The following is a 120,369-nucleotide window of genomic DNA, read 5'->3' on the forward strand; positions in this document are numbered from 1 at the left end:
CTGAGGGAGCTCAGGTTCACCACCCGCTGAGTGGCAGGACCAGTGGTTGAGCCCTGGATCCTCTGACCCCAGAGCCCACTTGATCACTCCTCCACCCTGCATGGGCTAAAGGCCAGAGGCCCAATCTGTTTCTTCCCCCAGACGTTGCTGGCGTGGGCTGCCCGGCCCTGGCCCAACTAGCGTTTCTTAAATAAATATGGGAATGTGGTGCCGTTTAGGAAAGGGAAACATTGCACACACAAGCTTTCAGCTCCAAGATCTTGAGCAAAGCATTAGTGCTGAGCCTCGGTTTCCTCAGCTGAAAAACCAGATAATGACAGTACTCTAGATAGTACTTATCTATAACATTTTATTTTATTGTTGATAATAAGAGCACTGTTATATTTAGTATTTAGTATTAAGTAATGATAGTAAAAGAGCACTATTATCAATAATAAAATAATAAGGTATTATTAAGGCCGTGGATGAGGAGGCATGTATTAGACAATAAGCCTGCTGGACTCGCAGCACTCTATGTTCACAAGAATCCCATCCAGTATGTCGGGGGGTCATAAGTCTGTGACTTGAGAGAGGACGGTTTGCACTCTCCTGAAATTCCAAAACTTCTGGGAGATTCCTGGCCATCACCAGCTTCTGGATCTGCGTCCAGGCCCTCAGTGAGTAATGCTGGATGGTGACCACAAGCCTCTGATAACTCCCCAGCCCTCATCTCCATCCAAGGTCTCGGTTACCTGCATCCCGTCCCGCCCTCCCAGGGACCAGGTGGCCCTGAGAGAAGAGGGCACTGACATTCCTTCTTGCTTTCCCCACACCCTCATCCCCATCCTTTCCATTTTATGAGGACTGGGCGGCGCATGGAAAGGTCTAGCAGGGAGAGGCCGAGTGTTCCACCTCCTGAGTAGGAGGTGACGGGAGGGAAGCACAGGAGGAGGGTGGCAGCATGGCTGCTGGGCCAAAGCATCAGAGACCCCAACTCTTAGCTCCTAGTGGGGGTGCTGCCTAGAAGGTTGCCAGGCTCCATGTGCTCGTTTTATTGAAAGACCGTATCTCACACCCCTGCCTGACTGCACGATCTGCCTGGACAGGTCGTCAGAGTGCAGCCCGAGGGACGGTTGTCTCCACTTCGTCCTGCACACACGCCAGATGATGCTTCCCAGCCTCCACCTAGGTCTGAGGGGAGGCAGCAGTCAACAGCGTGGCACGCGAGCTGGGGACATCAGGCCACTTCCGGTCCAGGTGCTAAGACACTGGTCAGACTTACCTCCTCCAGGCTGTCTCCCCCGACCTGCTGCTGGACGGCTCATGGGCTGAGCCAGCGCTGACCAGCCCTGTGTTCCCAGGGGTGGATGGGACACAGGTCCTAACCGACCACAAGCAGGACTGGGTGGGTTTTCTGGTCTGAGACTGGGCGAGGGGTGAGAGAGCAGGAGAGAGGCCGAGAGGGCGGGGGCTCTGGTGTCTGAGGCTCTGTGCTGCTGGCACCTGCAGCTTAGCCTGCGCCCAGCTATCCTATCAATCAACTCCGGAGACGCCCACTACCCCCATTTTAAAGCAGAGGGAACCGCGACAGACCGTTAGAAGGAACTTGCTCGCTTACAGCTGGGGCTCCCCTTCCATCCACCCAAGGCTCACACTTGCCCTGTGGGTCACGGTCACTCTCCTGGCTACCCCAACTAGGAAACGGGTCACGTGACATCTGGTCTTGCCGACAGGAATAGAAGCATGGAGACAAAAGTTGGTGCAAACAGATATGACCCGGAGCCTCTCAGCCTCTCTGGGCCCTGCCCCCATCCCATGGTCAACAGAGCAAAGAGGACAGACAGGACCAGGGGCCCTCCTGGTAACCGTGGCAACGAGAGGGCTCCCCAAAGAAAATGTCACACGCAGCAGGACCTCACTGTCACGACAAAAGCCAGAGAGGCCATCTGACTTTAAATGTTAACCCCCGGCGGCATGATGACCCTGGGGCCGGCTTCTCCGTGTCATCCCACTTCTCCACGACTGTGATCTGGGCGGAATCGTCCCCACACCCACGTCAAGGGTGGAGAGTGGTTTCAGGCTGTCCCATTCATTCCCCTTCCACAGCTACAGTTTCAGGGATTAGGGCAAGACCCAGATCTAAGCCAATCAGCACATGGCATTTCCCTGGTCAGAACAATCAGTTCCTGGTGAGTCCAATGGAATGAAACTTAGGGCTTTTTTGCCAATGGCTGGAAGAGGTCTGTCTCCATCTGGACGTGACTGAGGAATTATGTCAAGAGGAGCTGCTGGAGACCACCATGAAACCACAAGGGAAGCCAGCTGAAGGATGAGGCCAGTGCATGAAGGGAGAGCCAGGGAACCACAGGGAGCCAGAGCTGTGGCTCTGATGCCAAGCGTCTGGATCAAGCCCATCCTGATGCCCACACCCTGCCAGACATTCAAAAAACCATCCATGTTTCTACATAGCTGAGCAGCTGTTTTTCCTACCTGCAACACGAAGTGTGCTTATGGATATAAGTGGTTGTTTAAGATGAATTATTTATTCTTTGTGAACACCAGAGTCAGGAAGTGTGGGACATTCAGACACACCAGGACATTTGCAACCAGTAGCACAGAATATTAAAATTAAAAGGGTGTAGAAAAGGCCCCAGAGAGAGTTCATTCCCTGGTTGCCTAGTGGTTAGGACTTCAAGCTTTCACTGCCGTGACCTGGGTTCAATCCCTGGTTGGGGAACTGCGATTCCACAAGCCTTGCACAGCATTGCCAAAATCAGCACAAAACAAAACCAACCAAACAAAAAAGGCCCCAGAAAGAGAAGACTGGGGTAACTCTATGTATACACAAAGCTTCAGATCAGCCTTAGGAAACTCCTTCAAGTTTAACTGCAAGAATAGCTATGAAAAGAGACTCTGATGCACACTCTCACTGAATCCAGTAAGTATCTAAACCTGCATAGCAGGCCTGCTGGTATTCCCTCCCCCCGCGCTCTTTCACAAGCACTGAAACCGACTTTGACAGCAGACCTGCTCCCTGTATCTTTCTCACCTGATGACTATTTAAAATGACACTGGTCTCCCTTCATGAAGTTTTATTTAAAAAAATTTTTTAACAGACCACTATGAGAAACTTTGTCATCCGAAGCGGTTACTGTTATCACTAACTCTGAAAAAAAATGATTTTCCCCTCACGGACAACTTGCCAACTTCTACCGCTTATTAGCTTGGGGGGAGGGGGCTTCCAGTACAGTTTAGGGAGACTGCAGGGGAGCTGGATGTGGAAGGATGACGGAGAGTCCCCCCTCCAGCTCTTACCTATGGAGGAAACTCACAAATGGTGACAACCTACGTCTGGACTAGACCGAGGGTGTGTGACAGGGGAGAAATGTTCCCATGCTCTTATCGAGACAACTCCTCCACGCCTCTCCCCCACTTTACTATCGGAACGGAGACCGGAGGCTCTAAACACCCCATCTCAGCGCTTACAAGTTACTGAGGGCTTGGTCTGGAAGCTTGAGGCCTGAGGTTCTTGGACCTCCGGTGAGTTACCAGCCACAGCCAACCTGGCAATGTTCCCGAGTACTCTGGGCACAGAGGAACTTGCCTTCTGGTTCGGTGGTGTGGACGGCCGGCCAGGAAGGGGCGCATGGGAACCACGACCCCCACATTCCTAAGACCTGCGGGGCTGCGCCGCCCTGGACACCACGTGAGAATTCCCCAAGCCGACCGCCCGCGGTAAGGACTCCGCCCACCTGGTGTAGATTCTGGGTTAAGGATCCCGCCCACCTGGTGTAGGTTCGGGGGCCCTAGGCCGCCTAGGTGTGGATCCTCAGGTGCCGCGTGAGGTTGGTGTTCCGGCTGAAGGTTTTCCCGCACTCGCCGCACCGGTAGGGCTTCTCGCCGGTGTGGATCCTCTGGTGCACCGTGAGCGAGGAGTTCTTGATGAAGGCCTTGCCGCACTGCGCGCACCTGTACGGCTTCTCGCCCGTGTGAATGCGCTGGTGCTCGATGAGGTAGGCGCTCTGGCTGAAGGCCTTGCCGCACTCGCTGCACGCGTACGGCTTCTCGCCGGTGTGGCCCATCTGGTGCACCAGCAGGGACGAGCGGCCCGTGAAGTGCTTCTTGCAGATGTAGCAGGCGTAGGGCTTCTCGCCGGTGTGGATGCGCTGGTGCTGCGTCAGGGCGGAGTTCTTGCTGAAGGCCTTGCCGCACTGGCCGCACTCGAAGGGCTTCACCCCGATGTGCAGCCGCTGGTGCTGGATCAGGTAGGAGCTCTGGCTGAAGGCCTTGCCGCACTCGCCGCACGCGTACGGCTTCTCGCCCGTGTGGTTGCGCCGGTGCAGCGTCAGCGACGAGCTCTTGTTGAACGCGCGGCCGCAGTCCCCGCACGCGTACGGCTTCTCGCCCGTGTGAGTGCGCTGGTGCTCGGTCAGGTGCATGTTCTGGCTGAAGGCGCGCCCGCACTCGCCGCACACGTACGGCTTCTCGCCCGTGTGCGTGCGCTGGTGCACGATCAGGTGCATGTTCTGGCTGAAGGCCTTGCCGCAGTCCCCGCACGCGTATGGCTTCTCGCCAGTGTGCACCCGCTCGTGCTGGGCGAGGGAGGAGGTCTTCCGGAAGGCCTTCCCGCACTCGCCGCACACGTATGGCTTCTCGCCCGTGTGCGTGCGCTGGTGCACGATCAGGTTCATGCGCTGGCTGAAGGCCTTGCCGCAGTCCCCGCACGCGTACGGCTTCTCGCCCGTGTGCACCCGCTGGTGGATGGTCAGCGACGACCGCTCCAGGAAGTGCTTCCCGCACACGTCGCACTGGAAGGGCTTCTCCCCGGTGTGGATGCGCTGGTGTTTCATCAGCGACGAGCTGCGGCCAAAAGCCTTGCCACACTCGCTGCAGTCGTAGGGTTTCTTCTCCGTGTCCGCTCTGGAGGGTGTGCCGAGGTCTGAGTTACCGGCGAGGTTCTTGCCCCGCATGGCAAACGCTTCCCTCGGACCCCCCGACCTGGGTGGCGCCGGGATGGAGCGCTGGTTAAGGAACGCCTGCAACTCCAGACATTCGGGGGCCGACACCCGGGAGATGTCCAGCCGCCCCGTGCAGGTGCTAGCGCTTCCCCGCTGCGTCTCCACCCCGTCACCCTGTGTCCGCGCTGCGTCCAAGGCGGAACCCCAGGCACCATGGCTCGCGGGTCCTTCTGCGAGCACCCCAACGGACGGTCTGTCTTCCGAAATCTCCTCCTTTGGGTCCGGTTCTTTCATTTCTGCTCTAGTTTCCAAGTCTGGGGGCGGGGGGGGGGGCAGGAAGAGAAGAAGAAACGCACGTGGTTAATACTGGGAGGAGGGAGCTTCCCAAGCGGGGGATGGGAAACGACAGGGCGCAGGTGGAGAAGCTACGAGCAAAGCAATGCGCTGGCGACACACGTGGTTTAAGAAGGCAGAAGAGAGGTGAGCAGAGAAAAAGAAACGCCCCTCTGGGGTGAGAAGAAAAGGGAACCTTCTACACTGTTGGCGGGAATGTAAGTTTGTGCAGCCATTATGGAGAACAGTATGGAGGGTCCTTAAAAAACTAAAAATAGAGCTGCCATATGATCCAGCAATCCCACTCCTGGGCATACACCTGGACAAAACTATAGTTCGAAAAGATACAAGCACCCCTATGTTCATAGCAGCACTATTTACAATAGCCAGGGCATGGAAACAAATGTCCATCGACAGATGAATGGATAAAGAAGATGTGGTGCATATATACAATGGAATACTACTCAGCCATAAAGAAGAATGAAATAATGCCATTTGTAGCAACATGGATGGACCTAAAGATGATCACACTATGAGAAGTAAGTCAGAAAGAGAATGACAAACACTGTATGATATCACCTATATGTGGAATCTAAAACATGACACAAATCAGCGTATCTATGAAACAAAAACAGACTCAAAGACATAGAGCACAGACTTGTGGTTGCCGACTAGCTGAGGCAAACTATTACATAGTTTAAATAGCTCCCTCTGGGAGCTCAGTGGAGGAGAGATACCTAAAGGGAGACAACATACACCTACCTAAAGGGAGACCCAGGCTTGTAGGGGGTGGGTCAGAAAGCTCGCAAAGCTGAGTAAGGAGTTACTGCAGTGGAGTCCTCAACTCCAGCGTCCATCCTGAATACCCGCAACCAGTTACACTTCTCAGAGCATCGATTTTTATTAAAAACGATACAAATACAGCTGATATTTATGGCATGTGCAGGTTACCCCGTCTTCCCGCCCTCCAGCCCAGCTCCATCCCTCCCTCCCCTGCCCCGTGGGCCTCACTTCCCTCGTCCACTGTCCAGTCCTGCAGTGGTAGATGCCCCTGTGGGGCTGGCTCCAGATCTCTCCTCTTTACACATCCATCCCTTCCTGGTAATCACAGTCAAGTGGAGTCTCCAATCCCCTCCTACGTGTATCCTCTTCATTTCTATTTCCAGTCTGAGTTCCGGGCTCTGGATCAGGGACCTAATGGCTTCATTCCCAACATTTAAAAATTTTGAGATCTTACACAAAAAAGTCATGAAAAGTGTGATGATATGGTCACACAAAGCCCTTATTCCTATGGGGCCATAAAACAGCAGGAGTGGAGCAGCAGCTGTTCCCCACCCCTCACTTAAACCCCCACCTGGCCCCACCAACAGCTGAGTTTGAGACCCCTCCCCTAAATCACACCAGGCTGTCAGGGTCCTGCCAAGGGAGTCTGGACTTCAGTTTCTTCTATATAGCAATGCCTCCCAAATGTATGCCCCCTACCCAGACCTCCTGAATTCTGCTGAGGAATATTCAAAAGCCTACTTGGGGCCCTCCTGGATATAGCAAACCCAACACAGTTAATGGGAAACTTGTGTTTGGACCCCAACCTCCCTCCCCCGCAAATGATAAAAAAGAAAGAAAAGTTCATCAAAGAGACTTAGCAAAATAAGTCAGACACAGAAGGACGCTCATATGAGGTCCCCAGAGGAGTCAAATTCACAGAGACAGAAAGTAGCTGGGGGGGGGGGGGTCCCAGGGGCTGGGGCAGGAGGGAATGGGGACCAAGTTTCAGCTGGGGAAGATGAAGGAGCTCTGGAGATGGATGGTGGTGATGGCTGCAAGACATGAGTGTGCTCAATACCACTGAACCGTACACCTAAGAAATGGCTAAAATGGTAAATTTTGTGTGTTTTACCATAATTAAAAAAAATGTTTTAAAAATAAAAAAGATTTAGCAGTCATTCCTGAGTCACCCCTTCCCTCCCATCATCTAGTCTGTTAAGTGGCACTGGATGGGCAAGAGCTTGAATGGGACCAAATCTCTCTACCTACATAGCCAACGATGGAGTCAGGCACCTGGATTTCCTGCATCCATCCTCTGCCCTCTGCAAGGCATGTCCACTCAGCGGTGGGGATCTTCTCAGTCAGACCAAGCCCTCCGGCATCTCCCCAACGCACAGACAATCAGAGCCAAGGCCTTCCCATGTGGGCCCCTGGACAGACAGAGCCAGGCCTGCCTCTCCCAGCCGGGATTCCACTGCCCCGCCGCGGCTCACTCTCCTTTCCTGCAGGCACTCTCACCCTTTAGTTCCCTTTTTATCCCGTTGTTTGTGCTGAGTTCTTCCTGCCTCAGGGCCTTTGTACCTGCTGTCTCCCCGATACTCCATGGGTGCTCATCCTCAGGCCTCAGTGAGCATTCATCCTCCACAGGGAGGCCTCCCTGTCCATCCTACTGTGGAAGGGAACATCCCTCCTGCTATCCTCTTGCCTGTTTCCTTCTGAGTGTTCATTATGGCCGGTGACAACTTGTCTTTGTCCCTTGAGTTGTTTACTACTAGCCCTGTCCTCAGTGGAAAGTGAACTCCAGGAGGTTAGTTACAGTACCTGGCACCCAGAAGGCAGCAGGTAAACATGCACTGCACACCTGCATTGTGCCCAGCACGGGGCTGAGCAATCGACACAGATCATTTCGTGTGGCCCCCACAACCATAAAAGTATGTTTGAGAGTATACCCATTTTATAGACAAGGAAACTGAGGTTCTGACAATGAAGTCACATACTCAAAAGTCACAAAGCGCACTAGAGGCAGAGCTGAGATTCAAGCCTATGACCCCAGAGCCATGGGCCCTGGCGAGTCACTGCTTTGCTGCGTTTTGATGGCCTCCCATCCCAGAGCAAAGGATTTGCGAAATACTTGAGAGTGATCCTGGCTTAGTGACCCTGGGGTGTGGCGTGATGTCCAGATGCTAGGGCAGATGGCAGCATGGGGCATGAAGGCCCCATGGTGTGGGTGGTGGTAACTTCTCAGTAGGAAGAGGAAAGGAAGGCTGATGGTGGGTTTGGTTTGGGGCACATGGGGTCTGAAACATGCTGAGGACATACAAGAGATGGGAGGGGGCGGAGTCTTGGTTATGAATACAGTTGGAAGTCTTTTGGAATAAATACTAACACGAGAACTGGAGGCAGAATGCCAGCAAAATCCCACAATTAAGGGGCAGCAAAAAGGAGGCAGCCTCCCTTTCAGGGATTAAAACCCTTTAGGAGATGTGGCAACGTGGATGGACCTAGAGAATATTTTATTTAGAGAAGTAAGACAGAGAAAAACAAATATTATATGATATCACTTACTATAGAATCTAAAAAATAATACAAATGAATTTATACAAAACAGAGACAGACTCACAGACACAGAAAACAAACTTCTGGTTACCAAAGGGGATTGGGGAGAGGGATAAATTAAGTTTTGGATTAACATACACACACTACTATATATAAAACAGATAATCAACAAGGACCTACTGTATAGCACAGGGAACTACACTCAATATTTTGTAATAAACTATAATGGAAAATAGTCTAAAAAGATACATATATATAACTGAATCACTTTGCTGTACACCTGAAACTGACACAATATTATAAATCAACTATACTTCAATTAAAAAAAAACAAACAGGACTTCCCTGGTAGTCTAGTGGTTAAGACTCCACACTCCCAATACAGGAGGCCCTGGTTCAATCACTGGTCAGGGAACTAGATCTCACATGCATGCCTCAAATAAGAGTTCACATACCACAACTAAGGAGCCCACATGTCGCAACTAAGGAGCCTGCCTGTCACAACTAAGACCCAGTACAACCAAATAAATAATGTTAAAAAACAAAACAAAACAAAACAAAGAGTGACATTAGACTCCTTTTTAACATCATTCACAAAAATTAACTCAAAGTGAACCAAAGATGTACATGAAGAGTTACAACTATTAAACCCTTAGAAGTAAACACAGGAATAAATTTTCATGGCCTTGGGTTGGGCAATGATTTCTGAGATAGGACACCAAAGGCACAGGCAACAACAACGAAATAAATAAATTGGACACACCAAAATTACAAATGTTTGTGTCTCAAACGATGCCATCAAGAAAGAGAAAAGTCTACCCACAGAATGGGACAAAATATTTGCAAAGCATCTATCTGATAAAGGACCTATGTCAATAATGATAATAATAAAAAATAATAAATACACGAAGAACTTTCAAAACTCAATAATGACACGAACAACCCAACTAAATAAAACAGGCAAAAGACTTGAACAGATATTATACTGAAGAGAATATACATGTGGCAAATAAGCACATGGAAAGAGTCTCAATATCAAATGAAAACTATGATGTGATAAGACTACACAGCAATGAGAATGGCTGAGATGAAATAGATTGAGTGTACTGAGTTTTGGCAAGCACACAGAGCAGCTGAACTCCCACTTGCTGCTACTGGAAATGTCAAATGTTACAACTGATTTGGGAAAAAGTTTGGAGTTTCTTAAAAAGTTAAATATACACCTCCCATATAAGCCAACCATTCTACTCACCAGTGTTCACTCAAGAGAAAGGAAAGCATATGCCTATGGAAAAACTTGTACACGCATGTTCACAGCAGCTTTATTGATTAACAGTCCAGAACTGGAAACAACCCAATGTTCATCAACAAGGGAATGGATAAACAAATTGCAGACTATCTAAGGTAGGATGGTACTCAGCAGTAGAAAGAAGTGAACTATTGATATATACAACAACATGGGTGAGCCTCGAAATAATTAAGCTGAGTGAAAGAAGTCAGGCCAAAAAGAGAGTACATGCTGTATGATTCCATGTAAATAAAATTCTAGAATATGCAAATTAAACCACAGTGACATAAGGCAGAGCAGTGCTTGCCTGGGGATGTAGGGAGTGTACAGGGAGGGGAGGGAGATATTATCAAGGGGCATGAGAAACTCTTTGGGGTAACAGATATGTTCATCATCTGGACCATGTGATGGTTTCCTGGGTGTGCAGAGATATTGAAATAAATCCACTTGTTCCTATAAATATGTGCAGTTATTTGAAGGTCAATTATACTTCCGAAAAAGCTGTTGAAGAAATGGGACCATAATCTAGTTCTGAAAGGTAGTGTTTTAACAACACATCAAGGGACACTGTTTCATGTCAGTGCCTATGAAGAATGCTCATCTTTGACAAGCTGCATGGTTTCCATCATACGGCTACACCTGGATAGGTTAGTCTTGTATAGGTGGGCATTTAGGTTGTTTCTATTTTTCTTCCTATGGAAAACTTTGCACACTTATAGAAAGATTTCTAAAGGATAGATCCCTAAAAATGGAATTGCTCAAAATTTGACTCATAATGCTAAACTGTCCTCCAAAAGAGTTGTCCCAACATTATAGTCCCAAAAGGACAGAGTCCCTTTCCCGATACCCTCATAATACAGGCTATTATTCTTTTTCATCTGTGTACCTCATGAGCAAAAACTGTATTTCTTTGACTCAGTTTGTATTTCTTTGACTATTGGTAAGGTTTTAAAATCTTTTATAAAGTGTAATTCCATGTATTTTCACATCCCTGAATTGCCAGCTATAAGTCTGGCCATCATTCAGTCTTTTTCTTATTTATTCCTAGGCGCTCTTTATATAATTATGATCCTTTGACTGTTATCCACGTGGCAAATATTATTCCCCATTTCATCATCTATCAACTTTATTTTTACTTCGAGTAGAGTGATCTAAACTTTCTATGTAGTCAAATCTGTTAACCTTTTTTCTTGTCTCTTTGTAGTCCTCACGTGACAGGCCGATGGTGAGTAACTCAGCGAAGCTGCCCCTTACCCAGCGAGACCAGGTTCCGGAGGTTCTCCAGCATCACATCTCTGTACAGGTCCTTCTGGGCAGGCTTCAGCTGCTGCCATTCCTCCTGGCTGAAGTCCACAGTCACATCCCTGAAGGTCACTGACTCCTGTAAGAGGAAACCCACAGCCACTCACCGCAGCGCCCTCCTTACAGAGGTCTGGAGGAATGGCCAGAAATGCCAACAGGATTTAGGGGAGACACACGGGATGTATCTGAAGTGCTTTCAACAAGGACCAGCCACTCAGTTTTCTCAGTGTCTCATTATTTGTGGATGGTCCTCTGACAGAGAAATAAAACAAATATGAGGCTGTTTAGAGCAGTAAGTCACAGATTTGAGAGAAGGAATCAAAGGCAAAATGATCATAACCCAGTGAATCAACACATTCATTAGGAGCCCAGCAAACGCAGAAAGCTAGATGGAATCCAGTAGTTCACCAAACTTTTCTGAGCCCCTACTAGGCTGCAGGCACTGAGCGAGGTGCTGAGATACAGACATGGAAGGTTTAAGAACTAGTTCCTCACAGAAGGGGCAGACGAAAACACCTATAATTGACCCATGATCTGGGTTGATACTGTCATGAAGGTACAAACAAAATTCTTCAGGCACCTGAGCAACAGCAGCTTTAGGGGATATCTGGGAAGACTTCCGAAAGGTGACACTGAGTGTAGTCTTGGAGGTTGGGGATCAGTGGTCAGGACCTTGGGGGGATATTCTGGAGGGAGGAAGAGCTTGGGTCAAGACCTGAGGCTTAAACAGCAGATTAGACCATTGAGGAATGGTGAGAAGTTCATGTGGTGGAAGCATAAGAGCCTTTCCAGCTGATACCATAAGCCCTGGGGATGAAATGAATGTGACTTAGCAGGGTAGAGATGATGGTGGTGGTGATGGTGATGACCATGATGGTGATGATGACCGTGATGGTGATGACGGTGATGATGGTGATGGTGGTGACAACGATGGTGGTGATGATGGTGGTGATGACGATGGTGGTGATGATGGTGGTGACGATGACGGTGATGATGGTTATGATGACAGTGATGGTGATGACGGTGATGGCAATGATAGTGACAGTGGTGATGGTGATGATGATGATGTTGTCAACTGCAGGTCACAACACCTATCACTTCATAGGCAGTTATAGGCTGAATTATGCTCCCTCCCCTCCAAATTCATATGTTGAAATCCTACCCCCAGCAACTCAGAATGGGACTTTATTTGGAAATAGGGTCACTGGTTAAGATGAGGTCACACTGGAGTACGTGGGCCCCAATCCAATATGGCTGATGTCCTTATAAAAAGGGGAAATTTGGATGCAGAGACACGCACACAGGGAGGACGCCACGTGAAGACTGGAGTCATGCTGCCACAAGCCAAGAACTACTGGGAGCCGGGAGAGAGGCCTGAAACTGATTCTTCTCTAGACCCCTCAGAAGGAGCATGGCCTAGCCAACACCTTGATTTTGCACTTCCAGCCTCTGGAACTGTGAGAAAACATATTTCTGTTGTTTAGGCCTCTCTGTCTGTGGTACTTTGTTGTGGCAGCCCTAGCAAACCAACACATCCGTCTTGCTCACCACCATTTCCCCAGTGTTTTAGTACAATGCCTGGCATATAATACACACTTGACAAATAGTTCTTGAATGAATAAATGGATCAAAGAGTAAGGATGGTGTGAGGATTAAACAAGTTAATCCATGCTTGACACCCAGAACAGTGCACAGCATATAGTAGGTGCTTAATTACCATCAGCTACTGTTGCTGCCACCCACACCCACAGGTCCTTGGCTCTCCCTGGTGCTCTGAGCCTCCCACCTGTGGATCCTGAGCCCTGGCTCACCCTCCCTGAGAAGAGGCCTCACCTCCTAGCTGGTCCTGTCATGGCCCCCACGTGCCCACCCGGGGGCTCTGGGCTCATGCTGGCCTCTTCTGCCTTGTGGGTCACTACCGCTTGATGAGGGCAGTGGTTAAGAGTGTGGGCTCAGGAGCTTGGAAGCCTGTGATGAAATCCTGGCTCTACCCCTCAATGGCTGTGTTTCCTTGGGCAACTGCCTTAACCTCTCTGAGCTTCATTTGTTCAATGGGCTTCATAATAACAATGTTCCCCTCTGTAGTTGTCATGAGGGTTGAATGGGGGTAATGCATATATGGTTCTAGCATAGAGCTGGTCTGGTCTGACTGGAATAAACTCTCAATGAATGTAGACTATTACATTTGATTAATTGTGACATTTCGTATGTATCTTATACACATTATTATTATTATTACTAGTTATTATTATTATATGACATTATTTGATTCTTTGGCCCATACTTCCTTTGGCCAGTCCTGCTAACAATCCCTTTCTGAAAAAAAACAAAACACTATTTGAGGTATGACTGACATATAAAACCTGTACATATTTAATTAATACAACTTGATAAGTTTGGAAAGTATACACCCATGAAACATCACCACGATCGAGGCCATAAGCTTATTCATCACCTCCAAAAGTTTCCTCCTGTCCCCTTTAATTTTTAATTTACTTTTATTTTTAAAATATAGTAATTTCTTCAGAGAGTCCTCTCTAAGTATGCCCATCTCAGTGAACTCAATAAATAACGTATTTACTGAGCAGGCTCCATGCACTGTGCTTGGGCTGGGGTGAGGGCGGGTGGAGAGGTCCACTGAAAACAAAATGGGCAGTCCTGGAAGTCTCAAAGGCAACATCTTACAGCAAAGGATGCTGGAGTCAAACAGCAGGGGCCGCCCTCCTCTGGAGGGTTGAGGATACTTCCCCAGAAGTGGGTTTAGCCCCAAATGCACCAAACCTGAGTTCTTTGTGTGTGCATGTCCAAGGCCACTCATTTTAGCGCTATGTCTGTTTTGGTCTCCTGTCTAATGGCACAAACCAATTCACCACAAGGAAAACCTCCCCAAGTTCCAAAGAGCTGAAATCAGATAGGCTCTATTTCTAAAAAATCAGAATATAATTGTGCTAGATGTGATTGAGAAGAAAGCACTTTAATTAAATCCCAACCATACCACAATAAAAACAATCAACAAGTCCTGCTAAATTAAGTAGGAAAAAGAAGAAATCAAGACGATAATCACAGGGACTTCCCTGGTGGTGCAATGGTTAAGAATCCACCTGCCAATGCAGGGGATACGGGTTCGAGCCCAGGTCTGGGAAGATCCCACATGCTGCAGAGCAACTAAGCCTGTGTGCCACAACTACTGAGCCTGCACTCTAGAGCCTATGAGCCACAACTACTGAGACCACATGCTGCAGCTACAGAAGCCCGAGGGTCTAGAGCCTGTGCTCCGCAACAAGAGAAGCCACTGCACTGAGAAGCCCACGCAGTGCAACAGAGTAGCCCCTGCTTGCCACAACTAGAGAAAGCCTGTGTGCAGCAACGAAGACCCAATGTGGACATAAAAATAAATAAAAAAAAAAAAGACGATAATCACAGACAAGTTAAAAATGAAGCCATCATGGTGCAGTTGCTTTGGAAAATAGTTCAACAATGCCTTAGATGGTCAGAGAGTTATATTAGGACCCAGCAATTCCGCTCCTAAGTATATACCCAAGAGAATTGAGAACACATGTTCAAACTAATGTTTGAACTTCAGCATTCCTAATAACCAAAAAGTGGAAACAACCCAAATGTCCATCTAATGTTGAGTGGATAAATAACATGTGGTCTAATTTTATAGTGGAAAATTATTCAGCCATGAAAAGGAATGAAGCACTGACACATGCTAAAACATGGATGAAGCTCAGAAAAATTATGCTGAGTGAAAGAAGTCAGACACAAAAGACCATATATTATGTGATTTCATTTATATGAAACATCCAGAATAGGCAAATCCAGAAACAAAAAGTAAATGAGCGGTTGCTGGGGTTGGGGGTCAATGGAGGAAATGGGAGTGACTGCTGATGGATATACAATTCCATTTGGGATGATGAAAATGTTCTAAAATTGACTGTGGTGATGGTTGCACAACTCTGTGAATATACTATAAACCAATGAATTGTATACTTTGTGGTATGTGGGGTGTATTTAATACAGGTGTTGAATAAATACAGGCATGATGAACCAAAACTCACAGGTAAGTGAAATGACATATTTAGACATCAAAATAAATTCCAGGTGGATTCAGAAGTTCACTGTTAACATCCAAATGATAAATGGAAAAAAAGGAAGAAAATACAGGTGATAGGTGACCTGTGGATGGAGAAACGCTTTTACAGCTTAAAGACTATGGAGGACAGAGAAGGACAGATAGATCCAATTTTAAAAATACGAAATGCTTTTGGACTTAAAAAAAATATAAAATAAGAAACAAAAAGCAAAGCTGAGAATTATATTTGCCACAAATATTCCCACACACACGTCTTTAAAATCTTCAAGAATACTAAGATTCCTGCACACTGGTAAAGCACAAGATAGATCATTTAACTCCCCCGCAGAAATGACTAATAAACATTTCTTAAAATCAAACCTCACTAACATACATGCAATGCTATTCAGAAAAGATTTTTCTTAAAAATATTTATTTATTTATTTGGCTTTTCCGGGTCTTAGTTGCAGCACGTGGGATCTTCACTGCCGTATGCGAGATCTTTAGTTGCAGCGTGCATGTGGAATCTAGTTCCCTGACCAGGGATCAAACCCGGGCCCCCTGCATTGGGAACAGGAGTCCTAGCCACTGGACCACCAGGGAAGTCCCCAGAAAAGATCTTGTGACACTCTTTGTCACCTATCATGCTCAAGGTTTATACCATTTGTCACTTATATCCATTTATTATTTATATCCAACTTGCATAATAAATACCCAACAACCATAAATAACTGGAGACAAATATCCAACAATAGGGGACCATTAAGTAAGCCAGGTGGCTCCAAGATAAAATTTCTATGGAGTCATTAAAACGGATGTTACCAAGGAGTTTTTAACAATGTGGAGAAATGCTCAGGATGAAATCTTTGATGAAAAAGCAGGATATAGAAATTGCTCAGTGGGGGTGACTCTCTTCTGGGATGAGATCAAGGATCATTCTGATCCTGCTCTTCTGGATTTTCTAAGCTTTTTATAATGATCATGCATTTCCTTACCTACCAGGAATTTTACTTTTATGACTCATTATTTCAGCACTAAAAAATGAATTTTTTTAAAAAGTCAAACTCATCAATACCAGATGGACATTTACATGCACAAATTATGCAGCCAAAACAAGTGATGTCTGTAAAGTTTCCAAAGGCTGGAAAAGTCCTTAATGATTAAAGTGGGATGAAAAACAAACTCCAAGATAAAAATGGCAGAGCCAATACTGGGTCAATTTTCAAAAATAATCATCAGAGAAGGAAGACAATAAATGAATACACAAATCATCTACATGGTTATCTCTGGGTAGAGGCACTATGAGTGAATTATTACTGGGTTTTCCCTGTTTTCTATAAACAGCATTAATATGCTTTTTATTATGAAATATTTCTGGCATAAAAGCAAGTTTAGAGAAAAATTCAACAAACAGTCATATAGGTACCACCCATTAAAACACCATAAAACATTATGGCAAGAGCCGGTGACGCTGGCCCATGTGCCCCATCCACAGCATCCTCCCTCTCCCAAGGTAACCACTGTCTGAAATGCGTGGGCCTTGTTCCAGCAAGTCTTGTGTGTTCACCACCCACGTGGCCATTCATAAGGGACACTTAGCACTGTCTGCCCACTTGGAAAGATCACGTGTCAGCGCTGTGTTGCCTGGGCTCCTCTAGAGGGGCCTTTTAACATTTGATGTAACACATTTAAACCATCACTTTCCAGATGCCCTCCTGCGTCTCCTGAGGGCCCCCCGGGCAGAACCGGTCACTCACCAGCTGCCCAGTCCTCTTTGGTTGACCAAAGCCAGTGTCCAGGGACAGGCAAGGGGCTCCTGGGCCTGGAGGGGGCAGAGTAGATGGAAGCATCACCTCTGAGCATCACCATCCCTCCTCAGGGTGGACACAGCCCTCAGAAGGTAGAGACATGGGCCCTGGAGGGCGCTGGGGGTCAGAGGGTCATCCTGGGCAGGAGCCCGACCCTGTGGGCTGAGCCTCTGGAAAGGAGAGGGCGGCAACATGACTCACCAGGGTCTCGTCAGTCAGCAGCTGGACGGCCATCCCTGCACTGCCCACGGTGGCCGGGGTCGGTGGGCTGTGGTCAGGGGAGAAAAAGGGAGAGGCAAGGTGAGAGACCAGGCCCAGGTCTGCCTCACAATGCAGATATGACAGACACACATATGCCCGTAGAGGGGCAGGTGGGAGGGAAACACACATACACATTAACAGCCTGCAAAGCACTGGACTGTCTCTTACTTCATCCTCCTAACACGCCTGCAAGGTGGGCACTATTTCCATCCAGCCCATTTCTCAGATGAGGAAACTGAGGCCTAAAGAGCTAAGCCACTCGCCCAAGACTATACAGCTGGGATGGGAGTAGCTGTCTCCCAAGTGCATGCCCAGACACCCGTGCATGGTAACTTCCCCAACAGAAACACGCACGCACGCGCGCGCGCACACACACACACACACACATGCTTCCACTCCCATGAGCTGGTGGGAGCCTTCTCCCAGCCACTCTGCCCAGACCCCCTCCTTGGGTCTGAGTGCTGGCCCAGGGCCCCACCAGACCCCCCAACACTGCCCCTGACCCTTGAGGTTCAAGTAACAGATACAGGTAAGATCTTGGGGCTGTGCAGCACACAGAAGAGCTCGTACACATCAGCTGTTACTATTACTGTTGTTGTTACTTGACTGTGTTCCAAAGAGTGGGATGCAGTCGCCCGGGAACTCTCAGCAGCAGAGCTCAGAAGCCTGTGAAGTAATCTGGATTCACCAGGGAATGCGCATCCCAGCTTCTCTCCCAGTTCTTGGACAAGCTCATGAGAAGAGTCTCGGGGCGGCTAATGTGTTCTAACACTCCTCTAGCCCTCGCTACTCTCCCCCTTGAACAAAACAAAAGCAGAGCTCAGGACCCCAAATTATGCAGACCAAGATATCTAGTTAGAATTATCTGGCTTCGCTTCCATTTGTTTTAATGTGTGTCTCCTTTTTTACAGCAACACCCAGCTTCTATTTACAGCAGTCACACTGAGTGCCCTTTTAAACTAAGATGGTTTAAGTTAAAAATAAAACAAAAAACAGTGAGCCAATTTAAATAAAAGACAAGGTAAAACATAAGACAGGCGGCAGAGCTTAGGGCAAATTCTTGGAGTTTAAGACATGTTGGTTCAGTCCTGGTCCACAGTGACCTACCAGGACTTGTATGCCTCTCATGACGAGGAGCTCACTATCTGTGTCACCAACACCTCTGGGTAAAAACAGGTTTGTTTCTGCTGTAAGCCAGAAGGTACCCCCCTAAACCTCCAGCTCCTCCTCACCCAGAAAAACCCCAGTCCTCTCCTACACAAAAGCCCTTTATCTACTGTACCATTTCCCAAAGTGCCAGAATCACTAGGGATGCTTATTAAAATATTATTCAGAATATAGATTCCTAGGCCCCTACCCATATGCTTGGAATCAAACCATCTGGGATGAGGCACCAGAATCAGAATGGCCAAATAAGCTTCCCAGGTGATTCTAATGCTTCTAAAAATGTAAGAACCGCTAGGACAAAGAAAGGTCATTTTGAGGCCAAATGCCCTTAACTTTCATATGCAGAAAGCTAAGTGATTTTAACTGCAAGTGGGCACACATAAGGACAGCCTGGCAGAAGGACAACCTATCCTTCCCCACTGGTGATTTTGGCCCCCAGGAAACATTTCAGCAATGTCTGGAGGTATCTGTGGTTGCCACAATTTGGGGGAGGGGTACTGTATGGGCATGCAGTGGGTGGAGGCCAGGAATCCTGCTAAACATCCTACACTGCACAGGACAGACCCCACAGCAAAGAATGTCAACAGTGCAAAGCTTAAGAAGCCTCACTAGATATACACTGGTGCAGCCACTATGGAAAACAGTATGGAGGTTCCTCAAAAAACTAAAAATAGAGTTACCATATGATTCAGCAATCCCACCCCTAGGCATATATCCAGACAAAACTACAGTTCAAAAAGACACACGTACCTCTATGTTCACAGCAGCACTATACACAACAGCCAAGACATGGAAACAACCTAAATGTCCACTGACAGATGAATGGATAAAGAAGATGTGATGTGTATATATATACACACACACACACACACACACACACACAATGGTGTGGTGTTATTTACACACACACACACACACACACACACACACACACACACAATGGAATACTACTCAGCCATAAAAAAGAATGAAATAATGTCATTTGCAACAACATGGATGGAACTAGAGACTCATACTAAGTGAAGTAAGTCAGAAAAAGAAAGACAAATACCATATATCGCTTATATGTGGAATCTAAAATATGACACAAATGAACCTATCTATGAAACAGAAACAGACTCACAGACAGAGAACAGACTTGTGGTTGCCAACGGAGAAGGAGGGTGGGGAAAGACAAATTGGGAGTTTGGGGTTAGCAGATGCAAACTAGTACATACACAAGGATGAGTCAAAAATTATCCGCACTCTGGTCATATTAAAACTTCTGTTGGCCACACTGTCTTAGCACTTTCCATTCACGGCTGCTTAAACAGTGACATTTCAAATAAAAAACAATATAATTATTTTTTTAAAAAGAAGCCTTATTGTAGATCACAAAGGATCACAAAGGCATGGGATTGTTATCTCCCACCACTTCATGTCTGTAAACCTCACAGCACCATGCCCGGCCCTCAGCAAAAGCATCCTCCAGCTTAAAACTCTGCAGTGTCTTCCCACAGCATTAAAAATCACCCCAAGTCTTCACCACTGCTCATGTGGCCCTTATGGTCTGCCCCGAGGGCCTTCCTCCTCCCACTCTGCTCCCCTCTCAAACACTTGGCCCCAGGTACACTGGCCTTGAATGTACTGTTCCCTCTGCCAGAAACGCTCTTCCCCTGGCTGGCTCCTTCTCACTGTCAGCTCAAACATCACCTCTTGGGAGAAGTCTCCCACTGCCAGGTCCCTGAGCTCAAGCAGCAACCACCCCTGCCATCTTCTTACAGCCCACATCATTGCCAACAACTGTCTCTGTAAAAAGCTGTTTTCAAGTTCGTCATCTGTCTTCCCTCCACAAGAGTGGAAGTCCCCCTGGGAGCAGAAATTAGCAGTTTTGGATTCTTTTTCCAGAATCTAGGATAACAGCTAGAGGTAACACCCAAACATGGAGCTGAGTGAATGAATAAGCCAATTTGTATCACTGGCAAAGACACAAAGAAACGGGCCTCCCACACACAGCTGAAGGAAAAGGAGTCATTTCTGGAAAGTGAGCTGGCAATACAAGAACTCCATAACCCAGCAGTCCTGTTCCCAGGACTCTGCCCATAACAATAAAAGCTCTGTGTAAAAGGTTATATATAGAAAAAAGATGTTTATTATAGCACTGTCCCTAGAATCCAACAAAACCAACACATACACAAAAAAACAGAAACAAAATATAAGTACCCACCAGCAAAGGAATGACAAATAAATGGTGGGCCATCCATTGCGTGAAGTCAGATCTCCTTAGAAAACAGGAGTGGGTTCTGCATCTGCTGATATATTTGTGATGTCATACTTATAAGAAAAGCAAGTTGCCTGGTTTCATACCTAACTTTAACCCCTCTGTATAAAAATGAGCCAGCACATGCAGATGTGTGTTTCCGTGCAGTGCTTCAGAGCCTGGGGAAGGCAGTGGAATGATGGACACCAGGTGGTGCCTAGAGGGGTTTGAGGGGGAATGGGAAGCGGGAATTATTAATTTATTTTCTTTACATTCCTTTGATTGTTTCCCTAGGTGAGTGACTACATATTAACATCATAATTTTTTAAACAGAATTTAATTTTTAAAAAAGTATTCTTTCTGGACTGGTGAGCTCCATTTGACTCCCAACCTTGCACTGTGAGGTCAACAACACTGGCTTTGGCCAGATGTGGACATGACGAGAGCCGACTTACCCAGGAGGCACAGTGGGCCCAAGGCCTATAATACTTGTAGGGGCCCATGAGAATGTCTTAAGAGGACACAGTTTCCATCCCTGGTCTGGGAAGATTCCACATGCCTCGGAGCAACTAAACGTGTGTGCCACAACTACTAAGCCACTCTAGAGCCCATGAGCCACAACTACTGAGCCCGTTTGCCAGAACTACTGAAGTCCATGCGCCTAGAGCCTGTACTCTGCAACAAGAGTCATGGCACTGAGAAGCCCGAGCACCGCAACAAAGAGTAGCCCCCACAACGAGAGAAAGTCCGCGCACAGCCACAAAGACCCAAATGTAACCAAAAAAAAAAAAAAAAAAATTAAAAATAAACAATTTTCTAAAAAAGCATACACTGCTGGCTTCCATTCCAAGAGTTTAAAAAAAAAAAGAAAGAAAACAAAAAAGGACCCCACAAAGGCACAGGGGCCCCGGAAGTCACATGCGTGGGGCTGGTAACTGTTGAAGCCATGTGACCTGAGATCTGTGTGGCTACAAAGCTGGTGGCTCCTTCCCCTCCTTCCTTGAGTTTTCTGGCATTTCCTTCCTTTCATTGTTTCTAATGGTAGTATTCCCCTTGGGGGAAAAAATCCTGCAACTTCGTGTCAGATAAACCAAAAGGAAAAAGGGATTTCCAGCCTACCTGGTGGTTAAGTGTGGGGGCTCCGGAACCCAGACGCCTGGGTGTAGATTTGGGTCATTCACTTAAATCTATGAGCCTCGGTTTCCCCATGTGTAAAATGGAGATGATGAGGTCTGTACCCTGGAGTTACTGGGAGGCTTATAAATGAAATAGTCCCAGCAAAGTGCCCAGAACAGCACTTTGAAGGCCCAATATACATCCCCTGAACAAATGAACCCCGGGTCAGGAAGGGGTAGGGGACTCTGACCCTCCTTTAAGAAGGTCCTGTGGGACGCAAGAGAAGAAACAGACCCTCCTTAGCCCCACATCCTGTCACCCACACACTTCCTACCCCTCCTCCCCCACAACCCTCTAGAGCCTTCTATGAGCCAGACAAGGCTCTGAGGGGCAGGAAGGAGCTGGGGGCTCTGGGGGCCCCAGGCCAGGAGACCTGCAGGGCAAGAAGGGAGGTAGCTCTGCTAGGCCCACCTGTCCAGGCGTTCACAGCCCTTCACACTTGCTTTTAGGAGGGTCACACCTAGATGCACTCACATTCAAACACCCAGAAACGCCCAAAGACAGACACACAAGTGGACACACACAGAGATACGTAGAGACACTGACAGGGGTGGACTTCAGGAGAGACACACCCCAGGCTCCCAGACACACTCAAGCCCAGGGACACGGCTACAGAGTGAAAGACAGACACAGGTGGACACCTGGATCACACACACACACACACACAATGATGTGCACACAGACACAGAGAGTCACATGCACGCACAGATTCGCCTCCTTCCCCATCCCATCCCATAAGTAACAGCTTCTTCCCTCCAATCCTCTCTCCCCAGCCCTCTCTCCAAGCCGGCACTCCCCTCACCTGGGCCTGCACACCCTCTCCCCTCAGTCCTCACACCTTCCCCTCAGCCCGCACACCTTCTCCTCAGCCCGCACACCCTCTCCCCTCAGTCCTCACACCTTCCCCTCAGTCCTCACACCTTCTCCTCAGTCCTCACACCTTCTCCTCAGTCCTCACACCTTCTCCTCAGTCCTCACACCTTCCCCGCAGCCCGCACGCCCTCTCCCCTCAGTCCTCACACCTTCTCCTCAGCCCGCACACCCTCTCCCCTCAGTCCTCACACCTTCTCCTCAGCCCGCACACCCTCTCCCCTCAGTTCTCACACCCTCTCCCCTCAGTCCTCCCACCTTCTCCTCAGTCCTCACACCTTCCCCTCAGTCCTCACACCTTCCCCTCAGTCCTCACACCTTCTCCTCAGCCCGCACGCCCTCTCTCCTCACCCTGCACACCCTCTCCCCTCAGTCCTCACACCTTCTCCTCAGTCCTCACACCTTCTCCTCAGTCCTCACACCTTCCCCGCAGCCCGCACGCCCTCTCCCCTCAGTCCTCACACCTTCCCCTCAGCCCTCACACCTTCTCCTCAGCCCGCACACCCTCTCCCCTCAGTCCTCACACCTTCCCCTCAGTCCTCACACCTTCTCCTCAGTCCTCACACCTTCTCCTCAGTCGTCACACCTTCCCCGCAGCCCGCACACCCTCTCCCCTCAGTCCTCACACCTTCCCCTCAGCCCTCACACCTTCCCCTCAGTCCTCACACCTTCTCCTCAGTCCTCACACCCTCTCCCCTCAGTCCTCACACCTTCCCCTCAGTCCTCACACCTTCCCCTCAGCCCTCACACCTTCCCCTCAGTCCTCACACCTTCCCCGCAGCCCGCAACGCCCTCTCCCCTCAGTCCTCACACCTTCCCCTCAGTCCTCACACCTTCCCCTCAGCCCTCACACCTTCTCCTCAGTCGTCACACCTTCCCCGCAGCCCGCACACCCTCTCCCCTCAGTCCTCACACCTTCCCCTCAGTCCTCACACCTTCCCCTCAGCCCTCACACCTTCTCCTCAGTCGTCACACCTTCCCCGCAGCCCGCACACCCTCTCCCCTCAGTCCTCACACCTTCCCCTCAGCCCTCCCACCTTCTCCTCAGTCCTCACACCTTCCCCGCAGCCCGCACGCCCTCTCCCCTCAGTCCTCACACCTTCCCCTCAGCCCTCACACCTTCTCCTCAGCCCGCACACCCTCTCCCCTCAGTCCTCACACCTTCCCCTCAGTCCTCACACCTTCCCCTCAGTCCTCACACCTTCCCCTCAGCCCGCACACCCTCTCCCCTCAGTCCTCACACCTTCCCCTCAGCCCTCACACCTTCCCCTCAGCCCGCACACCTTCCCCTCAGCCCGCACACCTTCCCCTCAGCCCTCCCACCTTCCCCTCAGCCCTCCCACCTTCCCCTCAGCCCTCCCACCTTCCCCTCAGCCCTCACACCTTCTCCTCAGTCCGCACACCCTCTCCCCTCAGTCCTCACACCTTCCCCTCAGTCCTCACACCTTCCCCTCAGTCCTCACACCTTCTCCTCAGCCCGCACGCCCTCTCCCCTCAGTCCTCACGCCCTCTTCCCTCAGCCCGCACGCCCCTCACAGGACCCTCATCTGGTTCCGTACACTCCCCCCTCAGCCCTCACGCCCCCCGCCTGGGCCCTCACCCCCCGGTCAGCACGCCCCATCCCGGGCCCGCCCCGGCCCGCTCTCCCTCTCCTCCCGCCCCAGCCCCGCCCGCTGCCGGACTCACCCGTGCCGCTCCCTCAGGCAGGACAATGACCTGCGCCCTAGGCCCTCCAGGCCGCACTGCGCCTGCGCGGACGGGCCGCCTACACTTCCCAGAAGCCCGCGCGCCGCCGCCTCCGCTCAGGTCTCCCGGCCCGCGGAGCCGAATGGTGCCGAGCGGAGCCGAACCCACCCGAGACCCGACTGCGCTCCTCCAGCTCCCAGAGGCCCCCGCGGCACTGGAACGGCGGCCAATGGGAGTCAGGGGTGCGGGTTGAGGGATGGGGACCGAGGTATGGGGATTGAGAGACGGGAGGAGAGGAGGGTGAGTGGAGGGAGAGGTGGCAGGGAAGGCGGCGTAGCTCAGGGAAGAAGGTGGGGGGCGGGGAGGGAGAATTCCAGGAAGGGAGGGGGCGTGGCTGGAGGCGGAGAGAAAGGAGGCTGTGGCCCATCTTATGCAGACTTCCGGGCTGGACCCAGGGACGGTCCTGGGCCGCTTTGTTGACCATGGTAGTCATGCTGAATTGTAGAAAATTTGTAAAGCGTACGGAGATGCAAAGTAGCAAATGATCAGAATAGGAAAAAAAATGTATTCACCCTGCTTATTATGAGTTTCCTATATGCGAGCTCGTTTGGGCGTCTTACGACTTATGAACGTATCTAATCCTGACAACTAAGCTACTGTCCAGATGAGGACAGTGGTGCAGACAAAAGCGGTGGCACAAGAGGATGGCAGGGTAACTGCGGTAGGATCCAGGCCCCCTAGCTGGGCCTCTGACACCGTGCACCGCAGAGCCAAGTCCAAAGCATTTGCTGAATGTCTGAGTGGCCACAGAAATGTAAGCAGCAGCTAGTCTTAAGTGGTGCTTAATGACTTTAATTGAATAAATATTTTATTTTGATAAATGTAGATTCACATGCAGTTGAAAAAAATACAGAAGCCATAGAGATCCAGTGTACCCTTTATCTGGTTCCCCCAATGGTGACATCTTGTTACCAAACCAGCTTCCTTTGCCCAAGGCACAGCAGTCGAAGTGCTGAGACATTGAGGTTTGCAACAACGACAAAAAGGTTTCTTGGGACTTCCCTGGTGGCTCAGTGGTTAAGAATCCGCCCGCCAATGCAGGGGACACAGGTTCAATCCCTCATCCGGGAAGATCCCACATGCCGCGGAGCAAACTAAGCCCGTATGCCACAACTACTGAGCCTGCACTCTAGAGCCTGTGAGCCACAACTATTGAGCCCACATGCCACAACTACTGAAGCCCACGCACCTAGAGCCTGTACTCTGCAACAAGAGAAGCCACCTCAGAGAGAAGCCCCAGCAATGCAACAAAGAGTAGCCCCCACTCACCACAGCTAGAGAAAGCCCCCGCGCTGCAACAAAGACACAATGCACCCAATAAATTTATTAAAAAAAAATGTTAAAAAAAAAAAAAGGTTTCTTAAGGGCACTGAAGCAAGGAGAGGGGAGAACAGGCCTCAGATCCACCTCCCTGACATAAGGGGCTTGAGATATTTATGGGTTAAAGAAGCAGGGTGGTCTTAGACATGGGGAAAGGTATTGGGGGAAGGGAAAAGGTGAGGGAATCTGTGTTCTGTGCAGGCATATACACGCTTCCTCATGGGATGCATGTCCAAAACTGGAGGCACTAAGTATGATCTGAGGGTGGACTTTTTGGCCCTCTGACGTCAAAAATCTGTTCATCAGACACATCAGCCTTTGTAAAGGCCCAGGTGTAGGGTCATTGGTCCCAACCAGTCTTACCTGTCTCGAGCTTGAACTGGACACAGCTGACTCCAAGTTCCTGGAAAACAACATGGGCAAACATCTTATTGTGTAGGCTACATGCGGCTTGGAGGACATGCAAGTCTTTTGTAGCAACAGTTAAGGGTAGTTTGATCAGTGAAGGCCGGTTTTAAGTGGACTGGGTTTTAACAAGCTGTCAGACAAGCTCAAGAATTTGTTAGTCACCAGTTTCTGTTAACCCTATGGGGCACGGTTTCCCTTGCAAAGTCACAAATAGGATATAGACATGAACATTTCTGTCACCACTAGGTTCCCTCAGGTTGCCCTTTCATAGCCACACCCACTTTCCTCCATACCCCATCCTTCCTTAATCCCTGACTATCGCTAATTTGTCCTCCATAATTTTGTCATTTCAAAAATGTTATACAACAGGCTTTTTTTTTTTTTTTTTTTCACTCAGCATAATTCTCTGGAGATTTATCCAAGTTGTTATTTGTATCAATAGTTCATTACTTTACTACCCAGTGGTGCTCCATGGTAGGGATGTACCACAGCTTGGCTGCCACATCTGGGATGTTTCCAGTTTGGTGTTATTCCAGTTTTAATTTTCTTTTCATTGTAGTAAGAACACTTAATGTGAGATCTACCCTCAACAAAATTTTAAGTGTACAGTACAGTATTGTGAACTAGAGGCACGATGTACAGTAGAACCCTAGAACTAATTATCTTGCCTAAATGAAACTTTATACCTGTTGAACAGTAAGTCCCCATTTCTCCTCCCTTAGACCCTGGCAACCACCACTCTACTCTCTGCTTCCATGTTTGACTATTTTAGACACCTCACATAAACACAGTATTTGTCTTTCTGTGTCTGACTTATCTCACTTAGCACAATGTCCTCAGGCTTCACCCACACTGTGGCATATGTCGGGATTTCCTTCTTTTTTAAGGTTAAAGGATATTATGCTTTATGTGTATACCACATTTATTCATCCGTTCATTCATTGATGGACGTTTAGTTTACTTCCACACCTTGGCTACTGTGAATAATGCTACAGTGAATAATGGAGTGCAAATCATCTATTTCCGATCCTGACTTCAGTTCTTTTGGATAAATACCCTGAAGTGAGAATTGAAATCACGTGGTATTTCTAATTTGTTTTTGGAGGAAAGTGCATACTGTTTTCCACAGCAGCTGCACCATTTTACCTTCACATCAGCAGGGTACAAAAGTTCTGATTTCTCCACAACCTACAACACTTTTAGGTTTTTGTTTTTGTTTTTTTAATAATATTCATTCTAATAGGTATGTGGTGATATCTCAGTGTGATTTTGATTTGCATCTCCCTGATGATTACTGATGCTCTGTACCTTTTCATGTACCTGCTGGCCATTTGTGTGTCTTTCTTGGAGAAATATCTATTCAAATCCTTTGCCCATTTTAAATTATTTTATTTTTTTGCTATTGAGTTGGAGTTCCTTACATATTTTGGGTATTAACCCCTTATCAGATACTTGGTTTGCAAATATTTTCTCCCACTTCATAGGTTGTCCTTTTACTGTTAATTGTGCCTTATTACAGGGTTTTGTGTGAACCTAAATCTTCATTTCTCTGGGATAAATGCCCAGGAGTGCATTTCTAGGTCGTGTGGTATGTGCATTTTTAGTTGTTTTCTTGTTGTTGTTGTTGTTTTTAACAAAATGCTGAACCGTTTTTCAGAGTGGCTGTACCATTTAGATTCCTACCAGCAATTTATGAGATATCCAGTTTCTCCAAATCCTTGCCAATACTGGATGCTGCCATTATATATATATATATAATGTTTGCGATTCTGATAAGCATGTAGGGATATCTCATTTTGGGTTTCTTGTTTAGTTTTCTATTTTTGTTTTTACTAATGATTTTTAGAACACTTAGGTTTACAGAAAAATTGAGCAGATAGTACAGAGTTCTCATACATCCAGCTCCCTGCATACATTTTCCCCTATTAGTAAACACTTGCATTAACATGGTATGTTTGTTGCACTTAATGAACCGATATTGATACATTATTACTAACTAAACTCCATAGTTTACATTAAGGTTACTCTTTGTGTTGTACACTTGTAATAATATGTATCCACCACTGCAGTATAGAATAGTTTCACTGCCCTAAAAATGTCCTGTGCTGCACCTGTTCATCCTCCTCCATCTTCATGAACCCCTGCTATTTTTTCTATCTGCACAGTTTTGTGTTTTCCAGAATGTCATAGAGTTGAATTCTGAATAACTTCTTTCACTTAGCATTTAATATGCTTTTAAGGTTCTCCATTTTTTAAAATTAATCAATCAATTAATTTTTTCTTTGCTACACTGTGTGGCTTGTGGGATCTTAGTTCCCCAACCAGGGATCGAATCCAGGACCCAGCAGTGAAACTGCTGAGTCCTAACCACTGGACCGCCAGGGAATTCCCTTTTTTTAAAACTCATTTCTTTTTATCACTAAACGATAATCTATTGTATGTGCCACAGTATGTTTATCTGTTCACCCACTAAAGGAACATCTTGGCTGCTTTCATAAAACTGCTGTAAACACCCATGTGCAGCTTTCCATGTGGACATGTTTTCCATTCATTTGAGTAAATACGTAGGAGTGTGATTGCTGGATGGTGTGGTAAGGCTGTCTTTAGCTTTGTAAGAAATTGCCAAACTGTCTCCCAGTCTTGTTCTCCAGACCCTTGTTCTTCTTGTTCTACTTATTGAGGCAACACTTTCAGTATATCTAAATTTTAGTTGCCCAAAGAAGAAAATACTCAACAGATTTTTTAAAAAATAGTTTCAACAGGTAAGTTTATATAACTGATTTTTTAAAAAATTTTATTTATGTATTTATTTGCTGCTTTGGGTCTTCATTGCTGCACGTGAGCTTTATCTAGTTGTGGCGAGCTGGGGCTACTCTTTGTTGTGGTGTGCAGGCTTCTCATTGCAGTGGCTTCTCTTGTTGTGGAGCACAGGCTCTAGGCGCACAGACTTCAGTAGTTGTGGCAGGTGCATTCAATAGTTGTGCCTCGTGGGCTCCAGAGCACAGGCTCAGTAGTTGTGGCACACAGACTTAGTTTGCTCCGCAGCACGTGGGATCTTTCCGGACCAGGGCCCGAAGCCATGTCCCCTGCATTGGCAGGCAGATTCTTAACCACTGCACCACCAGGGAAGACCTATATAATTGATTTTTATGGACTCCCCCCCCAAAAGCCTTACATCTGTATTATGCATTTTCAAAACCATATGTGCTTTCTAAGTTATTCTGACTATTCGATGTTAACATTCATTTTAAGCCACTTATGCCTACTTAACTTGTTCAGGCACATTTCTTCCCTTTTGACCACCTTCGCTTTAAAATTATTCAGAATTTGATGAATGTCTCTTATTTCCTCTGAAGACACTGTATTTTAAAATGACAATAATAATGTTAATTAAAATCTCAGGAACACTGGGTAGAAAAACTCCTCAGTGGTGCTAGTCCCAATCTGAGTTACTCTGGACTGTTTGTAAATCAGACTGTCTTCTTCTGGGAACCATATTCAAAACATTTAATAACAGCAACTGCAGCCCACAGATGACCACTCACTGCCCTTATGAGGAGTGTTCCAGAACATTCCATGAGGTACATGCACTATGAGTTCTAGGTTCCTCGGATACAAGGAGCAAAAACACTTCCTGTGAAGGCCACATCTGCAGTGGGTGGTAGGAATTTTCCTTGCTGTAACCTAGAAATGTTGAGTCCCTCAACTTATCACGTGGCTCCTTCTCATCTCCAGACCAACTTCCTGTAAAGCTCAAGGTCAGTTCTGGGGATAAATTGCCAGAAACACTTCTCAATTGTCACCATAACTTCTCTCTAGTAGCTCTGGTGTCTCTCCCTCTTCTTATAAGGTTATCAGGTCCATCAGATTAGGACCCCACCCTTATCACTTCAGTTAACCGTCATTTCCTCCCAAAAGCTGAAGCTCTCCAAATGCAGTCACACTGGGGTTTAGGGATTCAGTATGTGAATCTGGGGGTGGGAGGGGCCCAATTCAGATCTTACAACCACTCTACAATAAAATATAGAATTTAACCAGTATCCCACCTTAGCAACCCAGAAAAGAAGTCTCTCAATTTGGTTTTAAGCCATCTTAACCCTATGACTTCGAATGGTGTAAGGTATGTTTCAACAATATCATACAAAGACCCTTAGTTGCTAGTAGTTCAAAACGTTCAAGATCTGAGTTTTGAATTACCCAAAGCAGTTAGCTACCAGCATCACAGACACTCTTTGGACTTGGCATTCCTCTTCCTCTTGAAACTGCCATTATCCAGGACCCTAGATGTCTATTCACCTCAGGTGATTGTGACTAATAATTCTTCACTTGGGTGTTTGCCCAGTGCACATCATGAGTTGTTACTTTCCTAGGCCAGAAAAGAAACAGGAGCCTCATTTGCCCCATTTCACTCAAACACCAATCCCTAACACCTCCAATCTTCCAAAGATTCTTTTGCCTATTACACAATCTTTATACCAAACTCTGACTTGGTTAAGTTCCTTTCATTGCAAGCAAACAAGCAGAAAATGAAGTACTGAAAGGATAGTGGGTAGTTTGAGGAACTGCAGCCTTAGAAAGCACAAAACTGAGGGTGGCTCCAAAGATCAGAACCACGAGGACACCAGCATCATCCCTTTAGAGAACAGATCCTACTGCCTTTCAAGCTCCAGAGAGAATTTGATTGGCTAGCTTCCTCAGAGCTGTAAGACAGGGTATGGCCAGTTACTCAAAGGAAAAGAAGAAGGCAAGGAAAACTGGGCAGAGAAAAACATGAAAACATGTATTTTTGGTTTTATTTTTGATATTACAATTATGAGTTTATACTAGATTACAGGTCTAAAAAAATTCATTTAATATAACAAGACTATTTTTTATGGCTACATACATATTTATATTTTTTCAACAGCTGCATATAATTATATTGAAAGAATACAGCATAATTAACTTACCCATTTGCCCATTACCCTAAGTTTCTAAGAGCTTATCATTAAAAATAAACCTACCTTTGTACACTTTTGTTTCTGAGGAATACTGATTCAAATGCTCTGTACATACAGCAATTTATATAATGAACAATGGAATTGCCTTGTTTTTCACACATTCACCAAAACTGGATATTATCACTCTTCTATGATTTAAAATCAACCTATCAGGGAAAAAAATTGATATATCATCACTTTATTTTTGCATTGCCTTGATGACTAATAGTGGGTAATTTTCATTAGTTGTTTTTATTTCATCTTATTTAAAGTGGCTGTTAGCTGTGTCCACTTTTCTGAGCTGCAGATGTTACTATTACTAGTTTGTATCAGTGCTTTGAATATCAGGGATTATTGCACTTTTTTATTTATCGCAAACATTTTCTTTGTCTCTCATTTACCTATTAACTTTGAGTCTGATGTTTTCCACACAGAAGTGCTACTCAGTTTAATGTCAGCTCCTGGGTTATGTGTAATGCTTAACAAGGCCTACCTCAAGCCAAGGTTATGGAAATATTCTAAATTTTTCTTGTACTTTAATATTGTACCTTCAGATCTCTAAATCTGTCAGAGCTTCATCAGTGTGTAAAATATAGGTCTACGTCTTTCTAGAGAGCTAACTGTCCCAAGGCCATCTGATTGATTTGTTTTTGCTCCCAGTGAAATGAAAAATCCTTTTTATCACACGTAAGGGCAGTGAAAACCTGCACATGGTCTGGATAAGACTGCCCACCTCCTAGCCTCTGTGCCAAAGTAAAGAGGAAGCCCCATAGCTCCATTTTCCAGTGGTTGTGTCCCCTGGATAAGAGCTCCCTCACATGGCCACAGGCAGCAGCCAAGAGGAAAGCCAAGGAACTTTCCTGGTGGCGCAGTGGTTAAGAATCTGCCTGCCAATGCAGGGGACAGGGGTTTGATCCCTGGTCTGGGAAGATCCCACATGCCCTATATATGCTGTGGAGCAACTAAGCCTGTGCACAACTACTGAAACCCACGCGCATGCACACGCTGGAGCCTGTGCTCCACAACAAGTGAAGCCACTGAACTGAGAAGCCCATGCACTGCAATGAAGAGTAGCCCCCGCTCGCCACAACTAGAGAAAAGCCCATGCGCAGCTATGGAGACCCAATGCAGCAAAAAAAAAAAAAAAGAAGAGAGCTCTGGATATTCCAGGTACTTGCTGGTGTAGGAGGTGCTCCAGGTAAGTGTTTTCCTCCAGGTGTAAGTGCATCTATTAAAGGGCAGAGGATCTCGTTTTGGGGGATGAAAAAATGTTCTAAAATGAACTGTAGTGATGGTTGCACAACTCTGAACATACTAAAAGTCACATAATTTTTTTTTTTTTTGGCTGCGCCACACAGCTTATGAGATCTTAGTTCCCTGACCAGGGATTGAACCGGGCCCATGGAGTCCTAACCACTGGACCACCAGGGAATTCCCTGAATCATATACTTTAAGTGGGCAAATGGTATGGTATGTGAAATGTATCTCAATAAGACTGCTACCAAAACAAAACTCAAAACAAAACAAAAACCTCCACCAACCTCTAAATCACGACTGACGAAGAGTGACTGGAACTCTCATGAACCTTGCTAAGCCATCGATTCTCGCTTCCTGCAATTCTCAAAGCATCATAATATCTACTTTGAGACTCATGATTATTCTTATCACGCCCTTTGTGGCTGAGTTTTTCTAGTTCTTCCCTCATCCCTTGGTTCCAATGCCCATATGTTCTGGGGGAGTAAAGCACCCCCTCCCAGCACTCCCTGGCTCCCTTTAAATCATTTCTCAACATGTATGAGTACGTGCATGTCACATACTCACTATATAGTATGTCAATTTTTAGTTTGTCTTCTTCCACTAGATCTGTGAGGAGAAACATTTTTGTACATTTTGCACCTTACTGAGTCCCCAGCACCTAAAATAGTGCCTGGAAGAGTAATAAGTGCTCCATTAATGCTAATTTAATGAGTGCTACACTCCTTGCTATATCATAGGATTATATAGATGGTCAACATGAGTCTGTCAACTTAAAAAACACGTAGGGACTTTTACTAGAATATCAATGAGTTTATGTATTTAACTTGGGGAGAAATATCTTTGCTGGACTGAGTCTGTCTATACAGAGACATGTCTAGCTTTTCATTTACTCTGTTTTTTAATATTTAAAAAATACTCAGGGACTTCCTAGGTGGCGCACCTAGAGCCGGTGCTCTGCAACAAGAGAAGCCATCACAATGAGGAGCCCATGCACCACAATGAAGAGTGGCCCCTGCTTGCTGCAACCAGAGAAAGCCCCTGTGCAGCAACAAAGACCCGGCATGGCCAATAAATAAATAAGTAAATTTAGATAAAAATTTGTAACTGTTTTAATATCTACATTCATAAGCCAATTGCAATATATATGTTTTTCTGTTTTGATATTAGTCTTGTCCATCTCACAGAACAAGATGGGAAGCTTTACTGTATTTATTTTATGCTCTAGAACAATTAAATATCACAGGGATTGTCCGTGGTGCTTTTCCACAGTTGAAAGTGTTGAACCACCTTTTGTAGTTTATTTCACGGCTAACCAAGGTTTCTAGGTTGTTCATTTTAGTTCATTTTTAATACTATCCCCTGGTTAGTCCTACCTTCTATCTTTTGTTCTAATAAGCCTATTCTCACTTCTAAGTGCCAGGTGAGGTGAGACTTTCTCATAAACAATGCTGGATGTCACTGTATTTATTCATACAGAGGGAGGAGCAAGCCACCATGTTACCTTGTATATCATAGAATCTTTCAATTCTGAATGTGTTCATTTTTCCTACCTACTAGAAGAGTAGAGTTCTCTGTCTACTCTAAAATTTGTAGGCTTCTTAGTCTTAACATACTGGTTCATTATACTTGCAGCTGAACATCACTGTAAGGAAACTTCCACCTTAATGGCACTAATGATAAGCCCAGGATGGCATGCTAAACCCTTTAAGTGGATTATCTAACATATTCTTCAAAACAAGTGTTTTAAATGGAAAAGTAAATGAATACAGTTCTTTACTTGTAAAAGATTAAGCTGGCTACAATGTTAAAAATACACTTGAGGGGAGCAAGAGGGAAAATGGTTGTGACGCTATGCAGAAATCCAAATGAGATGGTTGCCTTTTGGATGTGACAGTGGCACATAAGTTGGGAAAAAGTGGACAGATAGATTCAGAACCTGAAACTAGAGGACATTGCGGTACGCAGGTGAAGGGGAGGGAATGACTGAGGAGGCCTCTCCAGTATGGATTCGCTGATGGTGAGCAAGGTGTACACTCTGCCTGAAGGCTTTTCCACATTCTTTACATTCATAGGGCCTTTCTCCAGTATGAATTCTCCTGTGCAGCGTCAGGTGGGCAATCTGGCTGAAGGCTTTGCTGCATTCCTTGCACTCATAAGGTTTCTCTCCTGTGTGAATTCTCTGATGCAGAGTGAGGGATTTACGATGGCTAAAGGCTTTCCCACAGACGTTACAGTCATAAGGTTTCTCACCTGTGTGACACCTTTGGTGACAGATCAGGGATGCCCTCTGTCTGAATGCCTTCCCACATTCAAGACAGGCATATGGTCTTTTGCCAGTGTGGAGCCTCTGATGTTGAACGAGATAGGAGCCATCACTAAAGGCCTTCCCACATTCAGTACATTCATAAGGCTTCTCGCCTGTATGGACTCTCTGGTGTTGAATAAGATGTGCAATCTGACTGAAGGCCTTAGGGCATTCCTTACATTCGTACGGTTTCTCTCCAGTGTGTATTTTCTGATGTTGTATAAGGTGTGCATTCTGGCTGAAGGTTTTGCTGCACTCCTTACATTCATAAGGTTTCTCCCCAGTATGAATTCTCTGATGATGGGCCAGGTGTGTGCTCTGCCGAAAAGCCTTCCTGCATTCCTTACATTCGTAGGGTTTCTCTCCAGTATGAACTCTCTGGTGAAGAGTTAGCGAGCCCCGATGGCTAAAGGCTTTCTCACAGATGTTACATTCATAGGGCTTCTCTCCTGTATGAATTCTCTGATGGACAGTCAGGGATGAGCCATGGCTAAAAGCCTTCCCACACACATTACACCTGTAAGGTCTCTCTCCAGTATGAATTCTCTTGTGCTGAATAAGTCCTATGTGATCAGTGAAAGCCTTCCCACAGTCAATACAATCAAAAGGCTTCTCTCCAGTGTGACAGTACCTCTGATGACGTTTAAGAGAAGCGTTTTGCCTGAAAGCTTTCCCACAGTCAAGACATTCATAGGGTCTTTTTCCAGTGTGAATCCTTCGATGATGAGCTAGGGACGAACAATCACTAAAAGCTTTCCCGCATTCGATACATTCGTAGGGTTTCTCGCCAGTATGAACTCTCTGGTGCTGAGAGAGGTGTGCAAGCTGGCTGAAGGCTTTGTTACACTGCTTACATTGATAAGGTTTCTCTCCAGTATGAACTCTCTGATGCTGAATGAGATGAGCATTCTGGCTGAAGGCTTTCCCACATTCAGCACATTCGAAGGGCTTTTCTCCTGTGTGGATTCTCTGATGTTGAGCGAGGTGTGCACTCTGGCTGAAGGCCTTCCCACACTCGACACATTCATAGGGTTTCTCTCCAGTGTGAATTCTCTGATGAAGAGTAAGTGTTGAGATTTTGCTGAAAGTTTTCTCACAGTCGTTACATTTCAAAAGTTTCTTTTCTCTGTAGACTTGCTTGTGTTTTTTCACAAAGGCATGTGTTTTTAAGCTTTTCTTATCTGTGTCAAAATTATATATTCTCTCTTCAATAGGAAATAACTGTTTTATATAAGATAATGTAGTCAGATGAAAAACTGTCCCGCATTTGTCAGAGTGGCCTCCTTTCTCACTAATGGTGTCTACGTGAGCGACTGTCTCTCGCCTAAAGTGTGTCTTCTGACTTACCAGCTCCCTCTCAAGCAGGTCTTCACATTTCCAGTTTTCCCCTGATGTGGGCCACTCTATGTCATAGCTTGTAAGTCTTTCCATTATCATTGCCTGGGATAATTTTTCCTCATAGATGTCCTGGTTCAGAGGTAATTCCTTTGTCATCCACACATACTCTAAGTCTGCAAGATATTAAGAAAGCAAATGTCTCCTTTATTTAATGCTAGAAGAATGGAAACTTCCAAAACAGAACCACATGATTCAAAGCAGCTGCTGAAGCCCACAAAGCCTCATGTTTTTGACAGTTCTTAAAGTTAGGCAGTGTGACCATCCTTGCGTTTCTGGAATAAACCCTCCTTGGCTATGGTATATTATTTCAACTTGACGTTTTAAGATATTGCACCAATATTCATAATTGATTTTGTCTGTAATCTTTTTTGGGGTGCTATTTTGGTAATACTTTGGTGTCAAATGTTATGCTGTCTTCATAACCATATTTTTTACAGTTTTCCTTTTTATTCTCCGTCATGGAACACTTAAAACAATGCTGATATTTTTCCTTACAGGCTTCATAGCATTCATTTGTGAAACTATTTGGGGCTGTTGCTTCTTTTCTTGGGGCAGGCAGTTCTTAGATGGCTTTCTACATTTCTTCCATGGTAACTGGTCTGTTTAAATTTTCTATCTCTGGTGTCAGTTGCGGTAATTATACTTTCTTAAAGTATCCATTTCATGCAGGTTTTCAATTTACAGAGAGTTGAGTTTCAAAAATATATTCATATGATTCTTCTAAGTACTAGGCATCAATGGTCATTTACCATTATTTCTTTTCTTGTATTTTTTCTCATTTGTCTTGACAGTTTATATATTTTATTGGTTTTCTAAAGAAGCATATACTTGATTTATTTTCATTAGATCTACTGTCTTCTAATTCATTTATTCCCATTTTTATCTTTAGGGGTATAAATCACTATATATAACTTATTTCAGTTTCCCTGAGATTCACTTTGTTCTTTTTCTAATATCTTGAATTGGATGCTTAATTCATTTATTTTTTAATTATTTATTAATGTACATCATTAGGTCTATAAGTGACCTACCAACATCCACTTCTTGAAACTTTGAGAACTGAAAGCAGGAAAAGGCCATACTACAGGTCACAGAATAAACTAACCTCCTCACTTGAAGCTTATTTCCCTGCAATATATGTCTATAAGCTCTTACCTAGCTGTCTAGACCAGGAAAATAGCTTTCAAGCATGACAGGGAAAAAAAATTTAATAAACTGAAGAAAATAACCTGAGCCAAAAAATCTCAATAACTACAATAAAAGTGGGGAGATGATGGACAAAGAAAAAGGAGGTAACATTAGTGAGCTAACTTCTTCATCTTTCATATGGGTATCAAAAGATGATGTTTAGAATCTCAAGTGGATGAATTTTAAAATAGAAATTTAAAAATAAATGAAGTCATAAAGTTAACAACTTGTAGAATAAAACCTTTCCAACTGAAGGGGCGGGATGGTGTGAAGAGGGAAAAGAAAGACATAAACAACAAAACAAAAAGAAATAACAACAATAAATAAGAAACACCAAAGAGAAAAATGATTAAAAGCAGAGAGAAGAACATAGCTACAATACTTGTTAACTTGATAAGTCACATTTTAAAGAAAGGAAAATATTTAAACAGGTTTGAAAAACTAAACACAAATCTGTCTAAAGAACTCAGAAATGCTGAAAGTCAGGGATGATTATAACAACATAGTACTTGAGCAGAACTAGGTAAACATCAATGGAACATAGAGTTCAGAAACAGACTGTGGTATTTACAAGAAATGAGTAAACCTAAAGGTGCTATGTCATACCACTGAGAAAGAGAAGATCCACCTAAAAACAGTGTTAGAACAAGTCGTTTCTATGCTGTTTATTGTATGTCAACAGTATCTCAATAAAAAGTTCTTGGAAAAAAAAAAAAGAACCTGAAGTTTCAATTTGGGAAGGACTTTTGAGAGGTATTTTCCAACAACTATCAGAAGAAAAGAAACACCTGTTTTCGCAGCTCTAGTTCTCCTGCATTTACCTCGGCTCAAGCCTCTTGTTATCTCTCCCTTCATCATCCAGGGCTCTTTATCTTGCTCCAATAAGGAAATCACATCTGGTTTAGAAATGCAAAGACCTGCATATAAGAGAAAATAAGAAAATAAGCTATGCTGTGGATATCCCAGAGCTATGACACAGTCTAAATGGTACTGAGAGAAGAGAAACATTGTAGGAAAATGCTAATAAAGTCATGAAAGACCACTGAGGTGGAAAGACTCCCAGGGGAGGTGGAAGAAGGAATATGCTCTTACCCAATGAAGCCAGGTTCCTATAGTTCTCTAACATCACCTTCTTGTACAAAGTTCTTTGAGCAAGATTCAGCCATTCCCACTCGTCTTGGGAGAAGTCTATGGCTATATCCGTGAAAGTCACTGAATCCTGAAATGACACACACATAATCTTGCTCCATCAGTGTTCATGCCCTTACTTAGCTGGCTGGAGGGTAAAGAGTTACACTGTTCACATTCAGGGAAAAAAATTGTGTGTGACTAATTGCACTAGGGGAGTCTAAATGATCCAGGTCAGATAGTTATTTACTGAACAACTTTTCTGTCTGATATATTTATATATATTAGGAAAAAGAGAAAAATATAAGCAATAACTCTGTTCTTGAAGCATTTTATGGTGTGGGAAGACATTCTCACATAAAAGTGTTGACTGCATTCAAAACAGAATATTATCAAGCACTAAATTATTTTATCTAGGTTAGGAGTTGGCTCATTTTTCTACGTGGAAAAACTAAAGAGCTCTGGGACTGCAACAGAAAGTTTCAAAGAATGATGCTGATCTGATGAGCATGACTTCGATCTCTACAATATATGCTAAGAAATCTTAGCATTCTCGAGATATTAAGAGGTATGCCTAAAAAAACTGAAAGAAAAAGATGCCTAGCACTATTATTTTGTTTTGAAAAACAAATATACTTAGATTAGGAGAGAACTCACTTGGCAAGTTATGCTTTGATAATCTGCTGAGAAGTATCAGGATAGAGCATATGAGGTAAGCACACGACAAACAGCTTGTGTTTTGTTGCAATTTGTGTTTGGCTGAATTTCTAACCAACCAGGAAGTGAGGCCAGTTCTATGGCTGATGGCAGATTTTCATTTCTTTTTTTTTTTTTGTCATTTCACACATATAAACATCTAAAAATGAGTTTTAAACAAAACCAGAGAAAAAGGTTAGATTATTATTCCAAAGAATTCAGATTATGGCACTGTCTAGCTGGGTGATCTCTGCCAAGTCAATTACTTCTGCATGACTCAAGATTTCCCTTCTAAAAAATGGGAATAATTTTAGTACCTGCCTCATGCTAGCAATGTGAGAATTAAATAGGTAACAGGCACAGTACCTGGCTAATAAGCACTCAAGAATTCTTACCTATGATAACAATGAAGGATGGGAAAGAAAGAAGAGGAAGAGGCCAGGAAGAGGTGAAACATTTGGTTTAATATTTCAATAAAAGTTGTACTTATATTTTACTAATTTCAGCATGCTATAATAGTTAAGAAAATGGTCTCTGAAGCCAGACCACCTATGTTCAAATCCTGTCCTGCGACTGTTGAAGATATTTCAAATAATTCAAAAGAACAGTCTATTGCATTTACATATAGTCACCATTTCTTTTGCACTTCCTTCATTCCTAATGTTCCAAATTCCCTTCTGGTATAATTTTTCTTTCTTTCATTAATTTACTTATTTATTTACTTTTGGCTGTGTTGGGTCTTCGTTGTTCTGTGTGGGCTTTCTCTATCCGTGGTGGTGCTCAGGCTTCTCACTGTGGTGGCTCCTCTTGTTGCAGAGCATGGGCTCTAGGCGCACGGGCTTCAGTAGTTGCAGCTTGTGGGCTCAGTAGCTGGGGCGCACGGGCTTAGTTGCTCTGTGGCATGTGACATCTTCCCCAGCCAGGGATCAAACCCATGTCCCCTTGCAAAGGCAGGTGGATTCTTAACCACTGCACCACCAGGGAAGTCCCCCTTCTGGTACAATTTCTACCGGAAGAACTTCTTTAGCAATTCTTTTAAAAATCTGTCAGTGAATTTTCTTAGTGTTCGTTCACATGAGAAACTATTTCACCTTCATTCTTGAAGGTTATTTTTCACTCGACGTAGAATTCTGAGTTGACAGTTCTTTTCTTTGAGCACTTTCAAAAAGTTGTTCTACTTCCTTCTGACTTCCATGGTTTCTGATGAGAAATCCACAATTATCCAAATCACTGTTGTCCTGTATGCTAAGCACCATTTTTCTCTGGCTGCTTTTGAGGGGTTTTTTCCTTGCCTTTAGTTTCAGCAGTCTGATTATGACATTTCTGGGTAGGGATTTCTCTGAGTTCATCACATTGGAGTTAGATGAGCTTCAAAGATCCACATATTTCTGTCTTTCACTAAAGTTGGGAATTTTTCAGCCATTATTTCTTCAAATATTTTTTCTACACTCCACTTTCTCCTCTTTTTTGGGGGGGACTTCAATGATAGAAATATTAAACATTTTGATATTGTCTTACAGGACCCTGAGGCCATGTTCAACCTTTTTTCTCACTGTTATTCAAATTAGATAGTTTCTATTTACCCTCAAGTTCACTAAATTCTCTGCTCTGTCATCTCCATTGTGCCACTAAGCCCATCCAGTGAGCCTATTTTGGTTACTATATTTTTCATTTCTTGTTCATATTTTCCATTTCTTTGCTGAGGCTATCTTTCCGTTTGTTTCAAGACTGTTCAACCTTACTTGCTGGGGCACTTTTATAATAGCTGCTTTAAAGTCTTTATCAGATCATTCCTACATCAGTGGCACATCAATGTTAGTATCTGGTGACTGCCTTTTCCCCTTCGAATTGAAATTTTCCTAATTTTTCATTAACTGAGTAATTCTGGATTGTACTCCTGACATTCTGCATATTATGAGACTCTACGTCTTGTTTAAGTTTTATGGAGAATGTCAGTTGATATTTTCTCCAGACTGCAAGTTCTAACCAGCCTTCTGTAGGTGGTGGTTTCAATAGCAGTTCCATTTTTCAACACCTGTGCAGTGATATTCACCTCTGTCCTACTTAGGCACCACTCAGTGGCCAGCTTGAGACCTGTACCATGGTCTGTTCCTTAGCTCATTCTCATAGACTACGGTATGCTCTTTAGGGTCAGATACATGTGTGAGCAGCTCAGCTCAGAGTGTGCTGCTTAGGAGTTCATAAACAACTTGATGTGGGTGGTTTCCTCCCTCTCTGGGATCTCTCCAGTGCTCTTGTTTCCCAGGGGGCTCCCCTTTCTGGTCCTCTGGCCAGATAACTGGGCCTTATTTATTCCATTCCACTGTGCACTTGCCACTTGAAAAAGGGGATTTCTTCCCCGTCCCTGCCATTCTGAGCCCTAGATCCCTTTCCCACTTCTTGAGCCTAAACTAGAAGGTTTCTCCTGCAGTTCTTTCTATCCATGCCAATAAGTAATTCTGAGTTCTGTGCTTGTTGAAGCCATGCTAGGAGATATTGGGAGGGAAAAAAAAGGTAAACAAACCACAGGTTTCGTGGGACTTCACATTTTAGGCTTCTTTCCCAGCTTGCCTGATATTTACTTTTTAGAAACTTTAAATTGTTTCTCCATGCAGTCTGTCCTTGTTTTATAGCAGCTTTCAGTGGGAAAGACAGGTGGAGTGTGCTCAGTCCCTCTTACCCAGAAGCAGGACACTCCCAAATTCAGTGTAAATTATTTTTATTTTTAAATCTAATATTCCACTGGAAATAAAAACATCCAGGTGTTCACTGCTTCTTGTGCATTAAACATCATGTTGTACTTCTTCAGTAGCACATACAGCTACTGCTTATTACGTGCCAAGTACTTTCTAAACTTAAAATATACTGACTCATTAATCCGCACAACAGTCCTATAAATTAGGTACTATTGTTATGCCCATTTTACAGCTGAGGAAACTGAATTTAAGGCGATATATCTAGTATATATTTGAGCTAGAATTTGTACCCAAGCAATTTGGTTCCAGAGTCCTCGTTCCTAACCTTTACGCCATACTCTGGCACTCTTAAAATATTTTCTTCTGACAAACAACAATAATACTTTAAAAATGTATAAATGCTCTAAGAAACAAGTTCTATTGGTTGTACGTGTTCTGCGGCATTAAATCTGATTTTTTTTTAAATAGGTGTTTTGTTTTGATATAAGTTGCTCATTGTGTCTTTGATATAAAATGAAAACAACTTTCCTATTCTAAGTTGTTCTTATTTGATTAGTTTTAAAAATTTATGTGCCAATTTTCATAATTTTTTACAATAATTAACTTGCTGGTGACACTTGTTTAGCAGTTTAATCAGAACATGAATCATAGTTCTTAATGTTCTATTAATGGTCAATAAAATATTAAAATTAAAAAAATTTCTGGAGTAGAGTAAGTGTGACAAACTCTAATCTATAAGAAATGAAAAATTAGTAATTTAGTCCAAGGAAATCAGAGATGAGGGCAAACGTCAACTACAAGGATGATCACTGCAATACTCTCTATTAAATAGCAAAACACTGGCAACAATTTACCTATGCAACAACAAGGGGCTGATTAAATAGGTTATGGTATTCCTCCTAGAAAGAAAAAAGGATGTAGTACCTTCCCTGGCATTTTAAGACACTCATGGCTCCAGGCAAGTAGGGAGGGGAAACCTTTATTTACTCTGGTGAAAATGTCATCCAGCTCACCTGTGCCTGCAGGTCTCCTCTACTTCCTTCAGAAGGCAACTCAGAAATCCCTTCCTCTGTGACTCAAGCCCTCCCTCCAACAGTAAGTAAGATTGTGCAGGATTTCTCACTAAGGTGGCAAAAAGGAGCTAAAATAAGCAGATTTCTTCCTGCCAGACTGCAGACTGTCACAGAGCTTCATCAGTAGAGGAAGGGGCGCCTATTTCTAATTCGCCCAAAGGCACTCATTCGGGCTATTAGTGGCCCTTCCCCTGGACTGCAGAGGAAGTCCTCTCTGCACCTGCAGCACTTATCACATGGTAAAAATAAATGTTTGCGACCTTTTCATTTCTCCAACAGACAGTAAGCTCTCTGAGAGCAAGGATGGGGATTTAGGGACTAGGCAGACCATGGCTCTCAAACATCTCCTCTATGGCAGGGGTCCCCAGGCCCCGGACCTCGGACTGGTACAGGTCAGCAGCATGTTAGGAACAGGGCCGCACAGCAGGAGGTGAGTGGTGGGCCAGCGAGCAAAGCTGCATCTGCCACTCAGCATCGCTCCCCACCGCTAGCATTACTGCCTGAAGCACCGCCACCTCCCCAACCCCGCCCAGTCGGTAGAAAAATTGTCTTCCATGAAACCGGTCCTTGGTGCCAAAAAAAGTTGGGGACCACTGTTCTAAGGACCGTATTTCTGTGTTGTCAGATACTTATGAAAAAACTGAGCACAAGGGAAGGGCTCACAGTGGGTGATTTCTTGAGTGGAGAATAAACACTGAATAGGAAAAAGAAGCAGCTCTATGAGAGTGCACTGGGCTGTTAGTCTACTACAGCCCCACCACACATCAGAAAGAGAGGAAATAGGAATCAGGTCACAGAGTGGAACCATTTTCAGAAGGAAACAAACAATACCAAATCCTGAAAAGCAAGACTGTGCTTTAGGAGGAAAAAATGACTACTAACCACGGACATGGCTTTAGGAAGTTCAATTCCCATCCTGTTCTCCTCTTCCCGGCTCCTCATGTGGAGAAGGGCTTCACCCTGAGAGGGCACAGCTGGGAGGAGGAGAAAAGAACGGTGAGAGGTGCTAGGAATGGTGAGTAGCTCTAATCGTCACAGCCTAGAAACATTCCCCTTCAGCTCTCCCTGTTCTCACTCCCCCATTCCCACACTACCCTCCCCGACAGTCCAGGCACTCACTGGGAAACCTCTAGTTTAAAGCTGGGGTTCTGCTCTGCTCTGGATTTTCAGGCTGAGCACAATCTCTCGCTCAAAGCCACCCATTCATTAACAACAGAGATGTATGAAGTGTGCTGCATATATTAATACTCTGATTTGGCCTTCATAATCTTCAGTGAAAATAGGAATACTGTCACTGTTTCACACATGAAAGCGTTGGGAAATGAAGTCTTGCACAAGTCACACAGCTTGTAAATAATGGAGCCCAGTAGCAAACCTAGGCCTGTCTGATTCTATCACCCAAGTTATTTGCTCAAGCAGACACCAGAATTTAACAGAAAAACACACCCCTTGTGCAACTAACTACTCAGAACTTGTAGAGTCTATGAGACTTGAAAAAAAGCATCTTCCACAGAAAGAACTATTACCTTTGTTACAACAGAGTCCACGTGGCTTGCAGATAGCTGGACCAAAAAACTGTCAGGAGACCCAGGTTCTCACTTTGCTTTCTGACAAACTATAGTTCTTAAGTCCTCTGCCACGCCCTCCGCCAAGTTTCTTCAATCAGGAAGAGGATAAAAATATCTGACTTAATTGTGGTTTCTTTCCTCTAAACTCCACTGCTTTTTCAAGCATTGTTATAATGATGATAATAAGAATGAACACTTACTGAGCACTTACTGTGTGGCAGGGACTACAGCAAGTGCTTCACAGGTATGAGCTCACTTAATCCTTATAACAGTCCTATGAGGTAAAGAATATTCTCTTCATTTTACATAACAGAAACTGGGTCAGAAAATACAAGGAAAAAAAAAACTTGATCAGTGGAGGTCTTGAGATCTGAACTCTTGAAGTTATTTAACCCTCTCAGGGTCAGTTTCTTCAATTGTCAAAAGTGGTTAAGAATACCCACCTCAAGCAGCTGTTGAGGAGATTACATGAGAGCCAGTACAGAGCGGGGCTGTGGAGTCGGCCTGTCCTGGATGTGAATCCTGGCCCCTCAACTTACTAGTGATTACCGGTCCTCTCTATGCTTCAGTGTCCTCATCTGTAAAAAGGAGATAAAATAGCTTACACTTCATAATGCTGTGAGGTTTGGTGTTCACATCCCTGAAAGCTTTTAGAACTGTGTCTGGCTCACAGTAAGCGCTCAGTAAACATCAGCTATTGTTACTGCATGCAGCAAAACAAGCAAAGAATAGTAAGGCTATGAGCAGTGCTTCTTTCCCCTCTCTCTTTTTACTCTGGTTGGTGGGGAGGCTGGGGAGTGGCGGGAGACACAGAAGTGTGAGTTAGGCACGGAGAACTAGTTTTGTTTATCTACTAAAAAGTGTCTAAGCCATGGAAAGGCTGGGATCCCTCAGCACTTTCAGATGAAGCTGTAAATCTCGCCTTCCTCCCAAGTCGCATCCCACAGTGACATATGGGACGGGACTCTTTAACAGGTTTAATGGATAAATAAATAAACACACACTGCGGTCCTCCTTGCGGAGCAGCAGAGCACTGAGACACTGTTCTAATGGGGAATGCTCTCTCCCCTGGGCCCCTGGATGCACCCACACAGACCTGGAAGGGGAGTGTCTGGTTACGCGGGGCTCTGGGCAAAGTTAAGACCCCTCCATGAATCCAGCTCCATGCTCTGGCCCGAGGTGACCGTCCAGATCATTGGACTCTTGGGTCAGCCGGACTCTGAAGCCAGGGACATCCTCCTCCGGCACGTGGGCCCAGGCACAGCACCCCCGAACCTTCACGTCCACTCCCGCAGCCGCCCTGAGGCCCTCTGCCGCTCCTACCTCCATGCTCAGCCCCGTGTCCCGGCTTCCCCCGCCTCCGGGCGGGGCAGGCAAGAAGCGCTTCAGCCGCACCGCCGCAGCCAGGCAGCTCCCCAGGCCCGCGGGGCTCTGGGCCGCACCGGGCTCCCAGTGGCGGGGCCGGGTGTGCGGGCGCTGGGGCGCGGCGGTCGCCTCTGGGGGTGCTTCCGGCCCCCAGCCACGCAGAGCCCCTCCAGCGCTCCCATACACGCCGTCTCTCGCCGGCGGCGGGCCGCGCGAAGCGCAGCGAGGGCCCGCGCGGGGGCAGGGCCGCAGGCACACCCCGCCGCACCTTACACCTGCGCCCTCCCCCACGCGCACACGCACCACGCCCTGTCCGTCACAGCCGCCAAGCCGCGCGGGCACGCTCACGGCCCCGCCCCGCCACGCGCCGACCGGAACGCCAACCCCTAGGCGCCTCCCCGGGGCCGGACTCGGCCGCGACCGCCGCCCCGCTCGCCCGTTCTCCTCGGAACCCGCAGGACTGGCTCACGCCCGGGCTGAAAGTCCTCGCCGGAAGTGGGCGTGCCCTCCCAGCGCAAGGGCCCCTGGGAAACGTAGTCCAGGCAGGGGTGGCGGCGGCTTCCTGAAAGCGGGAGACTAGGATGCTAAGCAGGCTTCCTCTCCCCAGCCTGGTGACCACTGCCCTTTGTCCCCTACTGGTGCCTCCTGGTCCGGAATAGAGCCGCCTAGAAGCCTTTTAGCTTCTGGGTCCCAGAAGAATAGGCCGCCCCACGAAGGGGGCCCAGTCCCGGGGACTTCCGGGAGCCGTCGCCGGGCTCGGAGTGCGCAGGCGCACCTGTCAGGCACGGAAAGCCGAGACCCGGGTAGCGGTTCACCATCGCCTCCGCCGGCGGTGGGCGGGGCCGCAGGAGGCGTGGAGTACGCAGGCGCACTGAGCTGGCAGAAGCCACGGAAGTGGGCGGAGCCTAGGAAAGCGGGCCTAGGGACGGAGCCTTCAGGATAGGTGAATGGAGATTTGGACTTTGCCTGGTGCTTTGTGCATTTGTGATTTGTGCCTGTGTGTTTGGGTGGGTGTGGGTGATGGCCGGGATCGGGGGCAGGGAAGGCAGATGACTTATTTGCAAAGGTCTACAAGTCATGAGGAACTGTGCTTAAGAAACGGCGTCTTAGCCTCATCAACATCTTGATTTACGTGACAAGATTCTTGCCTTTCAGCTGATGCTACAATGAGATGAGATTTGGGGAGGGCGTACTTTAGATGTGGAAGGGACGTGAATCACCAGGGGGCCGGGTAGACTGTGCCAGGCAGACATTAAGGTGGCTCCCAAATGACCCCGCCTGCTATTCATACCCTCACGTAATCCTGTCCCCTGGGAAGTGAGCTGGGGACTTTAAAAGTGACCCACTTTTAATTAACTAAGTACAAAGATGCGGGAATGCCGCTTGCAATATTAGGTTACATAAAGGCTTCGGCGTCCACCTTGGGTACCCGTCTCTTGCCTGCTCACTTACAACGAAGCCAGCTACCACGCTGAGCTGCCCATGTGGAAAGGAATTGATGTGTTGGCCAAAGGTCAGCAAGGACCCGAGGCCAGCCAACAATTTTAATGAGTGAGTTTGGAAGATGATTCTCTTCCAAAAAAGCCTTCAGATTACTGCAGCCTTGTGAGAGACCCCAGGAGCCAGAGGCACCCAGCTGAGCCATGCCTGGATTCCTTACCCAAGGAAATTGTGAGATGACAAGTGTGTTCTAAGCCGCGAAGCTTTAGAGTAGTTTGTTACACAGTAGCTAACGAACATACCATTACAGCCCTCACTCTACGATTCAGTGAGTTAAAACAGGGAATCTATCAGTAGTCAAAGATATCATGTTGACAGACCTACAGCAGCTGCTATCACAACTAAAAGTGTTTTCCACTCACATAATAATCCGTTGCTGGTGCTCCTGAGTGACTGATGGCTTTTCTTTCCTCCAAACAGCGGTTTAGGGGCCCAGAGTTCTTCCATCTTGCAGTTTTGCCATTCCGTCCAGTTGAGATTCTCCTTTCAGCTGGGCAGTCCATCCTCTTCTTAATAACCAAGCCCTGAGTGACACATATTATTCCTATTCAAGCCACAGTGAAGAAAAGCAACCTAACAGCCACAGCTGGAAGCAATAGTGGCTGAGTAATGGAGGATGTGCCTCAGCAGTCACATGGATTTCGGACAACAGAAAGGGAAGCACAAACTTTGGGTGGTCGTCCAGTCAAATCATAGGTATCACTAATAAAAATGCTAGGGACTTCCCTGGCGGTCCAGTGGTTAAGACTTTGCCTTCCAATACAGGGGGTGGAGCTCGAGCTAAGATCCCACATGCCTGGGAGCCAAAAAACCAAAACATAAAACAGAAGCGATATTGTTACAAATCCAATAAAGACTTTAAAAATGGTCCACATCAAAAAATCTTAAACACACACAAAAAAACAAATGCTACATACCCAGAACCTTAGAAAATAACAGTATGGGTTTGTGGTCATTGGAGTTGCTATAAGCTACACTAGATAAGAATTCCCCCATAAGCCTTTACTCTGCACAAACACGTCTTTCAGGAATCCCGGTGGAAATGTTCACAGTGACTTTAATTACAATCTTTCAAGATTACTCGGTCTCCTTTCTGTTGACTCAAGTCGATGTGGGACTTGGATTCCGTGCCATGGAGTGTTTTGTTTTTCTTTCAAGTATTTATTTATTTAGTCTGCTCCAGGTCTCAGTTGTGGACTCAGTTGCGGCATGCAGACTTCTTAGTTGCTGCACGAGAACTCTTAGTTGTGGCATGTGGGATCTAGTTCCCCGACCAAGGATCGAAGCTGGGCCCCCTGCACTGGGAGCACAAAGTCTTAACCAATGGCCCACCAGTGAAGTCCCCATGGAATGTTTTTAACGAAAACAAAACCCTAGTGCAGTTTCCATGCTGGGGGTCAATGAAGAAATAAGGTGAAAATATCAGATTTCAGAACATTCTTTTCTGTTTGTTTTGACCATTTCACTTTATTCTGTTGCCCTGTACTTCAGCTACTACACATGCCTTAGTTCAGAACACTTTCCAAATGTAATCACTCTTATGAGAAGTCCCAGTACCTAAAGGAGACAGGTTTTTTTAACATGCTGGTATTTGATATCAAAACACCGTGGAAAGGCTACTGGACCCTGACAGGGGACCTTGCAAAAGATGAGTGGGGGGGGGTGGGTAGGGGACATAAATGATTCAACCCACCACTATAAACTCCTGAATTCTTTCAAGTCCTCATATATTATACAATGTAGTTTCTAACCCTCAAAATGACATTTCCAGAAATGTCCTAGGTTTTTGATGGCATAATTATTAAAGGATATTAAATATTTCTGCATGACATCAATCTCCTGTCTGTATTTCAAACTATAGGTCATTTTAAATCCAGATTTTGGTTACCAAGAAAGCAATAATGGTGGGACTAGAAAAGCAGACTCAAGAGTTTTGTCACAAGATGTATGGCAAAGAGAATGAATCAGGATGTTTCTTAAGGTTTGAGAGAAAGAGTTTTCAAAGATGCTCGCATCTTTTGTGATAGCCCCATTTCAATTACATGGATTCAAATCTTTCCCAACACTTCACATTCATTTAAGAGAAGTGGCGAGGTTGGGAATTCAGTAAGCATCAACACGTTGCATTGGGCTTTCAGCAGTTGCCAGCCCCGTGGTTAGAAGCAGCAAGATGACTTGCAACACAAACACAGAAAGATCTGACTTCAATGCCTTCCGTAAGGTCACAATTTCAAGTGGCCTTTCACTTTTAATTATCTAGTTTCACTGTAGACAAGGTCACATTTACTCTTGGAGCTAGCATTCCTCGTGGCCTCTAGTTTTTGGTGAGAGCTACCCGGCCCCTGGCGGGCAGTGAGTGGGCTTATGATCCTGCTGTATCATGAGTGTCCTTTCCTAAGACAACATAGGATTTCAAGTTTCTCTGTCTTTTGATCCATCTCTTTCAGTCAGTCCTTACTACTCTGCTTCTCTGTAGTCTGTGACTCATCCTCTAGTACCAATTTCTACATGAGAATAAGAGGTGACTCAACTTTGAAGTTAAATATTGGAAGGATACCAGGTACCTTGAAGATTTAAAGAATCCAACAGAACTAGGATGTGAGGATGCTTTAATGGGTCAGACAGGAAGAGATGCAGAAATCTTCAGGTTGCTGCCACAGGCTGACTTAGTTCCATTTATTTCCAGGCCAGGGCTTGATATTCCATATCCTTAACAGCTGCTACTAGGGGCCCAACCAATAGAAGTGAATACTGAGTAAAAGAGAACATCCCTTGTGGCCACACGTAAAGCCTAACATTCACCCCGCATAGCCGTCAAAACACAAACAATGAGACACCCAACGGGCTTGACTGGAGCCAGTGTGACTGGCAGTGCAACAGAACAGTACAGAATGAAGGCACACTGCCAAAAGAGAGCTGGGAAAAGCATGTGTTAAAGACAGACACAGACGTCAACATATATACTGAAAAAATGTACATACAGACACGTGCACATATATACACACACACACACATATTCAGTATTAATTCTGACTCTATGACTACAAGATTGTTTTACACATAAAGTTCTGCAGATCACATACTTCGTTTAATATACTGTGGATGGACAATACTCCACAGGAGCACAGGCAGAGCTTAACTTCCTCCTACAAACTGGACCATACTGATTACATTTTGATTATTCAATACAATCTGCTTGGCAGGACACAAATCCTATTTGTCGTAATTAAAACGATTTTGCAATAAACCTGCATGTTTATTCCAGCGGGATGAAACTCCTGGATCTAGACTTACTGTTTGAAAAGGAATGCACGTTTTATAACGTGGACGGGTCAGCCCAAGCGGGAGAAGACAGACCTGCACTGGTCATGGTGAATGGCCTCCTGTTCTCCCACACTGGTAACTGGCACAGGATAGTAGCCACAGCTTAGATTTCAAACCATCTGAGCGTCAAGAAGATTCGTTTTAAGTCTGTAACTTTCTGAGCAATGAGGTTAAGAACCTAAGAAGTTTCCTTCATTCAGATTCCTCAACTGTGACATACCTGTTGGTGTACACTGCCTGGTTCCCCAACTGCTTTGTATACGTCGTAGCACTTTGTTCTTAAATGACACATTTTTTTCATATGCATTGTGTGTATTTTCTGCAGGTGGTTTCTTCCATGTTTTTGGCACCTTTCACCGTGCTGAAGTTTAAATCCTTGTACAGGTCAGCTTACCCTCTTCATGTCTTCCAGGGCTCCACGTCCTACTCAGTAAAGCCTTCCTCCCTTCTCTGTTTGCCTCTAACATATTATTTCATAATTACAGCCGCTAAGTACAACTGTATTATATTTCTCTGTAAGTTCTAGGTATGCTCCTCTTTTTGGAGAATGGATAACCAATTGTTAAAACATCATTTCCCCAATAATGAAACACTAGTCTTTTTATATACTAAAACAGTTTTTCAACAATTTTTTTTTCTGGCTGCGCCAAACAGCATGTGAGATCTTAGTCCCCCCACCAGGGATGGAACCCACGCCCCCTGCAGTGGAAGCATAGAGTCCTAACCACTGGACTGCCAGGGAAGTCCCACCAAAACATTTTTTAAAGTCCTGCTATGTTTGACAAATCATCCTTCCTTGTGTTGTTTTCAACTAAAACTGTCAGAGCAAACATACCCTCCTGGGACTCTGCTATGAGTGACAATTTACAAACATTTTAACAGTATTACTTCATCTAGAAAAGTGTTTCTCTTTTTATTGATATTTCCTAATGTTCAATAGTTTAATAACATCCTTTCACCTCTATTCATAAATTGCTTTATAGTTTTTCTTATTTCTGATGGGAGAGTATTATCCTCATAGAAATAATTAGAACCTTTTGTGTATTTTTCTCTGTACTGGAGCAAGTCGGCAAGCCTTCTTTGCACAAGGAGAGACGGTAAATATTTGAGGTTTTGCAGGCAATGGTGTTTCTTTGCAGCTACTCAGCTCTGCTTGGTAGAGTGAAAGCAGCCCTAGGCAGTATGTAAACAAACGAGCATGGCTGTGAGCCAATAAGACTTTATTTACGGACAATGAAATCTAAATTTCATATAATTTCATGTTGTCGTAAATTATTATTCTTTTCACTTGTTCCTCCATTAAAATATTTTTTAAAAATCAGATCATGGTTGTACAACGACAGTCAGTGAGACTCTGGCAGTGAATCACAGCCCAGATTACTTTGCCTCAAAGTTAGCGGTTCCTTGAAAGTTTAATGGAATTCATGCATAAGCCCAGGTGACCGTAAATGATCAAATCTTGCCAGACTTTCTAATTCTTGAGTAACATGTCAGAAGTTTAAACTCAATGCATATAAACCTTGTCTTTTCCTCTGATCATTTCAGTTCTTTTCTTCCAGGTGGCCTGCTCATCCACGTTCTCTACACAGTTTCTAAGACTGTCATAATTTTCTCACCAACAAGGCCACAGCACCTTACACTTTATGCAGGTAAATGAAAAGCTACAATACTAACTCAACATTATGGAACGAAATTTTAAACCAACAGAGGCAAAGCCTCACTGACTATCCTGAAACGCCTGTTCCTGATCTAATAAAACCCGGCTCCTCTCGGCTTCAGTCTATGCGTCATTTTCGGTCAGAGTTGCCTATGGTAACTTTTCAATGTCCAAAAATAATGTTTTTAAAGAGCTAACACTACTGAACGCTTAATGTGGACCAGCCACTGTGCTACAGAAGTCTTATGCGTTAACCACTTTGAAGGGTCTCAACAGAAGTGTTTACATGAAAAGTAAATAATGAGTTCCATTTTCACTTAAAAATCATCCTAACTGCAACGTGAAGAACAAACTTGGACAGGACAAAAACAGAACAGTACAGAAAGAACAGAGAGAGTTTGTAAACTGCTAGAGTAGTCTATCTGAACAATGACGTCTTGGGACTACAGTGATGGGAGTGAGGGTGGATTCCAGAGAAACTTGGGTAACAGATCCACAGGACTTGACGTGGGAGGTAAAGAGGGGCGTGCGGATGACTCTCCAGTGTGGATTCTCTGATGTGCAAAGTGCGTGCTCTGCCTGAAGACTTTTCTGCTTCTCTTGTGGTTATGGGGTCTCTCTCCCGTGTGCACCCGTTTGTGCTGATTGAGGTGTCCGATTTGGATGAAGGTTTTCCTGCATTCCTTGCATTCATACGGTTTCTTTCCAGAATGAATCCTCTGATGGACGCTAAGGGACTGCCGATGACTGAAAGCTTTGCCGCATGCGGTACACTCATAAGGTTTCTCCCCAGTGTGACTTCTGCGGTGACAGATGAGGGATGATTTTGTCTTGAATGCCTTCCCACATTCTATACATTCATAGGGCCGCTGGCCAGTGTGAAGCCTCTGGTGCTGAGTGCAGGAGGAGTTGTCGCCAAAGGCCTTCCCACATTCCACGCACTTATAGGGTTTCTCTCCAGTGTGAACTCTCTGGTGTTGAATAAGGTGTGTAGTCTGGCTGAAGGCCTTCCCACACTCCTTACACTCATAGGGTTTCTCTCCCGTGTGAGTTTTCTGATGCTGTGCCAGGTGAGCCTTCTGGGTGAAAGCTTTGCTGCAAACCTTACACGCATAGGGCTTCTCTCCAGTATGAATTCTCTGATGGGTGGCCAGCTGTGAACTGATGCTGAAGGACTTACCGCACTCTCCACATTCGAAGGGTTTCTCTCCAGTATGAATCCTCAGGTGACTAGCAAGGTGTATGTTCTGCCTAAAGGCCTTCCCACATTCCTTACATTTAAAAGGCTTCTCTCCAGAATGCACCCTTTGGTGCTGAGTGAGTGAGGCATGATGGCTGAAGGCTTTTCTACACACGTCACATTCGTATGGTTTCTCTCCAGTGTGAATCCTTTGGTGCACAGTCAGGGATGAGCCATACCTAAAGGATTTGTCACACACATCACATTTGTAGGGCTTTTCTCCAGTATGAATTCTCCGGTGCTGATTGAGTCCGATGTGATCACTGAAGGCTTTCCCACAGTCGATGCAGTCAAAGGGTTTCTCCCCAGTGTGATAATACCTCCAGTGACGGATGAGGGATGTGTTCTGTATGAAGGCTTTCCCACATTCCACACACTCATAGGGCTTCTTGCCCGTGTGACACCTCTGATGGCGGGCAAAGGACGAGCCGTCGCTGAAGGCCTTTCCACATTCCTTACACTTATAGGGCTTCTCCCCAGTGTGAATTCTCTGATGGACGGTGAGGGATGAGCTCTGGGTGAAGGTTTTCTTACATTCGTTACATTTGAAAAGTTTTTTCCCTGCATAGATTCCTGCATGTTTTATTACCACTGAATGCGGGGGGAAAGTTTTCTTAACAGAATCACGGCAGTGAACTCTCTCTTCTGCAACGTCCAAGTGGAACCATCTTCCAGATCTGTTATACGGACACTCTCTTTCCGTAGAGAGGATTTTCTTGTGAGTGACTGCCTCCTGCCCGAATTGCGTCTCCTGACCCGCCAGCTTCCTCTCAAACAGACCCTGGGAATCCCAGTTTCCTCTGAGGGTGGAACACTCCAGGTGAGTGTCTGAAGTTCTGTCCGTTACCACTTCAGCAAATGAATCCTGCTTTGGAAATAACTCCTGGGTCTCATGTATAGACTGCTGGCCTAAAAGATATCAAAAAAATAAATAAAAAACAAACACTTCCTTTATCACAGGCTGGGAAAAAAGGGATCTACTAAAAGGAAAGCTGTAAAGAAACTTACTAATTGGTGAATTAAACCCTAATTTTAAACCACATAAACCATGCACCTCTAAAACCTGTGGAACGTGCAGTCTACAATGTATGTAAGACGATCCCAGAATGCACTGACAGGAATGGGGTGGGGGAGGTGAAGAGAAAAAATGCTAAATACATGCAGCATCGGTTATGTGTTAGGAGCGTAAGGAGTCTGAAAAATGTTCTGCAATCTCATCACCTAAAATACAGTCTGTGACACTCATTCCCTTCACCCTCACTCACCCCTGGCTATGCAGCTTCAATGCCAGGGCTGTCATTGTGTCACAAATGTTGCTCCAAGAAGCATGCCAAACACAAAATCAGTGTATTCTACAACATTCATTAGGAGGCCTGAAAGCCCAGTCACTCCACTGTAACCAGAAGTGGTGTTTTAGCCAACAGTACCTTATTTACTAATTTCAACAGAACCTATGCTGCCAACTAATGGTTGAAGCTCAGCAGTTACATAAAAATCATTTTTATATGGACCTGCTTGCTTCCACAAGCCTGACAAAATCCTCACTTCTTCTCTGGCCATTACTGGAGAGGGTGTTGCAATGTAATTTCTGACTCTGGAGAAACTGTTTTTAAATTTGTGCAAGTAGCATCATATCACATAAACAAGCAGAGGTGAAAGTGGTGTTGGGCAGAGAGATGATGCGGAGAGTCAGATGGTAGGAAAAAGATGATCTTAAAAAAGGGAAAATAAAGTATTTTTTAAAATGACATCTAAACACTGAAAGCTTTCCTTCTTGGGTCAGTGACAAGACAAAGATGCCTGGAAAGTTCCAGCCAGAGCAATTAGGAACAGAAATAAAAGGCATCCAAATCAGAAAGGAAAAAATAAAACTGTATTTGCAGATGATAGGATCCCATATATAGAAAACCCTAAAGAATCCACAAGCGAAGTATTAGAGCTAATACATCAATTCCTCAAAACTGCAGAATACAAGATCAACACGCAAAACTCAACTCTATTTCCATATACTAGGAACGAACAATCTGAAAAGGAAATTAGGCAGATAATTCCATGAAAAATAGCATTGAAAGAATAAATTACAGAGGAATAAAGTTGTACCTAAAAAGGTATAAGACTGTACACTGAAAACTACAAAAGATTGCTTAATAAAATTAAGAAGACCTAGATAAATGGAAAGACATCCTGTGTTCATGGACAGGAAGACTTGATGATGTGTTCATGGAAAGAAACAAGGAAGAATTAAATAAGCAACAGAAACAAAACCAAACAAATCTGTTGTGTGGGTGTAATAATACAACCATTAACAGAAAGAAAAAAACATGAGTGAAACAAGTCAAAGTTAAAGCTTCTATAAATGAAGATACCATACAACCTAAAATACTGGGTAGCGAGAACCACCACGTGCAACCTTTCAAGCCACAGGAAGCTGGGGAAAAGAATATCACATTTACAAAACACGATTTACATTCATGCTACATAAAGGCAAGGAAATATGACCCAGCAGAATGCGGGCACCATTAACAGAATATAAACCCTAAATGGATGTAAACACATGTACTCCCAACACCACAAGTAGTCTACAAAATAAAAATTCAACAAAACTTGGAATTTTCACCCAACAGCTTGGAAAATATTTAAAAAACCTGTAATACTCACTATTGGTGAAGATGTCTGGAAACAGGTATTCTCATACACTGTTTACCAATGGTATTAGAACATGATATTATGTCCACAAAACTTAAAAAACATGCATCCTTTATTCATGCAAAGAGATATGAACAAACTGGACCACTGTTTATTACAGCTAAAAACTGGAAAAGACCTAAATGTTCAAATGTCCTCAACAGTAAATTAACTAAATAAATTATGGTATTTCCACATAACACTAGATGACCACTTAAAAAATGAAGTTTCTGTCTAGTTTCTAAGGATAGAGAGAGAAGGAGACATCATAAAAGCAGTAATATATTAGACCATATAAAACTTTTTTAAATTTTATGCATCACAATTTTAAAAACTCTAATTAAAACAAAAACTCTTACTACCATATGTGAAAAATAGTTTGAGACAATACATTAAAAAATTAATGTTTATATAAAAAAAATCACTAGGACTGTTAGGAAAACATTTAAGGCACAAGTAGAGAAATGGATATAAATGAGGGACATTTTACAAAAGGATAAAGAGAATAACAGAAAGTTGGGAAAGTATTCAACTTCATTTTCATAATAAAAAAATCATCTTAGGCTAGAACCTTTCACCAAATAATAAGCAAAACATGTTCACCAAACCACCCAATGCTGTGATGATGCAATTAGACCCCTACATCTAGTCATCTGGTCACTGCTACAGTCACCAGAACAGAAAACTCTCAGAGCCCAGCAGACATTCATTTCCAGGGATACACCAATCCCCCAAATCTTCAGTCTTCAACAACATAAAGGTGCCTATGGTAAGGATATTTTCAACACAAAGGAATGTGAAGTAATCTATGTGAAAACATCAGCATGCAGGCCGGAACGCACACTCTATTTCTACCACATGAAACACACACGTGTTTATCAGGGCTTGAAGGGCCTATGTTGCCTTGTTAACATATTATGATGCCAGGTCATGATTTTCTATTCTTTTCCCAGACAGGTGACAGGATTACATGTTCTAAAAACCATTATTTTCTAAAGAGGTTTCTATCCTTCCTCGTGTATCCGCGGGGAACCCTCTCCTCTGCCTCTGTAAGGCTGTGTTGGGAACTTCACGAGCTCTGATCCATGCAGGTCATCCATGCACGTGTGTCACCCCCTCCATGACAGTAACTGTTTGATGGCTGAGGACAGAGGCATAAATTCCCTCTTTCCCCAACTGCCTGCCAGGGCCAAGCACAGCAGCCCCCTCCTTCAATCTGTGGTTCTTTCAGGAATTGATGCAGCATGAAGTGAGTGGCCATTTGACCATGGAGATTAGACCTTTAGACCTTTGGAAGACAGCTCCAGAGAACCTCGGGGTCAGGAAGAGATCACTTAAGGAACCAAGTGGCAGATCCATGTCTGAGCAGCCAAGAACAGGGGCAGTGCTACAGGGAGGAGCTACCATCCAACAGAAGGGGGAGGGGGAGGGAAGAGTGTAACTTTGAAAGCCCGGATCTCAGTCTTCCTTCCAGACCTGAAGAAGGACGTGCTGAGTTTTTCTCCGTAGGGTAGAGAGGACTCGGCCTCTCTGGTGAGAGCCACACTCTGACCTGAAGTGGTGTCTCCACCCCAGGCCTCCCGTGCTTACCTGGGGACGGGCCTCTCGCCAGCTCTCCCTTCACCATCCAGGGCTCCTTCCCGAGGTCCAGCAAAGAGACCAGGCCTGGCTCAGACACACGGCGTCCTGCACATAGGAAAAGACAGGGTTCGGTCACACCCCTGGCATTCTTAAATGGACAACTGGTTCCCTGGCTTTGAAAGAAGATTGTTTTACTACAGGAAGAGCCAGGAAGAAAAGTGAAGAGAGCCTGAACGGCACTGAAGATGGAGCTTCAAGGATGACAAGGATGCTACTTTCACCTCCACAGACGTCACACTCTTAGGAATCCAACCCAACGCTTCAGGAGATACCTCTCCCCTCCCCCATCACCCTTCCAAGCACAGTTCAAAACTAAGGAATGAAAACGGAGGCTCCTGAAGATCGGGTTTGGGAGAGGAATGTCCTTACCTACTGCCCTGAGGTCATGGTCCTCCCACACCACGTTCTTACAGAGACCTTTCCTGGCTGGTTCTGGCTGCTGGTTTGTGATGGCCACCAAGCCCTGAAATGGTACAAACACATTTCTTCATTAAGCCATGCTCTGAACCCACAATGGCTCTGGGGTGGGCTGTGTCCACGCTCTGTGGGAGGCGCTCTGCACCACGAATTCTCGCTAGGTTGAGTGATCCCGTCACATGATGACTGAGCTAGTTATGTGGGGTATGTTTGGGGGCAAAAAGAAAGAAAAACAGTGGAAAGTGGTTCTGCCGTGGAGAATCCGCTGTTTTGCGGAGGAGAATGAACGCACACACAGTATGGATTTTCTACAGCTCGCTGGAGGCTTCCTGACATTCAACACAGTTTGTTCACTTAAGTCTGCAGAGCGTTTTTTTTCTCATATGAAATCTCTGATGGAAAGGAAGGGTTGAGATTCTGCTCAAAGTTTTCTCACATTCATTACATGTTGAACACTTCTGATTTAAACAGATTTGTTTACAACCCAATGTTCCTGCCTTGCGTGTATCAAGACTGCAGGTACCCTTTCTTCTGGGGGGACACTGTCTACAAGCAGCCCAGGGTTCAAACGGAAGCTCCTTCCACACTTAGTGTGGACAAGATCCCTGTCCTAAGAAGGGTTTCTTTGTGAAGGATACTGGGTCTTCTGCCCACCGTGTCTGACTGAACAAGGAAGCTACTGGGAATCACTGCCATTGCCTCTCGTGAAGGGCCTACTGGAAATCTCGCAAATGCTAACTCCTGCATGTTATCTGTAAACGTGTGTCACCCCTCCGTTCACATCCTGACTCACCGGCTGCCTCTCAAACAGAGCATCGTAACACCGGTCTTCCCCGAGGATGGAGCGCTGCGGGCTGCCGTTTGTGAGCCTCTCCATCAGCACCTCCTGGGGTGACTTTTCTTCACAGAAGTTCTTCTTTGAAGATAACTCCTTGGTCTTTGGCAAAGCATCTGAGTCTAAAAGATATTTTTAAGAAGGTATCTCTTTGATTACATATTAGTATAAGAAATCTTTCAAAATGTAATCAGATGGAAAAAGATCCTCAAAAAAAGCATACTGTTTCGAAAGCTGTTTTATACAACCAGCTGGCCTTCCATTCCCAAATCTGTGTGGCTTTAACCCTAAAGGACACAATGTGAGTTTTTGCACCTAAGTGTTGAGCAAGCAGTGTACATTATGGTTTTGGCAGGAGATTGGAAAAAGAGATCGAAGTGCAGGGGATGAGAGAGCTTAACATGGTCGAAACAGATAGAGTGGCAGAGGCTACAGGAGGAGATGCTACATGATCCTCATCTCAGCACTACTAAGGAAGTCTCGCTTGGACTCTTTCTCCACCTTATGTAGCAGAAATTTCTTCTCTAGCTCTTTTTTTAAAAATAATGTCTCCTTTTCATTACAATGATATCTAAACAACATTCAGATCCTGGTTTTAAGTGTAAGTCTTCAAAATCAATTCAAGTCTCAGCAAGAGAGGAAGAATCAACAAACAGCTGTGTCTCAGAAAACTAGCTCAGAGAATGTGATCTAGTACAAGGATAAAAAGAAAACTTTCCCCCAAAACACCATTGCAGTTCTCCTGGGCCACATGATGACCTGTGTGAGTCGTCGCACCCTGTAACTGTCCTGTCGATACAAACTTTTCCTCCGAAGTATGGTTTAAATAAAGAGGTCTTATAAGACTCAATTCTTTAGAAACACGGTAGTCACTTCCTATCATAGGAACCTCCAAAAGACATCTGCAATTCTTATTCCTTGTCTTACTCAATTAACTTGCTGTCCCAGAAGTAACACTGTGGTTGAAATCTCTGTCCTCCCAAGTGGTATAAATGTCACCACAACATCTGCAAGAACATTCCATCCAATCAGAATCACTGCCCTTTCCTTCTCAGAGCCAATCGCCCACCTGCGTGCAGCCTGTCTGCATGGGGAAGTCCACCTGGACCCCAGACCCATCATGGCCCAACACAAGTCCTCTGTTGACCCACCGACCTTTCTTCTCGTTTTCCCATTTCTGCTCAAGGCTCTACTGTCGTGCCTTGTTTCCCTGGCTTGAAACCAGGAACGACTTTTTTATTCCTCTTAAATCCCTATTTACACTTATCACACACAGGACAGCACTTTCTACCGCACTTATGTGTACAGAAATGTTTTACTGCCCCTATGGAATGGTCAGTTCTCTAATGGCTTGGGCTCACCTTCCCAACCAGCACCTGGTGGGCTCACTCCAAGCTGACACACAGTAAAGATCAGTTAAAAAAAGTCTGTAAATGAAAATCATTTCAGCAAAGAGAAATAAGATAGTAAAAAATGCATGAGAAGGGAAAAAAGATGGCGGTGAAGTAGAAGGACGTGGAATGCATCCCTCTCCACAGATGCATTGGGAATGCACCGAAGGATGAAATAATTCCCACAGAGAACCAGCTGAACACCAGCAGATGACCTCGGACACCAGAAAGGACCGCAAGGAGCCCGACATAACCGGTAGGGAGGCATCTACGACGGCTCAAAGAGGGTGAAACGGCAGAGCTGTGGCAGATGGGAGGGAGTGAGAAACATACGGAGGGTCTGCACCACAGCTCCGCATTCCCGGACTGAGACGGCGATTCACAACTGAACAGAGGGTCCGGGAGTGGGAGCGTGGGAACCGGAGAGCCGGTCCAGGGTGAGAAACATTGTTGCCAGTAAGGTGATGGACAGAGAGGACGGGGGGGAAGAGGTCCGCACGAGGAGTGCCTGCCGCTGAGAGCTGCCCGGCCATGATGGCGGCTGGATGCTGCAGGCTCGCGGACGGGGGGAGGAGCTGCAGGCGTAGCCTCTGTCTCTCTCTTTCGGCACCTCTGCAACAGGCAGTGGAGAGACACCCTGTGGGCCACTTAAGGTGCTCAGGGATAACAAGTACCCTCAGGCACTTGGGCGGGGCTAGATTAAAACCCCTTGGAACGCCTGTAGCAGGGAGGTTGCCGAGAGAAAAAAAAAACAAAAAAACCCGAGAGAGGCTCAACTCTGAGACTTTCTGTTTACACCTGAGCCACCGGCATCCCTCTGCAACAGGCACCTCCAAGCCCGACTGAGACAACAGTGTGCCACTGCTCACTCACTCCCTGGTAAAGGAGCCGCTATTGTACCCTCTCCCTCCCCACACACCAATGCTTACAGACCAACAATAAAGGAAGCTCTGCTGGTCATAGAATAATGAAAAAAAACCTAAGGCGAGTAGAAGGACACTTACAGCTGAGACTCTGTAGAAACAGAAATATTAGTATCAATCCTATTGAACTGGTCCATTCTGGGATCAGTTCTGGTTTTTTTTTTCTTTTTTTCTTTTTCCTTTATTAATTATGATCTTAGTCCTAAGGGATCTACAAGTTTTATAACAATTTTTTTAATGCTATTTTTTATTCTATTTTTATTTTTTTGCCTTTTTATATACTTCTATTTCTAGCTAAGTTTTTGGTAGTACGGACAATATATCTCTCATACTTTCCTTTCATCCCTATCTTTTATACATTTCTATTCCTTTCTTTTTATTTCCATATTTCCAAACACACTACGCTCTTCTGTTCCCCTTTCTTCCATCCATTCTTAGTTTATTTTATCTTAACATACTTATAAGCAACACTATTGATCTGCTCAGACTCCTTGCTCTATTCTCCAGATGATGCACCGCCTTGGTATTTAATATTAGGTTTTTGTCTTTATCTTAGTTCTTAGTACAATTGTCTAATTTCATTCTGAGAATCTCCATTCTGTCTGGTGGTACTCTAGCTCTTTTCTATATTTGATTCTAGCTTACAAAATCTCCCTGGATTTGTGTTTGTATGTGTCAGGTGTTATTTGTTTGTTTGCTTTTGCCTCTGATTTGTTCTGTTTCAGTTGTCAATTTCTGTTGGGTTTCTCTTTGAATATCTGATAGCATACTGGGGTTCTGTCAGGTCTTTCCAGAGCCTTATGTCCTAATGGATTCAGTAATTGTGTGTCTTATACATATATGTGTTTCCTAGACTTAGTATTTGTTTAACCCAACACTTGGCCATTAGTCTGAGGCTTGGACAGTCTTCTATAAACACCTCTATTGCCAGGACAAGCAACCCCAAAAGTCTGGACAACCATGAGGAAACAAAGAAATACCATGCAGGCAAAGGAGCAGGAGAAAAACCCACAAGACCAAATAAATGAGGAGGAAATAGGAAAAATGCCTGAAAAAGAATTCAGAGTAATGATAGTAAAAATGATACAAAATCTTGATAACAAAATAGAGAAAGTACAAGAAACAGTTCATAAGAACTCAGAAAAACAAACAGCAATGGATAACAAAATAAACGAAATTAAAAATACTCTAGATGCTATAACCAGCAGAATGACTGAGGCAGAAGAACGAATAAGTGAGTTGGAAGATAGGATGGGGGAAATAAATGCCACAGAGCAGGAAAAAGAAAAAAGAATAGAAGACATTCTCAGAGACCTCAGTGATAACATTAAACGTACCAACATTCGAATTATAGGCATCCCAGAAGAAGAAGAAAAAAAGAAAGGGTCTGAGAAAATATTTGAAGAGGTCATAGTGGAAAACTTCCCCAACATGGGAAAGGAAATAATTAACCAAGTGCAAGAAGCACAGAGAGTCCCATACAGAATAAACCCAAGGAGAAATACACCAAGGCACATATTAATCAAACTAACGACAATTAAACACAAAGAAAAAATATTAAAAGCAGCAAGAGAAAAGCAACAAATAACATATAAGGGAAAACCCATCAGGATAACAGCTGACCTTTCTACAGAAACTCTGCAGGCCAGAAGGGAATGGCAGGATATACTGAAAGTCCTGAAAGAGAGAAACCTACAGCCAAGAATACTCTACCCAGCAAGAATCTCATTCAGATTTGAGGGAGAAATCAAAAGCTTTCCAGACAAGCAAAAGTTAAGAGAATGCAGCACCACCAAACCAGCCTTACAACAAGTGCTAAAGGAACTTCTCTAAGTAGGAAACACAAGAAAAGGAAAACACCTACAAATACAAACCCAAAACAATTAACAAAATGGTAACTGGAACACACATGTCAATAATCACTTTAAATGTAAATGGATTAAATGCTCCAACCAAAAGACACAGACTGGCTGAATGGATACAAAAACAAGACCCTTCTATATGCTGCCTACAAGAAACCCACTTCAGACCAAGGGATACATATAGACTGAAAGTAAAGGGATGGAAAAAGATATTCCATGCAAATGGAAGTCAAAAGAAAGCTGGAGTAGCAATACTCATATCAGACAAATTAGACTTGAAAATAAAGACTATTAAGAGACAAGGAAGGACATTACATAATGATCAAGGGATCCATTCAAGAAGAACATATCACAATGGTAAATATCTATGCCCCCAACATAGGAGCACCTCAATACATAAGGCAAATGCTAACAGCTATAAAAGGGGACATCGACAGTAACACAATAATAGTGGGAGACTTGAACACCCCACTTACATCAATGGACAGATCGTCCAAAAAGAAAATAAATAAAGACACACAAGCTTTAAATGACACATTAGACCATCTCGACTTAATTGATATTTATAGGACATTCCATCCAAAAACGACAGACTACACTTTCTTCTCAAGTGCACACGGAACATTTTCCAGGATAGATCACATCTAGGGTCACAAATCAAACCTCAGCAAATTCAAGAAAACTGAAATCATATCAAGCATCTTCTCAGACCACAACGCCATGAGACTAGATATCAATTACAGGAAAAAAACTGCAAAAAATACAAACACATGGAGGCTAAACAATTCACTATTAAACAACCAAGAAATCACTAAAGAAATCAAAGAGGAAATCAAAAATTATCTAGAAACAAACGATAATGAAAACACAACAACCCAAAACCTATGGGATGCAGCAAAAGCAGTTCTAAGAGGGAAGTTTACAGCAATACAGTCCTACCTTAAGAAACAAGAAAATGATCGAATAAACAACCTAACCTTACACCTAAAACAATTAGAAAAAGAAGAGCAAAGAAACCCCAAAGTGAGCAGAAGGAAAGAAACCATTAAGATCGGAGCAGAAATAAATGAAAAAGAAAGGAAGGAAGCCATAGCAAAAATTCATAAAACTAAAAGTTGGTTCTTTGAGAAGATTAACAAAATTGATAAACCATTAGCCAGACTCATCAAGAAAAAAAGGGAAAAGATGCAAATCAACAGAATTAGAAATGAAAAAGGAGAAGTAACAACGGACACCTCAGAAATACAAAAGATCATGAGAGACTACTACAAACAACTATATGCCAACAAATTGGATAACCTGGAAGAAATGGATAAATTCTTAGAAAAATACAATCTTCCAAGACTGAACCAGGAAGAAATAGAAACTATGAACAGACCAATCACAAGTATGGAAATTGAGGCTGTGATTAAAAATCTCCCAACACACAAAAGCCCAGGACCAGATGGATTCACGGGTGAATTCTATCAAACATTTAGAGAAGAGCTAACACCTATCCTTCTCAAACTCTTCCAAAATATTGCAGAAGGCGGAACACTCCCAAACTCATTCTACGAGGCCACCATCACCCTGATACCAAAACCAGGCAAAGATGTCACAAAAAAAGAAAATTACAGACCAATATCACTGATGAATATAGATGCAAAAATCCTCAACAAAATACTAGCTAACAGAATCCAACAGCACATTAAAAAAATCATAGGGACTTCCTAGGTGGCACAGTGGCTGAGAATCCACCTGCCAATGCAGGGGACATGGGTTTGATCCCTGCTCCGGGAAGATCCCACATGCTGAGGAGCATCTAAGCCTGTGCGCCACAACTATTGAGCCTGTGTCCCGCAACTACTGAAGCCCATGTGCCTAGAGCCTGTGCTCCACAAGAAGAGAAGCCACAGCAATGAGAAGCCCATGCACCACAATGCAGAGTAGCCCCCGCTTGCCGCAACTAGAGAAAGCCTGTGTGGGAAACACAGCCTGCAAGGAAAACCCAACACAGCCAATGAATGAATGAATACATAAATAAATAAATAAATATTAAAAAAATAAATCATACACCATGTTCAAGTGGGGTTTATCCCTGGGATGCAAGGATTCTTCAATATACGCAAATCAATCAACGTGATACATCATATCAACAAATTGAAGGATAAAAACCATATGATCATCTCAATAGATGCAGAAAAAGCTTTTGACAAAGTTCAACATCCATTTATTATAAGAGCTCTCCAGAAAATGGGCATAGAAGGAAATTACCTCAAAATAATAAAAGCCATATATGAGAAACCACAACCCAATATCGTCCTCAATGGGGAAAAACTGAAAGAATTCCCTCTAAGAACAGGAACAAGACAAGGGTGTCCACTCTCACCATTATTATTCAACATAGTTTTGGAAGTTTTAGCCACAGCAATCAGAGAAGAAAAAGAAATAAAAGGAATACAAATTGGAAAAGAAGAAGTAAAATTGTCACTCTCTGCAGATGACATGATATTATATATAGAAAACCCTAAAGACTCTACCAGAAAACTGCTAGCCCTAATTGATGAGTTTAGTAAAGTAGCAGGATACAAAATTAATGCACAGAAATCTCTTGCATTCCTATACACTAACAATGGAAGAGCAGAAAGAGAAATTAAGGAAACTCTCCCATTCACCACTGCAACAAAGAGAATAAAATACCTAGGAATAAACCTGCCTAAGGAGGCAAAAGATGTGTATGCAGAAAACTTCAAGACATTGATGAGAGAAATCAAAGATGACACAAACAGATGGAGGGACATACCATGTTCCTGGATTGGAAGAATCAACATGGTGAAAATGACTGTACTACCCAAAGCAATGTACAGATTCAATGCAATCCGGAGCAAATGACCAATGGCATTTTTCACAGAACTAGAGCAAGAAATCTTATGATTTGTATGGAACCACAAAAGACCCCGAATAGCCAAAGCAATCTTGAGAAGGAAAAATGGAGTTGGTGGAATCAGACTTCCTGACTTCAAACTATACTACAAGGCCATAGTGATCAAGACAGTATGGTACTGGCACAAAAATAGAAAGGAAGATCAATGCAATAGAATAGAGAACTCAGAAGTAAGCCCAAACACATATGGGCACCTTATCTTTGACAAAGGAGGCACGAATATACAATGGAAAAAATAAAGCCTCTTCAATAAGTGGTGCTGGGAAAATTGCACAGCTACATGTAAAAGAATGAAATTAGAACACTTCCTAACACCATACACAAAAATAAACTCAAGATGGATTAAAGACCTACATGGAAGGCCAGACACTATAAAACTCCTAGAGGAAAACATAGGCAGGACACTCTATGACATCCATCAAAGCAAGATCCTTTCGGACCCACCTCCTAGAATCATGGAAATAAAATCAAGAATAAACAAATGGGACCTCATGAAACTTAAAAGCTTTTGCACAGCAAAAGAAACCATAAACAAGACTAGAAGGCAACCCTCAGAATGGGAAAAAATAGTTGCCTTGAAACAATGGACAAAGGATTAACCTCCAAAATATACAAGCAGCTCCTGCAGCTTAATACTAAAAAAGCAAATAACCCAATCCGCAAATGGGCGGAAGACCTAAATAGACATTTCTCCAAAGAAGACATACAGATGGCCAACAAACACATGAAAAGATGCTCAACATCACTCATCATCAGAGAAAGGCAAGTCAAAGCCACAATGAGGTATCACCTCACACCAGTCAGAATGGCCATCATCACAAAATCTGGAAACAACAAATGTTGGAGAGGGTGTGGAGAAAAGGGAACTCTCCTGCACTGTTGGTGGGAATGTAAGTTGGTACAGCCACTATGGAAAACAGTTTGGAGGTTCCTTCAAAAACTACAAATAGAACTACCAAATGATCCAGTAATCCCACTCCTGGGCATATACCCAAAGAAAACCATAATCCCAAAAGAAACATGTACCATAATGTTTATTGCAGCACTATTTACAATAGCCAGGACATGGAAGCAACCTAAATGCCCATCAACAAATGAATGGATACAGAAGATGTGGCATATATATACAATGGAATATTACTCAGCTATAAAAAGGGATGAGATGGAGCTGTATGTAATGAGGTGGATAGAACTAGAGTCTGTCATACAGAGTGAAGTAAGTCAGAAAGAGAAAGACAAATATTGTATGCTAACTCACATATACGGAATCTAAAAATGGTACTGATGAACTCAGTGACGAGACAAGAACAAGGACGCAGATGAAGAGAATGGACTGGAGAACTCGAGGTTTGGGGGGGGCGGGGGGTGAAGGGGAAGCTGAGACGAAGCGAGAGAGCAGCACAAACACATATATACTACCAACTGTAAAATAGATAGTCAGTGGGAAGTTGTTGTATAACAAAGGGAGTTCAACACAAGGATGGAAGATGCCTTAGAGGACTGGGACAGGGAGGGTGGGAGGGACTCGAGGGAGGGTGGGGGGGAGTCAAGGGAGGGAGGGAATACGGGGATATGTGTATAAAAACAGATGATTGAACTTGGTGTACCCCCCCAAAAAATAATAAATTAAAAAAAAATGCATGAGAATCAGCTGTAGATTTTAAACAGACAGAGATGACTGTAAATCTGAATGAGAAAGGGTCGCAGAGGGAGGTGCTAGGAAACATGAGATCCAGGGAGAAGACAGTTACCTGTGGGGGGAGGGGAGCAGAGGCGGAGAAAAGAACGAGATCGGGAGAAGGAAAACTTGCAAAGCCTGGGCCTCGATCTTTCCTCCAGGCCACAGGCTCAGAAGGGTCTGCTGATGACCCCAGGTATCTGAGGGCACGGCCCTGTGACTGCCACAGCCTCACGCCACCTGGTCTCCTGTGCTTACCTGGGCACCGGCCTCGTGTAAACTCTCTCTTCAAGGCCCAGGGCTCCTTCCTCTGCTCCAATGAGGAGATCATATCGGGCTTAGAAACACAAAGTCCTAGGCAGGTAAGAAGAAACACACGTGGTCATGCTGCCGGTCTGTCCCTGGCCTGAAGGACAAGGGGTGCGGCGGGGCGAGGTGATGAGGAGGGGGGTGCAGCAGGGTGAGGTGATGAGGAAGGAGGGGTACGGCAGGGCGAGGTGATGGGGGGGTGCAGCAGGGCAAGGTTATTGAGGGGGAGGGACCCTCACCCAGAGAGGCCAGGCTCCTGTAGTTCTCCAGCATCACACTCCTGTACAGACTCCTCTGAGCAGAGTCCAGCCACGCCCACTCTTCTGGGCAGAACTCCACAGCCACATCCCCAAATGTCACCAAGCTCTGAAATGACAGAATCATGTTCTTGCTCGGCCAGTGCTTGTGCCCCCAGACGCCCAGATGTGACTGTAGTTGGAAGTGGGGCCTTCAAAGAGATGATTAAAAGTTAAGTGAAGTCATACGGTTGGGCCCTCATCCAATCTGACCGGCTTTCTTCTAAAAGGAGGAAGGAACCACAGGTGGGTGAGCCCAGCAGGAGGATCACGTGAGGACACACCGAGAGGGTGGCCGTCTGCAAGTCAAGGAGCGAGGCCTCGGGGGAAACCAACTCTGCCAACCCCTCGGTCTTAAACTTCTGGCCCTTAGAACAGTGAAAACTGAATGCTTGCTTATGCTGCCCAGCCTGTGGTGTGGTTAAGGCAGCTGTTGCAAACTAACATAGGGGTCTAAGAATTGCCTCCTTTTCATTTTATATAGGGGATTATACACGTGAGGAATAACATCCTGTGACCTGGAAATCCAGTTAATTATTGGACAGCTGGCCTCATTATGTCATAAATTCCAGAGAAAAGATAAAAATAGAGAGAGCGCCCCTACCCCTGGAGAACTTGCGATTCTGTGCAGGTGAAAGGAGGTACACCTGAGAGAAAAATATGACATCCATTTGAAACAGTACATAACGGCGGCTCAGCTGTTGCATGCACAAGAGGTATCAGGGCATTTTTCACCAGGGGGACAGGCACGTGTCTGCATCAGCACGAGAATGGGGAAACAGGAGAGACTGCTTTGGGAAAGCTCCCAGCGTCCTCCTCACTTCCTGCAAGAAATAATAAATCTTTTTTTCTCCCAGGAGGAAAAAAGAAAAAGAATGGAGAAATAAACCTGGAGGAGAACCTCACGTGACTAAATCCCAAACTGGGTTCTAAGGATTTCTATTTACTTTTAGGGTTCACTATGGGTTGAATGCTCATTTAAAACTAACGGAATGCTTTCTTTCTAAAATAAAGATGAATGTATAGTAAGAATGAAAAATACAATAAAGCTTTTAATTGATAAGATGCGTTTGAGAATCAAGGTGTATTGTACAACACAGGGAAAAAGGGAATACAGCCAACATTCTATAACAGCTATAAACAGAGTATAACCTTTAAAAATTGTGAATCACTGTGTTGTACACCTGTAACTTATATGATACATCAACTATATCTTGATTAACAAAAAATAAAGATGTCACCTCAGAGAAGCAGGCAAGTACCAAGGAGGCATCGCAAGCCCGTTTACAGCTGGGCCTGAGGCTCGTGCACTGCTGGTGGAACGTTATGTGGCATATTTTTATGATTTCAGTGTACAATCCTGACACATCCTAAGGTATTTCAAACATTTATTCAATTCAAACTCTGATCCCAGAATCTGTGGCTGATAGAAGGCAGATTCAAATGACTGGCAGCCTTGGGATTTCCAAAGCGTAGAAGCAAAAAAATCCAACTCCCCCGAAGGCTGAATCCAGGTCTCTGTCTTCTCACCGGCTTTGAAACCTCGGCTAGTTACTTAACCCTGTGTCTCAGTTCCCCGTGTTTAAAAGGGAAACATCAACAAAACCAACCTCACAGACTGTGACGTGGGTTAAACCAGACGGCGCTCGCACGGCGCTCAGAACATGAGGTGCCTTGTAAATGCCAAATGAACATTCCCTGTGGTGACACTGACCCAACGGCTCAACCTTTCCCTTTAAAGGCTGCCATCACTCTGCCAGAAGCAGAAGCCCACTGGAGGTCTGGTGTCTGTTGAATAACATACTATTACACGTTCTCCAACTCACACCAGCTCTGAAGACGTGTTTAAGTGAACCGTGTAAAGACGAGTCAGAGGGTTCTGTGAGCAGCATTTTGCTTTGTGTGGGGAAGGTAAAGTCTCAACGCAGGGCTCCCCTAAGTGGGAGAGGCCAAGGCCCTGTAAGCCACCCGGTACTACCTGTAGGGAAACAGCCGGGAACTGCCAAGTCAGCCCTGAGCAGAGCCCTGCTCAAGCAGAGGCCAGCTCTCAGCAGGGCCGTGAAGGCAGACAGAGGGATTTGCTGGCTGGGTGACTGGCAGGAGTGCTCACCTCGCCAGGCAGGCTCCGCTCTCGTTCTGGGACCTGTTACTGACCTGCATTTGGCACTAGCGGTTCCTTAAATGCCTTCAAGTTTTGAAAACTGCGCAAGACAGCAGTGGCAATCGAAAACCTGAACATTTCGATGCATGTGCTAAGTGAGGTAAGCCAGACACAGAAGGACAAACACTGCATGATCGATCTCATCTACATGTGGAACCTAAAACAGTCCAACTGTCAGGAACAGAGAGCAGCATGGTGGCTTCCAGGGGCCAGGGAGAGGAAACAGGGAGGTGATTGATGGTCAAAGAGTACAAATTTTCAGAATGCAGGATGCGTAAGTTCTGGAGGTCCAATGTATAGCACAGTGCCTACAGCTAACAATACTGACTGTACTCTTTTTTTCTTTTTTGGCCATGCCCCTGGGCTTGTGGGATCTTATTACCCTGACCAGGGATTGAACCCAGGCCCTCAGCAGGGAAAGCGTAGAGTTCTAACCAGTGGACCTCCAGGGAATTCCCTGCACTGTATTCTTAAAGTCGGCGAAGAGAATAGATCTTATGCTAAGCGCTTTTACTGCTAAAAAAGTAAGAATACTAAAGAGGGACGGGAGGAAACTTTGGGAGCTGATGGATAAGTTTATGCCTTGATGGTGGTGCTGGTTTCATGAGTGTATATTTATCCTCAAACTCATCAACTTGTACATATTAAAAACAAGCCGCTTTCTATGTGTCAATCTTGCCTCAATAAAGTGGTTTAAAAACAAAACATTTCAATGCAAATATGTTTTTCTGGCAAATATTTTCAATTGCATTCAAAGACATACATGCTCAGAGGCTACTTTTTCTGCCTCTTTTCTGACACAATTCTAAAAGATGGGTGTTAGGGACCTCCCTGGTGGTCCAGTGGGTGAGACTCTGTACTCCCACTGCAGGGGGCCCAGGTTCCATCCCTGGTTAGGGAACTAGATCTCATATGTTGCAACTAAGACCTGCTGCAGCATGCATGCCTAAATAAATAAGTAAATAAATAAATAAATGATAGGTTTTTTTGCAGATTCCAATCTTACAGCTCTAACTGCCTGCTCCTTGGCTGGGAAGTCTTGCACTTATTTTTTTTAGATATTAAAATAGTTTTCAGATATTCCTTGCTAAGTGAAATAAAATATATACATTATATGTAGTATGTAAATTTTAAACAAATTACAGTATCTTTTTAAGTATCTTTACAGTATCTTTATGGCATTTTTACAGTAACTTTTTAAGTCTATTGGAGCCAGAGAAAATGTTGCCTATTTTTCTGGCATTTGTTACTTCTTTGTCATTGGTAAAACTGGAATTTGGGGGCCCTTACAGAGAAGAATACAAGTTCAAATATTTTCTCATACTTGGCAACTGGGTTTTTTTGGTTTGGTTTTTCTTCTTAATAGGAAACATCCCCTTCCCCACCTCTCTAACCCCATATTCCAAAGGGACCCCACAGGAATAGTATGTGCATATCCCCTTAAGACATGTTTCCAGCTGACAGACTGCTCCTTATATACAGAATCAGTGACTTTTGTAGGTTCTTTGTCTGAATGTTTGTGTCCCCCCTAAATTCATATATTGGATCCTAACGCCCCATGTGATGGTATTTGGAGGTGGGGGCCTCTGGGAGCCCCATTCTCATGAATGGGATTAGGGTCCTTATAGATGAGGCCACAGAGACCTCCCCAGCCCCTTCTACCATGTGAGGACACAGCAAGAATTTGTAGGTCTTATTCCTGCTGCCACCACGCAGACATGTAGATTTCCAAATGGGTTTCACGGGGTCACACTACACCAGAGAGAAAACATACTGGTACGGAATCTGCACTGATATAAGAATTTGATCTGGTGCTTTACTCTCAATCATAATAAAGATAAGATAGACTTTAAAAACAAACAAAAACCAAAAAGCAATCTTATCCTTACGGAAAAATACTCTGTGTTAACATTTTACAGGAAAAAATGAGTAAACAGTATTTTATAGGAGGGACTTCTCTGGTGGTCCAGCGGTTATGACTCTGTGCTCCCAATGCAGGAGGCCTGGGTTCCATCCCTGCTTGGGGAACTAGATCCCGAATGCCACAACTAAACATCCCACACACTGCAACTAAGACCCAGCGCAGCCAAACAAATAAACAAAACAAAAAACCAACAAAAAGCCAACAAAAAAAAATACAGTTAAAAAAAAAAGTATTTTACAGGAAAAAAATGCATTAAAGAGGGTTTTATTGGTTCAATTCAATTCAGTTAATTCTTAAAGTACACAAATGAAAAGTTGGTAATAATTTTTTTTGAGGGGGCAAAGTTTATTTTTTAAAGTAAAAAAGTAAAAGCTAGAATTCTAGCTTTTGAGGCCCCATTGTTATTCCATCTACACATAATTTTTAAGATTTATTTTATTATTTTTTATTTATTTATTTATTTATTCATTCATTTATTATTGGCTGCGTTGGGTCTTTATTGCTGTGCGTGGGCTTTCTCTAGTTTTGGCAAACGGGATACTCTTCGTTGTGGTTCGAGGGATTCTCACTGCAGTGGCTTCTCTCATTGCAGAGCACAGACTCTAGGCATGCGGGCTTCAGTAGTTACAGCACATGAGCTCAGTAGTTGTGGCACACGGGCTTAGTTGCTCCAAGGCATGTGGGATCTTCCTGGACCAGGGCTTGAAAGCGTGTCCCCTGCATTGGCAGGTGGATTCTTAACCACTGCACCACCAGGGAAGCCCCTATCCACGTATAATTTTAAACTGTTTTGCTTTCATGTAAGTTCGGTAAACTTTAATGAACAAGGTAAGAAAAACTTCTGGGAATATACTCACAGAAAATAACCAGAGATAATGCACATTTTCAGGTATAAAAATTATTATTGTAATGGTATATCAAATAGTGAACATTTAAAGTTCTCCAAGAGAACGTTAAGACTACGTTCACACATTCACCCACCACAGATTTTTCTATCAGGCACTAGGGCAAAACTATCTGAACTCCCTGCCTGTGTCAAGTGTACTTTGTGGTAAGAGAATCAGACAAGAGGAAACCAGATAAATTAAAGTACATAGTATGTTGAAAAGTGCTAAGTCTTAAAAAGTAAAGCAGGGAAGAGGGATGAGAAATCTGGGTGAAACTGTAGACAGGGTGATCAGGAAAATGAGAGACAACTTCTGAGAAAGCAAGTGAGTGACAGGGAAGTGTGGTAGCACACGGCAGAGGCCCAGGGCCAGGGTCATGCGGGGCCCTGTCAGTCCCATTAAGGGTCTGGCCTGCATTCAGGGAAGCCACTGGAGCATTTGGGCAGAGAGGGAGAGAACAGACTCCTCTGGCTGCTGTGTTGGGAATCGACCAAGGGAGGCATGAGTAGAAGCAGGAGGCCACAGAACCAGAGTCAAGGGCCAACAGTAAGAAGTGAGGACCGAGGTGGTGGTGGTGGTAAGTGCGTGGTAATTGTCAGATTCTGGGTACAATGTGAAAATTGTGCTGACAGGACCAATTATGGGCAGTGAAGGCAAATGGACCAATTATGGGCAGTGAAGGCAAGAGAAGAGATAAGAATAACACCGGATTTTTTGGCCCGAGTAACTGAGAGCATGAAAGTGCACAGAGATGGAGACAACTGTGGGAGGGGCTGGTTTATGGGGGAACGCCAGGAATCCGGGTCTGGACGTGTTAGGTTTGGGTTACCTATACAACATCCACGTGGAGGAGTGGAGTTGGACACGAGGCCTGGAGACAGAGGAGAGGTTTGGGCTGGAAGGGTGGACTGGGAGAAGCCAGCGCGTGGCTGGTCTGTGCAGACAAGAACATGCTGACCTCCCGAAGGGAAGGCGTGCAGACAGAGAAGAGAGAGCCAAGCCCAGATCCCAGAGGCACAGCGACAGCTGTAGGTCAGGAGGATGAGGAAGAATCAGCAGTGAAAGCTGAGAAGTCAGGAAGGTGGGAGGCCCAGATGGGCTCTTTCAGGGGGTGGCAGTTACCTGTTTTTGTAAATAAAGTTTTACTGGAACCCCCCCCCCCCACCCCGAATCACTTACATACTGTCTGTGGCTGCTTTAGCTCTGGAAGGCAGAGGGGAGGAGCTGCAGCAGAGACCTCACAGCCTGCACAGCCTGAAATATTTACCACCTGGCCCTTTACAGTGAAAGTGAAAGCCTGCCAAGCCCTGTACTATTTCAGGTGCCAACGGTAGTCAAGTGCCAACAACAGGCAAGAAAGACGAAAAAGTGAGCACTGCCTTTGGTGACGTGGATGGAGGTCACTAGTAATCTCTGCAGCCACACTAAAGCCAGGCAACTGGAACCTGGCTCATCCATTTATGAGCTGGCCATCGCATATTTAGGAGACACAGCTGACAGAAGACAGCCTTTCATATTGCACCAAGGCTGCCCCTTCCTCTTCTGTCTGCCAAACATCTTCTCTTCCTTCAAAGCACGGGGCTCAGAAATCACCTCCCAGACTTCCTAGGTGGTGCAGTGGGTAAGAATCTGCCTGCCAATGCAGGGGACACAGGTTCGATCCTGCCCCAGGAAAATACCACATGTCGCAGAGCAACTAAGTGTGTGCACCACAACTACTGAGACTGTGTGCCACAACTACTGAAGCCCATGCACCTAGAGCCCATGCTTCGCAACAAGAGAGGCCACCACAATGAGGAGCCCGTGCACTGCAACAAAAGAGAAAGCCACAACTAGAGAAAGCCCGTGTGCAGCAACAAAGACCCAACACAGCCAATAAAATATATAAATAAATAAATACATAAATTTATTTAAAAAAAAAAAGAAAGAAAAAGAGATCACCTCCCTACCCTTCCCCAACAGGCAGCTGGGAGCCAAGAGTTCCTCCCGCCCACTCTCAAAGTACCTGGTCCTACAACTCACACTCAGAACCTTGTATGCTTCCATGACTTTCCACCCAGAGGCTGTGAGCTCCTTGGGAGCAGGGGCTTAGCCATTTGTCTCTCCAGGGGCTTCACAAAGAGAATACCAGACACACCAGATACAACACAAGGGGCTGTCTGTTTGCGCTAAGGGGTACCTTTCCCAACGGTCAGGGTCCCTCTGAGAAAAGCTGCACAGGGAGGGGCTGAATTGTTTTTTCAATGAAGAACGAACACTGAATAGGATGAACAGGAAGCAGGGAGGGAGGCCCTGGGCTGTCCCTGTAGCCCATCACTCACCAGAATGTGAGGAAATGGGAACCAGCTCTCCCGACAGCTCTCTTAGACTGAAAACTTTTAAAAGAAAATAAACATTATTAAGTCCTGAAGAGCAAGCTTGCATTTCAGAGAGAAGAGAGGAAATAACAGCTCACCTGGGATGTGGCTTGCTGTGCAATTCCTGTCCCTGCCGCCTGCTGCTTGTGCCTCCTCTCCTGGACAAGGGCCCTGTCTCTAGAAGGCAGAGCTGGGGGAAGAGAGAGAAGTAGCTGGAGGCCAGGTCTACACCACGCTCCCTTCCTGCTAAGTCCTAAACGACAGCCGTAAATGAGAAAGGGATTTCATAAGTGGAGCTTCAAAGGCTCGGGCATGAGAGGATGGGGCCAGCTGTGAAGGAGCGGCGGGGATACAGTCACTACTCTACTAGGGGCTGCCACGGCGGGGAGGGGCTGCTTCTCTCTGGGAGCCCAGCCTGGAGCCTGGACCGCTGACTGACGCTCTCGGGTTTTACTCTAATTCCCGAGCCTCTAGATGCCCCCGTCTGCCAGCTCTGGAGCCCAGGGACACCGGGCACCAGCACCTGGGCCCGGGAGCCCGCCTGCCCCAGACCCCAGACCCCAGACCCCAGACCCCCTCACCTCCACTCTCAGGCCCCGCAGCCGCCGCGCCCCGCCGGCCCCTGGGCGTGAGGCCACTCCGTGCGCGCGGCCTTCCCCGGGCAGCGAGGGCCAAGGCCACCGGGGGCCCCGCGGCCCGGCCTCGGCCCGCCCCGGGCTCTGTGCGGGGGGCGCTTCGCCGCCGCGGCGACCCCAGCCCGTGGGCCCCCGCGCCCCGCATGTCACCCCCGGGAACGCGGGCACCCAGCGGGCCCCGCCCGGCCGAGCCCGGGACCCCCCGAGCCGCCGGCAGCCGGGCCGCGCGCCGCCGCCGGAAGTGGGCGTGTCCTCCCTCCGCGCCGCCCTCTGGGAAACGGAGTCCCGGCCGGCGTCGCGGCGGCGCCGAAAGGAGCGCGGGCGGCGAGGGGAGGGCCCGTCCGGACCTGCACGGCGTCCTTCGCCTCCGCCCCAGGTCGCACCGCGCCTGCCCGGGTAGCTGTCTACACAGGAACCGGGTCTGGCCAGAAGGACAGGCCGCCCCCACGAGACGGACCCGCGCCCCATGGGCTTCTGGGAGTCGCGCCGGGCTCGGAGCGCGCAGGCGCGGTGGCAGGCCGGGGGCGGGGCCGCGGGAAAGAGCGCAGTGTCTCTGGGCGGGGCGGCCGGTGTGGTCCTGGGGCTCGCTTTTCACCCGGGCGTCACCCAGCGGAACTGGAGGATGCACGGGGTGAAGGTCGGTGCAGGGCCCAGGCAGGGTCCAGAATGTAACTGTGCTGGGGGGTGTGAGCGCTGCGTGCCTTCGTGTGTCCGGTCTGCGTACCGCCTTTGACTTCAGGTGGACCCCTCTCCCGATAGGGGCCCCCCCACCCTCCCACACCCGTCCTCCAAATGCCAGGCCCCGGGGACCAGCGGGTCTGAGCAGTCTTCCCCGGACTTTCCTCTGGGCTGGCTCCTTTCTTCCATTCGCTTGTCATCGCCTGGGAGAGAGCTGCCCAGCCTCGCAAATACCACCAACCCCTTGTCAATGAAAGTAACCAATAAATAACCTATAATAAAAATAGAAGAGGGTTTTATTTGAGCCAAACTGAGGACTATATAGCCCAGAAGACAGCCTCCCAGATTACTGTGAGAAACTGCTCGAGAGAAGCATGGTTTTCAGCAGTCTTATATATTGTCAGAACAAAGAACATTAAACAAATCAGGGATATGTTTCTTCAAGGTTTCACAAAAACCAACAAAGAAAAACAAAAACAGACCCGTGCATATGGAGTGAGTCAGTATGACCTTGGCATCTGGGAAGGGAATCTTACTGAGGGAGTACCAGCATTGGCCTCCCAGGAAAGGAGGCATTAAACCTTTCTTTTCTAATTAAAGCAGGTGTACAATGCATGTTTGACAGGCCACAAACAGGCTATTCTATTTAGCATAAAATTCAGATTAATTTGTGTGTAAGGCAGAATGACTTCCACATACCTTGTAAAATCCCCTCCATAAGGCCCGTTCTTATCAGAGTTGTTCAGAGCTTTTTTTTTTTTTTTTTTAATTTATTTAACTTAAGTATACTTGATTTACAATGTTGTGTTAAATTCCAGGTTTTAGGAAGAAGGCTTTCAGCTTTTCATCGTTGTGTATTACATTGCCTGTGGGTTTGTCATAAATAGATTTTATTATGTTATGTTCCCTCTATACCCACTTTCATAAGTTTTTATCATGAATGGATGCTGAACTGTATCAAATGCTTTTCCTGCATCTATTGAGATGATCATGTGGGTTTTCTTTTCTTTTGTTGATGTGGTGTATTACATTGATTAATTTGTATATGTTGCACCATCCTTGTGACCCTGGGATGAATCCAACTTGCTCATGGTGTATGCCCCCTTTTATGTGTTGTTGGATTTGGTTTGCTAATATTTTGTTGAAAAATTTTACATCTATAGTCATCAAAGATACTGGCCTATAATTTTCTTTTTTTGGTAATGTCTTTGGTTTTGTAACAGGGTGATGGTGGCTTCATAAAATGACTTTGGGAGTGTCCCCTCCTCGTCGATCTTCTGGAGGAGTTTGAGAAGGATCAGTATAAGTTCTTCCTTGTATATTTGGTAGAATTTACCTGTGAAGCTATATGGTTCTTGACTTTTATTTGTAGGGAGGTTTTTTTTTATTATTTCTATTTCACTTCTAGTGATTGGTTTGTTCAAATTATCAATTTCTTCTTGATTCAGTTTTGGTGGGCTTTATGTTTCTAGAAACTTGTCCATTTCTTCTAGGTTGTACAATCTGTTGGCATATAATTGTTTGTAGTATTCTTTTATGGTTTTTTGTATTTCTGTGGTATTGTTTATTTCTCCTCTTTCATTTCTAATTTTGCTTATCTGAGTCCTCTCGCTTTTCTTCTTGGTGAGCCTGGCCAAATGTTTGTCAATTTTGTTTGCCCTTTCAAAGAACCAGCTCTTGGCTTGATTTTTTTCCTATTGCTTGTTTAAATCTCTATTTTATTTATTTCCTCTCTGATCTTTATTATTTCCTTCCTTTTGCTGACTTTAAATTTTGTTCTGTCTTTTCCTAATTCTTTTATGTGGTAGATTAGGTTGTTTGAGATTTTTCTTGTTTCTTGAAGAAGGCCTATATTGCTATGATCTTCCCTCTAAGAACTGCTTTTGCTGCATCCCATAGATTTTCTATGACTGTATTTTCATTGTCATTTGTCTCAAGGTATTTTTTTAATTTCCTCCTTGATTTCGTTGTTGACCCACTGGTTTTTTTAGTAGCATGTTGTTTAGTCTCCACGTAATCGTTTTTTTTTTCTTGTTTCTTTTTCTGTGGTTGATTTCTAGTGTCATGCCGTTGTGGTCAGAAAAGATGCTTGAAATAATTTCTGTACTCTGAAATTTGTTGAGGCTTGTTTTATGCCCTAGGATGTGGTCAATCTGAGAGAATATTCCATGGGCACTTGAAAAGAATGTGTAGGGACTTCCCTGGTGGCTCAGTGGTTAAGAACCCACCTGCCACTGCAGGGGACACAGGTTTGATCCCTGTCCTGGGATGATCCCGCATGCCACGGAGCAACTAAGCCCATCGCCACAATTACCGAGCCTGTACTCTAGAGCCTGCAAGCCACAACTACTGAGCCCACGTGCCACACCTACTGAAGCCCATGCACCTAGAGCCTGTGCAAGAGAAGCCACGGCAACCAGAAGCCCACACACTGCAATGAAGACCCAATGCAGCCAATAAATAAATTAAAAAAAAAAAAGAAGAATGTGTATTCTGGATTTTTTAGATGTAATATCCTGAAAATATCAAGTAAGTCTAACTGTTCTATTGTATCCTTTAGGATCTCTGTTGCCGTATTGATTTTCTGTCTTGAAGATCTGTCCATTTGTGTGTGGGGGGTGTTAAGGTTGCCTACTGTTACCGTATCCCCATCAGTTTCTCCCTTTATGTCTGTTAGTATCTGCCTTATGCATTTGGGTGCTCGTATATCGGTGCATATATGTTGACGAGTGTAATATTCTCTTCTTGTGTTGATCCTGTTGTCATTATACAGCATCCTTCTTTATAGCCTCTGTTTTGTCTGATATGAGTGTTGTGACCCCCACTTTCTTGTCATTTCCTTGAAATATCTTTTTCCATCCCCTCACTTTCAATCTATGTGTGTCCTCTGCCCTGAAGTGGGTCTCTTGTAGGCAGCATATTGCAGACTCTTTTTTTTTTTTTCTAATCGAACCTGCCACTCTATGTCTTTTGACTGGAGCATTTAGCCCATTGGCATTTAAGGTAATTATTGATAGATATGTACTTATTGCCATTTTAAACCTTGTTTTCCCATTGATTTTGTATGTCTTCTTTGTTCTTTTTCCTTTTGTGGTTTAATGATTTCCTTTTGTATTATGCTTGTATTCTCTTCTTTTTGGTTTTTGTGAATCTATTGTATGTCTTTTGATTTGTGGTCACCCTGTTTTTCAAGTGTGTTAACCCCTTCCTGTATCTACTTGCCTTAGATTGGTAGTCATATGGGCTCAAACACATTCTGAGAAAAAAAAAAAACTACATTTCCTTACTCTCCTCCCCCACATTTCATGAGTTTGAGGTCCTCTTTTACAACTTTGTGTTTCTTCTTTTGCTGTTCGTTGTGGCTACCATCGCTTTCACAGAAAATTTCACAGAATTTTTTTTTTTAAATCTGTGCAGTGGCTTACTTTCCAGTTGTGATTTTCTCTTTCCTATAGATTCTTGCTGCTCTTCTATTTATAGAAAACCTTTCAATAGTTCCTTTGGGATAGGTTTAGTATTGCTGTATTCTTTTAGTTTTTGCTTGTCTGAGAAGTTCTTTGTCTCTCACCTTCTATTCTAAATGATAATCTTGCTGGGGTAGAGTGTCCTAGGTTGCAGGTTTTTCTGTTTCAGGACTTTGAATATATTTTGCCATTCCCTTCCAGCCTGTAACATTTCTGTACAGAAATCAGCTGATAGCCTTATGGTGGTTCCCTTGTAACTGACTCTTTGTTTTTCTCTTGCTGCCTTTAGAATCCTCTATTTATCTTTAACTTTTGCTATTTTTATTGGTGTAGGTCTGTTTGGGTTCATCTTGTTTGGGACCCTCTGTGCTTCCTGTACCTGGATACCTGTATCCTTCTTTAGGTTTGTGAAGTTTTCACCCATAATTTCTTCAAGTACATTTTTGATCCCCTTTTCTCTTTCTTCTCCTTCTGGAATGCCTACTGTGCATAGATGGGCACACTTCATCCCACAGGACTCTTATATTGCTGTCTCCTCCCCTCACCCCTCAAATCTGGCTTTCTGTCTGCTGTTCTGATTGGGTGCTTTCCATTATTCTATCTTCCAGATCACTTATTCATTCTTTTGCATTATTCAGTCTGCTATTAATTGCCTTTAGTGTAGCTTTCATCTCACCAAATGAGTTTTCTAATTTTTCTGGGTTCCTTTTTATAGTCTCTAGTTCCTTTTTACAGTAATCTGCATTTCTATCAATAGCCCTTCCTAATTCCTTAAATATTTTCATTATCTCCTTTTTAAAATTCAGTGTCTGCTAGACTGAGGAGGTCTGTTTCATTGTTTGCTCTTTCAGGGGCATTCTCTTGATCTTTCCATTGGGAGTGGTTCCTCTGCTTCTTCATGTTACTTACATTTCTCTTCATCGATGGGTTTAGGAGGAACAGTTATCTATTGTGGTCTTGGAGGGCTATTTTTATATGGGAGTGTCCCTGTGTAGCCTGCATGGGTTTAATACTTTTGGCGTGAGGACTAATGTTAGTACAGATGGCTGCTGTCTTTCTTCAGTGTGTGCTGGCCATTATCCCCTTGACAGGGGGTGTGACTGATGTTGCAGTGACCAGAGCCTGCACTGGATGCTGAGTGGGGCCTCCTCTTTGCTCTGTGGTTGTCACTGTCCTGTCTGGGGCAGGGCCTGATCCCCACATCGGTTTCTAAGCTGTGGCGTGAGCCAGGTGGGACTGCAGCACTTCTGCTGGGAGAGGGGCCGGTGAGCGCACCTCCCGTGAAGCTGTCACCTGTCGTGTGGGCTCACAGAGGACACTGTTGTTGGCACTGCCTTCGGCCCTGCCTCCCCACGGGAATGCAGGCAACCCGCCCTGGTGTCCCGCAGGCACTGCATTCACAAACCCAGCACAGATCTGTAGGCACTGACCCACTAAAGTCAGGTACCAAGTGTGCAGCCGTCCTGCAGCTGGACGGCTGTGGGAGCCGTGCAAGCGGCCAGACCCCGGCCCAGCCTCCGCCTTTGTGCCCACAGGGCCCACAGCCGCAAAGGCCAGACCCGTCCCACCCACAGGAGCACCTGCAGTCCACTGGGATGTCCTGCAGGCACTGAGTTTACAGAGGCAGCGGCAGTGATGTAAATCTGAGGCACACGGCCCCTGGGGATCAGCTCTGAGTTCAGCCCCGCCTCCACGTGTGGCCAGTTGCTGGTGCTTTCAAGCTCCTGGAGCTCGCAGAGGCAGCTCCAAGAAAGAGGCTGCTGTGGCATGCCCCGCCCTTCCCAGGGTCAAGTGAGCCTGGTCCAGACCGCCGGGACCACCCTGCGTGGGAAACGTTAAACAGGTATCCTGCGTGATTTGTCACACGGCAGCAATAACGGACACAACCATTAAAGTCAGCACTTTGAGTATCTGGAAAGGGGAGGTATTTCCTCATACTGAAAAAAAACCTGGGGTCAACTCTAAAAATCACCCTTCACAGGTCTGTCGGGCATAGGCGCCTCCCTCCCTGCTCTGGATTTCTCTGCCCGTCTTTCTCTAATTTTGGAAGCACTGTTTCAGTCCTAGGGATCCACATTTCTTCTTAAGACCTTGCTCCCTGGTACCATGCCAGCTTCACCAAAGGAGCTGAACCTTTACTCAAACGTGCCAAGCAAATGTCTACTTAGTCACAAAACCAACAATGAGAAGGCCAGCAAGAGACCCACAGATACGTCTACCTTCATGGGTCACGATTATAATTTTGAACCAGGGAGGCGGTGGAGGGGAGTCTTGGCAGATGCGGGGTCCAGTCCCAACCCTGTGACATCCTCCCTGTGTGACCCAGGGCACCTCACGGAGCCTCTGAGCCTTGGTTTCTTCACTGGCAACACCGGGCAGATAGGGTATCTCCCTGCTAGTGCTGAGAGCCTGAGTGTGAGGTTCAGGGGCCCTGGTAGACCTCAGCCCTCATCGTTGGGCCGGTCCACCACGGTTTCCGCAGGAAAGCCACCATCAACAGGCTCCTCCTCCCGGTGGGAGCTCAGGGGTCCAGTCAGGTGCGGCAGCTGCGCAAAGGTGTCCCCAGCCTTCTTGCTGGCGTGTGTCCTCTGGTGTCGGATGAGGGCGGAGGAGAAGCTGAAGGCCTTGCCGCAGCCGCTGCACTCGTAGGGTTTCTCGCCGGTGTGCACGATGTGGTGCTGGATCAGGTAGGAGCGGTTGCTGAAGGCCTTGCCGCACTCCGGGCAGGCGTAGGGCCGCTCGCCCGTGTGCGTCCGCCGGTGCAGCGTCAGCGACGAGCCCTGGCTGAAGGCCTTGCCGCAGTCCCCGCACCGGTAGGGCTTCTCTCCGGTGTGGACCTTCTGGTGCTCGATGAGCGAGGACACGTGGCTGAAGCCGGTCCCGCACTCCAAGCACCTGTAGGGCCGGGCGCCCGTGTGCACGAGGTGGTGCTGCGCCAGGTGCGAGCGGTGGCTGAAGGCGCGGCCGCAGTCCCGGCACGTGTACGGCCGCTCGCCGGTGTGCACGCGCCGGTGCTGTGCCAGGTGCGACACCTGCGTGAAGGCCTTGCCACACTGTGCACACGCGTGCGGCTTCTCGCCCGTGTGGATGCGCCGGTGCTCGGCCAGCGAGGCACTCTGGCTGAAGGGCACGCCGCACTCCGGGCACGCGTAGGGCTTCTCGCCTGTGTGCACGCGCCGGTGCTGCGCCAGGTGCGCCATCTGCACGAAGGCCTTGGCGCACTGGCTGCACGCGTAGGGCCGCTCGGCCGTGTGCGTGCGCTGGTGGCGGACGAGCGCCGAGGAGAAGCGGAAGGCCTTGTCGCACTGCGCGCAAACGAAGGGCTTCTCGCCCGTGTGGATGCGCTGGTGCTCCAGTAGGGACGAGCGGCTGCGAAAGGCCTTGGCGCACTGGCCGCAGGCGAAGGGCCGCTCGCCGGTGTGCACGCGCCGGTGCTGCACCAGGTGCGTGGGGCGCGCGAAGGCCTTGCCGCAGTCGGCGCATCGGTGTGGCCGCTCGCCCGTGTGCGTGCGCCCGTGCGCCGCCAGGTAGGAGCCCTGGCTGAAGGCCTTGCCGCACTCGGAGCACGCGTAGGGCCGCTCGCCGGTGTGCGTCCGCCGGTGCAGCGTCAGGTGCGCGCTCTGGCTGAAGGCCTTGCCGCAGTCGGGGCAGGAGAACGGCTTCTCCCCGGTGTGCGTTCTTTGGTGCAGGGTGAAGGCCGAGCAGTAGCTGAAGGCCTTGCCGCAGTCCTGACACGTCCACGGCTTTCTAGGGCCGCCACCTCGCTGCTCGTCCTCCGCACCAGTGTCTGCGTTCTTCCCGTTCGGGCTCTTTCTGGGTGCGCCGTGCCTCTGGGGCCTGAGGTAGCCCTGGGTAGTGGGGGGACTCGATCTGGTCCTGGGGGCTCCACCGAGTTCATCATACTCGGGGATGCTGTCCTTGGTGGGGGCTTCCTCGTGGGCCTCCTGCTTCAAACAGCTTTCCTGGTTCTCCTGGCCGTCCTTGAACCAGCCTTCGTGTTTCGGGGTTTCTCCCGAGTTGGAGCCCTGTGGGACAGCCACCGTCAAACCGCCTTCCATCCCGGCTTTCAGAGCTGCTGCCTCGATTTCACATCTTCACTACTGGATGTGTGTGAGAGGGAAAGAGAGGAGAGAGAGAGACAGAGAGAAAGAGGGAGGGAGAAGGATGGAGGAAGGGAAAGAAGAGAAGGAAGGAGGAAAGAGGAAAGAAAGAGAGAAAGAAAGAAAGACAAGAAAAAACCAAACAGGTCTGTCACCTGTCCCAGGCTGGGAAAGCCTCAGTGCCGGGTCTGTCTGGTGACAGTCTGGGTCAGATCATTCTTTGTCGAGGAGCCATCCCGTGCATTGTAGGATGTTGAGCAGCCTCCCTGGCCTCTACTCACTGGAGGCCCCCAGATGTGACAACCAGAAATGTTTCTAAACCCTGCTGTTATGGACTCAATTGCATCTGAGCAAAAGATAAGATGTACTGAAGCCCTAATCCCTGGTGCCTGTGAATGTGCTCATGTGTGTACAGCAGTCAGTGCCGGGCTTTGGGTTCAGCCCCCTGGGGTGGGGGCCGTCCTGGGGGTGATGAGTTTCTCCTGGTATCACCCCCCACACACCCTTCCCTGAAAGACCCTGCTAAGGTGGATCCCAGAGGCCCTGTGTCTGCCCACCACCTCCCCACCAGCAGGAACCACCTTGCAGCTTGCTCCCTGCCATGTGCAAAGTCACATTCACAGGCTGGGCCGGAGTCTCCCTCAGGAGGCTCTGAGCTCCCCTCATCCCCCTGGTGCTCCCCTCCCCAACCCCAGCAAAGATGAGCTGGAGGTGGGGACAAGCAGCGATGTGTAGCACACAGAACACACACAGCCGGCACAGGAAACCAGTGAAAGGTTTCACGGGTGGGCGGGCCACATGTCGGGACCAGGACGAGACCTCTCATCTTCATTAGCACACAGAGACCCTGCTTTCCAGTCTGAAATCAGCACTGCTCCACCCCGGCCCCAGGCCCAGCAGCATCAGCACTGCCCGTGACAAGTGCAGCGCTCGCGCTCCTCCCCGGGCCGGGTGACTTGGAATCCACCTTTTAACAAGAGCCCCAGGGGATGTGTGGGCACAGGAACACCTAAGAGGCGCTGGTCCCGGCCACTCTGAAGCCAACTTGGGTATATTAGTACAGCGGCCAAAATAACCAGCACCAGCTGAACACATATGTATGTACCCAGCATCCTTTAAGCTCTCTTATTCCTCAGTGAGGCTCCTTGAAGTGGCAACACCAGGGCCCACACCTGGGCTGCCTGGCTCCAGAGCTTTTCCTTTCCCTCTCTCTCCTGATTAAAATCAGTAATGACGCGACTTCCCTGGTGTCCAGCGGTTAAGCCTCAGCGCTCCCAGTGCAGGGGGCCTGGGTTTGATCCCTGGTTGGGGAACTAAGATCCCACACGGTGCAACTAAAGATCCTGCACATGGCAACTAAGACCCTGCACAGCCAATAAATAATTTTTTTTTAATCACTATTGGCTCCATAAAAGCCACACTTCTCTCCAAGGCCCACATAGCATCTCCCTGGTCTCAGCCTCTACAACACCCTCACCCGCTCTGGGCTTGCCCTGCTCTAGCCAAAGCCCTCCTCCCTGTTCCACAAACACTCCGGGCATGTTCCTGCCACAGGGCCTTTGCACTGGCCATGCCATCTGCCTGGAACACTCGTGCCCCAGTGCAGGCTGCACAGAGCTGAGACTTAGAGGAAGTGATGGAGTGAGCGGTGTGGGCCACAAGCACAGCAAGTGCAGAGGTCCTACGGCAGGACTGTAACGGAGGTGACGGAGGAAAAATTAAGGGGCAGGGCTGGGGGTGCTGGAGAAGAGTGACCCAGGCAGAGAGCAGGGGAGATTAGGTATGGCAGGTGAGGGCCAGGTCACGCAGGGCCTTTATGCAGAGGTGAGAACTTTGCTGGTGCGATCCAGACGGGACCAGTCCCAGTGCTGGTGCCACCTCCACAGGCAGCTCTCGGGCTTGAGTGGGGCCTGACTGGGTCCCCAGAGCAGGCAGTGGTACCCACCTCGTGGGTTTGGGAGCATCAGGTCCTGTCCATGTCACTCAGGCTGTGTCCCCTGCCCTGGTCACCATGGCTCAGCGGGTGCAGCTGGTATCTGTGGGAGAAAGAAATATGGACCCGTGAAGGAAGATGCTGGGGCAGATGCAGGTAGGTGGGTGGAGCAAGGACACAGGTGTTTCCTCTGTGTGGGTGTGGGGAGGGTAAGTGGATTCAGGTTGGGGTAAACCTGGGCTGGTCAGGTACACACACAAGCGACCGAAGGCGAGACACAGACATGATCAGAGGCAGACACACATGGAGTTGCGTGCAACCACACTGGGGGAGGGGAGCAGTTACATCACCCCTGCCTTGGCACTCAGATGCCCTTATGCAGTCACCCACGTGCTGTGGCACAGTCCTCCCCATACACAAGGAGGCAGGCAGTCTTGCACACCAAGCACATCTGTGGTCACCCTTGCCCAGGCACACAGGGGTACACACACAACAAAGTCACACGTGCTGCCCCGCTCAACAGGCAGGCCTGGCCTGGGACACCACCCACAGTCACATGCAGAGTCATGTGGCGGGCAGAGCTTCACACATGTCCAGAGTCACAGCTGTGCAGGGTCTTCCCCATGCGCAGACGCACACACACACACACACAGGGAAACCCCACCCTCGCCGTGTCTCTCAAACACCCTGTGCACGGCTCTCCGCATGCAGCCACACACAGGCCATCCAGCTCCACGCGGGCAGGCACACCTGCCACGCCATCCGACGCAGCTGCACACCCAGGAACTGTGGAAGTGCACACCGCACACCCACCCAGGGGAGCAAGCTCCACACATGCCCGACATCACCCACAGGCAGAGGCCCCCAAAGGCACAGACACGTGTTCAAGTTCACGGGCACGGTCGCTAGGGTCAGGCACGTGCAAAGAGACGCTGACCCTGGGGGGCGGGCTCACACGACGTTTCAGGCACAGGTGCGCGGGCACAAAGGTCTGGAGTGGCGGGCGGGCCGACACGCGCAGCGACACACGCGCAGCGACACACGCGCAGCGACACACGCGCAGCGACACACGCGCAGCGACACACGCGCAGCGACACACACACACACACACACACACACACACACACACACACTCGCGCATGCGCACACCACACACCGGCGCCCACGCCTCCGAAGCCAGCTCCGAGGGCCTTGGGCGGCTCCCGCCAAGCCTGGCGGGTTCGGGTCAGTTTATCCACGGTCTCTGGCCCTACCCGGCCCACGTGGAGCCCCGGTGACCCCTCGTCCCGCGGCCGCGGGGACCTGCCGGCCACACAGGTCAAGGTAGCGGCCTCCACAGGCACACACACAGGTCCAGGCGCCGGGCCGGCCTGGACTGCGCGTGCGCGTCGGGAGAGTTGCAGCTCCCATGAACTACAACTCCCAGAAGGAGCCGCGCTGCGCCGGCACAGCGGCTCAGGCCCGCAGCGCCGGCCTCACCGAAACTACAACTCCCAGACGGCTGTGCATCTGCATGCAGCGGGAAGGCGATTCTCAGCCGCGTCGGGAGTCCGATAAGGGCAGGGCGACTGGGGGCGGGACGTGGGCGTGTCTATACGAGCCCCGCCCACCACTACCTGGGAGTCTTGGTGGGCGGGGCCAGTAATGTGGGGGAGGGACTCTTCGTCCCCAAGGAGGGGGTGGAGTCCACAGGTGTAGGTAAAAAAAAGACCCTTGGTATCAGAGAGGCTACGTGAGTCACCCCAGGCCACACAGCACTGAAGGGTCTTGAGCTGGAGTTTACAACCCATAGTTCACCATCAAGCCGTGGAAGTCATTTGTCTCAGAGATTTAATGTATTTCTGGACCAGAGCAAAGAAGGTGACAAATCCACTGACGTGGGCAAATGCTTATAATAGTGAACTCGACACTATTGGCCTGCTGTTATTGCAAACTGCTTCTCCATAGAGTTAGCCTTTCTAAATCATTCCCTTCCTAGGATTAGCCTTTGTAAGTTATACCTTTGGCCATTAGAGAAATGGGCACAAGCTCATTTTTAGATAGTTGAGAAAGCGCAGGAACATGTGAACATACGAAGGGAAGAAGAATGTATGTCACCAGAATGAGCATGCCACAGATTGCGAGATACCATATTATTTTATGTACTCCTAAGGCTGCCTGTTAAACTGTGACACCTGCCTTTTTTTTTTTTTTTTTGAGGTATAGTTGATATACAATATTATGTTTCAGGTGTACAGCATAGTGATTCACAATCTTTAAAGGTTGTATTCAATTTATAGTTCTTATAAAATATTGGTTTGGACTTCCCTGGTGGCACAGTGGTTAAGAATCTGCCTGCCAGTGCAGGGGACATGAGTTCGATCCCTGGTCTGGGAAGGTCCCACATGCCATGGAATGACTAAGCCTGAGAGCCACAACTACAGAGTCTACGTGCCGCAACTACTGAAGCCCGAGTGCCTAGAGCCGGTGCTCCACAACATGAGAAGCCACTGCAATGAGAAGCCCTCGCATCACAATGAACAGTAGCCCCTGCTTGCCACAACTACAAAAAGCCCGTGTGCAGCAATGAAGACCCAGTGCAGCCAATAAATAAATAAATAATAAATAAATAAATAATAAAGCTAAGTTTACCTGTTAAAAGCTGAATTGTGTCTCCCTCCCTACCCCCCCCCCCGCCCCCAATGATACTTTGAAATCCTAACCCTCAGTATCTCAGAATGTTATTTGGAGGTAGGGGCTTCACAGAGGTCATCAGGGTGGGTCCTAATCCGATAGGAATGGTGCCCTTACAAGAAGGGGAAACTTGGATACAGAGCCAGGCAGGCACAGAGGGAAGACGACGTAAAGGGACACAGGCCACCCACAAGAGAAGGTGAGAAGCCTGGAAGAGATCTTCCCTCAAGAACCTCGGAAAGAACCAACCTTGCCGACACCTTGATTTCAGAATCCCAGCCTCCAGAACGATGAGGCAATACGTTTCTGTCACCTAAGCCCCCCAGTCTGTGGTACTTTGTTACAGCAGCCCTAGCAACTGATCCAGAGGCTGTAAACAACAGCTGCGGTTTAGTTCCTCAGCCACGGCTGGGTTCAGCTGAGCAGTTCTTCTGGTCTTGCTGGACCCGCTCAAGCATCACTGGTAGGCTGCGGGCTGACTGGAGACCAACTCATCTGAGGCAGCGTCCCCTGCGAAGGCTCATTTCTGCTCCAACAGGCTAGCCCCATCCTGTCCACGTGGCAGCTGGGTGGGGTTCCCAGAGAGTGACCAGAATCTGCAAAACCACTTGAGTCCTGGGCTCCACGTGGACACACTTCCAAGTTAACTGGCATTCTATCGGCCAAAGCAAACTACAAGTACAGCCTAGATGCAAGGAGTGGGAAAACGGAAACGTTGCAAAGCAGGTGGACTCAAGGAGGGGTGGAAAATTAGCTTCACTTTTTGGGTAAACTATTACACACACACACATAAATATGAGGGATCAGATACAGTCTGGGGTCACACCCACTAGTGGCATTGCACACGCTCTTTCAACTACTCCTCAAGTGATGTTATTTCCAGATCTTTTCTTTCAGGGTCGGCCCCTTTCACACGTAATTATTATCATGGTAAAATGTATTCCCAAGTATGGCTTGAATCTCTCTATTCCTTATTGGTAAAAGAAGTCCAAAATTGGTGAGCACCTAAATCACACCTTACATTTATTTAGCCAATCCTCAACTGAAGAACATTCATGTGATTTCCACTTTCTCTCTGTGCTGAATGATGTTGCTGTCAATATCTGGTTTTTCTCAGTGTTAAAAATGGGTGATACAAAAACAGAAACATAGATCAATGGAGCAGGATAGAAAGCCCAGAGATAAACCCATGTACATATGGGCACCTTATCTTTGACAAAGGAGGCAAGAATATACATTGGAGAAAAGACAGCCTCTTCAATAAGCGGTGCTGGGAAAACTGGACAGCTACATGTAAAAGAATGAAATTAGAACACTCCCTAACACCATACACAAAAATAAACTCCAAATGGATTAAAGACCTACATGGAAGGCCAGACACTATAAAACTCCTAGAGGAAAACATAGGCAGAACACTCTATGACATACATCAAAGCAAGATCCTTTTGGACCCACCTCCTAGAATCATGGAAATAAAATCAAGAATAAACAAATGGGACCTCATGAAACTTAAAAGCTTTTGCACAGCGAAAGAAACCATAAACAAGACTAGAAGGCAACCCTCAGAATGGGAGAAAATATTTGCAAACACAGCAACTGACACAGGATTAATCTGCAAAATATACAAACAGCTCATGCAACTCAATATCAAGAAAACAACCCAATTCAGGAATGGGTGGGCGACCTAAATACACATTTCTCCAAAGAAAACATACAGATGGCTAACAAACACATGAAAAGATGCTCAACATCACTAATCATTAGAGAAATGCAAGTCAAAGCCACAATGAAGTATCACCTCACACTGGTCAGAATGGCCATCATCAAAAAATCTAGAAACAATAAATGCTGGAGAGGGTGTGGAGAGAAGGGAACTCTCCTGCACTGTTGGTGGGAATGTAACTTGGTACAGCCACTATGGAAAACAGTATGGAAATTCCTTAAAAAACTAAAAATGGAACTACCATTTGACCCAGCAATCCCACTCCTGGGCATATACCCAGAGAAAACCATAATCCAAAAAGAAACATGTACTGTAATGTTCATTGCAGGACTATTTACAATAGCCGGGACATGGAAGCAACCTAAATGCCCATCAACAAATGAATGGATAAAGAAGATGTGGCACATATATACAATGGAATATTAGCCATAAAAAGGAATGAAACTGAGTTATTTGTAGTGAGGTGGATGGACCTAGCGTCTGTCATACAACATGAAGTCACAAGAGAAAAACAAATACCATATGCTAACACATATATATGGAATCTAGAAATAATGGTACTGATGAACGCAGTGGTAGGGCAGAAGTAAAGACAGACATAGACAATGGACTTGAGGACATGAGGGGGCGGGGAAGGGGAGGCTGGGAGGAAGTGAGAGAGTAGCACTGACATATATACACTCCCAAATGTAAAGTAGATAGCTAGTGGGAAGCTGCTGCATAGCACAGGGAGATCAGCTCGGTGTTTGGTGATGACCTAGAGGCGGGTGGGATGGGGAGGGTGGGAAGGAGGCTCAAGATGGAGGTGATATGGGGATATATGCATACATACAGCTGATTCACTTTGTTGTACAGCAGAAACTAACACAACATTGTAAAGCAATTATACTCCAATAAGATGTATAAAAAATGGGTGATAAAATAAAATCAGTCGGGGTCCTCCAGAGAAACAGAATCAATAGTCTGTCTGTCTGTCTGTCTATCTATCTATCTATCTATCTATCTATCTATCTATCTATCTATCATCTATCAAGAGATTGAGATTTATTTTAAGGAATTTTATTTTTAAGGGATTCCTACGATCACATGATCGTAGGAACAGTATTCCTTCTCTGGGAAATCTCAGTTTTTGCTCGTGAGGCCTTCAGTGGATTGGATGAGACGCACCCACATTATCAAGGGTCATCTTTACCTAAAGCAAACTGATGCTAGCTGTTGACCACATCTACAGAATAACTTCAGAGAACACGTGCATCTACTTTAGATTCAGTCCCTGGGTACCAGAGCCTGGCCAGGCTGACACATAAAACTACCCATCACAGGAGTCTCCTGGGAAGGTGGGTAGGAAGGGAATGTTAATTAGGAAAATCACCAATAAGTTTTTTTTAAGGAAATAGGCTAAATATAAACCGTAGTAAATACAATTTTGTTCTCTGTCCCCTCCAAAGATACTGCAAAAACACACCCACACTCATTTCTCAAAAGAGGTGGTGCCCAGCTTTAGTGACCACTTGAGGGCGCTGTGGCACCACAGAAAGAAGAATAAAACCTGCTCACACAAAGCCTTGCTTTTCAAAAACAGGGGGCAAAAAGATTTCAGAGGTTATGGGGGAGAGCAGGGGAGGCAAAGAAGTCCCTCTAAGCTGGATTGGGGTCCTGCAGTCCTTAGGCCAAGAAATGCAGTTTTAGGCCCCCACCCTTCCCCCAGGAATAATCCTTGCAAAAGGGCTGCTGGAAGCACAAGGAATACACTTAAAATGGACACGTTTTCCTGAAGGCAATTTTGTAAGAAAAGGGATATGATTTTCAAAGATCATCATGTTCCTGTCCCCTTTCGTCCCCAGGGCCTGGGTCCAGCGAGTGGGAAGGGAGAGAAGATAACGGTTGTCCTGATGGCAGTGCGATGGCAAGGCAACCCCGGTCCAGGAGTGTCACCTGCATTTGCATCCGGCCAACCTGACAGGATGCTGTCTTTAACCCTCGCAGCGCTGGGTGGACTGGGTGGTGATGAAGCCATAGGGGTGCCTGGTGGTTACGAGCCCATGTGCTCGCTCTGGATGGGACCCAGGTTCAAATCCTGATTCCACCACCTCCTAGCTGCATGTGCTTGGGCAAGTTATCTAGCCTCCCTGTGCCTCATCTGTGGGCATGTTAGCTTGTGCAGAGGAGCAATTGAAGTAATATAGGTGAAAAAGCAGGATGTCATGAGTACTTACTCCACCTAAGGCAACAGAAAGAGCAACAGTGTTATTTTACCAGCAGGAGGAACACATTGGCCAACTGCAAACCAAGGTACAAAGATGTGTATTTTAATTCAGTCAGCTTTGGTGAAAATAGTCATAGTCATCTTACTGGGGGCAGAACCAGACTGAGGTATTTTAAGGAAATTTAAGGGGCAGCAAACCAAACCAAACCAAAAAGAAACAAAAAACCCCTCGGTGGTCAAGATCAGTCATATTTTAATGTGAGAGTTAAAAAAAAGAATGATCAAAATCTTTTCTTGTTTTCTGATGGTGGAGGGGGCAGCCGCTGGAGTGATTTAAGCAAGTGCAAGATGGTAAGAATGATCAAAGCCTTAGGAGAAGATGAGATCAGTCTAAGTGACTTTCTTTCCTGAGACAGATTGTTTCAGGATCCAATTTTTCACTGGCATGGCACTGCACACTACTAATATAGATTGATTTTGGTATTTAAAGGAGCCAGCATATAGAATGCATAAACAACAAGGTCCCACTGGAGAGCACAGGGAACTATATTCAATATCCTGGGATAAACCATAGTGGAAAAGAATGTGAAAAAGAATGTGTATATATAAATATATATATATATATATATATATATATAATGAAATCACTTTGATGTACAGCAGAAATTAACACAACATTGTAAATCAACGATACTTCAATAAAATAAATTTTTTTTTTTGGCACACGGGCTTAGTTGCTCCGTGGCATGTGGGATCTTCCTGGAGCTGGGATTGAACCCATGACCTCTGCATTGGCAGGCAGATTCTTAACCACTGCGCCACCTAGGAAGCCCAATAAAATAAATTTTTAAAAATAAGTAAAAGGAGCGAGCATACTTGATCAGCATTATTGGATTTACCAAAGGGAAATTCTCAGAATCAGAGGGAGGCCACCAGAAGTTTCTCAAAGTTGTCTCCATCGAAAAAATAAATAATTTGGGACTTCCCCTGATGGTGCAGTGGTTAAGAACCTGCCTGCCAATGCAGGGGACACGGGTTCAATCCCCAGTCTAGGAAGATCCCACATGCTGTGGAGCAACTAAGCCCATGCACCACAACTACTGAGCCCATGCACCTAGAGCCCATGCTCCGCAACAAGAGAAGCCACTGCAATGAGAAGCCTGCCCTCAACAATGAAGAGTAGCCCCCGCTCTCTGCAACTAGAGAAAGCCCGCGTGCAGCAACGAAGGCCCAAAGTAGAAAAAAAAAAAAAGAAAGAAAGAAAAGTTCCACATCCCACTTTCACTTATGGAGTTGAGTCGAAATTGTCTAGTTAATATAATGTCATATTTCGTACACCTTTGATCAAATGTTTATTAATTTTAATTTTGCCTTAGAAATTTTTTTGAAGCCACTATTTTTTAACATTTCATTTTAAAGCTAGAGAGATATAGGGCAAGAGCACAGACTTTGGTTCAGGGACATACATTAAAAAAAAAACAACCATGGCTGTCAAACAAGGAACCATAAAGTGAGTGGCTTAAACAACAGAAACTTACTGTCCCACAGTTTCAGAAGTCAGAAGTTTGAGATCAGGTTGTTGGCTGGGACATGCTCCTTCTGAAGGATCTAGGGAAGGATCATTTTCAGGTCTCTTTCCCAGCTTTTGGTAGTTCTTGGCTTGTGGCAGCGTGACTCCTGTCTTCACATGGCGTCCTCCCTGTGTGCGTGCCTCTGTGTCTAAATTTCCTCTTTTTGTAAGGACACCAGTCAGATTAGGGCTCACCTACTCCGGTACGACCTCATCTTAACCAATGGTGGGGCAGCACTAGGACTTCTTGAGATGAGTCATCGGGAATTTCAAGTGAGAACAGTCAGTGGGGCCAGCGTGCAGGTTTCCCGGGGCTGCAAAGTACCACCAACTGAACAGCCAACACAACAGAAAGTTATCTTCGCAGTGCTGGAGGCCAAAAGTCCTAGATGAAGGTGTTGCAGGCTTGGTTCCTTCCACACCTCTGTCCTGGTTCCTGGTGGTTCACTGGCAAGCTTTAGCATTTCTCAGCTTGTAGAAATGCCTTCACCTTCCCCTGGAGTTCTCCCTGCGAGTGTTTGTCTCTGTGTCCAAATTTCCCCCTTTTATAAGGCAGCTAATAGGGCTTGAAACTCACCCTAATATTCGAATCTCAATTCCATAATCGGCAAAGACACTACTTCCAAATAAGGTTGCCTTCATCAGGACTGAGCATTAGGATTCCAAGACATCTTTTTTTTTCTTTTTAAATTGGTTGATTTGCAATGTGTTAGTTTCAGGTGTACAGCAAAGTGAATCAGTTATATATGTACACATATCCACTCTTTTTTTTTTTTTTAATTCTGTTCCCATAAAGGCCATTACAGAGTACTGAGTAGAGTTCCTTGTGCTATACAAGAGATCCTTATTAGTTATCTATTTTATATATAGTACTGTGGATGTGTCAATCCCAATCTCCCAATTTATGCCCCCCTCCCCCTTATCCCCTGGTAACTGTAAATTTCTTTTCTATATCTGTGGCTCTACTTCTGTCTTGTAAATAAGTTCAATTGTAACCCCCCCCTTTTTTTTAAGATTCCACATATAAGGACTTCCAAAACTATGTTGAATAGTAGTGGCGAGAGTGGACATCCTTGTCTTGTTCCTGATCTTAGAGGGAATGCTTTCAATTTTCCACCATTGAGAATGATGTTTGCTGTGGGTTTGTTGTATATGGCCTTTATTATGTTGAGGTAGGTTCCCTCTATGCCCACCTTCTGGAGAGTTTTTATCATAAATGGGTGTTGAATTTTGTCAAAAGCTTTTTCTGCATCTATTGAGATGATCATGTGGTTTTTATCCTTCAACTTATTAATATGGTGTATCACATTGATTGATTTGCGTATATTGAAGAATCCTTGCCTTCCAGGGATAAACCCCACTTGATCATGGTGTATGATACTTTTAATGTGTTGTTGGATTCTGTTGGCTAGTATTTTGTTGAGGACTTTTGCATCTAAATTCATCAGTGATATTGGCCTGTAGTTTTCTTTTTTTGCAGTATCTTTGTCTGGTTTTGGTATCAGGGTGATGGTGGCCTCATAAAGTGAGTTTGGGAGTGTTCCTTCCCCTGCAATTTTTTGGAAGAGTTTGAGAAGGATGGGTGTTAACTCTTCTCTAAATGTTTGATAAAATTCACCTGTGAATCCATCTGGTCCTGGACTTTTATTTGTTGGGAGATTTTTAATCACAGTTTCAATTTCATTACTTGTGATTGGTCTGTTCATATTTTCTATGTCTTCCTGATTCAGCCTTGGAAGGTTATACCTTTCTAAGAATCTGTCCATTTCATCCAGGTTGTCCATTTTATTGGCATATAGTTGCTTGTAGTAATCTCTTACGGTGCTTTTTATTTCTGCGGTGTCTGTTGTAACTTCTCCTATTTCCTTTCTAATTTTATCGATTTGAGTCCTCTCGCTCTTTTTCTTGATGAGTCTTGCTAGAGGTTTATCAATTTTATTTATCTTCTCAAAGAACCAGCTTTTAGTTTTATTGATTTTTCCTATTGTTTTCTTTGTTTCTATTTCATTTATTTCTGCTCTGATCTTTATGATTTCTGTCTACTAACTTTGGGTTTTGTTTGCTCTTCTTTCTCTAGTTTCTTTAGGTGTAAGGTTAGATTGTTTATTTGGGATGTTTTTTGTTTCTTGAGGTAGGATTGTATTGCTATAAACTTTCCTCTTAGAACTGCCTTTGTTGCATCCCATAGGTTTTGGATCATTGTGTTTTCATTGTCATTTGTCTCTAGGTATTTTTGGATTTCCTCTTTGATTTCTTCAGTGATCTCTTGGTTATTTAGTAGCGTATTGTTTAGCCTCCATGTGTTTATGTTTTTAAATTTTTTTCCTGTAATTGATTTCTAATCTCATAGCATTGTGGTCAGAAAAGGTGCTTGATACAATTTCAATTTTCTTGAATTTACCAAGGCTTTATTTATGACCCAAAATGTGATCTATCCTGGAGAATGTTCCATGTGCACTGGAGAAGAATGTGTGATCTGCTGTTTTTGGATGTAATGTTCTGTAGATATCTATTAAGTCAAGCTAATTTATTGTGTCATTTAAAGCTTGTGCTTCCTTATTAATTTTCTGTGTGGATGATCTGTCCATTGGTGTAAGTGGGGTGTTAAAGTCCCCCACTATGATTGTGTTACTGTCGATTTCCTCTTTCATAGTTGTTAGCATTTGCCTTATGTATTGAGGTGCTCCTATATTGGGTGCATATATATTTATAATTGTTAACTCTTCTTCTTGTATTGATCCTTCAATCTTTATGTAGTGTCCTTTCTTGTCTCTTGTAACATTTTGTATTTTAAAGTCTATTTTATCTGATATGAGTATTGCTACTCCAGCTTTCTTTTGATTTCCATTTGCATGGAATATCTTTTTCCATCCCCTCACTTTCAGGGGATGGAAGTCCTTGCCACAGCAATCAGAGAAGAAAAAGAAATAAAAGGAATACAAATTGGAAAAGAAGAAGTAAAACTGTCACTGTAAAAACAGTCATGCAGATGACATGATACAATACATAGAAAATCCTAAAGATGCCACCAGAAAACTACTTGAGCTAATCAATGAATTCAGTAAAGTTGCAGGATACAAAATTAACACACAGAAATCTCTTGCATTTCTATACACTAACAATGAAAGATCAGAAAGAGAAATTAAGGAAACAATCCCATTCACCATTGCAACAAAAAGAATAAAATACCTAGGAATAAACCTAACCAAGGAGGTAAAAGATTTGTACTCAGAAAACTATAAGGCACTAATGAAAGAAATCAAAGACAATACAAACAGATGGAGGGACATACCATGTTCTTGGACTGGAAGAATCAACATTGTGAAAATGACTATACTACCCAAAGCAATTTATAGATTCAATGCAATCCCCATCAAATTACCAATGGCATTTTTCACAGAACTAGAACAAGAAAGTTTACGATTTGAGAAGGAAAGACGGAGTTGGTGGAATCAGGCTTCCTGACTTCAGGCTATACTACAAGGCTACAGTGATCAAGACAGTATGGTACTGGCACAAAAACAGAAATATAGATCAATGGAACAGAATAGAAAGCCCAGAGATAAACTACAGTCAACTAATCTATGACAAAGGAGGCAAGGATATATAATGGAAAAAAGGCAGCCTCTTCAATAAGTGGTGCTGGGAAAGCTGGACAGCTACATGGAAAAGAATGAGATTAGAACACTTCCTAACACCATACACAAAAATAAACTCCAAATGGATTAAAGACCTAAATGTAAGGCCAGACACTATAAAACTCCTAGAGGAAAACGTAGGAAGAACACTCTATGATGTAAATAACAGCAAGATCTTTTTTGATTCACCCCCTAGAGTAATGGAAATAAAAACAAAAATAAATACGTGGGACCTAATGAAACTTCAAAGCTTCTGCACAGCAAAGGAAACTATAAGCAAGACAAAAAGACAACCCTCAGAATGAGAGAAAATATTTGCAAACAAATCAACAGACAAAGGACTAATCTCCAAAATATATAAACAGTTCATCCAGCTCAATATCAAGAAAATAAGCAACCTAATCAAAAAATGGGTGGAAGACCTGAACAGGCATTTCTCCAAAGACGACATACGGATGACCAAGAGGCAGATGAAAAGCTGCTCAACATCACTAATTATTAGAGAAATGAAAATCAAAACGACAATAAGGTATCACTTCACACCAGTCAGGATGGGCATCATCAGAAAATCTACAAACAGTAAATGCTGGAGAGGGTGTGGAGGAAAGCGAACGTTCTTGCACTGCTGGTGGGAATGTAAATTGATACAGCCACTGTGGAGAACAGTATGGAGGTTCCTTGCAAAACTAAAAATAGAGTTACCATATGACCGAGCAATCGCACTGCTGGGCATATACCCAGAGAACACCATAATTCAAAAAGACACATGCACTCCCATGTTCATTGCAGCGTTATTTACAATAGCCAGGACATGGAAGCAACCTAAACGTCCATCAACAGATGAATGGATAAAAAAGATGTGGTACATATATACAATGGAATATTATTCCGCTGTAAAAAGCAAGGAAACTGGGACATTTATAGAGACATGGATGGACTTGGAGACTGTCATACAGAGTGAAATGAGTCAGAAAGAGAAAAACAAATACCGTATATTTGAAACTTTTTTTTTTTTTTTCTTTTTTTGGCACACGGGCTTAGTTGCTCCGCGGCATGTGGGATCTTCCTGGAGCTGGGATCGAACCCATGACCTCTGCATTGGCAGGCGGATTCTTAACCACTGCGCCACCTAGGAAGCCCACAAATACTGTATATTAACACATATATGTGGACTATAGAAAAATGGTACAAATCAACCGGTTTGCAAGGTGGAAATAGAGACACAGATGTAGAGAATGGACATGTGGACACCAGGTGGGGAAAGCGGGGAGGGTTGGGGGGGAATGAACTGGGAGATTGGGATACCAAATTGTACACTCTAAATATATGCAGTTTATTGTATGTTAACTGTATCTCAATAAAATTCTAAAAAAAGATTCCACATATAAGTGATATATGATATTTGTCTCTGTCTGACTTACTTTACTCAGTATGACAGTCTGTAGGTCCATCCAAGTTGCTGCAGATGGCATTTTTTTTTTATGGCTGAGTGATAGTCCATTGTATATATCTCACATCTACTTTATCCATTCCTCTGTTGATGGACATGTAGGTTGTTTCCATGTCTTGGCTATTATACACAGCGCTGCTATGAACATTGGGGTGCATATATCTTTTCAAATTATAGTTTTGTCCAGATATATGCCCAGGAGTGGGATTGCTGGATCATATGGTAGTTCTCTTTTTAGTTTTTTAAGGGACCTCCATACTATTCTCCATAGTGGCTGTACCAATTTGCATTCCCACCAACAGTCCAACACGTCCTTTTTAAGGTGGACACAATTCAACCCATAACAGCGAGGAAGGGGTCATGCCTCAGCCACATTCAGATGCACAGATAAGAGGACGAAGAGAACGGGGAAGACTGCTTTGAAGCATGGTTGGATTTTTGCAAGAGAAAAAGCGAAGATATAAAGAAATAGGGGGCTTAGGGTATACATGAAGAATTTATTATTATATTGATCAGCTTGGGTTTAAACCAGTGATGTAGGGAAGTGAGATATGATGGGTGAAGGGCAGTGGAACAGTGGAAGGACCAATGCGTTTTGGGCACCAGTAGGGTCAAAGGATTTGGAGGATCAAGTTGTAGAGAGAGGGGCTTGTCAAGGTCTAGGAGATGACCTGGGGCTGAGCGGATGATGTGGTTTACAGGACAGGCTCATTGGAGGGATGTCAAGACCTAGAAAGGTCAGGGTGTTCAGGCATCATGCAGCTCAGGGCAATTTTCCTTCATCCCTAAACAATGGCCGTGACTTAGTAGTGGGATGTGTGTGCACTGTGGGCACTGCCCAACTTCTCAGATCTGGGAGTCAGACTGGACAATCCTCGAGGCCGGATTTCCTATTTCACTGTGATTTTCATGGGCCACTTGCTTCTCTTTACAGCAACCACAGACAACTTGGCTTCACAGAGATCTGATGTCAGGGAAAGGAATGCAGAGAGAGTGAATGGTGAAAATGTGATCCCCAGGAGCTGATGATTCATGAGGTGTCAGACAGATGGCAAGAGTTGCTGTGTGTCCCTCACGTTTGAAATATCCAGGGTGCCTCAGTGCACAGTTTGGGAACCATCAGTATATATCCCCTTCCCAAACGTGTATTCTAGGTGTGTAAAGAGATTATATGATATATAAGGTTTGGTAATCTTGCTTTTATTCATTAAACAGCACATAACAAGAACTTTTTTTTTGTCATTAAGACTTTTTATGCAGCATATATATTTTTAATGGCTGCCAGTTTTGAAACAACGCTTTCTAAAAATGTTGACATTGGGGACTTCCCTAGTGGCACAGTGGTTGAGAACCTGCCCGCCAGTGTAGAGGACATGGGTTCAATCCCTGGTCAGGGAAGATCCCACATGCTGAGAAGCAACTAAGACTGTGTGCCATAACTACTGGGCCAGTTCTCTAGAGGCCGTGAGCTACAACTACTGAGCCCCTGTGCCGCAACTACTGAAGCCTGTGCCCCTAGAGCCCGTGCTCCACAACAAGAGAAGGCACCGCAATGAGAAGCCCACACACCACAAGGAAGAGCAGCCTCCACTCTCCACAACTAGAGAAAGCCCGCATGCACCAACGAAGACCCAACGCAGCCGAAAATAAGTAAATAAATAATAATGAAATGAAATAAAAGAAAAAAAATAAAAATGTTGACTTTGGACTTGCCTGGTGGTCCAGTGGTGAAGGCGCTGTGCTTCCACTGCAGGGGGCAGGGGTTTGATCCCTGGTGGGGGAAGTTCCCTATGCTGTGCCAAAGAAAAAAAAAGTTGCCGAATTGTTCTATGAGTATTAACACACGCATAGACTCAAAACCACCAGCAGCACCACAGTCAGGAAGCAGAGTGTCTCCACCACCCCCAAACCCTCCCTCAGTTCCCGCTTCCTGTCTCTTCCTGTCTCTTCCCCTTAAGTCATAGTCACTTCCTGTCTCTTCCCCTTAACTCATGTCAACAACCAGTCTGGGTGCCATCTCTGTAATTTCACATTTTACACAAGTGGATCAAAGACATCATTAACAGGACACAATGTCCTGGTTGCCATGGCAACCTGAAGCAGGATGCTCCACTCAGAGAAAGGAATTCAGGAACAGAGAGAAAGAACGTACACAGCGATATGTTGGGGGTGGGGGGTAGGTCAATGCCCTCCCCCCTGCAGCTCATGTCAGGGATTCCTAACCCTTCCCCCGCAGCTGGGGTGAGAGGTTCGAGGTGAACTTCCCAGCAGACCTCTCCCTAGGGCCCCTTCCTCCCTGATTCCCGGGGTGGCTGCTGCGCCTGCCAAAGACCCCACAGACCAAGCTCTCTTTTCACTATACATCATCTCCCTGCACGGACATCTGAGGTAGGGATTAGAAGCGGCCAAGATTCTTGGGGTTTTCCACCCTCCCCCTTACCTCATCCAGGTGTCTCCATCTCTCCCCTGAATCCCCAAGACCCCCTTCCCTTGTCTCCTGTCCCCTTCACTCCGCTTCAGTCCCACTCAAATGTGCACTCAGCAGGCAGAAGAAATGTTCAGAGTAAATGAAGTTACAGCACAAGCCTGATTAAACCCCACAGGGGCTTCATTCTTTGCTCAGAGTAAAACTCAAATTTTTTTCTGAGGCCAGCCAGGCTCTGCTGACTTTATCTCCTCCTTGGTCACTGGGCTCCAGCCATAGCAGCTTTTCTCTACCTCTTCAAAAAATCAAGCTCAGGACCTTTGCACCTGCTGTTCCTCCCGCCCCTCCCTCCACCAGTCCTTATGTGGTTCTTTCCTGTCTCCGTTCAGGGTTCTGGCCAGAGGTCACCTCATCAGGGAAGTCCTCAGGGAAGTCCACCCTGACTGCCATCCCCAGAGGCCCTCCATGCCACCCCTGCCTTGTTTCCATCACAAAGCTGATGCCTCTCTTGTTTGCTTATTTCATCACCCAGCTTTTCCCACATTGGAATGTAAACTCTTAGGACCAAGGCACAAAGAATGGAGCTAAGTTTCTGGGTTTTTGCTGCTGCATATTTCTTACTGGGAATTGAAAAAGTCCAAAGAGAAAAAATAACAACTGCTCCTGATTTCCTATGAAATCATTAAAATATTCTCTTCTCGCTGCTCCTTTTATCGGGGAAATAGGAATGCAGTGACAATGATGAGAGGGTCAAGGTCTGAGGGCTGCAGGAATCCCACAGAGCATTGTGCTGTATACCCAAAGCCCTCCAAGCCTTCCCAGGCCATGTGCATAATTATCACAATTTGGGAAGAAGTCGTATTAAAGAGAAAACCCCGAAACCTACTCAGTAACAAAAGTATCTCATTTATTTTCTCTGTTTCAATTTGAGGCATACAGTCCATGAAGTGTCTGTGTGGTCGCTAGATGCTGCCCTTGAATCGTAGAAAAGTAAACAGGTGTGCTTTTTGCTTTTGTTTTTTTAATTAAAAAAATTTTTTTTAATTGTGAAAAATAATGCATGTATAAAAAAGTACACAGAGGAAATTACCTCAACATAATAAAAGCCATATATGAGAAACCACAAGCCAATATCGTCCTCAATGGGGAAAAACTGAAAGAATTCCCTCTAAGAACAGGAACAAGACAAGGGTGTCCACTCTCACCATTATTATTCAACATAGTTTTGGAAGTGTTAGCCACAGCAATCAGAGAAGAAAAAGAAATAAAAGGAATACAAATTGGAAAAGAAGAAGTAAAATTGTCACTCTTTGCAGATGACATGATATTATATATAGAAAACCCTAAAGACTCTACCAGAAAACTGCTAGCACTAATTGATGAGTTTAGTAAAGTAGCAGGATACAAAATTAATGCACAGAAATCTCTTGCATTCCTATCACTAACAATGGAAGAGCAGAAAGAGAAATTAAGGAAACTCTCCCATTCACCATTGCAACAAAAAGAATAAAATACCTAGGAATAAACCTGCCTAAGGAGGCAAAAGATCTGTATGCAGAAAACTTTAAGACATTGATGAAAGAAACCAAAGATGACACAAACAGATGGAGAGACATACCATGTTCCTGGATTGGAAGAATCAACATAGTGAAAATGACTGTACTACCTAAAGCAATTTACAGATTCAATGCAACCCCTATCAAATGACCAATGGCATTTTTCACAGAACTAGAGCAAGAAATCTTATGATTTCTATGGAAATGCAAAAGATCCCGAATAGCCAAAGCAATCTTGAGAAGGAAAAATGGAGTTGGTGGAATCAGGCTTCCTGACTTCAAACTATACTACAAGGCCATAATGATCAAGACAGTATGGTACTGGCACAAAAATAGAAAGGAAGATCAATGGAATAGAATAGAGAACTCAGAAGTAAGCCCAAACACATATGGGCACCTTATCTTTGACAAAGGAGGCACGAATGTACAATGGAAAAAAGACAGCCTCTTCAATAAATGGTGCTGGCAAAATTGCACAGCTACGTGTAAAAGAATGAAATTAGAACACTTCCTAACACCATACACAAAAATAAACTCAAGATAGATTAAAGACCTACATGGAAGGCCAGACACTATAAAACTCCTAGAGGAAAACATAGGCAGGACACTCTATGACATACATCAAAGCAAGATCCTTTTGGACCCACCTCCTAGAATCATGGAAATACAATCAAGAATAAACAAATGGGACCTCATAAAACTTAAAAGCTTTTGCACAGCAAAAGAAACCATAAACAAGACTAGAAGGCAACCCTCAGAATGGGAAAAAATAGTTGCCTATGAAACAAGGGACAAAGGATTAACCTCCAAAATATACAAGCAGCTCACGCAGCTTAATACCAAAAAAGCAAATAACCCAATCCACAAATGGGCGGAAGACCTAAATAGACACTTCTCCAAAGAAGACATACAGATGGCCAACAAACACATGAAAAGATGCTCAACATCACTCATCATCAGAGAAAGGCAAGTCAAAGCCACAATGAGGTAACACCTCACACCAGTCAGAATGGCCATCATCACAAAATCTGGAAACAACAAATGTTGGAGAGGGTGTGGAGAAAAGGGAACTCTCCTGCACTGTTGGTGGGAATGTAAGTTGGTACAGCCACTATGGAAAACAGTTTGGAGGTTCCTTCAAAAACTACAAATAGAACTACCAAATGATCCAGTCATCCCACTACTGGGCATATACCCAAAGAAAACCATAATCCCAAAAGAAACATGTACCATAATGTTTATTGCAGCACTATTTACAATAGCCAGGACATGGAAGCAACCTAAATGCCCATCAACAAATGAATGGATAAAGAAGATGTGGCATATATATACAATGGAATATTACTCAGCTATAAAAAGGGATGAGATGGAGCTGTATGTAATGAGGTGGATAGACCTACAGTCTGTCATACAGAGTGAAGTAAGTCAGAAAGAGAAAGACAAATATTGTATGCTAACTCACATACACGGAATCTAAAAATGGTACTGATGAACTCAGTGACAAGACAAGAACAAGGACGCAGATGAAGAGAATGGACTGGAGAACTCGAGGTTTGGGGGGGGCGGGGGGTGAAGGGGAAGCTGAGACGAAGCGAGAGAGTAGCACAGACATACATATACTACCAGCTGTAAAATAGATAGCCAGTGGGAAGTTGTTGTATAACAAAGGGAGTTCAACGCAAGGATGGAAGATGCCTTAGAGGACTGGGACGGGGAGGGTGGGGGGGACTCGAGGGAGAGTGTGGGGGGGAGTTGAGGGAGGGAGGGAATATGGGGATATGTGTATAAAAACAGATGATTGAACTTGGTGTACCCCCCCCAAAATAATAAGTAAATAAATAAATAAAATATAAAAAAAAATAAAAAAGAAAAAAGTGCACAGGACAAGACTCTCCTAGGCAAAAAATTATATTCAACAGTACCATACCCTTGTCTAGTAAAATCATACATTTTCTTATTTTCAAAGCCTTTTACTTCCTTTCCTCCCTACCCTCTCGCTTCCCCCAGACATGAATCCAATACTGGTGTCTAACAGCATAATTTTGTTTTAGCTGCTGTTGGACTTTACACATGTGGATTTGTACACGATATGTTCCTGGATATCTTGTTCAACACATTTGTGAGATTTAACTATGTTTTGCATGTCGGTATCGTTTGGTCATTTTCGTTGCTTCCACCCCCCCCCCCCCCCCCCCACCATTTAGGTCCATCTTATTTGCAATGAAATTTTATCTCAAGAAGGTTACATTTTTTACATATTTTTTCTGTTCTTTTTTTCCTCATTGCTTTATCTATCTATCTATTTATTTATTTATGTAATTTTCCCCATGTTTTGGTGTTAATGGACATTTGTGTGGTTTCTGGTTTGATGCTGCTATAGACATTCTTGTACGTGTCTGGGTGCTCAAGTCCATGCATTACCATTAAATACACATGTAGGAGTGGAATTGCTTTGTCCTAAATTTGTGTTTCTTAAACTTTAGTAGGTACTGCCAAATTTATTGCCACAGTCGACCGATTTACACCCTCAGCAATAGTGAATTAGTAACTCCATCTATTGTCCATTCCAAGACTTGTCAGGAAGCGCTGTTTGGTATTGGCTGTACATGAGGTTTGTAATCCTATCTCATTACATTTTTCTTTTGCATTTTCCTGATTGCTCACGAGTTGGTGGGTTTTTTCATCTATTGAATGGCAGTTCCATAGTCTTCTTTCTGATGGGCTAGTTTAAGTTTCTTTCACAATGTTTCCTTCTGAAGTTTTTTTCCCCTCGTTTTGCTTTATAGAAGTTATTTCTGTGTTCAAGATATGAGCTCTTTTTTTAAATAAATGTGTTTCAAAGAATTTCCCACACTCCAGCTTGACTTTTTCATTCCTTTCATTGTGTTTGTGTGTGTGTGTTTGTGTATGTTGATACATTGAGTGCTCAGTTTTAATACAGTCAAACCAACTGCTCTGGTTTCCAAGTCTAAACAGATCCCAAAGCAATGAGTCTCACACCATCTTCTAAGAGTTTTATTGATTTTTAATTTACTTTTCCTTCTTCCTTTAGGACGAACATAATTTTTTTGTCTTTTATCTTTTAAAACATTCTTATTGGAGTATAGTTGGTTTACAATGTTGTGTTAGTTTCGATAGATGTGTATGTATAGAGGGAACAGTTTTAAGAATAGTTTGAGTTTGAGAAAATTTCAGGTTCTCTCTTAATGGTGGTGAATTGGTCTAAGCCATTTTTTGAAATGTCTTCCTGTACTTCCCTGCAATGTCATTTCCCCCTATCAATTAAATAAACGTGTGTGTCGGCTTAGTTCTTTGCTCTCTTGCTGGCTCGCTGGTCAGATTTCCTTATTGTTAATTTCTGTAGCTGTGAGATAAGCATTGCTTTCCACCAGAGTTGGTCCTTTATCTTCCCATGTAAATCTGAGATTCAGTTTGCCTAGTTTTGCACATACAAACACACTTACACATGCACACACATATCCTTGTGGGATTTTGACTGGGATGACACAAAACCTACAGACTAGTATAGGTAAAAATGAAAAGTGAAAATTACTGGCTACTCCAATTTATAACATGCACCCATTTATGTAGGTCCTCTTTAATTCTTTTTAATGTCATTTAAGTTTTAAGCAGAAATTTTATATATTTAAGGTATATAGTATGATAATTTTTTAAAGTTTTCTTTAAATTGAAGTATAGTTGATTTGCAATCTTGTGTTAATTTCAGGTGCACAGCAAAGTGGTTCAGTTATACACATATGTTTTCATGTTATTTTCCACTATAGGTTACTGCAATGCAGTTCCCTGTGCCACCCAGTAAATCCTCGTTGCTTTTCTATTCTGTATATAGTAGTGTGTATCTTTTAATACCACACTTCTAGTTTATCCCTTCCCCACCTTCCCCTTTGAGAACCACATGTTTGTTTTCTATGTCTGTGGGTCTGTTTCTGTTTTATAAATAAGTTCATTTGCATCATTTTTAAAGTTATACACATAAGTGATATCATATGGTATTTGTCTTTCTCTGACTTACTTCACTTAGTATGAGAATCTCTAGGTCCATCCATGTGGCTGCAAATGGCATTACTTCATTCCTTTTTATGGCTGAGTAATATTCCACTGTGTATGTGTACATCACATATTCTTTATCCATTCCTCTGTCAGTGGACACTTAGGTTACAGCTGGTGCTTTGATGTACAGATACATAGTAAAGAGATTACTATCGTCAAGCAAGTTAACATATCATCTCCTCACAGTTACTAGGTTTTTTTTTGTGATGAGAGTTCCTGAAAACTACTTTCAGCAAATACCCAGTATTCAGTACAGTATTGTAACCACAGTCGTCATGCTCTATGTGCAATTTCTAGGCTATTTCATCCTACACAACAGCAACTTTTAACCAACGTTTCTCTATTTCCCCACCTCACAGCCCCTGGTAACCACCATTCTACTATCTACTTCCATGTACTTGACTTTTTTAGCTTCCACGTACAAGTGAGATCATGCAATTATTTTCAGAAAGATTTGCCTTTGTTTCTTTGGGGCCAAAAAGAGAAACCAACCAAGCAACCTACCAAAAACAAACCAACCAACCCAAACCCCCAACTTTCTGCAAAGAGGGATTTTGGAAACCAGTGACAGAGTCCCATCTCCTCAATTTCTTTGGACAGACAGAAGCCCCAAGGACAGCAAAGTGCTGTCTCAAGGTCACAGGCAGGCAGACCAGCCCTCCCGGTTTGCTCAGCACTCACTTTCTGCGATGCAGGACTTTCAGGGCTGAAACCGGGGCAGACGTGGGAAAACCGGAATGCACTGCTCCCCCTTAACGTTGGAGAGACCCCTTGTTTTCTTTGGCCAACGTTCACTTTTGTCTGAGTTCATACATGATTACATGTTTTGTTTATGTTTCTCTCCATCACGGTCACAGCACAGCCGTGTCTGATGGCCACGTGCTATGACATTCTGGCTCTTCCTCAGGCGGACACCAAGGCCTAGCCGTGACTGCCAGGTCATGCCTGCGTGTCATGGGCTGCTTGTCTCTATCTCAGATTAAAGTCATCTGCAGACTTCTCACTCCACGTCTGTGAGCCCTTTCTGGGCCACAGCAACTGGGTTTCTCTGTCATTTCACACATAAGAAATGTGACTCTCAGAAAGGCCCCCTAACCAACCCACGGTGTAGCTGGCATGACAGCCCTGCGTGCAGACTGTGAATTCCCATCTGGAATCACCTGCACGCCACAGCAGCACAGGTCCTGGAGGGAGGGAGGAATCCACTCTCACAAAACTTTTCCTCTAACAACTCTGAGGGATGCAGAAAGTTTTCTTGTTTTCAGCGTCCCAGCCCAATCTTTGCTAATGAGCGCTATTCCCTGGTGGTGCCCAGGAACCTCCAGAGATGAGGGGGAAGGGTCTTCCATTACTCAGCCCTTCACCCATTCCCACAGGACTTCAGGAGACTGTCTGGGAGCCTGAAGGGGAAAATGCAGAGAGAGGAAGATGGGACGTCTTTATTCTCAGGGAGGCTGCTTCAGAAAGTGCTGGGATCCAAGACGTTTCACATGGGCTCCTTGGATTTACTTTCTTATTCTCCCCTAGGTTGCAGAGCAGCCTGACTCCTGTTTGTGTGGGGTCTCCTCATGGCAAGAAGGGGTAAGTTCCTGGATTAGACCCTGCTGGATCCAAGTGTGTGGTTGGGTATGGGGCAAGTGCGGGAAGAGGATGGTCTACCTGAGGCAACTTTATCTATCCAAGCCATTCTTCCATCCGTTTATCCATCCATCCACACATCCATCCATCTATCTGTCCATCCACATATCCATCCATCCACCTGTCATCCATCCATCCATCATCCATCCACCCATCCGTCCATCTGTCCATCCGTCCACCTGTCATCCAGCCATCCACCTGTCATCCAGCCATCCATCTATCCATCCATCATCCATCCACCCATCCACCTGTCCATCCATCAATCCATCTATCGTCCATCCATCCATCATCCATCCACCCATCCATCCATCTATCCATCCATTCATCTATCCATCCATCCATCCATTCATTCTCCATCAATCATCCATTCATCCATCCTGTTCTCTCTGCCTGGTATCCCTCTCCCAACCATGCGAATAAGGTCACTTTTTCTCTCCCAACACTCTTCCATCACTTTCTTGGGAAGCATTTCTGTCCCCTCAGATTAAGGCAGAGTCCCTTTTCCTCATGTCAGAAACTCAAATTCCTACAAGTTCTAGGCAGGTATTTAGTCTTTCCACTGTGTTCCCATACCCTAGGACAGACCTGTCCTCTCCTATTCCTTCAAATGTCAGCATTCAATTTGGGTGTCAGGTCAAAGGAGGAGATAAAGGTATGTGCATGTTTCCTCCCTCATGTTGAGAAAAGTGTAGCCTCCCCACTGTTCTCTCCCTCGCTGTGGCATCCTAGTTACTGCCCCCACCAAACTCACTCTTCCTTTTCATTTAACAGTGTATTGGAAATACATTTCTATAAGTGTTTCCTTACTTTTTTCATTTCTGCATTGTATTCTATGTTATGGATGGATCCTAGTTTCTTTACCCAGTCCTGTATTTGCAGATGTTGAGACACCTTTCCATCTTCTGCAATATAACCTAGTACTTACATGAAAAAATATGTTTGAAAATAGTCCTGTTGGGACTTCGCTGGTGGCGCAGTGGTTAAGAAATCGCCTGCCAATGCAGGGGGCATGGGTTCGAGCCCTATTCAGGGAGGATCTCACATGCCTCGGAGCAACTAAGCCCGCAAGCCCTAGAAGCCTGTGCTCCACAACAAGAGAGGCCACCACAATGAGAAGCCCAGGCACCACAATGAAGAGTAGCCCCCTGCTTGCTGCATCTACAGAAAGCCCTCGCGCAGCAGCAAGGACCCAACGCAACCAATAAATAAATTTATTAAAAAAAATAATCCTGTGCTCTCTCATTTTGCGCATGCGATCACATCGGTACAGAAACATCCTAGAAGTTGCAGGACTTGGTGAAGGAAACACGCAGCTATAGATTGTCAGGGAAGGGAGCACAGTGGGAGCAGGGCAAGGTCCGCGGATGCTCCAGGAGCAGTGGGAGCCCCTGGACTTGTAAAGGGGAGATTAGAGAAGACTTCAGCATCCAGGGTGGACCAGACAGTTTTCTGCCTCACTACTCTCTTCTCATTCAACGCCCAACTCTCCTCTCTACATGGTGGGGTTGACTCTTCCCATTTCCCAGACGAGGAGCTGCGACCATGAGCAGTGAAGGCACTTGGTGAGGATGACCCCAGTTCTGGAGCACGGTGACTCTTCCTCTGAGGTAGGTGCCACGAACAGCCCCCCTTGTGGACCCTTTGCCATAAGATGCTGAAACTCCTCATCAAGCCCCCCAAACCCTGCACTGTCTGGTGTCCCTTTATCCCCATTTCCCATGATACTGCCCTGCAGGCTTTGAGGGTTTGCTTGTTAATTTATGTAAATGCTTATTGTGTATATCCTTGTCTGCACCACTGATTGGAATTATTTAAAGTTTGGACCTTAACTTCTTTATTATGGTGTCCCTGTACCTAGAATAGAGCCACAGGCAATGCGTAATAAATATTTGTTGAGGTAATGAGTGAGTGAATGATGGATAGGGCTTGGTCTTTCCGTTCTATATTTCCTTTATAGCTCCACTTTGTTCTTAGCATTATTTTTAAATATCCATCCATATCATTTTACTAAGGAATTTCACCTCCTGATCGTTATTCTAAGGAAATAATTTTACAAGCGTGTAAAGATGTATGTATAATAATGATTTACAAAAATTGTTTATTGTAATTTAAAAATGGAAATAATCCAAAATTTCAAAATTAGGGATTAAATGCAAAAGCCACGATACGCCTATCAATGCTTTGGAATGTAACATGCCTTGGAAGAATTATGGAAAACGGATTCATTTGTATGAAACGATGTCAGTGCTAGCTTCATAAGTGAAGGAGAGCAGCTTACAAAATAGGAAATATACGTTCCCGTTGTGCTTCTGTGTGTGCATTTGTGTGTTTGTGAGTTTCTAGGTTTTTGTGTATGCCAAGAGATATGTTGGAAATGAGTCATAGTATTATGTTAACAGTGGCTACACTGGCAACACACTCATGGGTTTTATTTTACTTTTATCTTTGCAATGTTTTTTCTATTTCTGAAAAATGTAAACATAATTAATTGAACCTTGCGGATAATTAGTAACAGAAAGATCTGCCTTCATTTTGCACCTACGATGTGCTTACTTAACCATAATTGCACGTAATCCTCTCAGCATTGCTGTGAGGAAGATTCTTTAATGATTCCCATTTTATAGATGGAATGAACTCAGGATTCTGAGTGAGCTTTTCTAAGCTTGCACAGCTACTAGAGGACAGAGCTAGGATGTAAACCTGGGCTACAGTGACAGCTGAGGTCTTGACCACACCATCTCCATTCTGGTTGTGGTTACAGGAATCCAAATGTGTTAAAATGCATAGAAGTGTAGACCAAGAATATCAGTTTTATGTATATTAATGTGAAACCTAGAAAATTTTAATTGGTTCATTTAAGAAATTAAGAAACGCTACTCTCAAACGAGCGAAGTAGGAGGGAAGAAAGCCGTCTATATACCCCACCCTTGAGAGGAAGAAGCAGCAGTGTTCTGTCAGGTAGTGATGCATAAATCCCAACATGGACACCAATGAGCTCTCTCAGTAGGCGAGTAGGCCAGAAGGAAACGTCGTACAGTTTTAGGAAGACGCGAAATGGCAGCTGACACATGTTTCCAGTGTCCCAGAGGCTGGGGTGAGCTGGAGAGGATCCTCATCTGAAGAGGGCCGGTCCACATCCCAACTAGATGATTTTAAATGTTTTCATTGTTAATCCGTGATCCAGTTAAAGCACAGATGAGAGCCGGACTAAACACCCTAGTGCTACTCTTCAGACCTTTCTTTAAGCTGCCAGTGTCTTGAGAGCAGATCCTCTTTTCCTTGCTCACCACTGCCTGGGATAGAGTCTGGACTGAGTTAACAGCTGCTCAAAAGATTTGTCGCATGAGTGAACAAATCTACTAAAGAAACACTGATAAGGGGACTTTCCTGGTGGTCCAGTGGTTAAGGCTTCACTTTCCAATACATGGGGTGGGGGCTCAGTCCTGGTCAGGGAGCTAAGATCCCACATGCCTGTGGCCAAAAAATCCAAACATAAAACAGAAGCAAAATTGTAACAAATTCAGTAAAGACGTAAAAAAAAAAAATTGGTCCACATAAAAAAATTACCTGTATTAAAAAAAAAAAAAGAAATGCTGAATGAATCCAACCATAAATGGATTTACGATTGAATGACTCAACTAGAAATGCGTGAATGAAATAGTCCGTTTGCCAACATGTAAAAGAATCAATGAATGAATGACCCAATCCATCCAACCATTCATCAATCCAGGAATTAGTGAAGGATGGCAGGACAGGATGAGTCCGTGAGGGATGCTGAAAGGTGGATTGCATTAAGCAACTTTCCATCGATGGACACAGCCGTGCAGGGGTGAAGGATGGTATTCTGAGCAGCAGCCCCCTGGAACCCACTAGAGTCGGTGCCTCGAAAGCATCAAGGCGTGTTTACGCGAAGCTGCCGGTGTCTGAACAACTCACTCAAGACGACCCGTGTTCCCCCCCGCCCCCCCGCCCCAGCTAAGTTTCAGAAGGAGCATCTGGAACAGCACGGACGAGATGTACTTTGTTCTGCTGGGGCTGTCCCAGGACCCACGGGCTCAGACCGCGTTCTTCTGCCTGCTCCTCACGTCCTGCGTTGGCACCCTTCTTGGGACCAGCCTCACCCTGCTGCTGATCGACGACGACCCCCGGCTCCACACGCCCATGTACGTCTTCTTCAGCAACTTGTCCTTCCTGGACGTGTGTTACACCACGTCCAGTGTGCCCCAGATGCTGGCCAGCTGCTTGGTGGCCACGCCCATCATCCCTCCAGGACAGTGCTTGGCTCAGATGGCCGCAGGACCGTACCTGGGTGCAGTGGAGTGTCTCCTGCTGGCCGCCATGGCCCACGATCGCTGCGTGGCCATTGGTGACCCTCTGCGCTACGCGGTACGCATGGGGCCCCGGCTCTGCAGCCTGTTCGCCGGGACCTCGTGGGCTTCAGCCTTCCTGTTGACGGTGGTTCCCGTGATGACCACGCCCTTGGAGTTCTGTGGTCGCCAGGTCATCAACCACTTCCCGTGTGAGCTCCTGGCCCTGCTCAAGCTTGCCTGTTCTGACCTGCGTTTCTCTGAGTCACTCATGGTGGGCACCAGCAGCCCTGACCCTGCTGGCTCCTTTTGCCTTTATCGTGGCCTCCTATGGAAGGATCCTGGTGGCTGTGCTGCGGATGCGGTCCACAGAGGGCCGTGGCAAGGCGTTTTCCACGTGTGGGTCACACCTCACGGTGGTGGCCCTGTTCTATGGCACGGCCATCTCCATGTATATGATACCCCAGGACAGGACCACCCATGACCGAGACAAGATCATCTCCATGATCTATGGCATCCTCATCCCCATGGTGAACCCCCTCATCTACAGCCTGCGGAACAAAGACATGAGAGACGCCTTCAGGAGACTCCTGGGGAAAAGGACTGACCTCTAAGATGTGGTGCTGAGGGGAGAAGAAATAAATTAATATTATGGATTGCTTCATCTAGGCTGGGAACATTGTCCTTGCAACAATTCTATGGAGGTTGTGTTACACACACACACACACACACACACACACACACACACTCTCAAACACACAAAAGCTTATTTTTTAAAATCAATCATATGCTATTTTCTCAGAGGAAGTGAAGCAAGAGCCAATTAAGCAGTAACAAAGGCAAGAAGCTAAGTTCAGTGTGCGGTGTGGATGGGAAAGACACTGCCCCAGAAGGTCTCAGCGGCTGAAAGGGAAGAGGGATTAATAGATGGTCCCCTTCACATGTTTTATTTTTTAAAGATTTTTTTTTGATGTGGATCATTTTTAAAGTCTTTATTGAATCTGTTACAATATTGCTTCTGTTTTATGTTTTGGTATTTTGGCCACGAGGCATCTGGGTTTTAGCTCCCCAACTAGGGACTGAACCCACACCCCCAGCATTGGAAGGCAAAGTCTGAACCACTGGACCACCAGGGAAGTCTACCCCTCTGCATGCTGACCTACTCTGACAGCTGGTTTCGGGGCCCAGTGGCCAGCTCCCTGCGAGAACGGACTCTAGTCTCATCTGCTGCTCCATCACTCACTCTAGGAAGCTAAAAATGGTGTGTATATTTTAGAGGCACTTGTGTTGCTGCGTTTGTGGCCTCTGCCAACTTGTACAGCCTGGGCAGTGTCTCTCTGTGAAGAACTGTGGGGGGCAGATAAGTCAGGAGCTTGGGATTAACATACCCACACTACTCTATAGACGATGCGGTCCAACAAGGACCTACTGTACAGCACACGGAACTCTACTCAATATTCTGTGATAAGCTATATGAGAAAAGAATCTGAAAAAGAATGAATATATGTATATGTATAACTGAATCACTTTGCTGGACACCCCAACTAACACAACATGGTAAACCAACTATAATCCAATAAAAAGTAATTAAAAAAACTGTGAAAGATCCGAGATGTTACCTATTACAAACTAGCCTATTAAATGGATGCTGGAAAAAGACACAAGGTTCCTGGGTCAGAGACAAAGGACTTTGTTACTCACAGATAAAGTAGAACCTAATGCTTCATGTTTGTTTGCATCCGTTACATAAGCCCCCTAAGTCCCACAGGGATGAGTGCAAAGAGCTTATCATGGAGAACTGCGTGTGCAGTGGGTTGCATTACAGGAGAGGAACACTGAGTTGAGTGTTCTTCTATAGTCAACGGAAGGAAGTTTGCTCTCTGTGTAGGAGATGTTCTTCTCATGCTGCAAAGTTTCTTGTTGCAAACGCAACCCTGAGTCATGGCCTGGGTTAGGAGAAGCCAGGCTGCAGTCATGGCTTACCCAGTAAGAATGTGCATGGACACACAAGAACCAGTGATGATTTCTTTTTCCAATCCCCTCCTTTCCTTCTCCAGTACTCTCTGATGTGGTCCTATTTGCTAAAAAATGGCACGTTGAAGCACACAGAGCGAGAGCAACTAGCCCAAAGAACCGCCACTAAGTACTGGTACAGGCAAGATGGAAGTTCATCTGATGTGATGCTTCTTGCAGCATATCATAGCTGCATAATGCAAGGAAAAGGCCAGATGTTAAGGCATCAGCTGGCTATGGTTTCCTTCTCTCCTGGCCTGGCTGACTCGAGACCTTCCCCTAGGACAGAGGTGTCATTTCTTCCCATTGTGTAAAGGACTCTGAAAATCATAATCATAGCTTGCACATTTAACTACTGTTGTGTATCCAACTCTCTTTACTGCATTGTTTCCTTATCCATAAGTTAGGTATTACCCCATAGCAAAGATTAGGACATCGCACCCATAAAGCAGGCAAACATTTCCCTGGTTAAGCCCTTCACTGAGTCTGCCCAGCCCCACCATTGACTAAGATCTGTTTGTGGTGCTGAAATGACACTGAGATTATGGACTCAGTGACAGCTAAGGGAAGCAGATGACACTAACCAACTTGTGCCAAGGTGACCTCGAAGCATATTTATGGAATAAAGTGGGATCAAGATCCGTTGTTTTATAAAGAATAATAGAAGGCCCCAATTAGGGACGTGACATGACTTTGGTCGCACGTGAAGTCTGCATGTGCATCTATTCCACCACTCAGCAGCCACTCAGCATATGCCACGTGAGAGGACCCATGCTGGTTACTGAGGCAACAGAGTAGAGATAAGGCATCTATGATTCCTTTTTTTCTCTCAATACCCCAACATCTATGATTCCTGAATTCATAATGCCTTACAGTATGTTTATGGAGTGTCTGTAGGTACTATGCTGACTATTTCAACATTCACATGCTTGTTTCCCCAATTTTAGAACAGTTTCTGTATAGTAAAGGTGTTTTTAAAAATGGCTTTGGCAACCCTGAAAAACCGTACTATTTTGAAGGATGGATAAGAAAAAAGAAGAAAGAGGACAATATGAGAGAAAGAGAGAGAAAATGCGGTGGGAGAGAATGCCAGAGAATGGGAAAACAGTACATTCAGAAGAAAGGAGATTCTAGGAGATCAACGGACAGGCAAATAGAGAAAGTCAGAGAGAGACAGGGAGTAGGAGACATCAAGAGAGATGTAGATACTGACCGAGTCAGTCAGAGAGAAAATGAGAAATGAAATAGAAGGAAGGACAGAAATGAAGTGTCAGGGAGACCAACAGAGACTTTGGAGAGACTACAACAGAGAAAGACTGAGTAAAAAAGGCAGAGATACAGAGACAAAGAGGGTGAAAACTGATAAGAGATCAGGGAGGGAGAAAGAGAGAAAGAGAGAGAGACGAGAACGTCAGAGAGATGGATTGAGAGATATTTAGAGAGCTGAGCAAAGGAAAAGAAAAGAAGGCAAGGAGAGGGGCAGGAAATTACAAAAGACAAAGAAATAAGCACAGTTTTCCCCTAGTTTGCCTTCAATTCTCACATCCAGAGAGGGCAGGCAGCGTTCCCTGGAGAGCTCAAGTAAGGCTGTGCTCTTGTGCTAAGGTCTCCCCACCGAAGCATCATTAGTGATGGCCAGTTAGGATTCCTTATGGGAGCCAAGTGCGGTGCCCAGAGTCCTGACCTGAGGCTTAGTCAGAGCAGGGAGTCTGGTCATCGTTTCCTGCAGTCCCTTGCAACAAGGTTCTCCAAGGAACCAGCTAGAGCACTTTAATTCTTTCTGTAAAGAGGCCAGTTTGGACATGTTGCCACCTTTGTGGCTTCTGAGCTCAGGCACCAGGAATCCAGACATGCTGCCCATCCTTGGTCTTGGGGAACCAGCTGACTGTCCTGCTATGGGAAGCTGCAGCTTCGAAGCTTCCTCATGGTAAAGGAGGAAGCAGGAAATTTCTGGGTGAAGGTGAGTCTGTGGCAGGTTGTGGAATTCTGGGGAGACCCACATGTGTAGGCAGCATGGTGTTCTGTGCTCCAGAGATCCCAGTGTGCAACATTGATTGTGTGTGAGCATGTGTAGGAGGGCAATTTGTGTGGGGGGGGCACAGTGTTCCCCTTTTTTGAGGACTCAGGACTCCAAAGGCACACAGCACTTCCGCATGCTCTGCTCCTGCTTGGCCTCGCTTGCACCCACGACTTCAATAGGTCTTTAAATGTGAGGGCACTTGGTCATCTCAAATCTCAGTCTCCAGCCATCATCCCTCTCCCGAGTCCCAGCATCATTTACACAACTGACTACTGGAGAGTATTTTGGGGGAGCCTCCCAAACCCCTAAAACACAGTCAGTCCCCCAAATCAAATTCCTTTCCAAAATGTGGAAGAGTTTGGAGAACACGTATTCTTAATTTCAGGTTCATTACATTCATCCAGCTGCAAGCACAGCAGTGCAAGTAGTGCAAGCAGAAGACCCGTATTCACTCCGAGACTAGAATCCACAATTTTTCTCCAGTTGCCTCAGGTTTTGCAAACTGATCTTGTGCCTCTGCCTGCCACTGTCCATGATCGGCTACTTCCTACTCGGTCCGCCTCTCCATCGTCGTTCGTATCATCCTTCCCTTAACTTACAACACTCCAGCACTGGCATTCCGCCTGTTATGCCAACCAAGCTTATTCCTGCCGCAGGAGCTTTGCACTTGCTGTTACCTCTGCCTCGAATGCTCTTTCCCCACACAGTTACACGGCAGGATTTGCCTCATCTCCTCATCTGGCCCCTTGCTTTAAAACAACCCACTCGCTGATCACATTCTATCATATTATATTCTGGTATTTCCTTCATAACCTGTAATCTCTTTCTGAAAACATAAGACTAATTGCTAGCTTGCTGGTTGGTTATCTGTCTCCTGAGTTGCAATATCCATTCCATGAGAGGAGGGATGTCATGTCAGTTTCTCCAGTGAACCCCAGTGGCCAGCACAGTACCTAATGGCTGTTCAGCAAATAAATGCTTGAGTGGATGAACAGTGAAGCAGAAAGGTCTCTAGAGGCTGAAGTATAGGTGGAAGGTGCTGGGGGTGCCAGAAAGATAGTCCAAGGTAGGAAGGACCTCATACAGGTGTTAAGGAATTTCCACTTTATCCTGGAGGCCAAGGAGACCCAGTGAAGATTTTCAACTTGGGGGTATATGATACAATAAGTTTCAGGGGAAAATCGTGAGTATTAAACACGGAGATAGGTAGACAACACAAGTGGCCACTGTAGCCAAACAGGCCAGAGGGGAGGGCCCCAGTGAGGTGAGAGACCGATGAAGGGATGATTAGGGACCTGGGGGCTTTCTGTATCACCTTTCTATATTTTGAGATGACAACTCTTCAGTATGAATAAGTGTTATAGTCCCAGGCAATTTAGAAAATTTCTCTGAAGAGAAATCCTGCTGAGTAGTTTAAAACATGTCTCCCTTGGTCCTTTCCTCCACAAATCTGAAAATATTTAACTATTTCAGTATTTTCCCCATAACAGAGTTTCTCAAAGCCTTGAACAGATTGTTCTCACGGGGCCCTATAATTGGCTCAGGGATCAAGCACGTCTGAATTCGTATGCAAAACATCACGCAGGGGGTATTTTTTGGGGAAAGGTCTACGTCTTTTCTGGGGTCCCAAAAGGACACCGGATACAAAAGGGATTAAGTCAGTTTTGGTTACCATTATATTTCCAGCACCTAACACCAAATCCAGTCGATGAAGTGTACACAAAATATATTTGACGAACAGAGAAAAGCACACACACACACACACACACACACACACACACACACACACACACTATAGAATTATTCTCTCTCTAAAGAGTTGTAGCAAAGACCTCCAGCTGGCTTCTACACGGTGGTCTACAGATCTAGCCATACTTCAGCATAGGCTCAACGGTCCATTCTTCTTACCTAGCAGCAATTTCATCTTTCACAATACCGGCTGCCCAACAGACCGTCCTAACTAGGAACTGGGTCATTATCCATCGAAACAATACTCAGGTCTAAGACGACAGTGCTGTGATAACACTGCTTACTTAACTCACATATTCTTCAAAAAGCTGGTGAGTTAGCTATAGTAACTGTCTGCATCTTACAAAAGAGGAAACTGAGGCACAGAGAGCCTATGTCATTATGCTACGACAGGAACAGCATCGTTACGGAACCAATCAATTGCAGAGAACCCCCTCTCCTCAGCCACGATCCTCCACTCTTTAAATAAATATTAACACGTCTTCAACGCCAGACTCTGGGGACAGCCCTGGGGATGTGGTCAGCTGGGAACACGACCGACACAATCCCCATGACTCCCGAGGATGGGCGCCGTCCATGGATGTCCTGGGAGAGGAACAGGCCAGAT

General features: G+C 45.3%; 3 protein-coding genes and 1 pseudogene across 49 annotated transcripts; 1 reads left to right on the top strand and 3 right to left on the bottom strand.

The window, feature by feature from the left end:
- Positions 1 to 820: 820 nt before the first annotated feature.
- ZNF470 (zinc finger protein 470) lies at positions 821 to 47,885 on the bottom strand. 44 transcript variants are annotated; one of them, XM_057719580.1, is made up of 12 exons: positions 45,862 to 46,349; positions 44,982 to 45,116; positions 44,739 to 44,854; positions 44,497 to 44,626; positions 43,853 to 43,944; positions 36,139 to 36,302; positions 31,254 to 31,396; positions 29,522 to 29,609; positions 26,206 to 26,245; positions 17,265 to 17,331; positions 11,133 to 11,259; positions 821 to 5,251 (listed from the first exon to the last, which is right to left on the bottom strand). In XM_057719580.1, the coding sequence occupies exons 10-12, from the start codon at positions 17,295 to 17,297 to the stop codon at positions 3,795 to 3,797; spliced, it is 1,617 nt and encodes a 538-aa protein (XP_057575563.1). In that variant the 5' UTR covers positions 17,298 to 17,331; positions 26,206 to 26,245; positions 29,522 to 29,609; positions 31,254 to 31,396; positions 36,139 to 36,302; positions 43,853 to 43,944; positions 44,497 to 44,626; positions 44,739 to 44,854; positions 44,982 to 45,116; positions 45,862 to 46,349; the 3' UTR covers positions 821 to 3,794. The 44 variants fall into 44 exon arrangements, 40 of the variants coding, with proteins under 40 accessions (XP_057575563.1, XP_057575578.1, XP_057575574.1 ...); XM_057719595.1 differs by lacking the exon at positions 11,133 to 11,259 and adding an exon at positions 11,288 to 11,432; XM_057719591.1 differs by having other exon boundaries at positions 11,133 to 11,432.
- Positions 47,886 to 51,912: 4,027 nt separating this feature from the next.
- Positions 51,913 to 76,953, bottom strand: ZFP28 (ZFP28 zinc finger protein). Of its 2 annotated transcripts, XM_057719559.1 has the most exons (9): positions 76,495 to 76,509; positions 76,012 to 76,103; positions 75,878 to 75,931; positions 68,528 to 68,654; positions 68,238 to 68,333; positions 59,161 to 59,324; positions 58,320 to 58,413; positions 57,900 to 57,995; positions 51,913 to 54,533 (listed from the first exon to the last, which is right to left on the bottom strand). In XM_057719559.1, exons 4-9 carry the CDS (start codon positions 68,559 to 68,561, stop codon positions 52,828 to 52,830), a joined length of 2,190 nt encoding a protein of 729 aa, XP_057575542.1. In that variant the 5' UTR covers positions 68,562 to 68,654; positions 75,878 to 75,931; positions 76,012 to 76,103; positions 76,495 to 76,509; the 3' UTR covers positions 51,913 to 52,827. The 2 variants fall into 2 exon arrangements, with proteins under 2 accessions (XP_057575542.1, XP_057575541.1); XM_057719558.1 differs by lacking the exon at positions 75,878 to 75,931 and having other exon boundaries at positions 76,495 to 76,953.
- Positions 76,954 to 79,695: 2,742 nt separating this feature from the next.
- On the bottom strand, positions 79,696 to 88,085 carry ZNF835 (zinc finger protein 835). 3 transcript variants are annotated; one of them, XM_057719639.1, is made up of 3 exons: positions 87,977 to 88,085; positions 86,736 to 86,826; positions 79,696 to 84,782 (listed from the first exon to the last, which is right to left on the bottom strand). In XM_057719639.1, exon 3 carries the CDS (start codon positions 84,746 to 84,748, stop codon positions 83,132 to 83,134), a length of 1,617 nt encoding a protein of 538 aa, XP_057575622.1. In that variant the 5' UTR covers positions 84,749 to 84,782; positions 86,736 to 86,826; positions 87,977 to 88,085; the 3' UTR covers positions 79,696 to 83,131. The 3 variants fall into 3 exon arrangements, with proteins under 3 accessions (XP_057575622.1, XP_057575621.1, XP_057575620.1); XM_057719638.1 differs by having other exon boundaries at positions 79,696 to 84,787; XM_057719637.1 differs by having other exon boundaries at positions 79,696 to 84,790.
- Positions 88,086 to 113,687: 25,602 nt separating this feature from the next.
- LOC130843031 (olfactory receptor 13H1-like) lies at positions 113,688 to 114,594 on the top strand (annotated as a pseudogene).
- Positions 114,595 to 120,369: the final 5,775 nt, after the last annotated feature.

Source organism: Hippopotamus amphibius, unplaced genomic scaffold, assembly GCF_030028045.1.
Source record: "Hippopotamus amphibius kiboko isolate mHipAmp2 unplaced genomic scaffold, mHipAmp2.hap2 H_1, whole genome shotgun sequence".
NCBI classification, from domain to species: Eukaryota; Metazoa; Chordata; class Mammalia; order Artiodactyla; family Hippopotamidae; genus Hippopotamus; species Hippopotamus amphibius.

Coding starts and splice junctions, on each gene's coding strand:
- ZNF835 (XM_057719639.1), bottom strand. CDS start 84,748: ATGGAAGGCGGTTTGACGGTGGCTGTCCCACAGGGCTCCAACTCGGGA.
- ZFP28 (XM_057719558.1), bottom strand. CDS start 76,693: ATGCGGGGCGCGGGGGCCCACGGGCTGGGGTCGCCGCGGCGGCGAAGC. Junction 76,104..76,494: donor TGCGGGGCCTGAGAGTGGAG/GTGAGGGGGTCT, acceptor CTCTTCCCCCAG/CTCTGCCTTCTAGAGACAGG. Junction 58,414..59,160: donor CTCTGTTTGAGAGGCAGCCG/GTGAGTCAGGAT, acceptor GTACCATTTCAG/GGCTTGGTGGCCATCACAAA.
- ZNF470 (XM_057719569.1), bottom strand. CDS start 43,912: ATGAGGAGCCGGGAAGAGGAGAACAGGATGGGAATTGAACTTCCTAAA. Junction 38,597..43,852: donor TTCCTAAAGCCATGTCCGTG/GTTAGTAGTCAT, acceptor GTGTCATTTCAG/GATTCAGTGACTTTCACGGA. Junction 36,303..38,198: donor AACAAGAGGCTTGAGCCGAG/GTAAATGCAGGA, acceptor AATATCTTGCAG/ACTTAGAGTATGTGTGGATG.